We start from the raw sequence: 144,179 nt of genomic DNA on the forward strand, positions 1-144,179 counted from the left end.
CATGGTGCTGTAAATAAGTTAGCCAGAAACCTGGCCTGAATGTTTCCAATGATCTTAAACTATAACTTTATTCCGACTGCTGCATGTGGAAAATCGATCCAGGTCTGCTTTTCATCTGAAAGTGACAAAACTAAGACATTTTCATTATTATCATCACTGCTTAACGAACACACAGAACTCTCTCCCTGTCTTTCGTGAACTCACCTTTCTTAAAAGCAGAAAATAAGATTGTAGTTGTTCTTGGCTGATAAATACAAAACCTTTTTCCTATGATTATTTTTTTTTCATCTACAATGTAAATTTCATCTCTTTTTTACTTTTTTTCTTTACACTAGCTGGTGACCTGCAGAATCACCGCTCTCACAACTGGAGACAATTACTTTTACACAACACACACACACACTGCGACGTCAGGCACATTCACACTCATAATCATTTTTTTTTCATCTGCATAAATAATCATATGGCTGATGACATGTGCCATGGTGATCCATAAGTATGATCACAAGTTTATTTAATTATTTTTCAACCCAACAAAACAAATAAACAAGAACATGATGCTGATGCTATGAACACTCTACACACGAGTCAAGATGCAGGAAAACTGCTGCGCATCTGAAAGAAGAAGCTGAACTCACGGATATGCTACATACTCGGGTTATCATAGTTCTCTTCCCGTCTCTTTGATGACTTCTCAGCCAGCTCCCGATCTGATAATGTGTAGCTTGCTCATCAGCTCAGAAGAGACAGCAACGCAACCTCACACAGTGGTTGCGTGCTTTGCCCACAGTGGCAAAGACTTACACTTTCATATTCACTCAGCTTCTCCATCATGTAGTTTTCAACTGCTTCATACAGGGTTCAGCATATTAGTTGTTTTCATAGGTGTGCTCTATATCTCAACAATGGCTCATATTAGAATGACAGTCTTTCACACAGGTCAAGTGCCTCTATGCACGTCATTAATTTAAATATTTACCTGTTTTACTTCATCTCATATGTCATTGTACTGTATTTGAGCAACCTTAAACTTAATGCAGATTACTGTTAACAACTGGTTAAAATAATGGTCTGGAGCACAGGCTGTTGTTGATTAGGGCAATCTAAAGAATCATCTAAACATTTTGTGTCAGCAAGGGGTGGGGGAAGCCATTCACCAGAGCATAGCTTAAATGCTGCTCATGTGGGCTGGCCTTCTCCACACGCTCTTCGAGGCTGCTGTTTTCCTGAAACCTTCTAACATTTGAATCTCTTCCATTTATAAGCCTGCAATTAACCGCACGGCTCAGGCCCACGTGAACCCGCGCAGCTACGGAGCCGTTGCTCTCTTTTTAAATACTTTGCGCTGCCAGGAGCGAAGTCCAGCATAAAAGTCTGTCACGCTCGGACGCACTCTTGGTTGCTTAGGAACCCATGATAACAGCAACAACCGTGTCACAGACCGCGCCTGCTCCGCAGTCATTCACACAAACACAACAACACTTTTACACACATAGACATTTGCGCGCTAATTTGTCACGAAGTAATTACGGCTAACTCTCAAACCTAAGTCTAATTCGGTTCCTTTCGGCGAACCTTAACCAATTTTAATTTGTTACGAGGTAATTACGGCTACCTCTCAAACCTAAGCCTCATTCGGTTCCTTTCGGCGAACCCTAACCTATTTTACGCGTTTCATTAAACCTCTGCGGCCGTTTTATATATATCAAAATAGTGTTTCTCACCCTCAGACGACTCACTGGTGGTTCAGATTGTCAGACTGAATCCCACCGCCGTGGAACAGACCGGCCCGGACACAAACGTCCCGGGTCATCCTTGTCTAAGAGGGCTGTGCACAGTCTTCGGTGCTGGCTCCACGGCGTCAGGAAACAGTGTGCCAGATCATGGAACAGAGTCACAGACAACAGTTCTGATGTTTCTGCTCCGGCTCGGAGGACCAAAACAAATGTCAGGAGATTTATTCTAAAACACTTCTTCAGTTGAGAATCAGAGAGGAGAAACACAGTTTTACTTGCATACAAGGGCATCACAGAGCATCCACAGTGAGAGTGATGGCTCTGTGACACGCGCTCTGAAACTGCCCTGGCCTTTATTTATACATCAGTGGGTGTTTGTTCCTTACATTGGAATGTGGATGTTTAGGTGTGTGTATGTGTGTGTGTGTAAATCCATAAAATGACTTCCTAAACCTGCTGCCCTGGAAGTCCAGCAGTTCATCTAAACAAAATGCACTTAGAGTAAAACAGACATAGATACGTTTATCCTACCATAAAACAATAAAAGAAGGTACGACCTCTCCCATGCTCCCAGGGTGTGGGTGTGAAAACCAGAACACTCTGGAATCACACAAGCTTCCTAGGATGAGACATGCTTCCAGGATACTATCAACTACATACTTCTAAACACAAATGATTACATGCAGCATTCTACCATAAGTAAACCTATATAATTAAAAGATAATACTGACATTATATTTGACATTCTATTAACAGGATGAAGCACGTGAAGATTATACTATGAAAAAAGAATGTATCAAAAAGTTTTTAATGAAATTGCTAAGCAGATAAGCTACTTAGAAACACCACTGTGTTTGAGCAGGAACAGGAAGTGATACTCTACCACAAAGCGAGCGAACACCAAGTGACAGCGCCATCAGATTAAGAGAGCAGCTGCTAAAAGGCCATTACAAAGTAGCAAACATATATTTGAAGCTGCTGGTGCCTCTGGAGCCCTGCGAACATCAAGGTGTAGGATCCTTCAGAGACTTACAGTTGTGCATAAACCTTCTATTCGGCCACCCCTGACCAATCCTCACTGCAACTGCAGTGACCCCAGAACTACATGAAGACTAATTTTTAAACAGTCTTGTTCACTGATGAGTGCAATGCAACCCTGGATGGTCCAGATGGATGCAGTGGTGGATGGTTGGTGGACGGCCACCATGTCCCAACAAGGCTGCGTCGTCAGCAAGGAGGTGGTGGAGTCATGTTTTGAGCCGGAATCACGGGGAGAGAGCTCGTCGGTCCCTTTAGGGTCCCTGCAGGTGTGAAAATGACCTCTGCAAAGTATGTGGAGTTTCTGACTGACCACTTTCTTCCATGGTAGAAAGAGAAGAACTGTGCCTTCTGCAACACAACCATCTTCATGCAAGACAATGCACCATCTCATGCTACAAGGAATACCTTTGCATCATTGGCTGCTATCGGTGTAAAAGGAGAGGAACTCATGGTGTGGTCCCCATTCTTCCCTGACTTCAATCCTATTGAGAACCTTTGGAGCATCCTCAAGCAAAAGACTATGAGGGTGGTAGGCATTTCACATCCAAACAGCAGCTCTGGGAGGCTATTCTGACATCCTGCAAAGACATTCAAGTAGAAACCTTCCAAAAACTCACAAGTTCCATGGATGCAAGAATTGTAAAACTGCTATCAAATAAGGGGTCCTGTGTTAATATGTAACTTGACCTGTTAAGATGTTTTTGATTGAAATTGCTTCTGATTTCAGTGAAATTGATCTACTACTGCTGCTAATTCAACAAATGACCATTTTCAATTCTCTACAACCTATAAAATCTTTTGAAACTCTGTGTGCATACAGTGGCTTGCAAAAGCATTTTGTCACATTACAGCCACAAACATGAATCAATTTTATTGGAATTCCACATGAAAGACCAATACAAAGTGGTGTACACGTGAGAAATGGAACGAAAATCATACATGATTCCAAACATTTTTTACAAATAAATAACTGAAAAGTGGGGTGTGCGTAATTATTCAGCCCCCTGAGTCAATACTTTGTAGAACCACCTTTTGCTGCAATTACAGCTGCCAGTCTTTTAGGGTATGTCTCTACCAGCTTTGCACATCTAGAGACTGAAATCCTTGCCCATTCTTCTTTGCAAAACAGCTCCAGCTCAGTCAGATTAGATGGACAGCGTTTGTGAACAGCAGTTTTCAGATCTTGCCACAGATTCTCGATTGGATTTAGATCTGGACTTTGACTGGGCCATTCTAACACATGGATATGCTTTGTTTTAAACCATTCCATTGTTGCCCTGGCTTTATGTTTAGGGTCGTTGTCCTGCTGGAAGGTGAACCTCCGCCCCAGTCTCAAGTCTTTTGCAGACTCCAAGAGGTTTTCTTCCAACATTGCCCTGTATTTGGCTCCATCCATCTTCCACTCAACTCATTTTAAGTTTTTTGTTTTTGAAAAACATACTGTTTTCATTGGCAGTTTTGTTCAGTAACATTTGAATTACACTCGATTGGTCGATGACTCGAAAATTATGCTGACTGTCATTTGAATCGACTATTTAGGAAAAACAGAGAAAAATATCATTTTCATAATAATTTGGAAAGCGGTGTATGTGTATATAACAGCAAATACTAAATATTGAATATTATTGTGCAGCACGTAAGTTCGACAGCGCAGTGTGCTTTGAGGTGGCAGCCAAAAAGGGTGTAGTTTGTGTGTGTGAGCACCCATGTGTACACCTGTAAGCATGAGCGTGCTTGTATTCAAAAGGTTCCTTCATGTAACGCTCTGCTAGAGGGTGTGGGGAGCCATAGCCCCGTCCTCCAGGGCATGAAGCAGGTATGGAGGAGATCCGAGTCCAGACATCCAGAGACACCCAGAGCGCAAGGGTCCAAGGAAGACCAACGGAGGGGCAACCGTGCCACTCTCCCAGGAAGAGCTGAGGAAAGCCCCAGATGAGGGGTCACCCAGCAGCCACGGAGCAGAAGCCAGAGGGGGTTGCAGTGACGTGCCCGTGAGCTCCGCCAACAGCCAGCTGTGCCAGAGTGGACCGAGCCCCAGGTCCAGAGGCCAAGGGCACCCCACCCCCCGAAAGCGCCCGACTGAGCAACAGGCGGCAGGCCCTGACAAGCAGCCACCGGGAGTGAGCCGGTGCATACCTGAGCGCCCAGCAAGTACTCAGCACTCACCCAACGTGGAGACAGACATAAGTAGGCACTGTACACACAATCACACTTCCCAAACGTACTCTATACCCCTGGTCTAGGTACCCTTGCCCCTAGAGGGGGAAACTGCACCCACACCCAGGAGGTGTCACCCTTTTCCCTGGGGCTCCCGACTCTGCAGTAGCAGGGAGGCCCCACATTCCAGACCATAATATCCCGCGCCAGGGCTGAGCTCCCATGCACCCACCCGCGAACAACCTCGGTGACACACCAACCAGACCCCAAGGCCCGGCCAGGGCTCCAGCCCGAAGACGGAGCACCCCCAGAACCCCATGAACCCACCCAGTGGCAGCCAAACTATCAGGTCAGCAGCCCACGACCGTCAGCACAGACCCTCCCCCATCCCCGCTGCAAACAGCCGCAAGGAAACCATGATCAAAGAGCCACCAGAGCCCATAACAGGGTATGACCACAACCCCGGGTTGAGCCCTTCAAGGAAGACGCTCCTAGGTAATCCCCCGATGCCCCAAGCCTGTCCCTACCCGCACACCAATCACACCACCTAAGGTGGGACCAAACTACGACACCTCACCCCCACTAGGTGATGGAGCTGATCAAAGGAGCCCAGAGCGATTGATCTGATGTGGTGGCAGAGGCTGTATCGAGACTAATGTAATCTAATAGATAACTTCTATATTGTTTAGAATTAAGATTATTTTTATTTTTCCAGTTCATGAGGACTGTTTTCTTGGCAATGCATAGGGCAGTGAAAACCATATGGGCTATATTTTTTTCTGTAGTGACATAATCTAAGTTGTCCAACAAGCAAGTGGAAGTTGGAATGTTACATTTCAGACACTCACCGTTTTAAAACTGCTTTTGATTAATTTTTGCCTGTTTTATATTGTCTGTTTTACCTTTTTTTATTATTTGTTATCGTATGTGCAGCACTTTGTGACTCTGTCTAGAAAGGTGCTATGTAAATAAAATTTTATTTATTTATTACGAAACTTGTTGATGGTTCCAAGCTTTAAGCACAAAAATCAGTCCACTCCAGAAAATGCAGAGAATTTAGCAGAGCAGCTAATGTCCACATTTTAACTTTAACCCCCAAACCAACCTCTGTCTCCTTTTTCCATTATAAACTCAGATTTCCGTGAACAAAGGTCCCATAATGCATTGTGTTGGTCACGTCAAAATTCAGATCGGCACCCACACAGCAGTTTGTGTGTGCTGGTGTGGCTGCCACACACCAATAGGACATTAATATTTGTTGCTGGTATATTTATCACATGTCACATGTCAATAATAAATGGACGCCTCCATCTGCTGAGGAAGCTCATGTGTTGTCACTGAAAGCTCCTCAACAGGTACTGGCTGTATCTCATGGTGAGATTGTTTCAACTAAAAGTCTAAAGTGCAGGATGAACTCTGAATCTCAGAGTAAGGGTTGCATATATGTGACAAATATGTCACTGCATATGATTTGGATGTTATTTATATTTAGTTATGGCCACATATGATGTATCATGAAAGCACCTCATGACTTCGGTTTTTGAGCCTCAAATTTAAGTTTAGATTATTTCCAGTAAAATGTATATATTATGTTGAGCTGTATGATATTTAATGATTTTCTCTGTTAACATAAAGGTCTTATTTTAGTGTAATTGTTAAAATATTAACACATCATAGATAATATTACGGCGGGTCTAGTATGAAACTGAGGTCAAAGGTCATGATGAAGAGTTTTCTTTATAATGGTTCAACTTTGTAACCTCTTCAATTATTTTTAGTTAAGTTTAAAGAAAAGAGGGAAAGAAACAATTTTTAGATTGAAAGCGCGTGTGTGTGTGTGTGTGTGTGTGTGTGTCCTCAGTGAACTGTATCAGTCTCTGCAGTATCTTCCAGCTGCAGCAGTCAGTTCAGTTTCTGTTCAGTCTGACTGAGGGAGGTTTTTGTACGACTGTTTTTCACTGTGTGAACACAGTCTGACTGTTGATAACATGAGCACTCTGACAGTAATAAACTGCTGCATCTTCAGCCTGGACTCCACTGATGGTCAGAGTGAAGTCTTTGTGTGATCCACTGCCTGTAAAACGAGCTGGAATTCCTGATACTCGCTGGTCGGAAAACTTAATAAGCAGTTTAGGAGCTTCCCCATCTTTTTGTTGGAACCAAAACTGGTCATGGTATGCTCCTTGATGAACATTCTGACTGGTCCTACAGTTGATGCTCACAGATCCTCCCACAGCAGAGCTCACTGCTCCAGGCTGAGCCACTGTGATCTGTCCTCTGGACTCTGAGGATACAGAGACAAAAACATAAAGCAGCTTCATGGTTTTGTGGGCTTCATTTCAGAGGGACAGATGTTGATAGAGGAGAGGAGTTTGATTCTCTGGACTTTACCTGTGAAGCAGCAGCAGAGGAGAGTCCAGATGAGGACGCAGATCAAAGTCATGTTTTTGATGAGGAGGATTTCTGTGGCTTCTGTTGTGATGAAGGACAGCTGTCAGTCATCCAGTGTTCAACTCTCAGGACTATAAACTCTCCCAGAGCACTGGAGCATGGTGCTGCTGATGCAAAGTGGCTCTCTATGGAAATGATCTGACTTTAGCTCTTTTTCAATCGATGAAATTGTATTATTGGAATTTATGGTGTGTACATTGATTATATGCAACATTTGACTGCTCTTGTTTATGTCATGTTCTCATAGAAATCCCTTATTTGTATAATCTCTCTGTCTAAATAACATAAAATTCATATGTAGTAATTACATTTAAGAATCTATTTGAAATGTGTTCATTCCACCTTTTTTTCCTGGTGACAAATTTCTTAAACCAATAACAGTGGAATAATATTTAGAATCAGAAATCACTTACCTCAACAAACATGTTTTTATATCTACACTACAGACAGTCTATAGGTTGCATTGTGGTTGACTAGGTGAGTGGTTTGTTGAGTTGTCAATTATTTTTCTGTGTAGTTTGTTTTTCATTACTATTTTTTGTGGCTTGTGTGCATTTGTTTTTCTATCTTCTCAGGATATATATTTTTTTAAATTTGGTTATTTATTTATTCTTTATCTAGCGTCATTTGTTTCCAGGAAACATGCATTTCACTTATATATTGTTTGTCTGATATAGGATCTGATTTTTGATTGGATATTACTGGTCATGTGACTATTCACAGGTGATTTAAGAAGGCACTGCTTGGTGTTTCATTGTGTGATAAAGAGCATGTGTGCTTGAAAATTTCTTTCTTTCTATCTCTATAATATTCAAACAGCTTATGGTGTACATTGGATACTGTCACAGTCCGGGTTAGCCACTTGAAAATTTCACTGAGTCCATGTTATCAACCCTGGCAGGGCCTCCTTGGATGAGGGTGTCTAGTGATAATGGCCGAAACACCCGATGAATCCAAGGTCCACTACTGACGATGTGTCTCAAACTAATAAAGTGTCTGGGCTGCCTTTCCTCATAACAGCCATCCCTCAAGATTTTCTCCATTTAAAGCAAAGCATTATCAGGGACTGTAACATCTAGTCCATTTTACTGAATCTCCTGTTCTTCCCCTGAGGCGGAGCTGTCATGACCTCACCTGGATCTAATTATGCTGTATGGCATCATACAGTCTACCACTGGGACTTTAAATTTATTTGTAAAATTTAAAGCTATTGAAGCAACATTAAGAATAGAGATGATATATTTTTTTTAATTTTTGTTAAATTTCTTATTTGTTTTTCACTGGAAGGAGAAAGCACTCCCTGGAGAACAGAAACAACATCCAAGGCCTCCCTGAGTTTGAAGCTCAGATGTAACCAGAGGTGGCAAAAGTACGTAGAAGAACAGGCGCTACTGTTAAAAAAAATACTTCAGTAAAAGTTGAAGTAAAATACCTCTATTTTCTGTTCCATACATTGTGGAGGGTACTTTGTCTCTAACCAGGAAAATGTGTGCAGTCAGGGGTTAAAGTGGATTCAGCAGGCGAGGAAACACTAAAATTGATTGTAAAGAGTCAGTGTGGGGAAAAAAAAATTACAAGGTGCAATAATTTTTACTGAGAGCTCCAGTAGATTTTCTTAGAGTGCAGGCTGTGATCAGCTGACCTGCTGCTCTTTGAATTCAGGTGTGTACATCCACAACCAGATGCCAGCAGATGTTTCAGGAGTTGTCCAGGCTGATTTCCATCCTCTACACTGACAGGACACTGTTTATGATGTCTGTTTTCTAGATTGTGTGAATGTGGAATTCAGTGAATGGATCTCAGCATCATCACCTAAAATTCAGGCGAATCTCTGCTACACTTGATGTAACCTAACTGTCACAATAAAACCACAGCCACTGTGAACCAGTTTGTGAACCAAATTAGTGCTGTCAGCATTAACGTGTTAAAACGAGCTAAACCGTGTTAACACGTTAACACAGATTGCACTGTGGATTAACAGGTTAATGCGGCTTAAATGCGTTAATGGTGTCATCACGACTAATGCGATTAACAATTAACCCATCTGGAGCGGAGACTGACTCAAAATCCCTGAAATGTCTCTGTCAATGCATTTTGGGCAGTTTGTCCAAAGTTTGTCCATTCTGTGCTCCAGATGGGGTGAGTGCTTTAAAAATTTTAATGGCGTTAATCATTAACGTGAATAACGCTGACAGAACTACTTTAAATGCATCACAGTACCTCTAACTAACCTGTTTATCCTGTACTAACCTGCAGAGGATTTTCATGCAACCTTTAAATAACTGTTAGACAACCTCAGTTTGTTTTGCAGCATATAAAACAAGCATGAAGAACAAAATGTGACTATTAGCATGTGAAACATCCTGCATTCACACCTGTTCCTAGCAGGTGCAGGATTTTGGAGTGATATTTGCTCTGGTGAACACTGGAAAACTCATGTATATTAGATCTTACGATCAAAATACATATTGATATTTGATTATTTTTGCTTATATAAGTTCTTCTCCTATCCTGGAGTTTCGGCACTGCACAGTCTGACCTTTCTTTCAGAACGTTTCTGGGAGGTCTGCTCCTGAAAAGTCTTGAATGTTTTCCACTGAGAAACAGAAGTTTCTGATATTTTCCTTGTTAGATTATGTGAACACACATCTCAATGCTCCAGATCATCAGACAAACTTCTGTGTTTATTGAGGAGCTCACACTTGCTGTTGATCAGTTAATCAAATGCATTTGAATAAAAGCATTTGGCAGCTACTTACTTTCTCAATTCCTTTAAAAGCAGTAATTGTGTACATAGTGTTTAACAAACAGCTGCATTTTGTTTTAACATGTGTTATGAAAAAAGGACAAAATGTCATTGTTTAATTTAATGACTGGTGGAGCAGAAAAAACACCTGACAGAAACTTCTTAAAGGAGACAAACAACTTGTGGTTCCTGTCCTCTAAGCTGATTGGTGTTTCCTAGGTGGTACTCGCCCCACTCTGACAGTGCTGCCCCCCTCCATTAAGGAGCTGGAGAATGGGAAGGCCACAGTAACATGTCTGGCCAACAAGGGCTTCCCCTCAGACTGGACTCTGTCCTGGAAGGTAGATGGAAGAAGCAGCAGTGGAGAGGAGAGTAGGAGCCCTGGTGTGCTGCAGAATGATGGCCTGTATAGTTGGAGCAGCACCCTGAAGCTCTCTACATACCAGTGGATGAAGGTGGGCTCTGTGACCTGTGAGGCCACCCAGGGCTCCCAGACTCTGGTCTCAAAGATACTGAGCAGAGATCAGTGTTCACATTTGTGACCTGACTCACTGAGACTCTGCTGCTGCCCTCAGTCTGTTCTCTCTCTGTCTCTGTTTCACTCTGATTTCAAATGTCATGTTTTACTGCTTGTAGTATTGCTAATGATTTTAAAAAATAACAATAAAAAAAATCTTCAAATGGTGATTTTCATGTGTTTCAATTTAACTGTTGTTCTGTCTGAAAACCATCCTGAGGTTTCAGTAAGGATGTTTCCACAGATCAGCACATCTGTCTCTGACACATTTAAGACAGTATCACTGTCTGCATCACTTCACATCAAATTCTTGAATGTAGTTATTTATAAAAACTGACGAATAACAGAGAACAATGAATTGCATCCACCAGCTTCACCCAGGTATGAGTAGTTTCTTTGTTGTAGTTTCCATCATGTATGACTGTGACAGCTTCCTCTGTTGGGTTTAACAGAAAAAGTAAACGATCAGAATGAGTTTCTGTAACCTGTATTTGACTAATGATGACACACTTCCTCGCTTTCTTCAGTCAAATCAAGACTTTAGAAAAGATGAAACTAAACAGGAGACCTAAACGGTGTGCAGTCCTCATGAGGTGGGACATCTGGTCATCTTACTTATCTGCTCTTATTCATGTGTACTGGGGACAAAATGGAGCATTCTTTATTTTATTTTTTTTAAATATTCATTTATTTATTTTAACACAAAGACAAGAAAGTTAATTTAAAAAGAGGCTTTTGCACATCAAGTGTTATATTTTTGGAAAAGTTTTGTGGGGCAGTTCTGCCCGTTGATCCATCCAGTCATTGTCTTCTACAACTTTGTTTGTATAGCACATTTAAAACCAGAGGTACACCAAAGTCCTTCACAAAATCCAATAAAACAGTAGCAAAATACAAAAGCAGGTATGTTAGCAGGTGGGAGACATTGATTAACCAAGCATACAAGTAGCAAAGCAAGTAAGACTTAAAGATTGAATTGATAAAAAATATAAGCAAAACAGAGGAAAAGGGGAGTGCAAGAAAGAACACTTAAAAGGCAGGCTCTAGGAAGCCGGGAAGGCTAAACTAAAAAGGTGGGTTTTCAATCAAGACTTGAAGGTCTGGATCAAGTCAGACGCGTGAATAGCATGAGGGAGGTTGTTCCAGAGGTTCCAGAGGTGCAAAGGCACGGTCACCGGTTGCACCAAGAGCAATTGGTCAGATGATCTCAGTGTTCTACTGGGAATATAGATGCTGGGGAGATCAATAAGGTAGCTAGGTGCAATATTATTAACGATTTTATAGGTGAGCAGTAGGATTTTGAAATCAATGTGGTATTTAATTGGAAGCCAGTAGAGGCCAGAGAGAACTGAGGTGATAGACTCTACCAGTACCAGTTAGAGGGCGAGCCGCGGCGTTTTGGGTGAGTTGCAATCTATGAAGGAGGGCAGAATGAAGCCCAGTGTATAGGGAGTTGCAATAGTCTCACCTGGAAGTGACAAAGGCATGGATAAGCTTTTCTAGATCCTCACATGGTAAGTATGGCTTGGCCTTAGAGATTAAACGAAGTTGATAGAAACAAGATTTAATAACAGAGGACACATGCTTGTCAAGCTTAAAGGAGCCATCCAGGTAAACTCCCAAATTACAGGGTTAGGGTTCATTACAGGGCTGCAGTAGACTACAGATGCATCCTGGACTTCATTGATGGTCAATGTATTTGTTTGATCCACTGCCTGGAGTCTGGGATACTCAGGTTCTAGATAAATAAATGAGGAGTTTGAAATTTTCTCCGTCTCTGTCTTGGTCACAGTATAATCAGGGTTAGGAGTGATCAAGATAAATATTTTGACTGGTTGTACGCTTGATGGTGGCAGATCATAGCAGAGTACAGGTCACTGCTCCAGGTTGAGTCACAGTGACCTCAGGTTTGGACTGGAATAAGAGAGTCAGTGACATCATCATTGTGCTGCTGGTGTGTGAGTGGCTCTGAAAGGCCTGGACAGCCACTGATCAACACTGGCCTCTTAACAGCTGTGAGCAGAGAGGCAGGACACATATGCAAACACACAGAGTCAGTCAACTGCAGCTGTTTACAGCTCAGTGCTGAGAGCATCACAATATATATTTACATTATTTACAATTTAATATTTTGATTAGATTAACCAATGAGTTCAAGGATTAAAAAGAGAGATAAAGATAAAGTGGACTAATTCATCTAATTGTATTTTTATGTGATTGACCTTTGACCTTTGAGTTTGTGTATTTATTTTAAACAATGTCAAACCTGATGTCAGTGTTTGTGTTTTTGGTCGTGTCCAAATTCATGGGCTGCATCCTCCTGAGGCCGCATTTGTAGACCGATTACGTCACAGCGACGCGCCGAAGGCTGTCCAAATTCACAGACTGCTCCGAATGCAGCCGACAAATGCGTCCTCCTTTTCCCCGAATTTGAGGATGGGTCGGGTGTGTCCTTCTTGGCCCACCATATCCCAGAATTCATAGCGCGGCCCAGCCAAACTCTAGTTTCTGGCAATGGCGGCCGGTACTACGTTTTAAATTTAGTCTTATTAATTTTTCTGGGTCACAAAATAAACTTTTAACATATTTTCAGGCGAGAAAGTAGCTGTGTAAACATCAAATATCTGCTCGGTTTATCAAGATATCGCATATTTGGAAAAGTGCTTCGACGTTTTCGGAGACGTCTGTTACCCACCAGCTCGATAGCGAGCCGGGAGCTCGAGGGTCACTGAAGCCGCCGAGAACGGCACAACTCCCGGCACGTCGTTTTCAGATCACCGCGGACTTTCGCTACCTGAGACAACCTAAAAATGTTATTGTTGGGCTTTTTCAGTGTTTTGTTTGTTCGTGAGTAAATCGGTTTGGCTGAGATTAAAGTTATTAGATTAGATAAAATAAAACTTTATTAATACCCCGAGTGGGTTCCTCCTTGGATTTTATACAGCTGACTAAACGTCAAACAGAAAACTGATTAAACAGAAGTGTGAGACGGTCGAGAATTTACGCCAGTGTCCTGTTATATTTTACATAGCAAGGAGCAGACGGCCGAGTTTATTAAACTCCACCGAGACAGCGGTGACATTAATCAGAAGGCTAGACTGTCCAATTTCACTGCCGTTTACTTCCGGCCTACCCAACCGTCTGAGGACCCGGCCCACGTAGACCGCGAAGGCCGGGTCCTCAGGAGGATTCAGCCCATGAATTTGGACACGACCTTTATCTTTAGTACTGAAACCTTCTGTTGCCATGGTTCAGCAGTGATGCCTGTCTGTTACCATAGTTACTGAGCTCAGAGTGGAAATGAAAGATCAGCAGAGTTGAAACTTCTTCTACTGAAATCCACAGCTGGCAGTCCTTCTCTGAGCAGTGGTTGGAGCTGCAGCAGGTGAAGGTCATGCTCGTGTCTGACCAACAAGGTCTTCTCCTCAGACTGGAGTCTGTCCTGGAAGATAATTGTAGCATCAGTTCACTCTGACCATCTGCTGATGGTGAGTGTAATGTCAGTCTCACACTGATTCCCACTGAAATGATCAGAAACTCCAGACTGTTGGTTTGATACATGACGAGATTCATAGTCTCTCTGGGTTTCTGAAGGTGCATGTTTTGTAATTACTATGTGTGTTTCCATATTCAATATAGGCCTTGTGTAATAACTGTTGTTATAACATGTTGTGGAGTTAAAAAAAGACCAACTTACAGTTTAACCCTAAGTCATCACTGAAGACTAAAGCTAACTCTAACTCTTCATCTTAACCATAAAACTTTTTCAGAATCTGTGATTTTTGCAGACAGGGAACAAAAACAATGAAAATGACTGACAAACATCTAAATATAATCCTGATACCACCAAAAGTAACACCTTCAACTCACATCTATAAATCACTTCCATAAAAGTTATGAATGGAATTGGTGGAAATGTGCAGACTATAAGAATCAGTCTGATTTATTGCAATAATGTGGGAAAGACTCTGTGGACTGAACAGCCCATCAACAGCCCTGATAGCTCATACTTCCAGCTTCTTCCCCACAGGACACTCCAGGAAACACAGTCAAATATCTGCAAGTCCACTGAACTGAACTGCTGGGCAAACTCTCCATTCACCCTCGAGTGTCTTCAAAAGTGTAAAGAGCTGATCCTGTGATCCACAAACAGGACAAAGCACCTGTTCTTCCTCATGGATCCAAACTTTGACTAACAGGCAACCTCTCGTTGTGAGAACCCTGCTGTAGATGTTTCTAGAGAGACAGAAGAGTGTGACCACCTTAAAAGATTCTGTGTCTGTATTTATTTGTTTTTTGTTTATAATTTATTAAAGGGGAAACCAGACTGATTCTAAGAAATTCTATTAATGAAGTGTGTGTGTGTGTGTGTGTGTGTGTGTGTGTGTGTGTGTGTGTGTGTGTGTGTGTGTCCTCAGTGAACTGTATCAGTCTCTGCAGTATCTTCCAGCTGCAGCAGTCAGTTCAGTTTCTGTTCAGTCTGACTGAGGGAGGTTTTTGTATGACTGTTTTTCACTGTGTGAACACATACTGACTGTTGATAACATGAAAACTCTGACAGTAATAAACTGCTGCATCTTCAGCCTGGACTCCACTGATGGTCAGAGTGAAGTCAGCGTTTGATCCACTGCCTGTAAAACGAGCTGGAATCCCTGAATACTGAGAGCTAGCATCATAAATGAGCAGTTTAGGAATTCCTCCATCTTTCTGTTGGTACCAGGCTAAACAGCTTCCACCATATACCCTCTGACTGGTCCTACACTTGATGCTCACAGTTCCTCCCACAGCAGAGCTCACTGCTCCAGGCTGAGTCACTGTGATCTGTCCTCTGGACTCTGAGGATACAGAGACAAAAACATAAAGCAGCTTCATGGTTTTGTGGGCTTCATTTCAGAGGGACAGATGTTGATAGAGGAGAGGAGTTTGATTCTCTGGACTTTACCTGTGAAGCAGCAGCAGAGGAGAGTCCAGATGAGGACGCAGATCAAAGTCATGTTTTTGATGAGGAGGATTTCTGTGGCTTCTGTTGTGATGAAGGACAGCTGTCAGTCATCCAGTGTTCAACTCTCAGGACTATAAACTCTCCCAGAGCACTGGAGCATGGTGCTGCTGATGCAAAGTTTCTCTATGGAAATGATCTGACTGACTCACACATTTTAAGATGTTGTTTTTCTTTGTATAAAAACAAAGAAATAAATAAATAAATAATTGAGAAATACAAATATTCAGTTAAATCCAAATTCTTGATCAGTGTCTTCATCTGTATGTTAGTTTATATTATATTAGGTGGAGTTAATTATGGTGAACAAAGCTAACGTACAAACTTAATGTCCAACTATTTTCTTGTTTTCTGTAACAACTCTCGATGTCGTTATTTTTGGTCAGATAAAAATGTGAGGAACATGATAGCATATAGATCTGTCTCTCTTATTATTGTTTTCTTTTATGTTTTTTCAGACACAAACATTCATTGTATAAATAGATTCTGATTCCATCGGTCAGCTCTCTGACAGCACTTCCATTCTGCACATCTCCAGATCCTTCCTCAGGTTTGTTTGTACAGCAGGATGCTCTTCCTTAATGTAGCGATAATATGAAGGACAGCTGTCTTCAACATAACATACTGTTTCCCTCTCAGTGATTCCTGATTGATTAAATAATTCATGGCATCTTGTGGAAGAACATAAATTTGATTTCCACCAGTGAAAAATGTGAAAACACTATGAACAGAGAAAACATTTTAGACACATTTCTAACAAAGATGATTTTAATTGAAGAAGCTTCTCGGATGAGAGGTGAAACATCTTGAAGAAACTTAAAGAAGTCCAGCTGTTTTCTTTTCAAGCTCCTTACACTACCATGATCTGGATGACTGAGGACCTGCAGCTCAATGATCTGACTCACACAGAGACTTGGATCAATCTGATGATTTCTATCATTGGATCAATCACTTCATGATAATATTGACCAACATTGTCCAATTAATAATAATAGTAATAATAATAATAATAATAATAATAATAATAATAATAATAACAATAATAATACATTTTATTTAAAAGCACCTTTCAAAACACCCAAGGACACTTATAAGACAAGCATAAAAGCAGGAAATGAACACAATAATAAAACAAAGTAAGAGCATGGAGTAGTTATACAGAGTAGGCTATCTTCAACAGGTGGGTTTTGAGGGTGGACTTAAAAAGGGGGAAAGAACTGATGTCTGAGGTCAGGGGGTGAGGAATTCCAAAGTCGAGGGGCAGAGCAACTAAAAGCCCCGCCCCCCATGGCAATAAGACGAAATGAAGGAACAGAAAGAAGAAGAGAAGAGGAGGATCTGAGGCACCGGGATGGGATGGACATCTGTACCAAATCAGAGAGATATGGTGGGGAGAGAGAATGAATAGCCTTAAATGTGTAAAGGAGTATTTTAAAATTAGGGAGCCAGTGAAGCTGCTTCAGGATAGGGGTGATGTGGTGAGTAGAGGGAGTCCTAGCAATAATACGGGCAGCAGAGTTCTGGACACGTTGAAGCTTGTTGATGGATTTTTGTGTCCAGACAAATAAGAGTGAGTTACAGTAGTCAATCCGAGAGGTAACGAGACTATGGACGAGAATAGCAGTGGCATGTGGAGTGAGGAAGGGGCGGAGGCGGTTGATGTTACGGAGTTGGAAATATGCTAAACGAGTGATATTATTGATGTGAGAGTTAAAGGATAATGTACTGTCAAGACATTCGACTTATTTGTGTTGAAATTGTTCCTTTCTGAATGTCTGTTATTTAAACCCACTTAATTTTCCTACAACATTATTTTTTTCATACCATTTTAAAGCTCTTTAAAGAAGTCAAACATTTTCCACTTTTATTTTTATATTCACATCGCATGTGCCCTTTTTTACGAGTTGGCTCTCTGTGTTTTGAGGGTCAAAAGCTTCGTCCAGCACTATGTCTGGACTGAAATATTGAGAACTGACGTAGAAGAGCAGAGGGTCTCTTTTTGCTGCATGCTTACACATCACACTAGAAAACAGTTAGAAGGATATTTTCTGGGCCAAAGGGAGTCCGAACAGAATGTCCCGAACTAGATAAATAGAATCAGTATCAGGATAATATTAAATAATCAAGGCTGAGCAGGCAGGTGTTTTTGTCTCTGTCATTCCAGGAAAAGGAGCTGATAATGAGGGAGGTGAGAGGAGAAGGAGGCTCGAAGGGAGACAACAGGGTCTTTCTGAGGTTCCTGTTTGAAAGTGACATGTCCAAAATAAACAATATTTCTCTGCAATTATAAACAATCTTGGTATCAAATAAAGCCGACACTTGTGAGATTTCATCAAAGGTGTAAATATTACAGCAGATGTTACTGTATCAAAGTTACTGAGGCAGGAACACAGAAAAAGTACGTAGACTTTTTTCCTCGCCCAATTTATTTTTGGATTTGATTGCATATAACCATTTTCAAAATATGCTTCACAAGACAATAAACTCCAGAAAACAAGTGATTAACATTTGAACATCATCTGTGCAAAGACTGATGCTGCTGAAGTGAAACACAGAAATGTTACAGTGGGTTGTATAAACTCAGTCACTGAACAGCAGAAATGATTTAACTTTATTTAGATGCCTGATGACACTTGTTTCGAGAATATTTTGAAATGAGCTACAGAGAAATGGCATGCATAATTCTTGATTATCATATTTGACTTTTTTGACATATTTATGATTGTCACGGCGAGTAGAGTGAGCCGTGTGGAAATAGTAAAGGAGGATCCAAACGCAGGCAGTCGTGAAGGTGTGAAGGTGATTTATTGAACACGGAAAATAGATAGACAAACGGCAAACGGAGAACTAAACTATACTGGGACAACTAAACTACTGAGCATGAACAAGGACACGAACCTGAACATGAAGGAAGGTAGACGATGGTAAATGATAGGGGTGCAACGGATCACGGTTTATCCGAAATCCGAACCGATCCCACTCCACGGTTCAGTACGCACGTGATCTGAAGATTCGAAAAAGAAAAAAAAGTATGTGTATGGTGCGCGTGGTCAGTCTGTCAAGTGATAGCTATGGTCAGCGCTAGTGGTCCAAGTAGCGGAGCAGAGGAGTTTGCGGCATTTAAGCAGCCCTTTGCTGCCCAGTCCGACCGGGCTAAAGCTAAAAGCTAATGGGGTGTTTAGCTGCAGACGGGAGGCCGTTGTCTGTTGTGCAAAACAAGGTTTAAACTGTGATGAACGTGCTTGAGCCACGCTATGATATCTCGTTGCGCGTCCACTTCAGTGACAAGATCGTTCCAAGCATGTATGAGCAGGAGAAGTTTAAAGTTGTGGCTGAACTGTCCCAGGCATCTTCTGTTGCTCTAACTACAAATGGGCAACGGAAAGCCACGTGACCGTGACCGCTCGTTATATCACAGCGGAGTGGTAGATACAAAGCCCTGCACTGCCCTATAGATTAGATTAGATGAAAATTTATTTATTTCTCGGGTGGGTTCCTCCGGGAAATTCAGTTTCCATTAGCACAGCACCCACAGAAGTTGTAGAATGTGAGCAGAAATATACCATGTTTACACATATATAAATACAGAGTATACAAAAGGGATAAATAGAATAAATAGGAATAAGAATACAAGGGAACGGCACATTTCAAGTATTGTGAGTCTATTGCACCGTTGGCTATTAACAAAAACTATTGCACAGTGAAAAGGCACTACAGCTTACTTGTTTCCCCCTCCTCTCTCCCTGTTTCCCCTCCAGCGAGGAATTAAACAGTTTGTTGGCGTGTGGGACAAAGGACTTTTTAAGTCTGCTGGTCCTTGACTTTAGGAGAAGCAACCTGTCACTGAACAGACTCCTCTGGTTGTTTATGGCCGTGTGCAGAGGATGCAGAGGATGCCCAGCATGGTCCAAAATGTCCATATTGCACCTTAATTTGTTTTTATATAAGTGCGTGGAATGAGTCTTCAGTTGAATGTTTTTTTAATAGACAAAAAATACTTAAATAGGTAAACGGCGAGTAGAATTTTTGTCTTTTTTTTCTATTTTTGCTGATCCGAAAATTGATCCGATCCGTGACTTTAAAACCGTGATCCGATCCGAACCGTGAGATTTTTGATCCGTTGCACCACTAGTAAATGATGATGACAGCAGGGAGAACATAGAAGAAGCACGGTGGATACACAGACAGACCAGCGACTACTACAACAGAAGACACAAATTGAATACACTCAGAGAAACACAGGGAGATTACACACAGGTGGGGGACACAGCTGGGAGTAATTAACGAGACGAGGGAGGTAAAACTGAAAACACTACACAAAGACGCAGACAGAATATAACACACGCAACTCAAACAATACATAAGACAACAAATCCTTAAACACGGATAAACAGAAACATGAAACTAATAATAATCTATCATCATCATAATCATCACCACCACCACCAGTACTACAGGAATAATCCATCATTCAAAAATAAACCAAAACATAACAACTCAAAATGCTGGGTCGAACCGACCCAGAACCATGACAATGATCTTCTTTTGCAGCTGGTTCAGTGAATTTTGATCAGAGCGTGAAGAATCTGTGAGATCTCTGCTTTTGCAAATTGTTTCATTTTCCTGGTTAGATGTGGAGAAGTGAACATGGGGTTCAACTTGTGTTTACACAAGTTTTGCAAAATGACATAACTGCTCTTTTAATTGTTTGTTTTCACTGTGTTTGGTGGTTATAGAAATGGTTTATATGAGCTTTCAGCTGAGATTCAGAGGTTTCAGTGGATACCACACATGCTGGTATGTACATAGCCGACCTCGTGTTACAGCTAATGAAACAGAATCAGCCCCCTTTGCCCCCAGTACCAGTGGGGTTGGGGCTAAAGAGGTAGATTCAGCCTCATACGCTGATGGAGAGACTTGCCTCTCATGTTAAACTTCCAGACCAAAACTTAAACTTTCTTAGTGAAAGGGTCAACAGGTTCTCCTTAACGGACAAATGTAGGATTGTGTTGAGCTCTGCTTCACCTCAGGGCTGTGTTCTGTTATCACTTATTTCATTATTATGGTGGAGGTGAGGTCTTTGGCTCCACTGCAGGGTAGGGGTGGTGCAGCAAGCTCGAGGAGCAGTAATCACACTCTCACCTTTTTTCAGTGACGCTGGGACCTGAGGTGAACGGTGGAGACAACTGCAAAGCTGTCTGGCCAGAGTCAGAACAGAAAGAAAAACTGTGTGTGCTGTAAATAAAACTCTCCTCAAGCACGCTGCGCCTCACGAGTCATGACGGAGGTTTACAGTTATGTACACCGACAGCTGCAGGACTTATGAGAACAGATTTATAATCAGGCTTTCTGATGACACCGTCCTCTTTTGTGAAGTGATTTGTGAAATAATCTAATGATAAATATTTGAACCTAAATGGTTTCAGAAGCTGTAAAACTGAGAAGGAAGTCAATGTTATTCATGGACTTGAAATCCAAGATATTTGTAACTCAGCACAATCTTTGAACGTCAGCTCAAGTTCAATGTGAACAGAGTCCATCATAAAACAGGGATAAGAGAGAATAAATAATTTTTAAGAAGGCTGAACTCTTTTAATGTTAATCAAAAACGTTTAGTTTAACTTTATACAAAGGAACCTGGAGGCCAGCACATGGATGTGGACCCAAACAAAAATTCAATCACAGGAAGTCGGGATAAAGTTCCCTCACGAGCTTTATTACGCAACACAATAATAAACAATGGCACCGGAGAAGATTTCTTAGCGTGGGGATCACAAAAGTGAAGGTTTTGGCAGGTGGAGTGGAGGTCGCTCCACTGGAAGCAATGTTGGCTGGGTGAGCTGGATGGATGAGTGTTTTGAGCTCAACATAATGATACCAGTGATGCAGAACAGTTGAAGGGAGGAGAGCAGACAGGTGATGAAACATGAGTCCCTGAACATGAAGCAGCATGAGCATGACCAGCGTAAAGGTAGGTATGCAAACTGCTGATAATGTGACTGATGGATCTGAGAAGCTACTGAGAGCACAAGGAGAACAAGGAAAGTTAAACACAGCACGAGATGCAAAGGTGGCCTGTAACTGTCACTTCCTGCAGGGGGCAGATCGTGTGGCGTGTGTGTGGAGGACCCAGGTGTGGACACAGACGAGGAGACAGAAGAATTCCAACAAAAAACGAGCCTGTATTTGTCTGAGACTCAGGAACAGAAAACCAGGCAAGAACAAAACTTTAAGCAAAACTAAACTTAAACCCATACTGGTGAAAAACTGAAATGACTACAACTTAATATGAACATGATGCAGCTGAACATGAAAGAAGCTCTGAAATATCCATGAGAACCAGAAACATGAACATGTCCTGCACCACATCATGAAAGACCCAAGGAGACAAGAAGGGTGAGGAAACAGACGGGATGATGAGGAACGAATGGAAACACACAGACTAAATACACAAGAGGTGATCATGGGAAGTGGAAACACAAAGGAAACAGCTGACACAAATGCACATAATGACACACTGGGGAGGTGTAAAACTAAGCACACTGACCGAGGGAAACACAGGACCTTTACAAAATAAAACAGGAAACACAGACAAGACAATACCAGCTTAACAGACTTGGCACACATGATAAACTAGACAAGAACCCAAACACAGAAACCAAGGAGACAATGATAAATAATGGCTAACTTTAACCTCAACTAGAAGTTAAATAGGAATAACAAATGAACTATAATCACAAATCTAACACAAGACGAATACAAAATACACTCAGAGCGCTGGGTCAGAAACCCAGCCAGTGACAGTAACTAACATGCTTTGAGCAGACGAACCAGCAAAGAAGAGATGTTGATGCTGGTCTTAAATACTGCTGCTTGTCCTGGATCACCATCAGGTGAGCATGGCAGGTGTGCTGATGAGGGCTCCGCCCAGAGGTGGAAGCACAGAGACATCATGGAAAAATACAGCCAACTCCCCCTGACCATGACACTTTTAATGTCCATTTATAGAAAGTCATTTCTTTAACTGCTGGTTCAGTGTTTTATTTATAAATACCTGCTCCAAAACCACGGAGGTCAGGCAGAGAGATTTGTGTTCACTCTGAAAATGAAGAAGGAAAAAAACATTATTATCCATCCTGAACGTGTTTTGTCATCTGAGTTCAGGAAGTTGTTCTCAGGTCACCGTTACCTTGTACCTCAGTGTAGAACAAACAGAAACTTCAAATCCTTCATTCCCTCAGCTGTTAGATTCCTGAACGCTGACAGGAGTCATTTAGATGAATGTTTCTGTGATTGTTCATTTTGAGACATTTACCCTTCATATTCTATTTATTTATTTTGAACATTTTTGTTCATTTTGATGTATTTATTTACTTTTTCCTTGACCTCATTGCTTGTTTATCTCTGCCTTGACCTGCAACAGTGCTTGTGATTATTGTTTAAAGACTGTAGGCTGTGTGAGTTTGACCATGTGAGCAGGTAGTGTGGGAAAGCTGCAAACAAATTTTGGAATTAATAAATTATCTGAACTGTGAATCTAATTTTAAAAATGCAACTTTTAAAATCATGTTGCACTGTTTCTTCTTTCAATTTTTATGTTTATAAAATTATGCAAACAGTGAATTATTTTGTTGAGTTTGTTTGTTTCAGAGTCAGAGAGCCGTGTCTCTCTACAGTCAGAGGTTTTTGTACGGAGGCTCAATGAGTTTGTATCACTGTGGTGGACTTTTGGTGGAGGAACCAGACTGGATGTTAACTGTAAGTACATTTGACTCATTTATGAAGTTAGAACCTGTATCATTAAGGTTCATTTCATTTTCTTCTACATAAATACTTCATGTTTCTCATAAATATAAAATATATATCATATAAAATCTAATATCAGTGTAAATTTTGAATTCAGACTATAATTGTCTTGTGCTTTTATTTTTACTGGAAATTGAACTTTCAAAAGTTTTTTTTTCTTGAAGAAAAGTAGAAAAAGTTTGTGTATTTTACATTTCCATAAAAGTTTTGTCTTCAACCTTTTGCCGCAAATAATGTGAAATCCATTTAAAATTAATAGTTCTTAAAGATTTAACATTATTAATGACACATTAACAGTGAGCTGTCTGAGGTTTGATCATTTTATGAATTTTAGAGTGTGATTAAGTACAGTTATCTTTATTGTTCCCAAATAGAGCAAAAACAAGTCTATGCTGTTTTTTTTCTTTTTTAAATACTAAATTGTTTATGACAAAATTCTCACATTTTAATTTTTGTTTGTTTTCTAATTGTAAAACTAATAAATTATTCAAACATAACACACACGAGAACATCAGAAGTCAAAGAAACACTTTAATATTTTTATCTTTGGTACTGAAACTCGTCTGTTGCCATGGTTCAGCAGTGAAGCCTGTCTGTTACCATGGTTACCAAGCTCAGCGAGGGAAGTGAAACAACTGGAGAGCAGTTCCACCCAAACTCCCAGTTTCTCTAACATCTCTCTCTCTCTCTCTCTCTCTGCAGTGGGTCGAGTCCCCCCCTCCCTGACCGTGCTGGCGCCCTCTAGTGAGGAGCTGCAGCAGGGGAAGGCTACAGTCATGTGTGTGGCCAACAAGGGCTTCCCCTCAGACTGGAGGCTGTCCTGGAAGGTGGATGGAAGAAGCAGCAGTGGAGAGGAGAGCAGGAGCCCCGGGGCGCTGCAGAATGACGGCCACTACAGCTGGAGCAGCACCCTGAGGCTCCCTGCAGACCAGTGGGAGAAGGTGGGCTCTGTGACCTGTGAGGCCACCCAGGGCTCCCACACTCCACTCTCAGAGACTCTGATGACAGATCAGTGTTCCCAGTCCTGAGCTGACTCACTGGGACTCTGATACTGGCTTTAGTCTGCAGCTTCTCTCAGTCTGCTCCCTCTGTGTCTGTATTGCTTTGATAGTTTTCATGTTTTCATGCTTGTGGCACTGTTGATGGTTTTAATACTTCAAATAAAAACTGAGGTCTTCAAATAGTGGTTTTCATGTGTTTCCATTCAGCTGCTCTTCTGTCTGATAATCATCCTTCAGGTTCAGCAGTGATGCTTCCATACACTGAAAATCTCTCCTTCAGTAACTTTTACTGAGAGAATCACATGTGCTGTATCACGTCAGAGTGTAAATGTAAAAAAAGAAAAACAACTAAAAAAAAGAAAAGAAAAAGCAATAAATAAAAAATAGAATCACAGCCAACAGCTGCTTTGTGTTATAAAGTCTTTCATAGCTACATTATTTTTCATCATGTTGGACTTTGTGGTGATATTTCCTGTTGGGTGTAGCAGAGGCAGCAAAATATGGTGACAGATTATTGTCACCTGCATGTGACCCATGATGAGACCCGTCCTGGTTTTCTTCAAAGTCATTAGATCAAAGTCAGAATTAAGAAAATAACTCAAAGAAAAACTAAACTTTATTTATCAACATAGGAGACACTAAAAAAATGTCTCTTTCAGAACATCAGTGCAGTTTTAAAAGTGTAAATGTCAGAATAATTTATGTCACAAAGATGAAGTTAAAGACTTGATGAACTAAACTTTAAAGTAAATCTTCAGATCAAATCATGTGAAATATTTCTGTGACCAAGAATGTAGCTGTAGCTGAGCAATCTACATACATACATATATCAGTACTGCAGTTTACTAAAATATTCTCATTTAATAACTACTTCCCAGTTTGAATATTTACAGGAGAGTTTCTTCATCACAGATCTGACTCACAGTATCAATTGTTTTGTGTGTATCACATGTTCTTCTGTACTAGCTCGTCAGGATGGACACAAGTCTGATGTTTTGAGTCAAACCCACATTAACATTAGTGTTAGACAGTAGTTATGAAAGTTAGAGTTTTATCAAGGCCTAAGAAATGATTTTGCAATTATTTTAGAAAGACTTTGAGGTGTGTGTGTGTGTGTGTGTGTGTGTGTGTGTGTGTCCTCAGTGAACTGTATCAGTCTCTGCAGTATCTTCCAGCTGCAGCAGTCAGTTCAGTTTCTGTTCAGTCTGACTGAGGGAGGTTTTTGTACGACTGTTTTTCACTGTGTGAACACAGCTTGACTGCTGATCTCATGAAAACTCTGACAGTAATAAACTGCTGCATCTTCAGCCTGGACTCCACTGATGGTCAGAGTGAAGTCAGAGTTTGATCCACTGCCTGTAAAACGAGCTGGAATCCCTGATATTCGAGTGGTAGCAGTATAAATGAGCACTTTAGGAACTCCTCCATCTTTCTGCTGGTACCAGGCTAACAAGCTAGAGCCAAAAACATCCTCACTGACTTTACACTCGATCCTCACAGTTCCTCCCACAGCAGAGCTCACTGCTCCAGGCTGAGTCACTGTGATCTGTCCTCTGGACTCTGAGGATACAGAGACAAAAACATAAAGCAGCTTCATGGTTTTGTGGGCTTCATTTCAGAGGGACAGATGTTGATAGAGGAGAGGAGTTTGATTCTCTGGACTTTACCTGTGAAGCAGCAGCAGAGGAGAGTCCAGATGAGGACGCAGATCAAAGTCATGTTTTTGATGAGGAGGATTTCTGTGGCTTCTGTTGTGATGAAGGACAGCTGTCAGTCATCCAGTGTTCAACTCTCAGGACTATAAACTCTCCCAAAGCACTGGAGCATGGTGCTGCTGATGCAAAGTGCCTCTCTATGGAAATGATCTGACCAACTTCAAAGGCACAATGTGAAAAAGTAAAGGTCTGGACTTCTCCATTTTATTTTTACAACATTTTGTACTCCACGTAGATCCTGATGGGTTGTGAAGAACTACTAACTGATTATATTTAAAATAAGTTCATTTATCAGTTGCTCTTTGCCAAGATGTAGAGATGTTAGGAATTCACATTTTTTCTGAATTCCTTCGTTCATGTTTGGAGCATTAAATATTTCATGAAAAGCATTTAGTCAGTGACTTTATGGTGGTGTACAGTGTTGGGTCACACTTACATTTATACAGTTACATTGATTCAAGTAACATTTTGAGTAAATTCTACTTGCTGGTGAAGATCATGTGACCTAACTGAAAGCTTCACTTAACTGAAACCACTTGTGCCACTGTGCTGGTATTTGGAAAGAATGTGTTAGCATTATTATTATCATTTGTATAAATGCAGTTATACTCACTGTATGTATAGTACTATTAAGTGAGATATGTTATTTGACTTATTGGAAACACATTTTTGAATTAAATTGTTGTTGATCATTAAAGTTTCTGATGACAATGTCAATTTTAAAATGTTGCTATAGGACACCATTCAGATGGCTGTGATCCAAAATTAAATTGGGTTCAAACAGAGTTGGATGTTTGTTTTTGTTTGTTTGTTTTTTGATGATGGTAACTGCACCAGTTTTACATTTAATTTCAAGATTTCAGAAACATGAGCGATTAGCAGTCCAAACACCCAGGATTGCAGGCAGATCAATGAATATAAATGTTCCTCACTGAAGTTAGACATAAACTTAATTCTACTTTAACTGAACAGGTTAGACTGCAACAGACTGACAAACTGTCCAGGCTGTACCTGCCTCATGGCCCTGAATTGGATAAGCAGAAAAGAATGGATGGAATAGGATTGATGAACAGATGAAGCAACTGTTGTTGAATTGAGTTTGTATTTCATTCCAGGTTTAAAGGATATCACAGCACTGAAACTGCACATTTAAATGTATTAAATGTCCATCACTGTCTCAGGGGATTTTCCCATTTTAATGCTTTCAGACCTCAGTGCTGACTTTGATACAGTAGATGATGGCATCCTGGTATCCTTCTCTCTTACTTGGTGCATATTATTGGCATTAGGAACCATACAGGGAACCACACTGCAATATGTGGTTAACAGACTTCGGTGAAAACATGCTGAGAAACTAGAATAACAGATACAACATGATTTCCTCCAATACCATCCACCTCAAACATATATTACAGTTTTATCTCAGTCGCTTTGGTGCAGTTCTCAAATCAGTGATGCTTTTCCCCAATCAAATGAGCCTTTCTCATTGTTTTTATACACACATACACACTGCTGTTGTTTCTACACTAATAAAGGGATTTGTTACTTCTGAAACAGTTTTGTCAGACAGAACTCCAGATCTGTCACTTTGCTGAATACTGTCCAACACTGCATCAGTGTTTCCACTCAAATTACTTCAAAGAAGTGAAATTGCTCTTCAATTATAATCAAATATGGACACATGTTCTCAGAAGACGTTTAAGTTGAAACATTTAGAAATGCATAATCTCAGTCACACGTCCATGCCGTGGCACTGCTACTGTAATTACACAAAAACATATACTATATGCACTCACAGACCACTTTATTAGGTACACCTTGCTAGTACCGGGCTGGACCCCCTTTTGCCTTCTGAGCTGCCTGAATGCTTTGTAGCATAGATTCAACAAGTATAACATATAGTTGCTGCAGATTTGCCAGCTGGACGCCTCTTTCAACCACATCCCAAAAATGCTGTCTTGAACTGAGATCTGGTGACTATGGAGGCCATTGGAGCACCGCGTTTTTGTTTTTTGTTCTTATATTGTATAATTTTGGTCAATCCATGTGAATTATAACCTCAGTTTCCTGTTCTTAGGTGACAGGCCCTGCAGTGCAGTCTTCTACTGCTGCAGCCCATCTGCTTCAAGGTCACATGTTGTGCTTGCAGAGATGCTCTTCCTGTTTGTATCAAGTGGTTGATTGAGTTACTGTTGTTACTGAGTTACTGTTGCCTTCCTATAAACTCAAAACTTTCAGACCATTCTCCTCTGGCCTTTGACATCAACATTTTTCAGACCATTCCCCGTCAACCCTACAAATGGCTGTGTAAAGAAATCCCAGCAGATCAGCCTGTCTGGCATCAACAGCCATGACACTTTTAATTATCTTTCTTAATGATGTTTGGGTTAATCTTCAGCAGGCTGTGTTCAACATGTCTACGTGTGTAAATGCTACGGGTTGCTGACATGTGATTGGCTGATATTTGGATTAACAAGCAGTTTAACAGGTGTACTTAATAACCTAATAAACACATGCAGTATGACTTTACTGGACTATACAGTAGTTGGTGCTATGGTCTCAGATTGTATACATTTTCTGTTCCTGACACATATAGTTTAATGAGTATTATTTTGCTTTTCTCCATTTCACCAGTTTTGTAAGGTTAAAAAAAACAAAAAAACATCAGATTTGATTTTTGTTTCTGAAAACAGTTTTAAACTTTTCATTAGCTGTCACAGTCCGGGTGAGCTGCTGGTAAATTTCCACTAAGTCCATGTTCTCCTGTGTCTGCCCCTGGGCAGAGCCGTCATCTCCTCACATGGAGCCAATCTGGAGCAATCTACTCAGGATATTTAAGACCAGCGTTGCCGTCTCTTCACTGCTAGTTTGCCAACTTACCCACGGTGGTAACAGGCTACCATGCTTCATGCTCCTTGCCCAAATCTATGTACTTACCTCATTTTTCATGTGCTACAGCTCTCTGGTCACGCCACTGCTCCACTCTTCAGCTAAGATCACCACTCGGACACTCGGCCATTCTCACTGCAGTTTCATGCTCCGTCTCCTGGGAAGGATTTCAATATCACACCTGTCTGCCCTCTTGCCACTGCTTCACACAGGATCACTTGGAGCTCAGGTCAGCCCATCTTAACTCTATTCAGCTCACCCGGACCTTCACCTACTCCCCTCAAAGTACCACCAACTCCACCTGCAACATAAGCCATACTCCTCTTTATTTTATTTTATTTTTTTTTTATTAATATTTTTCCCTTTATACAAAACAAAACAGACATCAAAACAGAAACAATAAAAGGAAGAGAAAAAACCCCCCCCAAAACAAACAGACAAAAAAACAAAACAAAACAAAAAAAACAAACAAACAAACAAAAAAAAAACCCTCAAAACAGATCAAAGAAAAACCCCACAATGAGCAATCTGAGACATGTAAACGGGAAACTGATACAGTATATATAATTCGGTCTACCAGTCATTTACATATATCTCCTGACAAACTCAACCCGCCTGTGAAGTGGGGTTGTGCCTATCAGTATGGTTTTCTTCAGATCATCAGGTAAGTAATCCAATAGCGGGCGCCATATATCCCAAAAAATATCATCATTGCCACTTAATTTTGCAGTCAGTCTTTCCATTGATAATACTCTAAAAATTTCTTTATACCACTGAGTTATTGTTGGTGGTTTTTCATTAATCCAATTAAAAAGAATACATTTTCTTGCCAAAAACAGTAATTTGCATAGAAGTATATGCTTGTTTTTATCTGGAAATTTGTTCAGAGTTGGCAGCCCCAATAGATACTGAGCTGGATCTCTTTGTATTCTGCTTTTAAATATCCCTTTTAGTTCTTTAGTTACACAGAGCCAGAATTTTGAGATTTTTGAGCAAGTTCAAAGACAGTGCACGTAGGACCCCGCCGCAGATTTACATTTAATACATTGTGCAGACCTGCTCGGATCAATTTTATTCAGAAAAATAGGTGTTCTATGCTGTCTATGTAAAATTTTATATTGTATTTCTTTAAATCTGTTACTAAGAAATAAAGAATGCACAGATTGTATGGACTCACTCCAGGCATGATCATCACACTGACACTGGAGGTCACCCTCCCAGCTCCTAATCAGTTTTGCAATATTGTGTTTATTATAACCTTGTAGTGCATTGTAAAACTGTCTTATAGTGCTATTATCTGCACTTAAGTGTAAGAAGAAATTTTCCATGGGTCCTAGTTGCATTGTATTGTGCAAAGCATCATGACATGAAGTAATTAGGTGACGAGCCTGTAGAAATGCAAAAAAATCCGTTTGATGTATAGTATATTTCTTTTGGACCTGCTCAAAAGACATACAAACATTCCCATCAAACAGATCACCCACCACACGTATTCCTGCACCAAACCATCTCTGAAATACTGCACTTTCCATTCCGGTGTGAAGTGCTGATTATTTAAAAAGGTGTTAGATAACTAAGTATAGGATTACTTTCAGTGTATTTACTCATATCACGCCATGTTTTTAAATAAGTATCAATCATTACTTTGTTATGTTTTTTATTATATTTACTCACTAGTTCGCTTAGAAGATTAAATGGCTGACATGTCCAGGCTTCAAGGGGATCATCTGTGTCTTTTAGATATGCGTGGATCCATTCATGTATAACTCTACTATGACATGACCAGTTATACAGCAAGATGTTGGGAAAGGCAAGACCCCCTTTATCTTTGGGCAGCTGTAACGTTTTCATACTTAATCTGGGTTTCTTACCCTCCAAATAAACCTTGACATATCTTTTTTCAATTTCTTTTACAGTTTTTTTGGTAAGAGTTATTGGGAGCATTTGTAGAGGATATAAAAGCCGGGGCAACACATTCATTTTAATTAAATTTATTCTTCCCATCCAAGAGACCGGGAGATCCATCCATCTGGAAAGGTCTTTTTTAATACTGTTACGAACTATGTCTATGTTCTGTTTCAATATACCTCTTATATTAGGTGAAATGTGTATCCCCAAGTACTTAAATCCCGAACCCGACCAGGTAAATGGGATATTACATGTCCTGGGCAAATTTCCTAGTGGCAAAGCAATAGTTTTATTCATATTAACCTTATACCCAGAGAGATATCCAAAAGTTTCTATAATAGATAATACAGAGGGTATAGCATCCTGGGGATTAGTGACAAACAGCAGAACATCGTCTGTGTATAGTAGAATTTTAAATTCAACTCCTTGTATTTGGTATCCAGATATACTTTGATTATTTCTAATGGCCTCTGCCAGTGGTTCAATAACTAAAGCAAAAATTAATGGGGAAATCGGGTCCCCCTGTCTTGTTGATCTCTGTAAACCGAATTCTGAGGATTTAATACCATTTACTATAACAGATGCTCTTGGGGTGACATATAACAGTCTGATCATGTCTATAAACCCCTGCCCAGGCCAAATTTCTCCATCACAGCAAACATATAAGTCCACTCAACGCGGTCAAAAGCTTTTTCCGCATCTAGTGATACAACAAGTCCTTGTGTTTTGGTTACCTCAGAGTGTTCTATAATATTCAATAATTTTTTATGTTTGTAATTGATTCTCTATTCTTGATAAAGCCCGTCTGATCTGCCTTAATAAGTTTAGGTATATAATTTTCTAGTCTATTAGACAATATTTTAGACAAAATTTTGCTGTCAACATTTATTAAACTAATTGGGCGATAGGAAGCACATTGATCAACTGGTTTATCCTTCTTATGGAATAGCGATATATTCGCAGAGTACAATGTATTGGGAAGACTTCCCTTTTAATAGAATGCAGATACATATTTAAAAGAGGTATAGCTACTTGATCCTGGAAAACTTTATAGAAGTCTGGACCAAAACCATCTGGGCCCGGGGCTTTCCCTCGTTGCAGAGATTTAATTGCTGTCAGCACCTCTTCTTGTGTTATTTGTTCCCCAAGACGAGCTCGATCACCTTCAGACAAAGTTGGTAGATTGAGTTTATGTAAAAATTTTGGGTGTCACTTAATGTGGCTGTATTTTCAGATATATATAATTGTTTATAAAAATTTTCCATTAATTTAACCAATTTATTATTTTCGTATTGATTCTGTCCTCTTTCATCTTTCAGAGATGATATAACATGAGATTCTAGTTTCCCAGCAGCCAAACGCGCCAATAACCGCCCTGGTTTATCTGCCAACTCAAACAGCCTGTGCTTAGCATAGAATACGCTGGCCTCTGCTTTTCAGTCAGTAACTGATTCAGAGCTGATCTAGTGACTTCTATTTTTTTCAGTACTTCAGGTGAAAATGTATTTTGAGGAGTGTTCTAGATCTGCTAATTTTTTTTCCAGGTCCATTTGATGTGTTAAAGATTCTTTCTTTTCGCTATGCTGTATGAGATTATAGCGCCACGTAGGTAAGCCTTCATTGTCTCCCAAAGATTAGAAGGATTTGTGTTTTCATTATCATTTGTCTGTAAAAAAAGATCAACATGTTCTTTTATATAACTCCGAAACACAGAATTATCTAAAAGTGATGGATTTAATCGCCAACTACTTAGAGTTGGGTGAGCTTCAGGGGGTAAGATATTTAAATGAACATCTGAATGATCGGAGAGTATACGCGTGCCAATATCACAGATAGTAACTCTGTTAAGGACCTCCCTCGAGACAAGGAAATAATCAATACGGGAATAACTCTTATGTGGATTAGAATAAAAGGTATAATCTTTTTCCCCTGGATGAAGGGTTCTCCAAGCGTCTATCAGCTGCAAGTCAGAACACAGTCCCTTAATAGCTTCTCGCTTTTTGGATACTGAATTTTTGGATGGTGGATTTTGATCCAATTCTGGGTCCATACTACAATTAAAATCTCCTACCAGAACAGTAAATGTTGTCAGGTTGACAAATATTTCTTTTATAAGTTCTGAGTAAAAATTTTCATGATATACATTCGGCGCATAAATACAGCCTATCAAAACAGATTCACCATATAAACGTCCTATTATAATAACAAATCTACCCTGATCATCTTTAATACACTTTGTAAGAACAAATGGAGTATTTTTATGAATTAAGATTGCAACCCCTCTCTTACTTGATGAAAAAGAGGAAAAGTACACCTGCCCCACCCATTCTCTCTTTAATTTTAGGTGTTCCACATCTGACAGGTGAGTTTCTTGTAGGAGTGCAATGTTAGTTTTCTCCTTCTTAAACCAGGTCAGAATTTTCTTACGTTTAATAACATTATTTATCCCTTTAACATTTAGGGAAACAAACTTTAGATCACTCATTGAAAGATCAGTTTACTTGGTTTATGTATTGTGGTAGCGAAAACATAAGTATCAGCCTTGTAGTTTAACATATAGAACAAATTATGCTCAGATCTGCTCAGACACCAACAAAATATAAACAAAAACAAAAGTCTGGGTACTGAAAAATAAAATTCCTGCAATGAACAGTTATATCGTCCCAAAAACAGGGTTAAACCAGTCCCAGAAAATATTTCATGCTCCTGAAGATTGGGAGGACACCTCACCCGCTGCGGGCGCACCTTGTACAGAGATGATACACCCCGCATCAACGTATGCGCCTAGCAAACCCCCAACAAGACTTCCCATGCACCAATAGGTGTTGCCGCATTTCTTCTACTTCTTTTCTTGCCATAGTATCATAATACAACATAGTCACTTAGTGTAATAGTCAGCTGTTCGTCAAACCACTTGAGTCAGAGAACAGTTTTTTTGTTGTTGTTGTTGTTGTTGTTTTTTTTACTCACGTAATGCTCCGATTGCTGATACCACTTTCAATGCCTCTTCTGCCGAGTCAAAGGAAAATCTTCTGTTTTCATATGTGAAACGCAGGGTTGCAGGAAACAGCATCCTAAATCATATTCCTTTGGTAATCAAGACCTGGCAGGCCTCGTTAAAGCTTCTCCTCTGCTGTCGCACATTTTTTGGTACATCCTGACGAATGGTTATCAGTGCTCCATCAAAGAAAATCTGTTTGTTCTTGCCACTTAAGGCTAACACTTCCCTTTTATCGGTCGGGTAATGGAGTTTCATTATAACTGCTCTTGGTGAACCTGATATTGGTTCCCCTAAGCTTCTGTGGCAGCGGTCCAGTCGGATCCTCCCGTTCTTCGTCTTCATATTAAGAAGAGAGGGAAGCCACTTTTCAAAATATGCAATAGCATTCGCCCCTTCCACGCCTTCCTTGACACCAAATATGCGGAGATTATCTCTTCTACTCCGAGCTTCTTGGTCATCTAGCCGGTTCGTGAACGTGCACATCTTACTTTCTACACGTGTTAGCCTGGTTTCCATGTCGGCGATTATATCCTCTACCTTCGATATGCGTGTCTCGGCTTCGTCAAGGCGTCTTGTATTGCCATCAAGGGTTGCCTGGATAACGTCGAGTTTGTTGTTAATGACATCCATCTTCCCTTCTACAATCGCACCAACCACATCTGTTATTTTTGCAGTTAAAATATCATAGTCGATGGGAAAGCTTGGATTAGCTTCAGCCATATTTCCGTCATTGGCTTCAGGGTTAGCCTCGGGGCTGACCTGACTTCGTAGTTGCAAATTAGACTTCAGAGGTCTCTTATCGATGTTCTCTGTTTTATCTTTTTTATTTGGCATACTTTCCGTTAGTCAGTCACCTGTTTTGTGCAGAGTGGCAGCACAAGTTATAGGCAAAATATTGAAGTTTTGAAAAGTCCTATCGGGTGCTCACGAGCCTCTGATCCTCTCAGTGTGCCGTCATCCCGGAAGTCGTCCATACTCCTCTTTATAATTCATCCACACCTGGAGAACTCTGTGAACTGACTAACCCCCTTTTCCTCTCTTCCTCTTGATCACCACGCCACCTTAGGCCACCACGCTACGTTTTCTTGTCAGGAATCCCACGTCAAGTATAACTCTGTGTTTTTGTGCCAAATAAAGATTTGTGTAAAGCAAACTCAACCGTCTACACAGGTGGTCCAGGACTTGAGTCCAGTTTCGTACAGGCCTTTGGCTCCTTGTGACATTAGGCCTACATTTTTTGCAGTACTCTTTCCAAAGTCAGTAAGGTTTTGAGAAAAAACAAAAACCATTTTGATCTCTTAAAACGATGGTGAAAGTGTTTTATGAAGTGTCTTTTGCATAGATGAGAATGACGTTCATGATGTAAGACTTTCACCAAAGCAACTGAGAAAAGCTGTGATGGGAAAATATTTACTGAAGTTCATTTAACTGTTCACGAATAAATGTAAGTGAAGTCTTTTGAAAAAGTGTGTGTGTGTGTGTGTGTGTGTGTGTGTGTGTGTGAAACGATGTCAAAAGCAAACCAAAGCAACACATGGTGATAAAACCCGAATTGAATCGTAATATTTGCCAGTTAGAAACCTTCAACCAACAGCACAGAATACAGACTTCTCTACCTGGAAGGAATTTTCAAAAATTCCTAAAATACCATTATTTGCAGACAGAGTTCCAAAATAGAAATAAAAACTCATTTTTTATAAAATGTGTAGTCAGGGTCTTAACAATGAACATACTCCTTCGGAAATTAAAATAAAAACATTCTGAAAAAAATACTGGTACACTTTCCAGAACTTAATATTTTTGTGAAATTCAAAACATAACTACATGAATCAGAAGTTTTTTTGAATTTTGCCATGGATCGCTGTGTGCAGGCAGGAGACGAGGACCCAAACGCAGGACTCATAGAGGCAAACGTGAAGTCAAAACAGCTTTAATGCTGAACTCTAAACTAACAAAACTGAAGATACAAAAATAAACTTAGGCAGGCAGAACACAGCGTAAGATGAGGGTGAATCAATGTTAACAATGCGACAAAAGCGGAAAGGCAAACACAGGGCTTCAATACACAGTGGAGTAATCAGGGAATAGGAGACAGGAGGGAAGCACGGCTGGAAGACATTAGAGCTAACGAGACAAGGGAAGCAAAACTAGACACACTGACCAAAGACACAGACCTTCAAAGTAAAACAGGAAATATACACTGACAGAACTCAGGGACACGATACTGACCGAGAACAGAAACCAAAACCAAAGAACTAGAACATCTTAACCCGAAAACATAATCAGAATAAACAAGAACATACGATCATAATAATAATAAACACAAAACACTGGGTCAAAAGACCCAGGACCATGACAAATTTAGGCTGAGAAATAATTTCAGTGTTTAGAGTTGTGAAAAAAAAGTATCAGGTTTAAAGAGAACATGTGGAAAACTGTAAAATGTACATTCTGAAGTCATATTCTTTGAATATTGTTGTAATGGGTTTTATTTGTTTTAATTACACTATTATCATATTAATATAAGCCTTGAGGCGACATTTGTTGTGATTTGGGGCTATATAAATAAAATTGAATTGAATTGAATTGAATGACACAAACAGTAATTCATTTTGTTGAGTTTGTTTGTTTCAGAGTCAGAGAGCCGTGTCTCTCTACAGTCAGAGGTTTTTGTACGGTGGCTCAATGAGTTTGTATCACTGTGGTGGACTTTTGGTGGAGGAACCAGACTGGATGTTGGAAGTAAGTTAATTAAACTGTGTTATTAAATATTTTTATCATTTTATTTTATAACTACTTGTTAGGCTGCTTAGATGAGACAAAAGTATTTTTTTTATTTAAAATAATTTAGTTTTTGATGTTTGTCCTTTTTACTGGACTAATTCAGATGAGCTCTGCAAGTTTCTCTTGTTTAATCTACGTTTCTGTCATAGTAAAATATATGTAGACAAGAGTAAGCTTCATCATCTTATGATTAGTTTGTAAATTTCCACCCCATCAGCTGCTGTTTGGATGAGTTAAAGTTTGCTTTCTGATGTTTTTATCGTGTCAGATGTTTCAGATTTAGTTTGAAATCATGTGAGCTGTTCAATAACATTTCAAATCTATATGAATGAGTAGCTGCTCTGTGCTTGTGTCCACTCATTTCTTCAGTCATCCATGATTTAGACTTCTAATCATTGTAAAGCCAAACTTCTGCTGTAAATGTTTCCACATCTACTTCTTTTATTTCCAGTGTAGTTTGAACATATTTCAGGTCAAACTGTGTGATGATTCTCTCTGTGCTGATATGCATGAGAGGTTTCTTAAAGGGAAGTGAAACAATGTGTGAGTGAATGACTGGTGGAGCAGAAAAAACACCTGACAGAAACTTCTTAACAGAGAAATTCAAATTGTGGTTCCTGTCCTCTAAGCTGATTGGTGTTTCCTAGGTGATACCCGCCCTGCCCTGAAGGTGCTGGGTCCCTCCAACAAGGAGCTGGAGAATGGGAAGGCCACGCTCATGTGTGTGGCCAACAAGGGCTTCCCCTCAGACTGGAGTCTGTCCTGGAAGACGAGCGACAGCAGTGGCAGCAGCAGCATCAGAGGGGAGGAGAGCAGGACTCCTGGAGTGCTGCAGAATGACGGCCTCTACAGCTGGAGCAGCACCCTGACGCTCACTGCAGACCAGTGGGGGAAGGTGGGCTCTGTAACCTGTGAGGCCACCCAGGGCTCCCAGACTCTGGTCTCAGAGATACTGAGGAGAGACCAGTGTTCCCAGTCCTGATGTCAATCACTGAGTCTTTGATGATGTTTTTCTTCTGTCTCTTTTTGTTTGCAGATTAATAAAAATAAACCCATAAAATATTTTCCATCTCATAATGACAAAAATCATAGCAACAAACTCCTCTAGTTTCATCCTTTTGTTTCTGTTGTAAAGCTGATATTTCAAACTTTTAAAAGAATAAAAATGTAACGAGGAAACATGTTCTTTGACTCTGTGAGTTTAATAAATGCACATTAAAAAATTAAGATTTTGTAATATTTGTTAAACCAGACCAAAATAAAAATGTAAACAGACAAATCGAGTGTAATGTGCAGTGAAAATGTTAAATATATTTTAAATTCGTATACTAAATATTTTCTATAAGATGTTGAGGTCATGTCAACCATAGATTATCTGTGTGCTCATTATAATTTCTACTCTCAAAGCTGTCTTATGATCTACATTTTAATCTGATGATGCAGAAAAAAATCCTAGTCATTGAAATTAAAGAGCAGAGTGTCATCTGTATGTTTAAACAGAGTTTATTTAAATGAAGTTTAAATGAAGATTTATTGACGTTTGATTAATGAACTATTTGACAGTGAAACTCTGATGAAGCAACAAAGCAGAGAAGAGTCTAGAAGCTGGTGGTGGCAGAGATGAAGCAGGTGGAGACTTAGTTGAGGATCTCTAATTGTGCAGGATGAGGTGGAGATAAGGAGTCTGAGATTTAAAGCACACAAAACAGAGGCTGAGTAACTCACAGAAGGCAGTGAGACAATAACTGGACTCAAATAATGACGACGGAATTGAGCTCAACAGTGGACATGATGTTAAGAAGAGACTAACAGAACAAACACACAGGAATGCAGGCAGGTGAGAGACTACAGGTCTGCTTTAATCAACTTACATATAAGTTAATCTCTTCTAGTTTTTACAGCAAAATGAGAGAAACTCACTTCACTAAACTTCTTAAAACAAGAGAAAGTCCACAGTCTGTCAGGAGGATGATCACATCTTATTTTCAGTGGTTACAGATCTTGGTAGTATTTTATGATGATGTCACACTGTTAAACATTAGTAAGGTATTATTAAGTCTATGATATAAAACATTCAAAATAAATTAAAGATGAGATTTTCAAATATTTGAAGAATGGATCATTTTTTTTGTGTCATTGTTAAATGTGAACATTCATTGTGTTGATCTGTGTATTTATCTGTGTATTACTTACTTTGTATAATCTATGATGGTCGTCTTCCAAATGTCTGATGTGTGATGAATCAAAGGTGCATATTTTATTGTATTTTTCAACTTTTGCTGCTAAATCAGATGAAGCTAAATTATTAAGTTTTAGTGTGAAAAGTCTGAGTTTAAAGGTCGTTTAAGAATAAAGTGTGTGTGTGTGTGTGTGTGTGTGTGTCCTCAGTGAACTGTATCAGTCTCTGCAGTATCTTCCAGCTGCAGCATTCACTTCAGTTTCTGTTCAGTGTGACTGAGGGAGGTTTTTGTACGACTGTTTTTCACTGTGTGAACACACGCTGACTGCCAGGCCAGTGAAAACTCTGACAGTAATAAACTGCTGCATCTTCAGCCTGGACTCCACTGATGGTCAGAGTGAAGTCAGAGTTTGATCCACTGCCTGTAAAACGAGCTGGAATCGCTGATGCTCGACTGCTAGCAGCATAAATGAGCAGTTTAGGAACTCCTCCATCTTTCTGTTGGTACCAGGCTAAATAGTGGGTTCCGAAAAAAGCATTAACATCCTGACTGGTCCTACACTTGATGCTCACAGATCCTCCCACAGCAGAGCTCACTGCTCCAGTCTGAGTCACTGTGATCTGTCCTCTGGACTCTGAGGATACAGAGACAAAAACATAAAGCAGCTTCATGGTTTTGTGGGCTTCATTTCAGAGGGACAGATGTTGATAGAGGAGAGGAGTTTGATTCTCTGGACTTTACCTGTGAAGCAGCAGCAGAGGAGAGTCCAGATGAGGACGCAGATCAAAGTCATGTTTTTGATGAGGAGGATTTCTGTGGCTTCTGTTGTGATGAAGGACAGCTGTCAGTCATCCAGTGTTCAACTCTCAGGACTATAAACTCTCCCAGAGCACTGGAGCATGGTGCTGCTGATGCAAAGTGCCTCTCTATGGAAATCATCTGACTGACTCACACAGTCAATGGGTTTGTTTGTTAGTTTGTTTGCTTTTATGATGTTTTTTTTTCTTTGTATTTCATGTATATGATTATGTGCATGAGAAATACAAATATGCAGTTCATACCAAATTGTTGATCACTAAGCTTTCTGAAGGTGATTAGTGTTTTCATTTGTATGTTAGTTTATATTATATTATGTGGAGGTAATTATGGTGAACAAAGCTGAGGTACAAACTTCATGGCCAAGCATTTAATAAAAATGTGAGGAACATAATAGCATATAGATGTGTCTCTCTTATTATTGTTTTCTTTTATTCTTTTCACACATTTATTCTATAAATAGATTCAGCACTTCCATTCTGCACATCTCCAGATCCTTCCTCAGGTTTGTTTGTACAGCAGGATGCTCTTCCTTACTGCAGCGAAATCATGAAGGACAGCTGTCTTCAACATAACATACTGTTTCCCTCTCAGTGATTCCTGATTGATTAAATAATTCATGGCATCTTGATAAAGAACACAAGTTTTATTTCCACCAGTGAAACAGGTGAAAGTCTATAAGCAGAAGAAAACATTTTAGACACATTTCTAACAAAAATGATTTTAATTGTGTGTCTTTTGGAACTGAAGAAGCTTTTTGGATGAGAGGTGAAACATCTTCAGGAAACTCAAAGAAGCCCAGTTTCTTTCTTTCTGCTGTCATTTACTGTTTTACCTGTTTGGTGATTGTTGAAATTGTTTTTAACATGAGATTCTGGCGTTTCTAACAAAATAAATTTATATTTAAAAATCCATTCAGGATTTTAATGATACTGCTTTATTCAAGCTTAAATCCATTTTAATCAGAAAATCAATTATTGAAAGCCACCCCTAGTAGTCACACACTCTGAAAATGTGTTGTAACAAAATGCTATTAACACTGCAAGCTGAACAAATGTCCACATTTCTTTTTCTTTTTTTTTCCCACCTGTCCCGTTTGGTTCTTTTGCCATCAGAATTATTGTCTAAAGGCGAAGAAAGATGCCCAACGGATTTACTGTACCAAGTGGACCATCCCGGTCTTGCCGTATTGGTCCATTTGATCGAGCTTTGTTTTTATTGTTTATTTTATTTTATTTTCACTTGCTACACACGGGACAGACATGACTGGGGGAAAGAAAAGGGAGAAAGAAAGAAAGAGGGAAAGAAAAACAGTGGGGAAGAGGAACAGTGATGAAGGGCAAAAAAACAAAAACAAACAAAACAAACAGACAAAAAATACATACATCAATCACCTGGATCACCTGTTGAGAAAGAAAGAAGAGAAAACAAGCAAAAAAAAAGACAGCAATATAATAAATAACATCATTGTGATGATCTATGTGAATATAACAGTAAATACTAAATATTGAATATTATTGTGCAGCACGTAAGATTGACAGCGCACAGTGTGCTCTGAGGTAGCAGCCAAAAAGGGTGTAGTCAGAATCAGAATCAGAAGACTTTATTTATCCCCGAGGGGCAATTAACAAACAAACGAGCAGCATAACGTTGAAGATAAGGACAATAAGAACAGGCAATAGGAGTGAAATAATAATTACACAGAATATACAGTATATACAGTTTTAAAATTACACAGTTTTAAAATTAAAGTGACTGAAGGTGAATAAATAACTGTAAGTGACTGAAAGTAAATAAAGTGTCCGTAGTGTAAGAAGAGTATAGTTTATCAAATTATCAAATCGGCTCATCTTAATTTCATAGCAGAATTAACACCGTCACTCTCCGTCGACGGTATGATTGGAATGTTTCCGGGTTTGTTTGTTTGGTTTTTTTTGTTTTTTTTGCTATTGTTTTCTCTCCTTCTCGTTTTTTTTCTCTCTTTTTCCCCTCCTGTTTTTTATGCTGCTCACCCTTGTACTTGGTTTCTTTCTTTATTTCTTTCACTGCTTCGATCACCTGCTTCCAGACTCATCCACAAACTTTATTTCGACACATATGCACAGCACGATCACACACAATCATGCGCTCAACGGCAGCACATTTACATCAGACAGACAGCGCACACAGTATAGGTTACACACACTTAAGTCAAGCGTACTACTCATATTAGTAAATATGCACACACATAATCAGACTCAGGAGCATCTCGCCACGCATTTTTTCTCTCTCCCTCTCTTTATTTATGAACTGGTGATGTACTCTCTCCACCTGTCTAAGCCACACACACAGCATACACCCCTAGTTATACAAACATATCTATGGGTGAACTAAGATTCGTTACATGGAATGTAAATGGAGCTGGCTCCAGAAAAGAGGTTAAAAATATTTAACCAACTCAAAAAACTACAGGCAGATGTTGTCCTTTTACAAGAGACCCACAGACCTCTTAAAGGTTCGAATGAACTTAAAACACCTGAGTTTCCTAATGTGTTCTCAGCTTGTTATAATTCTAGACAAAGGGAGTAGCAATTTTAATACATAAAATATTAATTTCACAGTACTCGATACAGTTATAGATCCAGAGGGCAGATTCTTAATCATTAAACTACCTATATGTGATAAAAAGCTATGTGTTGTAAGTGTATATGGTCCAAATGTTGATGACCCCTCATTCTTTCACGGTTTTTTTAGTGCACTCTCTGAACACTTAGATGGCACACTTGTTCTTGGAGGCGACCTCAACCTTGGACTAAATGAAGAAATGGATAGGCTCAATACAGCAGGAACTCAGCGTAATTGGCAGTCCACAAATATAATCAAACAGTATATGAGCGACTTTGGTCTTTATGCGATGCATGGCGCTCCCTTCACCCCAACAGTAAGGAATATTCTTTCTTCTCACATGTTCATCACTCCTACTCTCGTCTGGATTATTTTTGGTCAGCAGCTCACTGCTGAGTGACATTTCAGACACTGAGATTCATCCTATAGCTGTCAGCGATCATGCTCCTGTATCTTTAACACTAATGCACAAGAATAATACTACGCCAAGTAAAAACTGGAGATTTAATACTTCACTGCTTAAAGATGAAGACTTTATTAAATATTTTAAAAAGAGTGGACTTCATATTTAGACTTTAATGACACTCCGGAACATCAGCTTCTGTTCTATGGGAAGCAGGAAAGCTGTGATGAGAGGTAAAATAATTTCTTTCTCATCACATAAAAAGAAAGAAGAAAACAAAAATATTCAGGAATTAGAAAAAACCATCAAATCCCTAGAAGAAGCCTACGCGTACCACCAAGATCAGGAAACATTGAACAAAATACGCAAAACAAAACTAGAATTAAATGAGATAATTGATAAAAAAACAAAATTCTTAGTACAAAGACTACGCTTACAAAATTATGAACATAGTAATAAATCCGGTCAATTTCTAGCAAACCAGCTAAAAATAAATAAAGAAAAAACAACTATATGTGCTGTTCAAGATTCATCTGGGAACACAGTATATGACCTGAAACAAATAAACAACATTTTCAGGGATTTCTATAAAACGTATTCACCACAAATAAACCCATCTAAAAAGGAAACTGATCAGTTTTTAGACAACATAACTCTCCCAAAATTATTAGACTCTCAAGCAATGGCACTGGATTCGCCGCTGACATCAGGTGAACTCCAGGAAGCCCTGATAAGTATGCCCAATAATAAGGCTCCAGGCCCAGATGCACTGTAAAAACTCATCTATAGAATTTACCCAATAAATCTGAGGTAACAATTTGCATAGCCTTTTTTGTGGTTGATTTAGTTCAATATATTGTGTATAAAATACCTTCAATAAAAAGCTATGAAATACTTAATTAAATTGGGTAAAATTTACCCCATATTTATGTATACATTCAACAGCTACTTACTCATTGAAATTAGGTAAAATTATCTCTTGTTTGCTAGTTGGTAATACCTGATAATTACTAATAAAATTTAATTATTATCAGTTGATAAACATTACCTATTCATATAAGGTAAAATGTACCCCCAAAAAGATATTCAAATGGTTCATTATCTCAATGTTTTATTCCATAAAAACACAGAATAAAGTGCAACACAACAGCTAATGCAGACAACACTTTCAAAGGCGACTTAGTCCATTTTAAAGCCAAGAGCACAGAAACTCTACAAGGTTGTTTCTGTGCATGAACGTTATCAAACATCTGGGAACAAGAGGGAAATGTGTGTGCATTGCATAAGCTCATTTTGAGGCCGTGGACCTTGTTCAGTAGTTTCGCCCTCCAAGTTCCAAAAACAGTTTTTGAAAAGTGTCAAATCTGTTCTTCAGCTCCTTTGGATATTCGAGGTTGAGGGCATATATCAGTCCCATCAGCAGTACACATGCCTTTGTTCGGCTTCCACATCCCTCCACCACTTGGTTTCCCTCAATCACAATGGACACATCTGATGGATCCTCCTCAGCCATGATGTTGTGGATCACGATCACCTTCATCATATTGTCTGTGTAATCCTCACATTCCTACGTGTTAAAAAGAAAGAAACAAAAAGCATACACACGTTTTATTTTATTTAAGATGCTTTTTCAATATATTTCAGTTGATCTAAAGAGGGGAGTGGAAAGAAGATGAATGGAGAAGGGGAGAACAGGGGATAGGAGAGGACAGGAGAGAAGAACATTAGGATCCCTTAAGTTAATAAGTAATCTGTTATCAATATGACATACCTGGCAGTCATGAAAAGATCTTCTTGTCTTTCCCCGAGGTAGCTAATGAGGCAGCAGATAACAACATCCCTTTTCTTCTCAATGCTCTGTGTCTGTAGGGAGATACAATTTAGTGAAAAGACTAAGTGGAGTGATTTACATACATTAAGACTGAATTACTTAAAAACAAAAACATGGCTGATGCCTCTCTCCAGCTTTCAACAGGTGAGAGGGTGGGTACACCCTGGACAGTCAATCACAAGGCAACATAGAGACAGACAGGATAAACAACCATGCACGCACACACTCAAACCTAAGGACAATTTAGAGAGACCAATTAACCTAACAGTCATGTTTTCTGACTGTGGGAGGAAGCCGGAGTACCCGGGGAACCCACACATGCACAGGGGAACATGCAAACTCCATGCATAAAGACCCTGGGCCAGGATTTGAACCCAGGACCTTCTTGCTACCCACTGCAGCCTTCCATAATTACATATTTGTGAAAAAGTCAAATAACATACGTCATTCAAAGTGTCCAGCAGAGGTCTCATCTTGGAACCAGCAGCTCCTCCTTTGGCACGCATAAGCTGCAAAAGATAATCACAATCCTCAAAAACACATGGCACAGTTTCAAACTTTTAGAGATGGCCACCAAGATGTTCAAAAACTGCCTCTCATTGTCAAAAGAGCATGAATTACAGACAATGCATGTGAACGAAAGGATGTTGCCTGGCTGGGATGACTGTGAATGATGCCTTGACAAATGTGTCCTTAATGCACCCCATGGCTTGACAGTGCAAGGGCAATCTGCATGAAGGCAGGGTATGGAGTGGACTCGACCAAAATGCCCATGTATTAGCCTGACGTGTTTCAGCAGGTCTAATCTTTTGTGGTTGTGAAGTTGCACAACTTGCATTTCCAATTCATTTTCACATAACTGAGGACTTTGGTTAAGATTAACCACATTTTGAAGGTCAATGTGATTTATTTCTTTAGAAACTTGCATACCTGTAAAGGATACACGGGGGTGGGGACGTGGGTGGGTGTGTCAGCCCTAGAACTGGTAACAGAGTCGTCTATCAGTGAGCCTCTGCTTGTAAAGGACACACGTGAGGACCTGAAAAGAGAGCAAATAGTGAGTGTCCACATACACAGATTTTTCATGCAACAAAAATAAGAAAATACATTACACAAAAGAAATTTTCAGACATGTACCTGGTTACAAGTTATTTATCAACCTGAGTCTCTTTAATGAAGGTAGAAATTAAACGTAAGGTGAATATTCTTCTTCAGTTTTTCTTTGCTCCTCTTATCTGAGAAGTCTGTCTGTCTGTTATACTTAACAAGGGTCTGTTATGCAGAAATTACAGATTGTGTACTTACCTCACTAAAATAAAGGCATTGCAATTGCATAGATTAATATCCATGCTTCATGGAATTAGCTTCATAGATCATATTCATAGATGTAATATGCTTCACAGAACATGCTGTATTTCTCCAAATTATAGCCCAGTTATATAATATTCAAAATTAATTTGGACCCCAGGTGTTTAAAAGAACCAGGTTTCTATATGTGGCCCGCTGAATAATTGGGGACGTATGATTATGAAAACAATTATTAAGCACTGACGTTCTAACACTACCCAATATAATATAAAATCAATTCAAAAATATTTTATTTGATCCCACAATTCAAAAAAAAAAAAACAACTTAGGTGCAGCAACAGTGGGTATGTTCACACGCCCTCCCTCTCTTAGACATACTTGACATTACTTGAGCCAGTATCTTAATCATCAGTAAGTAGGAGAGACTTTCTATCCAATCAGAGGTGAGGAAGGCGGGACCTGCCCCTACGTAAGATACTCTTTAACCACACATCAATAAATACAGTTAATAATTCAAACTCTCAGAGCAGTCTTTGTTTTTTACTGATCGTTTCACGTTGGCTTTATTTGTTTTGCTGCTGAAAAATCTCCCTATAGCTGGAGTTCATGATGCTGCTGTGTCCCAGTGTTTCCCCCCAGTGCGAACAGCTGAGCGAAGCGGTATCTGCATGCCAGAACAAGCGACTACTGCCGCGCACATTTTTAAATACAAGCAAGCATGCTTCAGAGCTTTTTCAGAAAGTTCTGGTGCTGCTAAAACAAAGCCGCCAGTTACAGCTGGGAGAAAGCTTTCAGTGAGCTCTCCGGGATGATGAGCTACAGTGAAGATGAATGGGGAGACGCAGACGGATGCAACAGCTGTTTTTAAGAGTTTTAAAACACGGCTGTTGGGAATGATCTGCCCAGTGTTCATAGAATTTCAAAGACATACAGGATTTAAGTTTGTTTACCTGCTTTATGTGTTGACCCAGAAGCAGAGCCACCACAACTTAAGGATTGCCGCTCTCATTTCTCAAAATAACAATAATAATAATAATAATATTACTAATAAAAATCGTCTGACGTCCATTTTCTTTTCCATCAAGGAAGGAAAGTAGTTTGCAAAGACCGCGATTGTAATTATTGGGTGTGTCCAAATTCATGGGCTGCATCCTCCCGGGACGATGTTGTAGACCGATTACGTCACAGCGACGCTCGAAGGCTGACCAATGCGTCCTCCTTTTCCCCGAATTTGAAGGATGGGTCGGGTGTGTCCTTCGTGGCCCATCATATCCCAGAATTCATAGCGCTGCCCAGCCAAACTCCAGTTTCCGGCAATGGCGGCCGCTACTAAGTTTTAAAATTACTCTTATTATTCTTTCTGGGTCACATAATAAACTTTTAACATATTTTCAGGCGAGAATGTGGGTGTGTAAACTTCAAATATCTGCTCGGTTTATCAAAATATCGCATATTTGCACAAGTGCTTCGACGTTTTCGGAGATGTCTGTTACCCACCAGCTCGATAGCTATAGCCGAGAGCTCGAGGGTCACTAGAGCCGCCGAGAACGGAACAACTCCTGGCACATCATTTTCAGATCACCGCTGTCTTTCGCTACTCAGGTTAAATGTAGGTTTACATCCGGCCTACCCGACCTTCTGAGGACCCGGCCCACATAGCCCGCGAAGGCCGGGCCCTCAGGAGGATTCAGCCCATGAATTTGGACACGGCTTCAGTGTTCCGATTACCAGTCCGGGACTGGTCATGCATGCTGACTGATAAAAGCGCACCACGAACACATTTCATTGCAACTTACCTACAGTTGTCTAGACGGTTAACAGACAGCAACAGATTCAAAGTTTCATTTCAAGTAATGGTGCATTACACAGACCTAAGCAATACAAGTAAAGTGTAATAGCTCATTACTTCAAAATTACCATTTGCACGCGCTATTATATATTATTCACCCTATGTAAATAGCTTACCTTCACTTCTGTGGTTCGATCGGGTTCGATGGAAGCTGAAGAAAGGACGCAGAATTTGCTTGCTGTCCCGCACAGTCAAAAAGCGCGGTCTGGCGCATGCGCAATTAGGAACATAAGACTCACGGTTTGGGGTATATTTTACTGCATTTTTAATGTAATGTTGTTACTCTTAAGAAAAGGGTATAATTAACCCATTACTTTATAATTCCTTGGCTGAGTGCAATAATAGAGTAAATTTTATATGATTTGCATAGATTATATATACCTCTCTCCAAAATAGCTTTTATCAGTGTGGCTTTCCTGCAGAATTCTACAAAGAATTCTGGACGATTCTAGCACCAGTTTTTTACAGAACGTTGTTGGAAATCAAAGAAAATGGCAGACTTCCATCAAATATGAATTCTGCAAACATTAATCTCTTACTAAAACCAGGCAAAGACCCTGTATATCCCTCAAGCTATCGTCCAATATCCCTTATAAATGTAGACCTCAAAATAATCTGCAAAGCTCTCTCAAAGAGATTAGAGAAAATAACCCCCTCTTAATTCATCCTGACCAAACTGGTTTCATAAAAGGTAGGCACTCATCAACTAACACACGTAGATTACTTAATTTGATAGACTACTCATACAGTAAAACCTTGAAACTACAATATTTTCTTTAGATGCAGAAAAAGCGTTTGACAGAGTTAACTGGAAATTTCTATTTGCAACTTTACACAAATTTGGTTTTGGATCTTCTTTCATCAACTGGTTAAAAATATTATATAATTCCCCAACAGCTTTTGTCAGAACAAATGACCAGACATCCTCCAGCTTCTGTCTCCTGAGGGGCACCAGGCAGGGATGCCCACTCTCCCTTCACTGTTTGCAATTTTATCGAACCACTAGCAGCAGCAATTAGACAGAATTCAGTAATTAAGGGCATAAAATGCAAGAACGTGGAACATAAAATTAGCCTTTATGCGGATGATGTGTTACTCTTTCTCCAAAATTCACAAACCAATATCTCTGGGGTGATTGAACTGATGAACTCTTTTGCAAGAATATCAGATTACTCAATTAACTGGTCAAAATCTACAGTCCTTCCGATTAATTGCTCCTTCCATAATTCCTCTTCTACTCCACTGCAATCGGGAAATATAAAATATTTAGGTATTAATGTATCTCCCAAGCTTGCAGATCTAACTAAATTAAACCATATCCCACTTTTAAAGAAGGTAGAAGGTGATCTGGCTAGGTGGAAATGTCACCCATATCACTCATGGGAAGGGTTGCCGCTATAAAATGATGGTATTACCAAAAATAAATTATTTATTCTCAATGATCCCAACTAAACCGCCGCAAGATTGGTTCAGATCTCTAGATTCCTATATGTCCAAATTTCTTTGGAAAAATAAGCCCCCACGTATAAGCTTAAAAACACTACAAAAGACCAAGGATAAAGGAGGATTAGAACTACCTAACTTTCAGCACTACTTCTTAGCCAACAGGCTTCAGTTTATCTCAGGATGGCTAAAACATACCCTCTTAGATGAACCTTGGCTAGATGTAGAACAAGCACTTTGCAATAATCTAGAGATTTCAGATCTACCATTTATCAGCTCAAACATCCAACGACATGAATGCTTCAAAAGCATCAACATCAGCTCTTCTCTGACAGCGTGGTGGGAGTTTCTGAAGTTGACAGAGTCTTCATTAATCCCATGCAAACGTACACCTATCTGGAACAATCCTGACATATTACAAAACAATAATATGATAAACTTTTCAGATTGGAGTAGTAAAGGAATCAAATACTTAGAACATATACTAGAAGGAACAGAATTTATTTCATTTGACAGACTAGTTACACAATATGGGATCAACAAGAAAAGATTTTTAGAATATCAACAAATTAAATCCATAATAAAAAAGAGACCTAAACCGGGTCAAGTTGAACTACAAACGCCACCAAGTGTGGTTCAATTTCTTACTCTTAAAACCCCCAAATTACTATCCAAAATATACAGAATGCTTTCTAAAACAGATGAATCAATATCACTTCCTATTGCAAAATGGGAAGCGGATTTATCAGTTAACTTAGACCAAAACTTCTGGTCTCAGATTTGCTTAAAACCTTTCATCTAATTAGAAATCCCAGTCTTCAATTAATTCAATACAAAATACTACATAGAGTGCACTATACAGGCCATCGGATGTTCAAGATGGGCTTTACGTCTACCGACAACTGCTCACACTGCCAAACCAATTCACCGGACAATTATATCCACGCTCTTTGGTTCTGTCCACCAGTTCAGAAGTTTTGGCGCGAGATATGTGAAGACTTATCGAAGTGTCTGAAATGTAACATTCCAACTTCCCCTTTAGTGTGTTTGTTGGGCAGCTTAGATAATGTCACTCCGAAAAGAATATAGCCCATATGGTTTTCACTGCCCTATGCATAGCCAAGAAAACAGTCCTCATGAACTGGAAAAATAAAAATAATCTTAATTCTAACCAATATAGAAATTATCTATTAGATTACATTAGTCTTGATACAGCCTCTGCCACCACATCAGATCAATTACTCTGGGCTCCTTTGATCAGCTCCATCACCTAGTGGGGTGGGGGTCTTAGTTTGGTCCCACCTTCACTGTTGTGATTGGGTGGGGGTAGGGACAGGCTTAGGGCATCAGGGGTTCCCGGGAGCATCTTCCTTGGGGGCTCAACCGGGGGTAACGGTCATGGCCAATTAGGGGCTCTGTTGGCTCTTAGGTGACGGTTTCCTCGTGGCTGCATGCAGCAGGGCTAGGGAGGGTCTGTGCTGACGGACGTGGGTTACTGACCTGGTAGCCTGGCTGCCCCTGGGTGGGTCCGGGATGGGCGTGAGGTTCTGGGGCACTCCGCCTCTGGGCTGGGGCCCTGGCCAAGCCTCAGGGGCTTGGGTCCTGGTTGGTGTGTTGCCGGGGTTGTGGGCGGGTGGGTGTATGGGGGCCCAGTCCTGGGCGCAGGGTGCCGCCTGTGCATCGAACCACCTGGGGGCTCTTCAACTGGTGGGGAGGTTGTCAAATCCTGCAGGAGATTTCCTCTCTTCAGGAACTCTCTGCAGGAGGGGAGATACAGGAGAGGTGGAGGAAGATCTCAGCCTGGGCGTCTATTGTCTTGTGTAGTCTGGAAGATGAGTGGATGATGGGGTGGGTGCATTTTTCTCTGTGGTGGGGTCAGGTGGACTGTCCCGGGCTCTGTGGGGCTGGGCGGCGTTGCTGCACTGGGCCCCGGTCCGGATGGGCCTGGGCCCCTTTCCCTGGCGGGTTGCAGAGTATGGGGTGCCTACTGGGGTCAGCGGGGAGCTGGCCCCAGGAGGGGTCACTTGCCCTCCCTTCCTTCCCTCCCCATCTCCAGCTGCCTCCCTCTTCCCGCTCCACCACAATCACCCACACATGCAGGGCCTTGGGGTAGGGGTGTGTCACCAGGGTGCAGAGGAGACATCCCCCTCTGTCCCCTTCTGGCTGCCTCCGCCTCAATTTTATCCCACAACTTAGACATTCACATTACTCACACTCTCATTACATATACATATAGGATCTTGGGGTGGGCACGCTACACGGATTCCAAATTACCATCAGGGTGTACACCTCACCCCTGGCGCCGTTGCCCACCTCTCAATTTTAAATACACGTAGACATTGAGGGCTAGCAGGAGGGGCTACACGCTACCTGCTGCTCTGGCAGGTAGCTCTATGCCCTCCTGGGTTTTAAATGCACCTTAGAACACACATACATCAACACTACATATGAGCGGGTGGAGGGAGGTTTGAGTCTTCCCACACCCCGTTCTCTGCAGCCTGCTGGAGCGGGGGCTAGGAGGAGGAGTTGGCCATCCGACTGGGGTCTGGAATGTGGGGCCTCCCTGCTGCTGTGGAGTCGGGGCAGTCTGCTTCTCCCCACCGCAGGGAAAAGGGTAACACCACCTGGGTCTGGGCGCAGTTTCCCCTCCAGGGCAAGGGTACCTAGACCCGGGGCTTAGAGTACGCTTGGGGAGTGTGATTGTGTGTACAGTGTCTCTCTATGTCTGTCTCCACGTTGGGTGAGTGTTGAGTAATTGTATATGAGAGCATGAGGGTGGGAATAGATGTTTGTATCTGTGTGTGCCTGTTTGTCTGTGTCTATATGTCAGGTTGGGTATCAGACGCCACCTCTCTGGGGACATCTCAGGCCCTCCAAGGTTTGAGGCCCATCTCCCCACCACTTCCCTGCCGGTGGCAGACACCCTCAGACATCGGTGCGTTGGTGGTTCTTTGTGTCCGGGGTGGGCGCCCAGGTACCCACCGGCTCACTCCTTGGCGGCTGCTTATCGGGGCCTGGAGCCTGGGGCTCGCTCGGGCCACTGGGATGGGGTGCCTCGGCCTCGGCCCGGGCTCGGTCACTCAGGCACAGCTGGCTGCCGGGCGGAGCTCGCGGGCACGCCACTGCAACCCCCGGCTTCTGCTCGCGGCTGCTGAGTGACCCCTCATCTGGGACTCTCCTCAGCTCTTTCTGGGATAGTAGTGCGGCTGCCCCTCTGTTGGTCTTCCTTGGTCTCTTGTGTTCTGGGGCCTCTGGATGTCTGGAGTTTTGATCTCCTCCATACCTGCTTCATGCCCTGGAGGTCGGGGCAGTGGCCCCCACACCCTCTAGCAGATCATTACATGAAGGAACCTTTTAAAACAAGCGTCCATGCTCACAGGTGTACACACGGGTGATCACACACACAAACTACACCCTTTTGGCTCCTACCTCAAAGCACACTGTGCGCTGTCGATCTCACGTGCTGCACAATAATGTTTAATATTTAGTATTTACTGTCATATTCCCATATATCATTGTGATGTTGTTTATTACTCTCGTTTTCTTCTGCTTGCTTTTTTTTTTCTTTCTCAACAGGTGATCCAGGTGATCGATATATGTATTTTTTGTCTGCTTATTCTGTTGGTTTTGGTTTTGCCCTTTTCCCCGTCCCTCTTCTCAGCTGTTTTTCTTTTCCTCTTTCTTTCTCCCTTTCTTTCCACCAGTCAAGTCTGTCCCGTATTCAGCAAGTGAAAATAAAATAAACAATAAAAGGTGAATCAAATGGACCATTACGGCAAGGCTGGGATGGTCCATTTGGTAAAGTAAATCCGTTGGGCATCTTTCTTCGCCTTTAGACAATAATTCTGGTGGCAAAAGAACCAAACGGGACAGGTTAAAAAAAAAAAAAAAAAAAAAAAAAAAGAAGAGTATAGTTTATGTTTATGAGTGTGGGAAATGTTCTTATCGGCTGGAGTTAAAAAGCAGAGTGGCTTTGGGAACAAAGGTGGCTCTCTTCCTCTCAGTCCTGCAGGAAATGCAGCGGAGGCGTTGCCCAGAGGGGAGCCATTGAAATGCGAAGAATGTGAGAGGGGTCGTAGATGATTTTGGCTGCCTGTCTAAGGGCCTGTTGGCTGAAAACCTGTGCCAGAGTTCTGACAGGCAGGCCAATGATTTTAGAGCACACTGATGCAGTGTGCTGCAGTCTGTTCCTGTTCTGAAGGCTGAGGGAGTGGAACCAGCAGGTGATGGAGAAGGTCATGATGCTTTCCAGGAAGGCATAGTAGAAAGTCATCATGATGGGTGTGCTGACTCCAAAGGAGTTGAGTTTCCTAAGGAGGTATAGCCGTTGGTGGCACCTCCTGAGAATCTCCTCTGTGTTGGCAGAGAATTTCAGGAGGTTGTCAAAGATGGTTCCCAGGTAGTTGTACTCCTCAACTACCTCCACTGGCTTCCCGTGAATGGTGGTGGTGACTGAAGCAGCCAGCTCCCTCTGCCTACTGGAGAAGGTCACCACCATCTCATTGGTTTTGCTCACGTTCAATTCAAGTTTGAAGCTGTCACACCACTCTACAAACTCCTGCAGAGCGGGCCTATGGTGTTGTGAGGGGCCTGACAGCAGTGACAGGAGAACTGTGTCGTCAGCATATTTCACCAGGTGACAGTTGGGCTGTGTGAATCTGCAGTCATTGGTGTAGAGGATGAAGAGCAGGGGGGAGAGCACACAGCCCTGGGGGGAGCCAGTGCAGGTGGAATCGAGAGAAGAAAGAGAGTTGTTGACCTGAACTTGTCCTGTTGGTCAAAAAGTGCAATATCCACAGGATCAGCTCATCATCCAGGTGAAATCGGGAGGAAAGTTTAGTGGCCAGGATATGAGGCTGCAGAGCGTTGAACGCTGATGAGAAACCAGCAAACAGAAGTCTGGCGGAGGAGTCAGGTAGCTCCAGATGTTTGTGGATGGAGTCCAAGATGAAGATTTTTGCATCATCAACACCTCTGCGTGCACAGAAAGCAAACTGGAGTGGGTCCATCACAGGGTCAGTTGATCTTACGATGTGCTGTTTTATGATCTTCTCCATGGCCTTCATCACCAGGGAGGTGAGTGCCACAGGACGAAGATCCTTCAGGGACTTTGGGTTTTTTCTTTTGGGGATGGGGATGACTGTGGAGTGTTTCCACAGCTGGGGGACGGTGTGACTGTCGATTGAGTGTTGAAATAGAGTCCGGAACACACTTCCTAGTTGCCCTGCACAGTGCCTCAGAACTCGACTGCTGATGTTGTCAGGGCCGGGTGAGCTCCTCTCCCTGGTCCTCCTGAGGGCTCTCACTATGTCCTCAGTCCTGAAGGTGAGTGCAGAGCTGCCAGGTTTGAGTGAGGATCTGGACTCCTCAAGCTGGGCCATGTTGTCCGTCTCAAACCTGGTGTAGAAAGCGTTGAGGTTGTCAGGGAGGGAGGAGGGGTTTCTGCCCTCCACCTGGATGGTTCTGGGGGTGGTGACCGCAGTATTCATAGATGCCATGGCTTTGAGGCCCTGCCAGGCTGAGTGGAGGTCCCCTGTGGTGAATTTTTTTCAACTGTGTTTTTATACTCCAGTTTAGCAGTTTTTATGGCCCTCTTGACCTCCCTGTTGACCTCCTTTTTGTCCAGTGCAGAGCCGGTGAAGAAAATCCTCTTCTTTAATCCTCTCCTGGTTACCTTGTTATTGTGAGTTTTTCGATTTCCGTGCCCACGGAGTATTTCCTCGGGAAAGTAGTCCGTGGAAACGGAGCGGAAAAGCCGGAGGCCGGGCTGCAGCTGCAGCTGGATGAGGGAGTCCCTGGTGTAGGTGAGCCTTGGGGTCATGTCGAGTGTTGAAAACAAGTCATAGGGACTGAGTGGTGGACTTTTGGTGGAAGAACAGGCTGGAAGTTAACTGTTAGTAGATTTGAGTCACTCAAAGAACTAAATTCTGTACTTGTACTGAGTCATTTTAAAAGCCTGAAGGTACTGCTACATTTTATTGAACTTTACTAATTATATATTCTGACTCTTGGATGTTACATTATGTCTTCAGATAGAGTAATATCTTCTTCACTTCTTTTGTCTCCCTGAAAATGTTGCAGTACAACCTTTTTCTCTAAAGCAAATATTGTTTGAAGTTTATAAATTTCTGAGATAATACATTTTGCATTTTGTTCACTTTTTCAAAGGTTTACTTTTGCATAGCAGAAATAAAAGCATTTAATCAGCATGTTGTCTGAGTTTAACTAATTTAATGAGTTTTCTTTTTTTTAATTTAATGTCTGTCACTAACGAGAGGCCCTCCAAGAACTTAAATCTCTACCAAGGCAGCTCATTCTACTGGCAATATTTACTTTGAAGGAACTAGTTTTGTATTTTTTCTTTCTATATTTTGTTCTTTTTGTTTTTTAAAAATATATATATTTTAAGAAGTTTGGAGTGCTGTAAAAATCAGATAAGGGTAGAATGATGGTTTGTATTACTCCTTTATATAGGAGTAGATTGTCAGGGGCCTGGGAGAGTCTTGCCATGTTTGGTCATGACACTGCCCCCGGGCGGGGTCATCTGCAGTTTTCCTTACAGCCGCACCTTTTCACAATCAGGGGCATTTCATAGAGTGACAAGTTATCTCGTCATTTTTACATCAGGGACATGAGCTCCATGTCAGGAACCAGTCACACGCAGATGACAGGGACAGAGAAGAATTTGATGTTTCAGACATCATCACCTGCACAAAGCCTGCACCACCTGATGAAGTTTATAGTGCTAATGCAGATAATGCAGAAAATGAACTGAATGTGTGTTGTCGTTTCAACAATAATGGTTCACAACTTTTCCTTGGTTGCATTACAGTGTCACTTTACAAGGGGTGCTGTGTTTTCACTGTGCCAAAGTTTATTCAACTCCGTCAACAAGTGTGACCCTGCCTTTGTCAGTGTAGGCTTTAGAAATTTAGGAAAAAGGTGATCTTCAGGTTCTCAGGACATGCAAAAAGTCAGTTACATATCCATGCCATTAACATCTTTGCTCAAAAAGAGAATACTGTAGCTTCACAGCTTTCTTAAGCCTTTGCCAGATAACAGGAGGAAGCATGGTATGGATTACTGAGGATTGTAGGCTAGGCTCCATCAAATACGTAGCTCGGCAAGGTTTAGCTCTACGACTCAAGACTCAAGACGTTTATTGTCATTTCGTGTGGTGTTACCCGGGCTGAAACAAAATACTGTTTCTTACCAGCCTCTACAGTGCAATAAACAATACAGTTTAAAAAGAATGAGTTTAAAAAAAAGCAGCAAAAAATAATAAAAAAGGCAGTAATAAATTGCAACAATAGAATAGAAAAAGAAGAAGAAGGTTGAACTCTTTTGATGTTAATAAAAAAGTTTAGTTTAACTTTTTATCAAAGGGACCCGGAGGCCAGCACATGGATGTGGACTGAAATGCAGATTCAATCACAGGAAGTCAGGATAAAGTTCACTCAGAAGCTTTATTATGCAACACAATAATAAACAATGGCACCGGAGAAGATTTCTCAGTGTGGGGATCACAAAAGTGAAGGCTTCGGCAGGTGGAGTGGAGGTCGCTCCAGTGGGAGCGATGTTGGCTGGATGAGCTGGATGGATGAGTGTTTTGAGTCCAACATGATTAATCCAGTGATGCAGAACAGTTGAAGGCAGGAGAGCAGACAGATGATGAAACTGAGAACATGAAGCAGCATGAGCATGAGCAGCGTACAGGTAGGTATGCAAACTGTTGATAATGTGACTGATGGATCTGAGAAGCTACTGAGAGCACAAGGAGAACAAGGAAAGTCAAACACAGCACGAGCTGTAAAGGCGGCCTGTTACTAACATGTTTTGAGCAGACAGACCAGCAAAGAAGAGATGTCGATGCTGGTCTTAAATACTGCCGCTTGTCCTGGATCACAATCAGGTAAACATGGCAGGTGTGCTGACGAGGGCTCCGCCCAGAGGTGGAAGCACAGAGACATCATGGAAAAATACAGCCAACTCACCCTGACCATGACACTTTTAATGTCCATTTATAGAAAGTCATTTCTTGAACTGCTGGTTCAGTGTTTTATTTATAAATACCTGCTCCAAAACCACGGAGGTCAGGCAGAGAGATTTGTGTTCACTCTGAAAATGAAGAAGGAAAAAAACATTATTATCCATCCTGAACATGTTTTGTCATCTGAGTTCAGGAAGTTGTTCTCAGGTCACCGTTACCTTGTACCTCAGTGTAGAACAAACAGAAACTTCAAATCCTTCATTCCCTCAGCTGTTAGATTCCTGAACACTGACAGGAGTCATTTAGATGAATGTTTCTGTGATTGTTCATTTTGAGACATTTACCCTTCATATTCTATTTATTTATTTTGAACATTTTTGTTCATTTTGATGTATTTATTTACTTTTTCCTTGACCTCATTGCTTGTTTATCTCTGCCTTGACATGCAACAGTGTTTGTGATTATTGTTTAAAGACCGTAGGCTGTGTGAATTTGACCATGTGAGCAGGTAGTGTGGGAAAGCTGCAAACAAATTTTGGAATTAATAAAATGATCTGAACTGTGAATCTAATTTTAAAAATGCAATGTTTAAAATCATGTTGCACTGTTTCTCGTTTCAGTTTTTATTTTTATAAAATTCTGCAAACAGTGAATTATTTTGTTGAGTTTGTTTGTTTCAGAGTCAGAGAGCCGTGTCTCTCTACAGTCAGAGGTTTTTGTACGGCGGCTCAATGAGTTTGTATCACTGTGGTGGACTTTTGGTGGAGGAACCAGACTGGATGTTAACTGTAAGTACATTTGACTCATTTATGAAGTTAAAACCTGAATCATTAAGGTTCATTTCATTTCCTTCTACATAAATACTTCATGTTTCTCATAAATATAAAATCTAATATCAGTGTAAATGTTGAATTCAGACTAAAATCATCTTGTGCATTTATTTTTACTGGAAATTAAACTTTTAAAAAGTTTTTTTTCTTGAAGAAAAGTAGAAAAAGTTTTTATATTTTACATTTCATAAACGTTTTGTCTTCAACTTTTTGCTGCAAATAATGTGACATCCATTTAAAATTAATAGTTCTGAAAGATTTAACATTATTAATGACACATTAACAGTGAGCTGTCTGAGATTTGATCATTTTATGAATTTTAATGTGTGAGTAAGTACAGTTATCTTTATTGTTCCCAAATACAACAAAAACAAGTCAATGCTGTTTTCTTTTTTATTTATTAAATTGTTTATGACAAAATTCTGAAATTTTAGTTTTTGTTTGTTTTCTAATTATAAAACTAATAAATAATTCAAAGATAACACACAAGTACATCAGAAGAGAAAGAAATGCTTTAATATTTTTATCTTTGGTACTGAAACACGTCTGTTGCCATGGTTCAGCAGTGAAGCCTGTCTGTTACCATGGTTACCAAGCTCAGATAGAGAAGTGAAACAACTGGAGAGCAGTTTCACCCAAACTCCCAGTTTCTCTAACATCTCTCTCTCTCTCTCTCTCTCTGCAGTGGGTCGAGTCCCCCCCTCCCTGACTGTGCTGGCGCCCTCTAGTGAGGAGCTGCAGCATGGGAAGGCTACAGTCGTGTGTGGCCAACAAGGGCTTCCCCTCAGACTGGAGGCTGTCCTGGAAGGTGGATGGAAGAAGCAGCAGTGGAGAGGAGAGCAGGAGCCCCGGGGCGCTGCAGAATGACGGCCACTACAGCTGGAGCAGCACCCTGAGGCTCCCTGCAGACCAGTGGGAGAAGGTGGGCTCTGTGACCTGTGAGGCCACCCAGGGCTCCCACACTCCACTCTCAGAGACTCTGATGACAGACCAGTGTTCCCAGTCCTGAGCTGACTCACTGGGACTCTGATACTGGCTTTAGTCTGCAGCTTCTCTCAGTCTGCTCCCTCTGTGTCTGTATTGCTTTGATAGTTTTCATGTTTTCATGCTTGTGGCACTGTTGATGGTTTAAATACTTCAAATAAAAACTGAGGTCTTCAAATAGTGGTTTTCATGTGTTTCCATTCAGCTGCTCTTCTGTCTGATAATCATCCTCCAGGTTCAGTAGTGATGCTTCCATACACTGAAAATCTCATTTTCACTGTGTCTCTACACATCAAACCCTAAATGAAAAAATTACAAGAACTAAAGAAAAAGAAAAGAAGAAACCAATTAAAAAAAATAGACTCACAGCCAGCAGCTGCTCCCTGTTATGAGTAGTTTCAAAGTATTTTGTACCTACATTGTTTTTCATCATGTGGGATTTTTTTTGTGGTTTCCTATTGGGTGTAGCAGAGGCAGCAAAATACAGTAACAGATTAGTGTAACCTGCATGTTCACTGCAGGTTTTTAAGCTTACAATCATGTTAACATCAGGGTTAGACATTAGTTATGAAAGTTAGACTTGTATCAGGGCCTAAGAAATAATTGTGAAATTTTTCTGAAGACTGTGTGTGTGTGTGTGTGTGTGTTTCCTCAGTGAACTGTATCAGTCTCTGCAGTATCTTCCAGCTGCAGCAGTCACTTCAGTTCCTGTTCAGTCTGACTGAGGGAGGTTTTTGTACGACTGTTTATCACTGTGTGAACACATACTGACTGTTACTGACAGGCTAAACCATGGTAGCGGTTGCTATTCCAAGCATAAACATTCTGACTGGTCCTACACTTGATGTTCACAGATCCTCCCACAGCAGAGCTCACTGCTCCAGGCTGAGTCACTGTGATCTGTCCTCTGGACTCTGAGGATACAGAGACAAAAACATAAAGCAGCTTCATGGTTTTGTGGGCTTCATTTCAGAGGGACAGATGTTGATAGAGGAGAGGAGTTTGATTCTCTGGACTTTACCTGTGAAGCAGCAGCAGAGGAGAGTCCAGATGAGGACGCAGATCAAAGTCATGTTTTTGATGAGGAGGATTTCTGTGGCTTCTGTTGTGATGAAGGACAGCTGTCAGTCATCCAGTGTTCAACTCTCAGGACTATAAACTCTCCCAGAGCACTGGAGCATGGTGCTGCTGATGCAAAGTGCCTCTCTATGGAAATGATCTGACTGACTCCAGCAGGGACTTGGATCAATCTGATGTGTCTAAAAAGAGTTTTCACTGCATATTTGGCATGTGACTCACATGAACCCTTCATGATTTATAGACAGATGAGAAATTAAGTCAAAATTTGCTCGTGCAGTGAGGAGATGTGAAGGCTGTTCTCCTGCAGGGGCATTTTGCTGAAATGATTCAAGACCACTTGTCATTGTCCTGGGTCATTCGACCTAGCGGTTTGAGTTTCCTGTGTTTTTGTTATTTTTTGTATTATGTTAAGTCTACTTGTTTATGTTAAGGATCATTCTTTAATGCCTGGATTGTTCTGTTTAGATTTGGTTATTAGATTTCCCCTTGTGTCATTGCCCTCTGTGTCTTCCTGTGTGTGTCTGTGTTTATATTGTGGTGTGAGTTCTTGTGCCTTGTTTCTCCTCCTTGTGTTTTATTCCGTCATGTTTATCTATGTTTCCCAGCCCGTCGTGTCCTCTCACTCCCTTTCGTCTGCCTCTTCTCCACTCCCGCATCATGTTTCCTGTTTTATTGTGAAGGTCTTGTGTTTCCATGTTCATTCTGTCTCGTTATGGTTATTCGTGTTAGCTGGGTTCCTCGTGTGTTCTCGCTTCCTTGTTATCCCTCTGTGTATTTAGGTCAGCGTCTCCCTCAGTCCTTTGTCGCGTCCTCGCTCATGGCTGTGTTTCCCTGTGTGCCTCTTTGTGTTTGTAGTTTATACTTTCCCCAGTCTAGTTTTGTTTTGTATTTCCATTCAGCAAATAAAGCTGGTTTTAGATTTTTTGTCCTGTTTCTGGGAGTCTGCATTTGAGTCTTTTCCTGCCTGCCTGCACAGCCGTTTTATGACACCACTTATTCTTTGACATAAATCATATATGGTGTCCTTCAAGTCCTTCAGACTTTAAGACAGTTGAACATCTGTGGGTGAATTTGGATCGATGTGTTAGAGTTAAAAGAGTCCAAATTTGGTAAATATTTCTTGAGAGAAACAACGACACATGGCATATTAGACTATGTCATTATTTATTCACCAAAGAATAATGAACTCACGACTCTTCAGTTTAATTTGAAACAAAGCATGAAATAATTTACTTGATAGAAATGTGAAATATTTGACCCATAACAGAGACACCATTTTTTTTGTCCACGGGCGCTCCACTGTGTGCGACTCGGGCAGCTTACCAGTTGTTGTTGTTGTTTGTGAGTTTTACTGAGTTTTTCTTGTGGATGAGTGTTGTGTTATGTCAGGCGCTTTACTGATAATGAGGTTATTTGTGGTCTTTTATCTCCTTTTGCTTTGAACACACTGTCTTGGATTTTTTAGAAATTCAAGTCACGACTGACATGTAACATGTTCAAGTGGCTTTATTGTCATTTCAGCCATATACAGCGGTGCAGTACACAGTGAAATGAGACAGCGTTCCTCCAAGACCATTGTGCTACATATAACAGTAAATCAACATAGGACTATAATAAAGTGCAAGTATACAAGAACTAGAAAAAACAGAACAGAGTGATACAGACACAAGTCAGTGCAACAGAAAAGTGAAACACTACTTTTCAACAAATTATGCAATTATGAGATAAATGCATAATTATGCATTTATGATGTAATTATGATTTCACACTAAAATCTTTTTGAGCATTTTGTTTCAATGAAACTTGAATTTTTAAAACTTTTTTAGAATTTTATCTTCAAAAACAGTTCATAGATGGCACATTTTTGCTTCCATGTTTTAACCTTTTGCCAAAGTATCTGCAAATAATTTGTCATCCATTTTATTTTGTCTTTGATGAAGATTTAAAATGACTATACTGTCATATGGTTACAATTTAACTATACTCTAAAAGCATGCTGACCAAGTTGGGCTCAGTTTATGAGATTTAATTTGTCATTAAGTTATTTTCATTGTTCCCAAATACCGCAAAAATAAGTTTTTGTTTTTTAAATTTTTATACACAAAATTGTTTAACTTTTGAGTTTTGATAAAATTCTGAAAATTTATTTTTCTGATTATTTTAATTCTAATTATAAAACTAAGAAATAATTCAAAAATAACACACGAGAACATCAGAAGTCAAAGAAACGCTTTAATATTTTTATCGTTGGTACTGAAACTCGTCTGTTGCCATGGTTCAGCAATGAAGCCTGTCTGTTGCCATGGTTACCAGGCTCAAAGAGGGAAGTGAAACAACTGGAGAGCAGTTTCACCCAAACTCCCAGTTTCTCTAACATCTATTCTCTCTCTCTCTCTCTGCAGTGGGTCGAGTCCCCCCCTCCCTGACCGTGCTGGCGCCCTCTAGTGAGGAGCTGCAGCAGGGGAAGGCTACAGTCATGTGTGTGGCCAACAAGGGCTTCCCCTCAGACTGGAGGCTGTCCTGGAAGGTGGATGGAAGAAGCAGCAGTGGAGAGGAGAGCAGGAGCCCCGGGGCGCTGCAGAATGACGGCCACTACAGCTGGAGCAGCACCCTGAGGCTCCCTGCAGACCAGTGGGAGAAGGTGGGCTCTGTGACCTGTGAGGCCACCCAGGGCTCCCACACTCCACTCTCACAGACTCTGATGAGAGACCAGTGTTCCCAGTCCTGAGCTGACTCACTGGGACTCTGATACTGGCTTTAGTCTGCAGCTTCTCTCAGTCTGCTCCCTCTGTGTCTGTATTGCTTTGATAGTTTTCATGTTTTCATGCTTGTGGCACTGTTGATGGTTTTAATACTTCAAATAAAAACTGAGGTCTTCAAATAGTGGTTTTCATGTGTTTCCATTCAGCTGCTCTTCTGTCTGATAATCATCCTTCAGGTTCAGCAGTGATGCTTCCATACACTGAAAATCTCTCCTTCAGTAACTTTTACTGAGAGAATCACATGTGCTGTATCACATCAGATTGTAAATGTAAAAAAAAATAATAATAATACAAAAAAAAAGAAAAGAAAAAGCAATAAATAAAAAATAGGATCACAGCCAACAGCTGCTTCGTGTTATAAATAGTTTCATAGTCTTTTGTAGCTACATTATTTTCCATCATGTAGGATTTTGTGATGAAATTTTATGTTGGGTGTAGCAGAGGCAGCAAAATATGGTGACAGATTATTGTCACCTGCATGTGACCCATGATGAGACCCGTCCTGGTTTTCTTCAAAGTCATTAGATCAAAGTCAGAACTGATAAAATAACCCAAAGAAAAACTAAACTTTCTTTATCAACATAGGAGACACTAAAAAAATGTCTCTTTCAGAACATCAGTGCAGGTTAAAAAGTGTAAATGTCAGAATAATTTATGTCACAAAGACGAAGTTAAAGACTTGATGAACTAAACTTCAAAGTAAGTTTTCAAATCAAACCATGTGAAATATTTCTGTGACCAAGAATGTAGCTGTAGCTGAGCAATCTACATACATACATATATCAGTACTGCAGTTAACTAAAATATTCTCATTTAATGATGTTTTGAGTTAAACCCATATTAACATTAGTGTTAGACATTAGTTATGATAGTTAGAGTTTTATCAAGGCCTAAGAAATGATTTTGCAATTATTTTAGAAAGACTATGAGGTGTGTGTGTGTGTGTGTGTGTGTGTGTGTGTGTGTGTCCTCAGTGAACTGTATCAGTCTCTGCAGTATCTTCCAGCTGCAGCAGTCAGTTCAGTTTCTGTTCAGTCTGACTGAGGGAGGTTTTTGTACGACTGTTTTTCACTGTGTGAACACAGCTTGACTGCTGATCTCATGAAAACTCTGACAGTAATAAACTGCTGCATCTTCAGCCTGGACTCCACTGATGGTCAGAGTGAAGTCAGAGTTTGATCCACTGCCTGTAAAACGAGCTGGAATCCCCGATGCTCGACTGCTAGCATAGGTAATGAGCAGTTTAGGAACTCCTCCATCTTTCTGTTGGTACCAGGCTAAACGATCTGAGTCATAAACATTCTGACTGGTCCTACACTCGATTCTCACAGATCCTCCCACAGCAGAGCTCACTGCTCCAGGCTGAGTCACTGTGATCTGTCCTCTGGACTCTGAGGATACAGAGACAAAAACATAAAGCAGCTTCATGGTTTTGTGGGCTTCATTTCAGAGGGACAGATGTTGATAGAGGAGAGGAGTTTGATTCTCTGGACTTTACCTGTGAAGCAGCAGCAGAGGAGAGTCCAGATGAGGACGCAGATCAAAGTCATGTTTTTGATGAGGAGGATTTCTGTGGCTTCTGTTGTGATGAAGGACAGCTGTCAGTCATCCAGTGTTCAACTCTCAGGACTATAAACTCTCCCAGAGCACTGGAGCATGGTGCTGCTGATGCAAAGTGGCTCTCTATGGAAATGATCTGTCTCCAGCAGGACTTGTTTAAGAAAAGTTTTTCACAGCATATTTGGCATGTGACACACATGAACCCTGTAGAATTTATAGACAGTTAACAAATGCTCTTCATGTGCAAAATTGATAACATCTTGGAGAAGCTCACAGCTCTCCAACGGGAAACTGAGAGACCCGTGACGGACATTTAGATCGACTGTAAAACTGACATGCAGTTTTTCACACTTAAGGAAACCACCATCACTTCATGTGGCTACCAAATTGGCGCCAGCTGTGGTCTCAAGGCTCGAGCTGGCCAACAAAAAACTCTGTTTCTGATAACAAACTCTGTTTATACTCTTCGTTCCCATCCTGGATTCCAAACACCTTTGAACGCTTATCTCCAAGGTCGAGGTCAGACGGCGGGTCCAGTCCCAGCGCATGCTGCAGGACCGGATGCGCTGTCTACACCGACTTACTCTCACCCCTTACCCACACCTGTTGCTTGTCATGTGCTTCTATGGTGTATTAAGATTCATGTGCTTTTGTGCTGAGGTGTTTTTTTCTGTCCTCAACCTGTTGTCCCATCAGGAGCTCAGTCTGGGTGGAGCTTTTTTTTCCTCCTCTCGCCTCATGTTGTGAATTTTTGTTGTTTTTCTTATCAGCCTACCTCTCTGACCTGTCTCCCCAATGTGATGTTTGTTTGAAGTATGTTTGGTCGGAGGTGTCCTTTGTGTGTGCGCATGCTGCCTGCTGTAACCCATAATTTCCTTCGGGAAAGAGCCGGAAAGTAAATAAGCGGCAGACAGAAATGAGGCAGGTCGAATCTTCTTGCGTTTCACGCATGCGCAGTACTGGAACGTAAGCGTTTTCGGCCGTTTCAATGTGGATGCACAACTCTGTGAAAACGACTGAAAACCCTAGTGTGGACGCGTAGCGTTTTCAGATGAAAACGCCGTTTTCAAATCTATCTGGGCTAGTGTGGACGTAGCCTAAAGATGAATAGCAGCCCTTTTTAAATACAGTCAAGAAGAAGGCATTTCCACAGTTGTTGTTCACACCCTTGAACCCTCAGAGAGAGAGTTTACAACCTTATCTCCTCTTCCAGTGTCACATAGAGACTGCTCCTTGCCTCTTCTCCCCATCCTCAAAGACCTGATTAACAAAAGACTTCACCACCTGTTGGATCCTCCCCCTCTGGGTGTCACCAGCTTTCTCACGATGCCTAACTTTAACAATAAAGTTAAAGCTGAATGCTTCCCCACATGTGAACCTTGAAGTGTCCGAAAAGTGATATTACTAAAAAATGTGACAAATTCATAAAATAAAAGAAAGTTCCAGCACATTTCCACTCTTTGGATTGCTCTGTTAATCACATCAATAACAGACATTTCCTTTCTGACATTCTGTATATCACATCAACAACATTGTACACTCACAGAGGTTTCACTATGTGCATCCTCACTTCACTATTCTCCTCTCCACCCTTTTGTTCATCTCCAATCATCCTCATAGCCTAAACTTCCATATGCAAAAGATAACAATAATGAAAAAAGGTAAAAAAAAACTTCCCAAAAATATTAAATTACAGATGGAAACATGATGTTCATTCAATAGAAACTGTGGTTAAGATAACTGGCGTACTAGAGAAACAGTCTAGCTGTCATACAAAATGTGCACAAGTAATTTCTCGGTCACTTTTAATCAGGATCAGGACTCCCTGTATTTGTGATGTGTGGAGAATCATGTAAATGCATATCATTTGTAAAATGACTAGAAAAGTCACACCAGTGACCACCAGAACTTAAAAACACACTGAACCTTTCAGGCAAGACCAGCCTGACTGTTTAATCAGGTGTTATCCACTTTCCATCGCTGATCCCTCTCTGCATGTTACTCAGTTGGAGCTTGGCACGCTCTCGTTGGAGGAGGGCGCTCTTTCACCCCTCACTCTCCGTTCCAACGCAGCTTTAGGTTGAAAGGGCAGAGTACATCGTAGACCCTTGTTGTCTTCCTCAACATCAACGCAGAAATCCTTTCCACCTTTGGATTATTATTGTGGTTCTGAAAACTTCTTGTGACAACTGCTAGGAACCCAAGTGGCACGACCTTCGACCTTAACCCCTGTCTGGGTTGTCAGCTGTGCCTGGAATGGTCCCTGCTTCTCATTGGTTCTTTCATGACTTCTCATCCAGTCTCAGTCTGGAGTTTCCACCTTGGGATGACTTCCTGCTATGACACTCTCTGGTGTTAAAGGTCCTTGCCATGCGTCAGTTTAACTTAATTAGCAGAACAAGAAAACGGACAAAGCTAAGTGCATCGTCTCTTAAATAATTTCAGGATTTCTCCTCTGGAGCAGCCTCGCTCCGGGCCTGTAAACCTGTGTTAATCCGAGTAGGTCTGAGTAGGTCAGCACAATGTACTAAATGGAAATCTGCGGCGGGGATCTACTTGCATTGTCTTTGGACTTGCTCAAAAATTTCAAAATTCTGGCTCTGTGTAACAAAAGAATTAAAGGGTATATTTAAAAGCAGAATACAAAAAGATCCAGCTCAGTATTTATTGGGGCTGCCAACTCTGAACAGATTTCCAGATAAAAACAAATATAAACTACTATGTAAATTATTGTTCTTGGAAAGAAAATGTATTGTTTTTAATTGGATCAATGAAAAACCACCAACAATAACTGAGTGGTATAAAGAAATCTTTAGAGTCTTACCAATAAAAAGACTGAGTGCAAAACTAAGCGGTAATGACGATATCTTTTTGGATATATGGCGCCCTCTAATGGATTACTTACCTGATGATCTGAGAGAAATTATACTGAGAGGGGCAGCCCCACTCCGATGGCAGGTTGGGTTTGTCAGGACAAATGTGTAAATTATTTATTATCTACCATACTGTATTAGTTTCCCTTTTAGTTTCCATTTTCCCTTATATGTCTCAGACTGCTTATTGTGTTGTTTTTTGTTTTGTTTGTTGTTGTTTTTTGTTTGTTGTTGTTGTTTGTTTTTATCAAAAAATCCAAATAAAGAGATAATTAAAAAAAGAAAAAAAAAAGAAAATGAAGTTAGTGTGTTTTTCATGTCAAGTCTGTGTAACTCCTGATTCCTCCACTGCATCCACACTATAGTATAATCAAAGGCCACTGATCAATGGCCATGAAAATTTGCATATCAATGATCAAGGAACTGACCTCATGCCCATTGTTCATTCAGTGGTGGTAGTTTCAGTCGTTGTGCAAAGGTACTGTTTATAAGGTTGGGGAAACCTGCAGTCAGCTGAGAGTGAAGAAGTCACTTGGATGAGTGACGAAAGATTTCTCCCACTGAAAACGGGACATCGAGATGAACAGATTCAAATTTTTGGAAAAAGTCAACACAGCTTCGTCTTTTTATTGTTCTGGATAATTGTGATGAAAACATCACATAATTGGAGTGATCCTTTTTGTTTGGGTATTCAATTGTGTCTGTATTACACGTATGTTATTTTATCTCTCATTATAGTGTGTGTGTGTGTGTGTGTGTGTGTGTGTGTGTGTCCTCAGTGAACTGTATCAGTCTCTGCAGTATCTTCTAGCTACAGCAATCAGTTCAGTTTCTGTTCAGTCTGACTGAGGGAGGTTTTTGTACGACTGTTTTTCACTGTGTGAACACATACTGACTGTTGATGTAGTGATAACTCTGACAGTAATAAACTGCTGCATCTTCAGCCTGGACTCCACTGATGGTCAGAGTGAAGTCAGAGTTTGATCCACTGCCTGTAAAACGAGCTGGAATCCCTGATTGTCGATTGCTAGCAGAGTGAATGAGCAGTTTAGGAACTCCTCCATCTTCCTTTTGGTACCAGGCTAAACGGTGATTGTTGTCCCAATTAATAACATCCTGACTGGTCCTACACTTGATGTTCACAGATCCTCCCACAGCAGAGCTCACTGCTCCAGGCTGAGTCACTGTGATCTGTCCTCTGGACTCTGAGGATACAGAGACAAAAACATAAAGCAGCTTCATGGTTTTGTGGGCTTCATTTCAGAGGGACAGATGTTGATAGAGGAGAGGAGTTTGATTCTCTGGACTTTACCTGTGAAGCAGCAGCAGAGGAGAGTCCAGATGAGGACGCAGATCAAAGTCATGTTTTTGATGAGGAGGATTTCTGTGGCTTCTGTTGTGATGAAGGACAGCTGTCAGTCATCCAGTGTTCAACTGTCAGGACTATAAACTCTCCCAGAGCACTGGAGCATGGTGCTGCTGATGCAAAGTGCCTCTCTATGGAAATGAACTGACTCCAACAGTGATGCCGTTTGTCGATGAATCAACCACTTCATGATATTGACAGAAACAAAGGTGCTCATTTCAGTATCCACGTAGACTTATTTAAGTGGAAATTCTTTTTCTGAATGTCTCCTTTATTTAACCCTTGTGCCCTCATCAAATTTTCCACCATGTCGACACTTTCATATACAAAAATGTACATGCAGAAAATCTGCCATAAAGTCCTCATATGGCAATATCTTTCTCCTTGTTTTTCAAAAATAACTTAATCAACTTGAGCCCTTTTCCAAATTAAATTATTTTCACAGTTTTATCCCTTTAAATGCCACTTTAAACAGTTGAATTATTAATCTTTATTGAAAAAGCTCACAAAAACTAAATATTTTCCACATAATAAATAGGATGGGGATGGGACAATGGTGATTAATAGTGTCTTGAAAATGTCAAAGTTGAGCAACAAAACTGATTTGATTGCATGATTATTTTTTTGTGTAGTGCCAGATACTCCCTCTCAACAGCCCATTCACTTCCACTGAAACCACAATAAATGCTTATATTTCAAGGGTTAAAACCCTGAAAATAATTTGGTGTATCATCAATTTGAAAAGGGCTCAAGCTGGTTAAGCGATTTATGAAAAACAAAAAAAGCTGAAAAAATATTGCTGTATGAGGATTTAATGCCAGATTCTGTGCCTGTACATTTTTGTCCACGAAGGTGTCGACAGGGTGCAAAATGCATCAACAGAGTACGGTTGACATGTAAAAGTAAAAGACACTATATTTTAAAAAATTCTACCAAAAAGAAGATTTCCTGCAAAAATCCATGTCACAAGCTATAACACAGCCAAAATGATCACCAAAAAAAATTACAAAAATGCTGGAGGGGGCACCCATCAATGTATTTTCACTTAAACAAGCAGCTGTTTTATATGTGCATTAAAGTTATATAAAAATTTAACAGTGCAAATGCAAATTCCTTGCTGACAGTTTAACCAAAAGGCATTTCCAGTGGAAATTGGCCGACATATCCTCAGCATAACCATGTATAATATCCACAAAACTTAAAAAGAGGTTACACACACACAATACGGTAATATTATGTTGAAGCACAGTACATATCACTCCGCGAGCCTCCTCTACGATAGCCGTAATGCTCCGACAATCCATCAAGCGGTGCGGCTTCGTAGTTTAGCAAAGTCGTACTAAAACACTTGACAGATTTTCGAGCGCCGTGTACATAAAATCGTTTCGAGGTCAGTAAACACAACCAGAATTCATACATAAGGCACACGGGATTATAATGGGCACTGTCGATTTTCAGAAAAATCAAAGGATTGATTTTGAGTGTGCCGTATTTTCCAAACAACACGGTAATAACGACGGCCCGCTTGCATGCTCTACCAAAAATAGTGCTTTGTTGTGTATCTGACGGACGAAAGCTAAACCAGTTCCACACCACTGAAGTTGCAGCAATTTTACAAACCAATTCTGGTTCATCCGTTTCATTCAATGATCCACTTTTGCCCTTCTCATTCTCCGTCGCCACCGTGCTTTTTCCGCCATGTGCGTATGAAAACAAAGGGACTGCGCATGCATGTTTTACCCATATTCTATCGCGATATTTCATTTTCTTATCGTTGCCCAACATTATACCGGTATTACCGTGAACGGTATAATACGGCCCAGCCCTAAGCTGAATGTTCAACATTTTAAATGAATAAAAATATATCAAATATGATCTTTGAATTAAGATCGGTGAACACTTTAAAATGTGAACATCTGCTGATCCTGTTACAGTCCCTAAATTTATGGCTCAAAGAATGAGAGGATGAGATGAGATGCCACAAGGCTGCTGCTATTCTTTTAATAAAGCTTTTAATAAACAGGATGTAGTTCCTCCCAAAAGGACAGACGGAAGCAAAAGGAGGAAGAAAACCATGAAAAGTTCCAACAGGGCAGATTGTTAAACATCAGGTGTAGTAAAAAGGTTGAATGTGTTCTTATGTCCACATCTAATGTGAGTCGAGCTGTTTGGGTCACATCAGCAGTCGATGAACCAGCTGCTCTTCATAATTTCTCATCCTGAAGCAGTTCTTTGCCCTGCATTTGATTCTGATCATCACATTAAAAAAAAAAAAATTAATAAAGAGATTCAGGGACATAATTAAAGTACATGGTATCATTTGCATGGAGAACTTTACCAAAAACAGGAGCAGAGAGAAAACAGTCTGTATCTCTTGTTGTCTAACAGTGAATTACTATGATCCCATTTTAATAGCTGACAGTAACACTAACAATAATTTAAAATAGAACATAAATACTCTCACATCAGCTGTGTTAATGGAAATATTTATAACTGTCAGTATGTACTGATAAATTCAAATGTAGTAATATATAATACAGAGCGTGTATGCACCTAAACACTTCAGAGACACGTTGCCTGTTTTTGCTTTAAAAATGATTACATGATAATCATTAATATTTGTGTTTCTGTAGAACTTAAAGCAGGATGAATTAGTCATTAGTCTTTTGACTTTGACAAAATAGTTTCTAGCTTTAATAATTCAAAGATCAAATATTTAAATGATTGCTTTCAATCGTTGCTCGTATCGATATTCTCTGTTAGCAGATAATTAACTGCAGCAATAACATTTTATTTCGAGCATGAGGAACTGATGAGATTAACATTTATAAAATGTTATTATAACAAAATCTAAAAAATATTTTTAAAATTATCAAAATATTTTATCAATGTAAAATAATGTGTGTTTCTGAGCAGCTGTCAGTTCAGATTATCTTTTTTCTCAGTTCCTCTCCAGCTGTGTGAGGTTTTTGTACAGTGTTGTATCTGTCATGGTCCTGGGCCACGTTGGCCCAGTATTCTGAGTTTTCATGTGTTTTTGTACTTTTGTTCTTTCATTATGCCGTGGTTCCTAGGTTCTGCCAAAATGTTCCTTATTTGATTACCCCCTGTGTGCCCTTCTGTGTATCTCTGAGCCCTCGTTTCCCCTCCTTGTGTTTCATTCAATGTTTTTCCCCAGCCCGTTATGTCTGTCCTCTCTCTCTCCGCCTGTCTGAACCTCTGTGCACTTCCTGTTTTACTTTGGCAGTCCCTCGTCAGTATGCGTCACGTTGTGTTCACTCCTGCCCTGTCTCGTTATGATTATCAGTGTCACCTGTGTTCCCCGTGTATTCCCACTTCCCTCATTAACCCTCTGTGTATTTATGTCTGCGTCTCCCTCAGTTCTGTGTCGCGTTCTCCCTCATTCATGGCCGTGTGTTTCTCTGTGCATTAGTGTATTATTTCCCAGTGTAGTTCCTTATCAGTTTGCTTCGCCGTTTTTCTGTCCAGCAATAAAGCTGTGTTTTGAGTTTATTCCTGCTTCCGTGAGCTTGCGTTTGGGTCCACTTCCTGCCTGCCAAACAGCCGGTTCATGACAGTATCACTGTGTGAACGGGTAGCTGTTACTCTGCTGACAGTAATAAACTCCTGCATCTTCAGCCTGAACTCTGCTGATAGTCAGAGTGAAGTCAGTCCCAGATCCACTTCCACTGAAACGATCAGAAACTCCAGACTGACGGCTGCTAGCAGAATAAATTAAGAGTTTGGGAGATTCTCCGTCCTTTTGAAGGTACCAGTTGAGGTTTGAGTAAACACTTGAACTGGCTTTACATCTGACAGAGACAGTCTGTCCAAGAACAACAGACTGAGATCCAGGAGACTGAGTCAGGACTTTTTCTCCTTATGAACCTGAAAACATGAAAAAGAGGAGAAGAGTTATTGAGATGATCAACATGCAAACATTAGAGGATCATTTCTTTAACATGGAAAGGAGACCCAGGGTGGCCAGCAGTTTATAAAACATTACTTAGTATGTAATTTATAAATATATATATAAAAACAAGAAAAAACAGACTGTGGAAGACAGACAGAGATTAATAATAACTAATGATTAAATACAGAGAGGTGTATAAACACATAGTGAGTGAAAGGGTAATAAAGATGGGAATCCCCCAGCAGCCTGGTCCAGCCCTAACTATATTCTTTAGCAAAAAGGAAAGTTTGAAGCCTAAAAGTAGAGATAGTGTCTGTCTCCTGAATCCAAACTGGAAGCTGGTTCCACAGAAGAGGGGCCTGAAAACTGAAGGCTCTGCCTCCCATTCTACTTTTAAATACTCTAGGAACAACAAGTAAGCCTGCAGTGTGAGAGCGAAGTGCTCTAATGGGGTGATATGATGCTATGGGTTCATTCACATAACATGGGGCCTGATTATTTGAGATGAATGTGAGGGGAAGGATTTACAGAGGTAATTAAAAAATTCATTTCACAACCCCAATCCTTTCTGGTTTCTAATCTGCCTCTAATCTAATTTTCTACCTTTCAACCAGCTCAGACGCACACTTATTGTTTCCCCAATAAGTAATATGAATACATGATGTGTTTTTAACATCCCATCAATGACACGGACTGCGATGGCAGACGTGGAGTTGTGGAAAAGGAGGACCCAAATGCAGGACTCGGGTGCAGGTGAACAGTGAGCTTTATTTACAGTGAGTGAAAAAACCACAATAATGTCCAGAATTCAGCACTGTGGCTCTCGTGGCGATTCTCGCTGAATCCCCACACAGTGCAAGTGTCCATAAACAGTGAAAGGTGACAACTCCAAAAAAACCCAATTCCGATTCGTGACTCCGCTCCCGATTCCTGGTGGCACACAGACAACACAGCTCAGCAGGGAATTCACAGTAGCGAGGTCATTCACAGCTGGTCTACAGTTGTACTCAACAGTTTTTGGGGTTTTTTTGCCTGTCCCGTTTGGATCTTTAGCCATCAGAATTGTTGTCTGAAGGCCAAGAAAGATGCCAAGTGGATTTACTTTACCAATTGGATCATCATGGCCTTGCCATATATTCGGTTGTTACAGACGGGACAGACATGACTGGGGGATAGGACAGGGAGAAAAAAATGAAAGAAAGAGAGGGAGAGAAAGAAAAATAGAGGGGAGAAGAGATGGTGAGAAAGGGGGGAAGAGAGAAAAAAAGAAAGAAAAACAAATAAAAAACCTGGATCACCTGTATGGGGATAAGAAAAAACAGATGAGAAAACACAAAAAAGAGCAACATAATAAATACAACACCATCACAATAAACTAGCTAACAGTAGATAACAGTACATACTAAATATTACATGTTATTGTGCAGTAAGGAAGCTCGACAGCGCATAATGTGCTTTGAGGGAGCAGCCAAGAAAGGGCATGAAGCAGGTATGGAGGAGATCCAGGCCCCAGACATCCAGAGGCCCCAGAATACGAGGACCCAAGGAGGACAACTGGGGGTTAACCATGCCACCCTCCTGGGAAGAGCTGAGGAGAGCCCCAAACGAGAGGTCACCCAGCAGCCACGGAGCAGAGGCCAGAGGGGGTTGCAGTGACGTGCCCTCGGGCTCTGCCGGCAGCCAGCAGTGCCAGAGAGGACTGGGCCTCAGGCCTAGAGGCCAGAGGGCACCCCACCCCCTGGAAGGGGCCCAGCCGGGCCAGAAGCGCCAGGCCCTGCCAATCGGCCACCAGGAGTGAGTTGTTACATACATGAGCGCCCAGCCCCAGACACCAAGAACCACCAACACACCAACGTCTGAGGCCATCAGCCACCGATAGGGAGTGTGGTGAGATGAGATAGGCCTCCATACTTTGGAGAGCCTGAGATGTTCCCAGAGAGGTGAAATCTAAGACCCAAGCTGACATATAGACACAGACGAACAGGCACACGGAGACACAAATGTGCATTCCCACCCCCATAAACACAAATACTCGGCACTCACCCGACGTGGAGACACACACAAATAGACACTGTACACACATTCACACTCCCCAAACATACTCTATATCTCAGGTCCGGGTACCCCTGCCCCCAGAGGGGCAAACCGTACCCGGACCCAGGAGATGTAACCCTTCTCTCTGGGGTGGAGGAAAGCAGACTGCCTCCTTATCTGCAGTAGCAGGGAGGCCCCGCATCCCAGACCCCAATCCGACGGCCAGCACCTTCTCCCAACCCCCCAGCCCCGACGGTTAACAGAACGGGGGTGAGTGAAGACCCCAAACCTCCCTCCGCCCGCCCATATGTAGTGTTGGTGCGTGCTGTTCTAAAGTGCATTTAAAACACAGGAGGGCATGGTGCATCTTGCAAGAGAGCAGCACGGCTCCTCCTGAAAACCCTCAGTGTCTATATGCATTTAAAATTGAGGATAGGGCATCAGTGCCAGAGGTGGGTTTGAATACACAGACCATCCTCTGGACACTGTATAACATGCCCACCCCCAAGGCCCTATATGTATGTGTTATGAGAGTATGAGTAATGTGGATTTCTAGGTTGCGGTATAAAATTGAGGCACAGGCAGCCAGAAGGGGACAGAGGGGGAGTGCCTCCCCTGCACCCAGGTGACACACCTGCACCCCAAGCCCTGCGTGTGTGTGGGAGATTGTGGTGGAGTGGGAAGAGGGAGACCCCAGTTGGCACCCCCACACTCTGGAACCCACCAGGGCAAGGGGACCCAGGCCCATATGGGCCGGGGCCCGCAGCAGCAGCACCACCCCGCCCTACAGTCCAGGGCAGCCCACCCGACCCCACCGCAGAGAAAACTGCACCTACCCCATCATCCACTCTTCTCCCAGACTACACAAGACAATAGACACCCAGGTTGAGTCATTCTCCACCTCTCCAATATCTCTCCCCCACCTGCAGAGTAAGCTACTGTAGAGAGGAGACCTCCTGCAAAGATGTAACAGCCTCCCCACCAGTTAGCCCTGCAGTTGGGCCGATGCACCAGAGGTCCCCTGCACCGGGGCTGAGCCCTCATGAACCCGCCCGCCCCCACCCCGGCGACACAACAACCAGGACTCAAGGCCCCAAGGCCCAGCCAGAGCCCCAGCCCGGGGACGGAGCACCCCTAGAACCCAAGCCTCCACGCCCGTCCTGGACCCACCCTGGGGCAGTCAGGCTACCAGGCCAGTAACCAACGTCCGCCAGCACAGACCCTCCCCCATCTCCACTGTACGCAGCCACAAGGAAAAGACCATCTAAGAGCCACCAGAGCCCCTAACCAGGTCATGACCACAACCCCCACGTTAGATCCTCCAGGGAAAACGTCCCTAGGGAATCCCCAGTTTTTGTTGATAAGAACCCCACACCGACTGGAACTCAGCCACACTCTTAAATACCGCACTCCCGACGAACGTAATCTGCTGCAGCTGGCTGCGGGTAACAAACGGCAGGTGTGGCTGCCTCCAGCGTGGGAACACTTCCGGGATCGCGACCCCTCCGGTTACCCAAAACATCCGGGAGTGCGAACAAACATAAACACACAGGGAGACGGAGAAAGAAAGGAGAAAGAGCACAACCAACACTACCAACAGAACATATTACTTTATCAAGACTCCTGGGCCGGGCAACCCACGAGGATCGCCAGCCTGAGGAAAACAAAATACAAAATCAAAATACAGACGAGCCCTTGGTCCCCAGACCCAGGCTGTGACAATTAAGAAGACTGGATAACATAATGCATTAAAATCTATGATCATATCAAATAACCTTGAAGAATAACTGAACTGATCACCCCAAATTGTTTTAATCTTATAAGAGATGGTTCCTTTTTCTTAAACTAACCTTTTGTGGATCCTCAGACTTCAGTCACACAGGCCTAGTGTCCCCCCGTCAACCTCCAGTCACCAGGGGAAAATGTGTTTCCCTTGACCAGTTGGTGTTGCTGGAGTTTGTGGCTCCTACTGGTTGTAGTCAGAGACATCAAACTCTTACTGCTGGCTCAAATCGGTTGCAATGAGGGCGGTTTGGTCACTAGCAGATCAGTGCAGTCGCTGACTTGTCTGCAAACACTCGTTAATTCACCACGCAGGGGTAGTGAAACTTGTTAAAGTGCAACGCAAACAGGAAATAGAGAATGGATGACTGCAGCTCAGTAATCTACAAACACGTGCAGGTACTACAGTTTAGTAAAATTTACTAAACAAATTTCCACTTCCCAGTTTTAACATTTTCAGGTGGTTTTTCTGTTAATTTCTTTATCACAGGCCTGACTCACAGTGTGCAGCCTGACAGTGTGAAAGAAGGACAGACTGACACTATGAACATGTGAAACATCCTGCATGGACATGGAAAAGAAATGAACCACCAGTTTCCATCCACTGGAGGATTTGGGGAATGGTATTTGTTCTGCTGAAGGACAGAAATGAGGACAAAGTGATCCCATATTACTGGATGTTCAGTGAGACATTATGAAACCAAACAAGCCAAACTGTATCTGTAATTTCAAATGTTTGTTGTCTGAACATGAAGATGAGAAAAAACTGAAAAACACTGGTCTCATAAGAGCTGAATTTAAAACTGTATATATTTGACTTTAAATGGATTCGATTTTTGGAATTAAAAAAATTATTTTTCCCTTTAAAATTGGATCTATGTATAAAAAGGACACTTGGAGAACCACGCTGACACTGAACTGACTGAGATCAGTGTTTGTTTTCTTAAAACGAATCATTTTAATAATCTTTAGAAATCGTTGAGCTTCAGGGTGACTGAGTGTTGAGATTTGTTTCTTTTATTTAAAGACAGTGTGTCTGTGATCCATTATGAAGCTGAGGTCAAAGTTCATGATCAAACATCTTCTAACTACTCAAAGATTCACAGCAACAACTGTGTCTGTTTGAGAGTTCCTGAGTTTTGAGTGGGTAGAAAGAAGTTTCCACCATAATAATCATTTAATAGTGAACTTTTGATTTTAAAGTTTTTTGATGACAAATTCAGTCCCTTCATGAAATTGTGTTTGTGCTCATTGAACTGTGTCAGTCTCTGCTGCAGCTGGAAGTTACTGCAGTTTCTGTTCAGTCTGACTGAGGGAGGTTTTCGTACGACAGTTTTTCACTGTGTGAAGATCTCCCAAGGGCTAGAAGGGAATTCACCTTTACAGTAATAAACTGCTGCATCTTCAGCCTGAACCCGACTGATGGTCAGAGTGAAGTCTTTGTTCGATCCACTGCCTGTAAAACGAGCTGAAATCCCTGATGCTCGAGTGCTAGACTTATAAATGAGCAGTTTAGGAACTCCTCCATCTTTCCGTTGGTACCACATGACAGAGGGAGAGTTGTCCCGCAGATAAACATTTTGTCCAGTTGAACATCTCATGTTCACATTTCCTCCCACAGCAGAGCTCACTGCTCCAGGCTGAGTCACTGGGACCTGAGGTTTAGACTCTGAGGATACAGAGACAAAAACATAAAGCAGCTTCATGGTTTTGTGGGCTTCATTTCAGAGGGACAGATGTTGATAGAGGAGAGGAGTTTGATTCTCTGGACTTTACCTGTGAAGCAGCAGCAGAGGAGAGTCCAGATGAGGATGCAGATCAAAGTCATGTTTTTGATGAGGAGGATTTCTGTGGCTTCTGTTGTGATGAAGGACAGCTGTCAGTCATCCAGTGTTCAACTCTCAGGACTATAAACTCTCCCAGAGCACTGGAGCATGGTGCTGCTGATGCAAAGTGCCTCTCTATGGAAATGATCTGACTGATGCCAGCAGAGACTTGGATCAATCTGATGTGTCTAAAAAGAGTTTTCACTGCATATTTGGCATGTGACTCACATGAACCCTTCATGATTTATAGACAGATGAGAAATTAAGTCAAAATTTGCTCATGCAGTGAGGAGATGTGAAGGCTGTTCTCCTGCAGGGGCATTTTGCTGAAATGATTCAAGACCACTTGTCATTGTCCTGGGTCATTCGACCCAGAGGTTTGAGTTTCCTGTGTTTTTGTCATTTTTTGTATTATGTTAAGTCTACTTGTTTATGTTAAGGATCATTCTTTAACGCCTGGATTGTTCTGTTTAGATTTGGTTATTAGATTTCCCCTTGTGTCGTTGCCCTCTGTGTCTCCCTCTGTGTGTCTGTGTTTATATTGTGGTGTGAGTTCTTGTGCCTTGTTTCTCCTCCTTGTGTTTTATTCCGTCATGTTTATCTATGTTTCCCAGCCCGTCGTGTCTGCTCTCTCCCTCGATTTCCCTCACTCTCTTTCGTCTGCCTCTTCTCCACTTCCGCATCATGTTTCCTGTTTTATTGTGAAGGTCTTGTGTTTCCATGTTCATTCTGTCTCGTTATTGTTAATCGTGTTAGCTGGGTTCCTCGTGTGTTCTCGCTTCCTTGTTATCCCTCTGTGTATTTAGGTCAGCGTCTCCCTCAGTCCTGTGTTGCGTCCTCCCTCATGGCTGTGTTTCCCTGTGTGCCTCTTTGTGTTTGTAGTTTATACTTTCCCCAGTCTAGTTTTGTTTTGTATTTCCATTCAGCAAATAAAGCTGGTTTTTGATTTTTTGTCCTGTTTCTGGGAGTCTGCATTTGAGTCTTTTCCTGCCTGCACAGCCGTTTTATGACACCACTTATTCTTTGACATAAATCATATAAAGTGTCTTTCAGGTCCTTCAGACTTTAAGACAGTTGAACATCTGTGGGTGAATTTGGATCGATGTGTTAGAGTTAAAAGAGTCCAAATTTGGTAAATATTTCTTGAGAGAAACAACGACACATGGCATATTAGACTATGTCATTATTTATTCACCAAAGACTAATGAACTCACGACTCTTCAGTTTAATTTGAAACACAGCATGGAATAATTTACTTGACAGAAATGTGAAATATTTGACCCATAACAGAGACACCATTTTGTTTTTCCGCGGGCGCTCGCCTGTGTGCGACTCGGGCAGCTTATCAGTTGTTGTTGTTTGTGAGTTTTACTGAGTTTTTCTTGTGGATGAGTGTTGTGTTATGTCAGGCGCTTTACTGATAATGAGGTTATTTGTGTTCTTTTATCTCCTTTTGCTTTTGAACACACTGTCTTGGATTTTTTAGAAATTCAAGTCACGACTGACATGTAACATGTTCAAGTGGCTTTATTGTCATTTCAGCCATATACAGCGGTGCAGTACACAGTGAAATGAGACAGCGTTCCTCCGAGACCATTGTGCTACATATAACAGTAAATCAACATAGGACTATAATAAAGTGCAAGTATACAAGAACTAGAAAAAACAGAACAGAGTGATACAGACACAAGACAGTGAAACAGAAAAGTGCAACAATACTTTTCAACAAATTATGCAATTATGAGATGAATGCATAATTATGCATTTATGATGTAATTATGATTTCACACTAAAATCTTTTTGAGCATTTTGTTTCAATGAAACTTGAATTTTTAAAACTTTTTTAGAATTTTATCTTCAAAAACAGTTCATAGATGGCACATTTTTGTTTCCATGTTTTAACCTTTTGCCAAAGTATCTGCAAATAATTTGTCATCCATTTTATTTCATCTTTGGTGAAGATTTAAAATGACTATACTGCCATATGGTTACCATTTAACCATACTCTAAAAGCATGCTGACTGAGGTGGGCTCAGTTTATGAGATTTAATTTGTCATTAAGTTATTTTTATTGTTCCCAAATACAGCAAAACTAAGTTGTTTTTTTCCCCATTTTTATGAACTAAATTGTTTAATTTTTGAGTTTTGATAAAATTCTGAAAATTTATTTTTCTGATTATTTTAATTCTAATTATAAAACTAAGAAATTGTTCACAGATTACACACGAGAACATCAGAAGTCAAAGAAACACTTTAATATTTTCATCTCTGGTACTGAAAGTCGTCTGTTGCCATGGTTCAGCAGTGAAGCCTTTCTGTTACCATGGTTACCAAGCTCAGAGAGGGAAGTGAAACAACTGGAGAGCAGTTTCACCCAAACTCCCAGTTTCTCTAACATCTATTCTCTCTCTCTCTCTCTGCAGTGGGTCAAGTCCCCCCCTCCCTGACCGTGCTGGCGCCCTCTAGTGAGGAGCTGCAGCAGGGGAAGGCTACAGTCGTGTGTGGCCAACAAGGTCCTGAGCTGACTCACTGGGACTCTGATACTGGCTTTAGTCTGCAGCTTCTCTCAGTCTGCTCCCTCTGTGTCTGTATTGCTTTGATAGTTTTCATGTTTTCATGCTTGTGGCACTGTTGATGGTTTTAATACTTCAAATAAAAACTGAGGTCTTCAAATATTGGTTTTCATGTGTTTCCATTCAGCTGCTCTTCTGTCTGATAATCATCCTTCAGGTTCAGTAGTGATGCTTCCATACACTGTTTCTCTTCACATCAGACTCTAAACCTGGAAAAAACAAAACAAAACATGAATGAATGAATTATTTAATTGCAGCAAAAGATGGTGACAGATTACTATAACCTGCATGTGACCCGTGATGGGACCCTTAAGTATTTTATTCAATTTCATTCAGTGAATCTGGAACTTTTCATCTTTTTTTATAAAATTGAGACACACTGAAAAAAGTTTAATGAAAAAAAATCACTTTAGAACAAAACGTGTAAATTTCACGGTAAATTTACGCTTTAATTTTGGAAATAATAAATGCGAGGCAGTTTTTTTTCCATTTTTTTCTTTTCATTGAAAGTTAACTGATGGTACAAGCAGGAAGTTGAAACAGAAATTAAATTGCAATAAAGATATCATATGTTTGATTTTTTGTTTGTATATTCAATTGTGTCTTTATGTCATGAGTGCTATTTTAACTTTTATTGAAATGTGTGTGTGTGTGTGTGTGTGTGTGTGTGTGTGTGTGTGTGTGTGTGTGTCCTCAGTGAACTGTATCAGTCTCTGCAGTATCTTCCAGCTGCAGCAGTCAGTTCAGTTTCTGTTCAGTCTGACTGAGGGAGGTTTTTGTACGACTGTTTTTCACTGTGTGAACACATTCTGACTGTTGATGTAGTGATAACTCTGACAGTAATAAACTGCTGCATCTTCAGCCTGGACTCCACTGATGGTCAGAGTGAAGTCAGAGTTTGATCCACTGCCTGTAAAACGAGCTGGAATCCCTGATGCTCGAGTGCTAGCATAGTAAACGAGCAGTTTAGGAACTCCTCCATCTTTCTGTTGGTACCAGGCTAGATAGTGATAGCTGCTATAGTAAACATTCTGACTGGTCCTACACTTGATGTTCACAGATCCTCCCACAGCAGAGCTCTCTGCTCCAGGCTGAGTCACTGTGATCTGTCCTCTGGACTCTGAGGATACAGAGACAAAAACATAAAGCAGCTTCATGGTTTTGTGGGCTTCATTTCAGAGGGACAGATGTTGATAGAGGAGAGGAGTTTGATTCTCTGGACTTTACCTGTGAAGCAGCAGCAGAGGAGAGTCCAGATGAGGATGCAGATCAAAGTCATGTTTTTGATGAGGAGGATTTCTGTGGCTTCTGTTGTGATGAAGGACAGCTGTCAGTCATCCAGTGTTCAACTCTCAGGACTATAAACTCTCCCAGAGCACTGGAGCATGGTGCTGCTGATGCAAAGTGGCTCTCTATGGAAATGTTCTGACCAAGTTTAAAGGCACAATGTGAAAAAGTAAAGGTCTGGACTTCTTCATTTGTTTTTACAACATTTTGTACCCCACGTTGATCCTGATGGGTTGTGAAGATCTAATAATTGATCATATTTAAAATAAGTTCATTTAACAGTTGCTCTTTGCCAATATGTAGAGATGTTAGGAATTCACGTTTTTTTTTGAATTCCTTCATTCATGTTTGTAGCATTAAATATTTCATGGAAAGCATTTAGTCAGTGATTTTATGGTGGTGTACAGTGGTGGGTCACACTTACATTTATACAGTTACATTGATTGAAGTAACTTTTCTGAGTAAATTCTACTTGCTGGTGAAGATCATGTGACCTAACTGAAAGCTTCACAATGGGAATACAATTGACTTTGTGAAGAAACTGTTTTCTAAACCACTTGTGCCACTGTGTTGGTATTTGGAAAGAATGTAATACCACCTTGTATTTGTATGAATGCAGTTATACTCACTGTATGTGCAGTACTATTAAATGAGACATTCTGTTTGACTTACTGGAAACACAGTTTTAAATTAAGCATAACATTTCATTGGTTTTGTTTGCCATGTTGTTGATCATTAAGGTTTCTGATGACAATATCAGTCTTAATTCTATTTTAACTGAACAGGTTACACTGCAACAGACTGACAACCTGTCCAGGCTGTACCTGCCTCATGGCCCTGAATTGGATAAGCAGAAAAGAATGGATGGAATAGGATTGATGAACAGATGAAGCAACTGTTGTTGAATTGAGTTTGTATTTCATTCCAGGTTTAAAGGATATCACAGCACTGAAACTGCACATTTAAATGTATTAAATGTCCATCACTGTCTCAGGGGATTTTCCCATTTTAATGCCTTCAGACCTCAGTGCTGACTTTGATACAGCAGATGATGGTATCTGATAGGTTTGTAGCTTGAACCTATTCGCTGGAACGTTGAAGGTAATGTAATTACACAACAAGCAAGACACGAGTAGGCAACATTCTTTATGTTTCACGTGCACGGGAGAGAACTGGACAGGCGCCTGTTCCTTCGCTTGACCCCAGTTGCTCTCGTCCCGCCTCCCGTAACACTGCTCTTTTATTGTGGTTACATGAATATGCATAGGTTCATTAACATATGACCTCTTATATAGGTATGCATGTGAACAAAGAATACCGTGTGTGTGTGTGTGTGTGTGTGTGTGTAGAATGTGACTCCCCAAAGCTGGTGCCAGGAGTCTAGCGGTCCATCTAAACAAAAGGCTCTTACACTCAAACAGATATACGTATGTTTGCTATACCATATATCAGCAGGAGAAGATACGACCTCTCCTAGGAGGTGTGTGATCTATGCCAGAACACTCTGAAGAGGAGTGAACACACTCCCCTCTTCATGCTACACAGAGTTGTTACAGACTATTAAGGATCAAACCTCCTATCACTACACAATCAATTATATACTTCTAAGCATATATGAGTAAATATTTCTAAGCATAAATGGCAATAAACAATACAAATCTAACATTTCCCCCCTTTTGACAATTATGCTAGAAAAGTCCCCAGTTATGATCACCTCATGCCTGACAGTGTCAATGCAACCATTTTTATACTCAGCATATGTAAACGTACACAGTTTGACAAATGTATTAGCAGTTATCCAAGTTCTCATTAATCTCATTCAATGGTAACCTGCATCCTACAAGCAAACAAATAAATTGTCAATGGTCAAAAGAGAAATTAACATTTTCAAAAACACTCCAGCTTGGTGGTGCTCCTCCGCAAGACATGTAAATCACACGTCTCTCTACAGGGTGGTTTCAAGTTCTGTAGGACGTCATAAATGTGTCTTCCAGTTGTTTCCATCACTGTCCATAGAACCAGAGTCCAAATGTATGTAGAATAGACATTCAAACATACCAGTTGAGTTTGCCGTTTGTCAACATGGGTCTCAGCTATCGTGAAAGCTGCAGACCTCTTCAGCACTCTAGTTTTATGGCCTCTGCCAACCCCCATCACCTCACTTCAGGCCTCCGTCCTGTGGGGGATATTTATGACTCCTCCATTGTCCATCCTCTGCAGGAAAACCCTCTGTGGAAAGGGTGTTGGATCCAGTTATCTTACTGCTGTTATGGTCCCAGCAGTCTTCAGAGTGTCATCGTATGCACAGTATAGTGACACAGCATTAGGTGATGTTCAAAGGAAACTGCTGTCATCACCACCATCGCTTCTGGCTCCTGTGCTTTTCACAGAATCATGATGCCATCCTTGGACTCTGCCTGCGTTGTCACTTTTGGAGCTTGGCACGCTCCCCTCATCCTTCAGGTGCCCGTCTGTCGTCCACAATCTCCTCCGTTGGCCTCTGGAAAGCCCCCTTGGCACAGCTCTCATTCCAACGCAGCTTCATGGTCCTTGCTGTGGCTCCGAAATCTGATCCCATGGTGGGCCCCAAAAAGCTCGACCTTTGACCTCAACCACTGCCTGGACTGTCAGCTATGCCTGGAATGGGTTGCTTCTCACTGGGCCTCAGAAGATTTCTCAGGAGATTCCTTTCAGCAACACTCTGACCTGTATTTCCTTGCTAGGAGGAAAAACTTCTATTTGGAAAGCATGTCAATCATCATCAACCCACATTCTTTAGTTCAGTGAGCTTCATTTATGGACCATCAAAGCCTCATCTGAACACAGATGCACCACTTGCATAGGTTTAATACCTGCTGACTAACTGTTAATCACACAAAAATCATAAAAACATAGTTTAGAAAACATAGAAAACATAGTTTCATGTAACTCTGTAATTCTGGACCCCTCCTCTTGACGCATGGACACTCCCATGAGTCAACTCATCAAACCTAGATTCCTGTCTTAAAGAAAAAGGTTAGCTAGATCATGACCCAGGCAACATCAGGGCATCTCCTCCTCTGGAGCAGCTCCGCCCCGGACCTATAACCCTGCAGTAAAAGATGTTAGTGTGGTTTGCATAATAAGTTTGCTTCACATCTGGCTCCGCCTGGAGCCATCATACACACCATCATGGCCTGGAAAACAAGATCTGGAAGTGAAATCAAACTTCACACTTATAAACAATTGTATTATAAGAGTAATAAAGCACTCAGCATCAGCAGGACAAGTATCATGTGCAGGTTTTCTCAAATCAGTAAACTACAATTATCGGCATAATTTGCTTCAGACATGGATCATCCCATGTACTCAGTTAACATTAATGTAATCGGTGACGTCCCTTAAGCAAAGTCACTCCATGTATTTAACACTAGGAGCTCAGTAGTGGCCAGCTAATGAGCCCCATATCAAACTATTCCACAAACACTGCATCTCTTATTTGCTTTCTCATGTTACTTGTCCGTCTCTGCTGAATCCTCTACATGCACTCTTAGAAAAACAAACACTAGCAACACACATGGACAATCCTGGAGGTCAGGCACAAATTGACAGGGTCCAGAGGTGCTATAAAAATACCATAAAGTTAGCCATCCATAGCTGTGGAAAGAAGTGACACTAGTTTCAACACAGGGAATGTCTCACATGTTATTCACGTCGTCAAAGTAACCTTCACATTTTCCCAACAACACAGTGTAACAGCATCACCAACTCATAACCTGTAAACACAGTTTTCTTCACACATAAACCCAGAAATCCTGTAGTAGAAAAACATCTACCAGCTGTCCTGGTATAAATCACATGATCAAATCACATGAAGAACTGTAATGCTGTAGAAATGTTAGCGCTGCGCAGGTGTATACACACTTTCTCACAGTCACCTCTGTGAGCAACACAAGGTAGTGAATAACACCCCTGGTAGATGCACAGACACAGAAAGTGGCATTTAAAAGGTTAAATCATCACGCAACCTCGAATGTTGCTGTCATCTTTCTGCTCCTGTAAAAAGAAACACACATAGATTCATCTGCACCTTTGTCAGGTGGGGGTTAACTTCACACAGTGATGTCAGTCAGTCTGTCAGCTTCTGTCCGCTTTTACCAGTCAGTCAATTTTATTTTCTCTCACTCATTCATTCATTCGTTCTTTGCTGATAGTGGAACCTATTGTCGCCTTTAGTTTCCACTCTTAGCAAAATGACGTCATTTCAAAAGAAAAGAATTTAGACTGGATTTTCTCGTTGAATCCTTTTGGACTGGAACTTATTTTCTAATTGTCCCAGATAAGTGACTTTCTCCTGAGCCCATTTTAATGTGGAGAAACTCACTTGCAACAATTTTCTCGACGACGTGTCGTATAGCGCTTCAGTTCTAATCGTGCAGATCTGCTCCAAACGAGATCATCAAACAAAACTTTCAGTGCACTGTGAAAGTATTAAAATAAAAAGGCCTTGTTCAGTCATGACACATGCTCCTCATCTCAGGAGGGTAAATCATACCATTAGCATGGTTTATCAAACCATCATACTAATTGGCAGGCTCAACTTCACAACAAAAGAAAAATCATCAGCTAGATAAACTCCAAACCAACCATCAGCCGCACAACACACAACATAAGCCTCATGTCTCATTAGCTATGAATTTTAATCCCCAGGACTGTACTTTTTACTCATTTAGGCCACAGATTTTATTTAGTTTTCCTTTTTTCCCCTTCATCATAAAACATGTGACATGTTGTCATGCATTTCGCAAAAGAAGTTTGTTCTCATGTATTCAGAGTTGTGTATCTGGATGCAGGATTCACTCGCACATCACAACAGGAAACTCAGTGTTTTAGAGTCTCCACTCCAACAAACTCCAACACGTCTCATTCACTCGTACTAGAATTCAATCACCTTTCATTAATCTAAGAACCATCAACCAATTTGCATATCAGCTATTAACCCACTAAGATGACAGGACAACAGAAATGCATGTTCAAAATATTATCACAAAAATAGAATTTCCCTCATACAGTAAATTACTTGTGCTGCATCAATCAGGCAGAAAGCATCTCCCAATTTACTATATTAACAACTAAATTTATTGTCTGATCACTGGTTGGTCAAACCAGAATCCTTTTTTCCCCACAAAAGTTAAACTGTTGTCCTGCAACCTAGAGAGTTAACTGTCAGCATTGGATAAATTCAGCATTTGATAACAAGCGTCTGTTAAATTTACACTATTTTAACACTGATGAGAGATAACAAGCTGATTTTCATTGCATGTGTGTTTGTGTTATTAGGCAGGTTTAATCAATGTCTGTGGAGCTGCATCTCCAGCAGGGCATGTTCTTAAAGCTGCCTTTCCTACACACTTCTCTGCCATTAATTGATCATCATTTTCAACTAATGTGCTATGAGTCCACTGATCTTTGCATCACTTCTCATCACACTAAGTGACTTGGACAAGATGATAAACAGACTCACATGCTTAAGATGTTGTCTACTCTTCATGAGCTCTCTTGTGTTTGTGTTAGTAGGGTTAATGCATGTTCTGCTTGTGTGTGTGATTTTGTATATGTTTCTTTTTGCAGTGGTTCAGAGTCCTTCACAATTTTCCACTTAAGCGGTCAGTTTTCTTTTCCCCAGGTTTGCTAACCCAAATTTGGATTTCCCACATTAAACAACAGCACTCTCTGTGTTGTCACCTACTCACTCTGTTGTCCTCTCCCACTTCAACAGTCCAATAGCCGGCAGTTCTTCTTCAGCTTTGTCCTGTGTCCCACTGTCTCTTCTTGCCATTTTCTCCAAAGGTGGCAAGTGTCAAACTCCAACAGTCTCCTCAGTTCTCCCCAGACGTTCTTTTCACAAGCACAGTGAATTTGCAGCTTGCTGGAAACACAGTGTCATTCATCCAATCAGTCAGGATGATGGTTTTTCTCTTCTTCTGTGATGCTGTTTGTCCACATTGCTGCTGCTTGCTGGGTCTCTTTGCTCAGGACTTTGCTGCTGTCTCTTTATCTGCCATGTTATTGCTCTTTGGAACTGCATTCCTTGTCTTCAGGGAGGAGTGAGAGCTCGCTTGCGAGGTCGAGGGACACATGGTGCTGTACATAAGTTAGCCAGAAATTGCAGAAATTGGCCTGAATGTTTCCAATGATGTCAAACTATAACTTTATTCTGACTGCTGCATGTGGAAAACTGATCTAGGTCTGCTTTTCATCTGAAAGTGACAAAACTAAGACATTTTCATTATTATCATCACTGTGTAACCAACACACAGAACTCTCTGTTTTTTGAAATCTCCTTTCTTAAAAGCAGAAAATGAGATTGTAGTTGTTCTTGGCTAATAGACACAAAACCTTTTTCCTATGATTTTTCATCTACAATGTAGATTCTGTCTCTTTTTTACTCTTTCTTTCTTTACACTAGATGGTGACCTGCAGAATCACCGCTCTCACAATTTGTGACAATTACGTTTACACAACGCACACACACTGCGACGACACACACTGCGACGTCAGGCACATTCACACTCACTTTTTTCATCTGCATAAATAAATCATATGGCTGATGATATGTGCCATGGTGATCCATAAGTATGATCACAAGTTTATTTAATTATTTTTCAACCCAACAAAACAAATAAACAAAAACATGATGCTGATGCTATGAACACTCTACACACATGAATCAAGATCCAGGAAAACTGCTGCGCATCTGAAAGAAGAAGCTGAACTCACGGATACGCTACATACTCGAGTTATCATAGTTCTCTTCCCCTTTCTTTGATGAGTTCTCAGCCAGCTCCTGATCTGATAATGTGTAGCTTGCTCATCAGCCCAGAAGAGACAGCAACGCAACCTCACACAGTGGTTGCGTGCTTTGCCCACAGTGGCAAAGACTTACATTTTCATATTCAACTCAGCTTCTCCATCATGTAGTTTTCAGCTGTTTCACACAGGGTTCAGCATATTAGTTGTTTTCATAGCTGTGCTCTATATCTCAACAATGGCTCATAATGGGATGGCAGTCTTTCAAACAGGTCAAGTGCCTCTATGCATGTAATTAGGTAAAATATTTGCCTATTTTACTTAATCTCATATGTCATTGTACTGAATTTGAGCAACCTTAAGCTTAATGCAGATTACTTTTAACAACTGGTTAAAGTAATGGTCTGGAGCACAGGCTGTTGTTGATTAGGGCAATCTAAAGAATCATCTAAAACATTTTGTGTCAGCACGGGGTGGGGGAAAGCCATTCACCAGAGCATATCTTAACTGCTGCTGATGTGGGCTGGCCTTCTCCACACGCTCTTCAAGGCTGCTGTTTTCCTGAAAACTTCTAACATTTGAGATTCTCCCGTGACTAGTTTACGCTCATGACAGTTATGAGAATATAAATACCTCGCACTGTTGGGAGTAAATTCTTGCAAAAATGTGTTGTCTCCCTGTGAGGCAGTCTTACTTGCTCGGGAACCCATGATAACAACAACCGTGTCACAGACCATGCCTGCTCCGCAGCATTCACACAACAACAACACAAAATAGGCCTATTGTCCAGCACAGTCTGGACTCCGCGGAACTTCTCAACGCCTCACAAAGTGGCGGAGAACTCAACGCCTCACAAAGTGGCGGAGGACTCACTACAGTACCTCACAAAGTGATCTGTACCTATCACTAGCAAACTTCTCAATGCCTCACAAAGTGGCGGAGAACAACACAACCACACGGTTATAGAGTCGGGCTCTTTGAACTTACTCGGTGTTGCTTAGCGTGTAATATCAGCCTCGGATCCCGCCGATCGTCATTCGTCGAGGAGAGAAAACGGACAGCTCATCCACCGGCCCGATGACAAATTCTCACGTCTCTCCTCGGTGAATGCCGACTCCAGGGATCCGGCGTCGAAGGACCAATTAATGATAGGTTTGTAGCTTGAACCTATTCGCTGGAACGTTGAAGGTAATGTAATTACACAACAAGCAAGACACGAGTAGGCAACATTCTTTATGTTTCACGTGCACGGGAGAGAACTGGACAGGCGCCGTTCCTTCGCTTGACCCCAGTTGCTCTCGTCCGCTCTCCCGTAACACTGCTCTTTTATTGTGGTTACATGAATATGCATAGGTTCATTAACATATGACCTCTTATATAGGTATGCATGTGAACAAAGAATACCGTGTGTGTGTGTGTGTGTGTGTGTGTGTGTGTAGAATGTGACTCCCCAAAGCTGGTGCCAGGAGTCTAGCGGTCCATCTAAACAAAAGGCTCTTACACTCAAACAGATATACGTATGTTTGCTATACCATATATCAGCAGGAGAAGATACGACCTCTCCTAGGAGGTGTGTGATCTATGCCAGAACACTCTGAAGAGGAGTGAACACACTCCCCTCTTCATGCTACACAGAGTTGTTACAGACTATTAAGGATCAAACCTCCTATCACTACACAATCAATTATATACTTCTAAGCATATATGAGTAAATATTTCTAAGCATAAATGGCAATAAACAATACAAATCTAACAGTATCCTGGTATCCTTCTCTCTTATTTGGTGCATATTATTGGCAGTAGGAACCATACAGGGAACCACACTGTAATATGTGGTTAACAGACTTAGGTGAAAACATGCTGAGAAACTAGTACAACAGATACAACATGATTTCCTCCAATACCATCCACCTCAAACATATATTACAGTTTTATCTCAGTCGCTTTGGTGCAGTTCTCAAATCAGTGATGCTTTTCTCCAATCAAATGAGCCTTTCTCATTGTTTTTATACACACATACACACTGCTGTTGTTTCTACACTAATAAAGGGATTTGTTACTTTGTTGATCCACTTGAATCTCACAACTCTGAAACAGTTTTGTCACACAGAACTCCAGATCTGTCACTTTGCTGAATACTGTCCAACACTGCATTAGTGTTTCCACTCAAATTACTTCAAAGCAGTGAAATTGCTCTTCAATTATAATCAAATATGGACACATGTTCTCAGAAGACGTTTAAGTTGAAACATTTAGAAATGCATAATCTCAGTCTTGTGTCACACGTCCATGCCATGGCACTGCTACTGTAATTACACAACAACATATACTATATGCACTCACAGACCACTTTATTAGGTACACCTTGGTAGTACCGGGCTGGACCCCCTTTTGCCTTCTGAGCTGCCTGAATGCTTTGTAGCATAGATTCAACAAGTCAGAGATTTTGCCCCTTATTGACATAATAGCATCATATCGTTGCTGCAGATTTGCCAGCTGGACACCTCTTTCAACCACATCCCAAAAATGCTGTCTTGAACAGAGATCTGGTGACTGTGGAGATCATTGGAGTGCCGTGTTTTTGTTTTTTTTGTTCTTATATTGTATAATTTTGGTCACTCCATGTGAATTATAACTTCAGTTTCCTGTTCTTAGGTGACAGGCCCTGCAGTGCAGTCTTCTACTGCTGCAGCCCATCTGCTTCAAGGTCACATGTTGTGCTTGCAGAGATGCTCTTCCTGTTTGTATCAAGTGGTTGATTGAGTTACTGTTGTTACTGAGTTACTGTTGCCTTCCTATAAACTCAAAACTTTCAGACCATTCTCCTCTGGCCTTTGACATCAACGAGGTATTTTCACCTAGAAAACTACAGCTCACTGGATATTTTCTCTTTTTCAGACCATTCCCCATCAACCCTACAAATGGCTGTGTAAAGAAATCCCAGCAGATCAGCCTGTCTGGCATCAACAACCATGACACTTTTAATTATCTTTCTTAATGATGCTTGAGTTAATCTTCAGCAGGCTGTGTTCAACATGTCTACATGTGTAAATGCTATGAGTTGCTGACATGTGATTGGCTGATATTTGGATTAACAAGCAGTTTAACAGGGGAACTTAATAACCTAATAAACACATGCAGTATGACTTTACTGGACTAAACAGTAGTTGGTGCTATGGTCTCAGATTGTATACATTTTCTTTTCCTGACACATATAGTTTAATGAGTATTATTTTGCTTTTCTCCATTTCACCAGTTTTGTAAAGTAAAAAAAAAAACAAAAAAAAAATATCAGATTAGATTTTTGTTTCTGAAAACAGTTTTTAACTTTTCATTAGCTGTCACAGTCCGGGTGAGCTGCTGGTAAATTTCCACTAAGTCCATGTTCTGCTGTGTCTGCCCCTGGGCAGAGCTGTCATCTCCTCACATGGAGCCAATCTGGAGCAATCTGCTCAGGATATTTATGACCAGCGTTGCCGTCTCTTCACTGCTAGTTTGTCAACGTACCCACGGTGGTAACAGGCTACCATGCTTCATGCTCCTTGCCCAAGTCTATGAACTTTCCTCATTTTTCATGTGCTACAGCTCTCTGGTCACGCCACTGCTCAACTCTTCAGCTAAAATCGCCACTCGGACACTCGGCCATACTCACTGCAGTTTCATGCTCCGTCTCCTGGGAAGGATTTCAATATCACACCTGCTGCCCTCTTGCCACTGCTTCACACAGGATCCCTTGGAGCTCAGGTCAGCCCATCTTAACTCTATTCAGCTCACCTGGACCTTCACCTACTCCCCTCAAAGTACCACCAACTCCACCTGCAACACAAGCCATACTCCTCTTTAAAATTCATCCACACCTGGAGAAGTCTGTGAACCCACTAACCCCCTATCCTCTCCCTCTTGATCACCACGCCACCTTAGGCCACCACGCTACGTTTTCTTGTCAGGAATCCCACGCCAAGTATAACTCTGTGTTTTTGTGCCAAATAAAGATTTGTGTAAAGCAAACTCAACCGTCTCCACATGTGGTCCAGCACTTGAGTCCAGTTTTGTACAGGCCTTTGGCCCCTTGTGACTCTTTCCAAAGTCAGGAAGATTTTGAGAAAGTAAAAAAACAAACAAAAAAAAAAACAACAAACAAAAACCAATTTGTCTTAAAACGATGGTGAAAGTGTTTTATGAAGTGTCTTTTGCATAGATGAGTGTGTGTCATGAAAAATGCCTTACATATTTTGAGAACTGCATTAAGAGTGGTGAGAATGACGTTCCTGATGTAAGACGTTCACCAAAGCAACTGAGAAAAGCAGTGATGGGGAAACATTTACTGAAGTTCATTTAACTGTTCATGAATAAATGTAAGTGAAGTCTTTTGAAAAAGTGTGTGTGTGTGAAACATGTCAAAAGCAACACATTGAATCTTAATGTTTGCCAGGTAGAAGCCTTCAACCAACAGCACAGAGCACAGTCTTCTCTACCTGGAAGGAATTTTCAAAAATTCCTAGAAAAACTCATTTTTTAAAAATATGCCCGTATGTGAAGGCATTCTTAAAAAAATGCTGATACACTTTCCAGAACTTAATATTTTTGTGAAATTCAAAACATAACTAGAGAGAATCAGAATCAGAAGTATTTTTGAATTTTGTCATGGATCGCTGTGTGCAGGACTCATAGAGGCAAACGTGAAGTCAAAAGAGCTTTAATGCTGAACTCTAAAGCAGTGGTTCTTAACCTTGTTGGAGGTACCGAACCCCACCAGTTTCATATGCGCATTCACTGAACCCCTCTTTAGTGAAAAATAAAATACGAATTTTTTAAATTCAATTCAATTCAATTCAATTCAATTTTATTTATATAGCGCCAAATCACAACAAAAGTCGCCTCAAGGCGCTTCATAGGTACAGAGAAAAACCCAACAATCATATGACCCCCTATGAGCAAGCACTTTGGCGACAGTGGGAAGGAAAAACTCCCTTTTAACAGGAAGAAACCTCTGTCAGAACCAGGCTCACGGAGGGGCGGGGCCATCTGCTGCGACCGGTTGGGGTGAGAGAAGGAAGACAGGATAAAGACATGCTGTGGAAGAGAGACAGAGGTTAATAACAGATATGATTCAATGCAGAGAGGTCTATTAACACATACTGAGTGAGAAAGGTGATTGGAAAGGAAAAACTCAATGCATCATGGGAATCCCCGGCAGCCTACGTCCATAGCAGCACAACTAAGGTAGGATTCAGGGTCACCTGGTCCAGCCCTAACTATATGCTTTAGCAAAAAGGAAAGTTTTAAGCCTAATCTTGAAAGTAGAGATAGTGTCTGTCTCCCGAATCCAAACTGGAACCTGGTTCCACAGAATAGGGGCCTGAAAACTTAAGGCTCTCCTCCCATTCTACTTTTGAATTCAATTCTGGATTTAACAGAAAGCCAATGAAGGGAAGCCAATACAGGAGAAATATGCTCTCTCTTTCTAGTCCCTGTCAGGACTCTTGCTGCAGCATTTTGGATTAGCTCAAGGCTGTTCAGCGAGTTTTTAGGACATCCTGATAATAATGAATTACAGTAGTCCAGCCTGGAAGTAATAAATGCATGAACTAGTTTTTCAGCATCACTCTGAGACAGGATATTTCTAACTTTAGAGATGTTGCGCAAATGGAAGAAAGCAGTCTCACATATTTGTTTAGTATGTGCGTTGAAGGACATGTCCTGGTCAAAAATGACTCCAAGGTTCCTCACAGCATTACTGGAGGCCAAGGTAATGCCATCCAGAGTAAGAATCTGCTTAGATACCATATTTCTAAGATTTTCAGGGCCGAGTACAATAACCTCAGTTTTATCTGAATTAAGAAGCAGAAAGTTAGCGGCCATCCAGGTCTTTATGTCTTTAAGACATTCCTGCAGTTTAACTAATTGGTGTGTGTTACCTGGCTTCATGGATAGATAGAGCTGCGTGTCATCTGCATAGCAGTGAAAATTTATGCTATGTCTTCTAATGATGCTGCCTAGGGAAGCATGTATAATGTAAATAGAATTGGTCCTTGCACTGAACCCTGTGGAACACCATAATTGACCTTAGTGTGTGAAGAGGACTCTCCATTTACATGTACAAATTGGAGTCTATTAGATAGATATGATACAAACCACTGCAGTGCAGTACCTGTAATACCTACAGCATGTTCTAATCGCTCTAATAGGATATTATGGTCAACAGTATCGAACGCTGCACTAAGGTCTAGCAGGACAAGCACAGAGATGAGTCCACTGTCAGAGGCCATAAGAAGATCATTTGTAACCTTCACTAAAGCTGTTTCTGTGCTGTGATGAGCTCTGAAACCTGACTGAAACTCTTCAAATAAGCCATTCCTCTGCAGATGATCTGTTAGCTGTTTGACAACTACTCTTTCAAGGATTTTTGATATAAAAGGAAGGTTGGAGACATAGATGCACAAAATGAGCCATGCATGTCATGGCGGAGGCTCTGCCAAACCCCTGAGACCGACTAACCGAACCCCTAGGGTTCGATTGAACCCAGGTTAAGAACCACTGCTCTAAAGTAAAAAAAATGAAGATACAAAAATAAACTTTTGCACGCAGGCAGACAGAACACACAGCGTAAGATGAAGGTGAACCAACGTTAACTATGCGACAAAAGGGGAAAGGCAAACACAGGGCTTAAATACACAGTGGAGTAATCAGGGAATAGGAGACAGGAGGGAAGCACAGCTGGAAGACATTAGTGCTAACGAGGCAAGGGAAGCAAAACTAGACACACTGACCAAAGACACAGACCTTCAAAGTAAAACAGGAAATACACACTGACAGAACTCAGGGACACGATACTGACCGAGAACAGAAACCAAAACCAAAGAACTAGAACATCTTAACCCGAAAACATAATCAGAATAAACTAGAACATACGATCATAATAATAACAAGCACAAAACGCTGGGTCAAAATACCCAGGACCATGACAAATTTAGGCTGAGAATTAATTTCACTGTTTAGAGTTGTGAAAAAAGAAAGTGTCAGGTTTAAAGAGAACATGTGGAAAACTGTAAAATGTACATTCTGAAGTCATATTCTTTGAATATTGTTGTAATGGTTTTTATTTGTTTTAATTACACTTTTATAATATTATTACATTATGCAAACAGTGAATTATGTTGTTGAGTTTGTTTGTTTCAGAGTCAGAGAGCCGTGTCTCTCTACAGTCAGAGGTTTTTGTACGGCGGCTCAATGAGTTTGTATCACTGTGGTACACGTTCGGTGGAGGAACCAGACTGGATGTTGGAAGTAAGTCAGTCTTAGAACTTTTTTCTCTTTTCTTTAATTTCATTTAATAGGAAGGGCGAGGAAACTTTTAGTGTGAATCGATTCATTATTCTATAAATAAAGTTTGTCCTAAGAAACAAAGTCAGCTTTGGAAATTTTTATTCAGACATTCAGGACAATTTTTAATGAAAATCTGGGATGTTTCATAGTATTAATAATTATTTCTCCTTCTGATGATAAAGTTGTATTTTGAGGGCTTGTAGGTTTAGTTCAGTCTAACAGAGTCAGAGAGCCGTGTCTCTCTACAGTCAGAGGTTTTTGTACGGCGACTCAATGAGTTTGTATCACTGTGGTGGACTTTTGGTGGAGGAACCAGACTGGATGTTGGAAGTAAGTTAATTAAACTGTGTTTATTATTAAATATTTTATCATTTTATTTAATAATTATCTGTTAGACTGCTTAGATGAGAGAAAAGTATTTATTTAATTAAAATAATTTAGTTATTGATGTTTGTCTTGTTTACTGGACTAATTCAGATGAGCTCTGCAAGTTTCTCTTGTTTAATCTACATTTCTGTCATAGTAAAATATATGTAGACAAGAGTAAACTTCATCTTATGATTAGTTTGTAAATTTCCACCACATCAGCTGCTGTTTGGATGAGTTAAAGTTTGCTTTCTGATGTTTTTATCGTGTCAGATGTTTCAGATTTAGTTTGAAACCATGTGAGCTGTTCAATAACATTTCAAATCTATATGAATGAGTAGCTGCTCTGTGCTTGTGTCCACTCATTTCTTCAGTCATCCATGATTTAGACTTCTAATCATTTTAAAGCTAAACTTCTGCTGTAAATGTTTCCACATCTGCTTCTTTTATTTCCAGTGTAGTTTGAACATATTTCAGGTCAAACTGTGTGATGATTCTCTCTGTGCTGATATGCATGAGAGGTTTCTTAAAGGGAAGTGAAACAATGTGTGAGTGAATGACTGGTGGAGCAGAAAAAACACCTGACAGAAACTTCTTAACAGAGAAATTCAAATTGTGGTTCCTGTCCTCTAAGCTGATTGGTGTTTCCTAGGTGATACCCGCCCTGCCCTGAAGGTGCTGGGTCCCTCCAACAAGGAGCTGGAGAATGGGAAGGCCACGCTCATGTGTGTGGCCAACAAGGGCTTCCCCTCAGACTGGAGTCTGTCCTGGAAGACAAGCGACAGCAGTGGCAGCAGCAGCATCAGAGGGGAGGAGAGCAGGACTCCTGGAGTGCTGCAGAATGACGGCCTCTACAGCTGGAGCAGCACCCTGACGCTCACTGCAGACCAGTGGGGGAAGGTGGGCTCTGTGACCTGTGAGGCCACCCAGGGCTCCCAGACTCTGGTCTCAGAGATACTGAGGAGAGACCAGTGTTCCCAGTCCTGATGTCAATCACTGAGTCTTTCATGCTGTTTTTCTTCTGCGTCTTTGAGTCTTCTTCTTGGCAGTTTAAAAAAAATAACTCATCAAATAGTCTTGTATTTTTCCCATCTCATAATGACAAAAATCATAGCAACAATCTCCTCTAGTTTCATCCTTTTGTGTCTGTTGTAAAGCTGATATTTCAAACTTTTAAAAGAATAAAAATGTAACGAGAAAACATGTTCTTTGACTCTGTGAATTTAATGAATGCACATTCAAGAAAGAAAACATTTGTAAAATTTATTTAGCCAGAACACACCAAGTGCGATATATTAATATATTACACATTACACTGTAATATATCCTTTCACCTACATTTAATATTTTCTATAAGATGTTAAGCCAGTGTCATCCATAGATTATCTCTGTGCTCTTCATAATTTCAATTCTCAAAGCTGTTTTTTTCACCTGCATTTCATTCTGACAATGTACAAGAAAAAAAATCTGAATATTTCAAATTAAAGAGCAGCGTGTCATCTGTATGTTTCAGGAGAAATCATTTAAATGAAGTTTAAAGTTTAAGAAAGCTTCCGATCCAGTTCCACTAAAGCGACACCCTACAGACTGATGGCTGAAGCTAAATAAATTCAAGGTTCAAGGTTCTTTATTCGTCACATGCACAGTTATACAGGTATAAGTGAAATGTAGCCTGACACGCTCCTCGACTTGTGCAAAGGCGGGGGGTCGGGGGGCATTATATATAATATATACATTAGGTGAATGTGCAGTAGTAGGATGTATGCAGCAAGCAGGTGAATTCTGTACATTAAATAAATTAACATTCTCTGTTGTTTTGAAGGTAACTGTGAATGTGTGTGCTAATACTTCTTTTTACTGAATGTAAAAAAAAAAAACATGTAAAAGAATACAGCCATTACTGAATGCTCTAATTCATTGAGAGATTTAAATGCTAATCAAAAAAAAAAGTTGCAGGAGAAAGATGATCAACATCCAAACATTAGAGGATCATTTCTTTAACATGGAGAACAGATGGAAGAAGGTCAGTGCTGCTTGTTTCAGAGTTTCTCCATCATAGCAGAACATCATTGTGGTGAACCTGGCTGCATGCTGAAGCAAAGTTTTCACAGAGAGTCTCACCCTGAACAAGGAGCCCCAGGGTGGCCAGCAGTAGAGTCAGTGACATCATCACTGTGCTGCTGGTGTGTGAGTGGCTCTGAAAGGCCTGGACAGCCACTGATTAAATATCAGGAGAGTCCAGATATTTACTTTTGGGGAAGCTTTGCTGTGTGATGGTCGTCTTCCAGATGTGTGATGTGTGATATACCAGAGGTGTATATTTTATTGCATTTTTCAACTTTTGCTGATAATTTTTTTGAAGAAAAGTTATTGAATTTCTGTATGAAGAGTTTAAAGAGAGTTTAACAATAGAGTGTGTGTGTGTGTGTGTGTGTGTGTGTGTGTGTGTGTGTGTGTGTGTGTGTGTGTGTGTGTTGTGTGTATGAAAATAAAGAATTCTGGACTCTTGAGGATAAAAAACAAGTTCATGCTTGATGATAAAAACAACACATTCTAGGGTCTCATTAATAAATGTGAGGAAAACCAAAAACACTGCCTGAAATAAACCTGCATCATTTTCTATTCAAAAGGTTTAATGAATGTCTGAACTTTGCTTGAAATCATGTATGTGAAAGGTCATAGAGAGAGCAGCAGGGCGTGGCCTAAAATAGGGTGATGTAATGTCCTATGATGTGGACATGAAGGAGAGGAGGAGAGAGAAGAAGAACATATATAAAAACCCCATGCAGACAGAATAAGTAGTTCTGCCTCTAGTTTCCTGTGATGGGTAGAGAACATCTCTCTGTATGTTCACGCCTTCAGTGGAAGCAGGGTGGACATTCAGAGGACCAGCATTTAGAGCTGGGCGAGTCTCCTCAAGCCAGACTTCCTGTACTGGGGCCGACTGGTCGAATCTACATTGTAATGCAGCACGAGCGATGAGCCGTCATTGCAAGGGGACAATGCAACTGAAAATAAACTGGATCATAACCTTCATATTGATCAACATTCATGAGGTTCTTTGCACTGACTGTTTAAAGGTTCAATATTAGTGTTTAAAGGGTGTAATATTGAGGCTAATCATGTGTGGATACTTTCAGCTGGACTGTGATCTATAAAGAAATCTTTTTATTTTCTTTTTTAGGACAAAATATAAAACCTTACAGTCAATATGGACAAGAAATCAAAAAAAAATGTGTGACACTGTGTCCTGACTGAAAACTGAAAGGTTCGACTGTTTGTATTTTTGTTATCTGTATTTTTTGTATCTCTGTGTGTCTCTATAAGGTTTAGAGGTTTAGACAGTAAACAATATGTTCAATAATTATTAAACATACAGGAGGAAACTTTAGCTTCTTTATGATTCTGGTTGACACTGAGATTTTCTTTTCCATAAATATAAATATTATAAAAGGACATTTTGAGCGTCGTCTTATGTTTTTGTGTTGCTGACTGTGAAGGATCCTGATGCTGATCTTTGTCTTCATGTGTGTCATTTTTAAGTGTAGCTGAGACGTGTGTGAAGTTCAGGTGAAGACATGATGGCTGAACATTTTCTCATTAGGTGTCACAGCTCAGTTCATGTTGATATTTTTGGAAATGAGATAAAATGTGGGATCATGATGGGATAGAGATGGATGCTGAGAAACTGATGCAGAGAAACTTCAATCAATCATTCATTTTAAACATGTTTTAGTTTCACCTCAGTGTGTGTGTGTGTGTGTGTGTGTCCTCAGTGAACTGTATCAGTCTCTGCAGTATCTTCCAGCTGCAGCAGTCAGTTCAGTTTCTGTTCAGTCTGACTGAGGGAGGTTTTTGTACGACTGTTTTTCACTGTGTGAACACCCACTGACTGTTGATATAGTGTTCACTCTGACAGTAATAAACTGCTGCATCTTCAGCCTGGACTCCACTGATGGTCAGAGTGAAGTCAGAGTTTGATCCACTGCCTGTAAAACGATCTGGAATCCCTGATTCTCGACTGCTAGCACGGTAAATGAGCAGTTTAGGTACTCCTCCATCTTTCTGTTGGTACCAGGCTAAACGGTTAGAGTTATAAACATTCTGACTGGTCCTACACTTGATGCTCACAGTTCCTCCCACAGCAGAGCTCTCTGCTCCAGGCTGAGTCACTGTGATCTGTCCTCTGGACTCTGAGGATACAGAGACAAAAACATAAAGCAGCTTCATGGTTTTGTGGGCTTCATTTCAGACGGACAGATGTTGATAGAGGAGAGGAGTTTGATTCTCTGGACTTTACCTGTGAAGCAGCAGCAGAGGAGAGTCCAGATGAGGACGCAGATCAAAGTCATGTTTTTGATGAGGAGGATTTCTGTGGCTTCTGTTGTGATGAAGGACAGCTGTCAGTCATCCAGTGTTCAACTCTCAGGACTATAAACTCTCCCAGAGCACTGGAGCATGGTGCTGCTGATGCAAAGTGCCTCTCTATGGAAATGATCTGACTCCAACAGTCATTGACTTTTCTTGTTTGTTTGTTTTATGATGTTGTCTTTATTTGTATTTCATGTTTATGATTATGTGCGTGAGAAATACAAATAAGCAGTTCATGCCAAATTGTTGATCAGTATCTTCATCTGTATATTAGTTTGTATTATATTAGGTGAAGGTAATTATGATGTACAAAGCTGAGGTACAAACTTCATGGCCAAGCATTTTCTCATTTCCTCTAACAACTCTTGATCTTGATATTGTTGGTCAGATAAAAATGTGGGGAACATAATAGCATGTAGATCTGTCTCTCTTATTAAGGTTTTCAGACAGTAAACATTCGTTCTATAAAAAGATTCTGATTCCATCGGTCAGCTCTCTGACAGCACTTCCGTTCTGCACATCTCTAGATCCTTCCTCAGGTTTGTTTGTACAGCAGGATGTTCTTCCTTAATGTAGCAGTAATATAAAGGACAGCTGTCTTCAACATAACATACTGTTTCCCTCTCACTTATTCCTGATTAAATAAATATTTCATGGCATCTTGATAAAGAACATAAGATTGATTTCTACCAGTGAAAAAGGTGAAACTCTAAAAGCAGAGAAAACATTTTAGACACATTTCTAACAAAGATGATTTTAATTGTGTCTTTTAGAACTGAAGAAGCTTCTCGGATGAGAGGTGAAAGATCTTCAAGAAACTATTTTAAAACACACCAGAAGATTTATTTTGAATTCATGTTTTTGAAACTCCATCTGCTGAAGAAAATCATAAGTTTTGACTGAAGTCTTCACACCTCTACAATGTTTTGTCAGCTTCTGTTTTCAAGGTCAAACTGAAACAATTGTTGCATTTTTTCAGTGATTTTCTTTACTGTTCAGCAGTGTTGGGCAAGTTACTTTGAAAAAGTAATTAATTATAGTTACCAGTTACTATTTCAAAAAAGTAACTGAGTTACTAGATTCTAAAAGTAATTAATTACTTGAAAAGTAACTATTGCGTTACTTTAAAAAAAGGTTTAACCCTCTGGGGTCCAGGGTATAATTGGCCATTTTTGACTACTTTTGATTTTCCCTCCACATTTTACCTTTAAAAGAGATCCTTTGGCTCTCGGCGAAGGCGGTCGCACTTTTCTCCTCTCCTCTCCCTTATCTTCCCTGCTTAGCTTCTAATGTCCTTGTCTTGTCTCGTGTTTTTACTTTTCCCTGGAACACTCTCTCACAGTCTGTTTTCTAAAACCTAAAAGAGAATTATGGATTTGATCAACTGGTCTCTGAATGCTATTGACACCCTCTTCTTAACGAGAAGTCTGGGCTTGGGAGAGCCCGAGTGCCCTAGAGGTACTTTCCCTGCCGGATACACGATGGATGGGTGGCAGAAATGGAGGATCGTGTGCCTAGCAGGACTGTCGATCGAGGACGCTGAAGATATCTACCTATTCGGAACCATGATAACAGGGTTCTTGCTGATCGGAGCTGGCTTGGCCCTGGCTTATCGAAGAATAAAGAAAGCGGAACCGGCTGTTCAAACCCCCACAAGGCTGCCCGCTGGGATTGAAACGATGGGACGAGGCGTGACTTCTCAGAATGGGCTCACTGAGTGCAGCATGGATAAGATCTTGGAGAAGCTTGCGGGTGGATTACATCATGGAGAAGTTCACTCAGAATAACACCAGCCAGACACTACAAACACGCTAAACGTCACATCTCAAAACTCTCTTTCTTCGGTCTGTCTGTCTGTCTCTCTCTCTCTCTCTCTGTCACTCCTAAAACTTCCTCCTCTTCCTAAACAACCAAATGTCATGTTGCCATATCATTTTCTGATTGGTCGACATGTTTTTTTTGTTTTGTTTTGGTTTTGGGGGGGTTTTTTGCTCATCAGCAGAGAGTGCTTGCTAGCGCTGTCTTTAGACAGTAAACGTGACGAAAGTATTGAGGAAAAACGCCGCGTATATATTGTTTATCATGATTCTGTTTTTACGTGGCCTATCAACACAATTTATAAACTGGTATATATCACCTTGTTGCTTTGTCCTCTTTAAGTGGTCATGTGATTGGCTTACCACGACTACTTTATTCTTCCTCAGTCAAACAGCAGCACTCATGCGATTGTTTTGCCCCCTTAGCTCCAGGTGTTGTGCCAAAAAGTCATCGTCTGCTAGAAAGTGATTGCCGTCCGCGGGAGCGTGGGCAGCTGCTTAAAGCTGTAGTGTCCAGATTACTTACAGCTACTTCCGTGCAGCTGATATAAGGTGCGGTAAGCTGAGACAGTTTCAACCGTCTGTTTGCTGAAAAATAGTAACGGACCGCACTGCATTTTCTTGTCAGTAACAGTAACGGCGTTGTAACGATAGAAATAGTAATTAGTTAGATTACTTGTTACTGAAAAAAGTAACGCCGTTACTTGTAATGCTGTTATTCCCATCACTGCTGTTCAGAGAGTGTGTGACTGTCACAGTCCTGGGTCGGTTCGACCCAGCATTTTGAGTTTCTCATGTTTTGGTTGGATTTTGTATTTTTGGTTATTTTCTTGATTTCTTGTCTGGCTGTGACGATGATGAATATTAATAAGTATGTTCCAGCTTATTCTGGTTTAGGTTTAGTTCTGCCTGTGTAAAGTCCGTGTTTTCTTAGTCTGCGTCTTTGTGTATTGCTTCCTGTTTTATTTTGAAGGGTTATGTTTTATGTCAGTGTGTCTAACTTCGCTCCTCCTGTCTTGTTAGCCCTATCTCTCCCAGCTGTGTCTCCCTCCTGTTTTCCATTGCATGATTACTCCCCTGTGTATATAAGCCCTGTGTTTCCTTTGTTCTCTGTCGCATCATTAACGTCTGCTCACTCTCTGATTTCGCTGTGTGTTCTGTTGCCTGTTTTGCCTGCCTGTTAGTTTACTTTCCCCTCAGATTAGTTAGCCTTCTGTTCAGTCTGCAACCCGTAATAAAACTGTTTATTTTGAGTTCAACTTTGCATGAGCTAGTCCTGCACTTTGGTTCCTTCCTCCCTGCCTGCCTGCACACAGCCATGACAGTGATTTCTTATGCTTTGGTAGTTTAAAAGTATAATAATTACATAAATATGTACAAGAGGTTTAATATAGAGCCCAATTCATGTCTCCTTTTATTACTATAGTATTGTTTTTTCTTCAATCATGACAGTTTTTACATTTGCAGTAATATTTTAGATTAGTTTGGGGTAAATGTTTATCATGAAGATATGTTGATTATTATTATTTAGTCCAGCTGAGAGACTGTATAACAAATACAAAGATGTCTGTTATTGTCTGTTTCAGTGCAAAGATGAAGTCAGACACAGAAACTGTGACACACTGGGTTGTTTGACTTGTTGGCCAATCAGACAGGATGGTCAGTGTCAGGGTCGTTACTAAAAAGAGTACAACATAAGCCTGAGGCTACAGTCCCACACACTGACGTAAATCCCTGTCCTAATAAAGATGTACATATGATCTTTCTTTTAATATTAAGATAACACGATTTGTTCCCAGTGATCACTAATGTCATGAAACAGTTCAGTCTTGAGCTGAGTGATCTCTTCCAGGATGACAGGAAGCACTAGAGACCAATGAATGTTTGAATGAGAATAAAAATGATGTGATTCTCGTGTTTTCTACAGTCACCTGAGCTCGACACAGTTGAACATCTCTGGGAGATTTTGGAGCGATGTGTTAGACAGAGGTCTCTACATGTTTTTGGAGAATGGCCTTCATCCCTCCAGCAGAGTTCACAGTCTTAGTCTTGCTGTTCAACGGTGGCTCAATACCATTGTATGTTTGTGTCCTTTGTCAATATATATGCATCTTTGTATGGAGTGGATCTGCCAGTTTATCAGAGGATCAAACACAAATATATCTGATTTTTCTATATTTATGAATATAGTCTCTATTAATGTAGGGAATCAACGAAGTCTTAATTTACACTTAAATTTAATTAAGATTTAAATTTCCTTAAATTGGATCCACTGTGTTATTCTCAGATTTTGATATCAGAAAAAGTCCCAAGACATCAAAGTCAAAAGTTTTATTATTCCAAATAAATTATTTATTATTTAAATGTGATGCACTGTAATATTTTCAGTTTTCACATCAGCTGAAAAAATGATACAAACAGTGAATTATTTTGTTGAGTTTGTTTGTTTCAGAGTCAGAGAGCCGTGTCTCTCTACAGTCAGAGGTTTTTGTACGGTGGCTCAATGAGTTTGTATCACTGTGGTACACGTTCGGTGGAGGAACCAGACTGGATGTTGGAAGTAAGTTAGTCTTAGAGCCATTTTTAAAATGTATTTTTCTTTTCTTCCATTTCATTTAATATGAAAGGCTAGGAAACTTTTTGTGTAAATTTTCAAATATTTGAAGAATGGATAATTTTTGTGTCATTGTTAAATGTGAACGTTCATTGTGTTTATCTGTGTATTTACATGTGTATTATTTACTTTGTATGATCGATGATGGTCGTCCTCCAGATGTCTGATGTGTGATGAATCAAAGGTGCATATTTTATTGTATTTTTCAACTTTTGCTGCTAAATAAGATGAAGCTAAATTATTGAGTTTTAGTGTGAAAAGTCTGAGTTTAAAGGTTGTTTAAGAATAGTGTGTGTGTGTGTGTGTGTGTGTGTCCTCAGTGAACCATGTCAGTCTCTGCAGTATCTTCCAGCCCTTTGTGTCATTTAATCACAATTAAATCCTCTGCCTGGACTCCTGGGGTAACTCTTAACTGTGCACACATTTAGGATTTTCATGTCAAATCTCTAGTTCTCTCTCTTGTTATTCAATTTTATTCATTTATTTCATCATTGTAATTCATTGTACACTTCTGTACGCATCCTTACATCATTGAACTTTTTCAGCCATACAGCCACAGCAGGTCCCTGAGGTCTTGTGATCAGGGCCTGCTTACTGTACATCATACCAGGCTGAAAACTAAATGAGACAGAGCTTTTACGACAGTGACCCCAGACTCTGAGATCCGTGGAACCAGTGGTCTCTTTCACTCACCACCGGAGTTTGCTCAGTAACTTTAGGGTGGCGACGGCGTGAGCGTCGTTTTCGCCGAGAAGGGGGAGGAGACGAGCCAGGCCGCGAATCCTCCAGCGGACCGGGCTGAACGTCCTCCGGCTCTTCATACCGGAGCGGCAGCTCCGGGCGGATGCGTACGGTGGAGACGAGGAAGTCCTGGATGTGGGGGTGTAGCGCACCGAATAGCCATGGGAGTCCGGACACCATCCTCTGTAAACGGATGGCTATGGTCTCCCGATATTCTTCACCTGGCAGCGCTGCCCACTCCTGATAGTGATACTCCACCGTGTAAATTAAATCCTCGCGGAGTTCAGCGGAGGGATTGTGAGCTGCTGGGTCCATCGTCTGGTCGCTTCGTACTGTCATGGACTCGCTGTGTGGAGGCAGATGAGGACCCAAACGCAAAAACTCACGGAGACAGGAACTGAACTCAAAATCACTGCTTTATTGCAGGCTTTACAACGAAACAGAACTAAACTGGGAATGCTAACAGAAGACCGAGGGAACACGGGAAGGTACACAGGTTCGGGAAAGAGACATTGACGAAGCGACACTGAACTGAGAGAGACATGCACATAAATACACAGAGGGTTAACGAGGGAAGTGGGGACACACGGGGAACACAGCTGACACAGATAATCGTAACAAGACATGGCAGGAGAAACGCGACACTGACGGGAGACTGTCAAAGTAAAACAGGAAGTACAGAGGTGCAGACAGGAGGAGAGAGAGACAGGAGAGCACGGGGAAAGCACAGGCGTAGCGGGCTGGGGAGACATGGAATGAAACACAAGGAGGGGAAACGAGGGCTCACAGATACACAGAGGAGCACACAGGGGGTAACCAAAATAAGGGACATCTTAACAGAACCTAGGAACCACGGCATAATGAAAGAACACAGTACAAAACACATGAAAACTAAGAATACTGGGCCAACGTGGCCCAGGACCATGACACTTTGTGATGCTTGTTTTGAAAGGTGCTATCAGCCAAATGGATCAGCCAATTCAGAATCAGAATCAGAATCAGCTTTATTTGTCACAAGCAGGTTGCCCTGCAGTGAGATGGGACCTCCCCCCCCTTACACATATTACACAGACATCACATGGGGTTACAAGTCGGAGATCGGTAGCATTACAGAAAAGAACACTGAAATGTACACAACAACGGGACGGTACAAGAGGAAAAAAAGAGACCTCCTCTCATGCTGTGCTTCCATGGCAGGACAGCACGAGAGCAGGAAACAAAAAAACTCCTCTGCACAAAAAAAGCACATGAATGGCCACAGCACAACATTATGAAAGACATGACAAGCCACAGGGTTGGGTAGGGGGATATCATAACACAATAAACACAATGTGCACATCTGATCTGGGACTGCTGCAACCTTTCGACTGCGCCGCCAGTTGACCCGATGTCCACATCATGGGGGAGGTAAGCATCGAAGACGTTGGGAGGGGAGGGGAGGGGGGATCAGTGAGTGCTTATCAGTGTAAGTGTATGTGTCTGCGTGTCCATAGTTCAGCAGAGACACTGTCCTTCGCCCTATCAGGCTAAGTAAACAGTCCTCCAGCCAATCCAGGTGGCCTTGGGATGGGAAGAATAGTCAATTAGTCACAATATTGCGAGTGTTAACATTTTATATAGAAAAGATTGAAATGAGTAAACAATATGGAAAAATTAAAATAAAGGTTGTGCAATTTTACTAGAGAATGCTTCATATCAGCTGTTACAATTACACAGGGAGTAAATCAAAAAAAAAAAAAAAAAAGTTAGCCTGGTAGGTAGAGTGCTGACCCCATGATCGTGAGGTCAAATCCACCGAACAGCTACCCTGAGGTACCCCTGAGCAAGGTACCGTCTCTACTCACTACTATCCCTGTGCTGGATTGGCAGCTGCCCACTGCTTTACAAAGTCAATGGGTTGAATGCACAGAGCTAATTTTCTACAGGATTAATAAAGTGTGCAAAAACGAAAAAAAAAAATAATCATTTTTTCAGAGTCAGAGAGCCGTGTCTCTCTACAGTCAGAGGTTTTTGTACGGCGGCTCAATGAGTTTGAATCACTGTGATACACGTTCGGTGGAGGAACCAGACTGGATGTTGGAAGTAAGTTTTTCTGATGTAAAAATAATATCTTATATTTGCTTCAATTGTTGACTGTTGGGAGAAAAACATCTAAACTTTATTTGGTTGTTGTTAGGTTGAAATTGTTAAATGTTGTCATTGTTGTACTGAAATTTGTAAAGCTTGCCTCAAACTGCATGGTTAGATATTCTTCTGTTCCTCCCCTACACATCTATTTTGCTGGAGGAGGTAATTAGCTGTAGCTGTTTAACTGCAGGCACATTCCATGTGAGATTCTGGTTTCCTTATGTTGTGAGGAATGTCCACTCCCAGCCATTTAGGGGCTCGCCTATGCTTGCATATGGTGAACCATTAAAGTTAAGCCGTATACGGGTGTGGGGAGATGACCTTTGGATAACTCGGAAATGTGGTTAAACAGTTGTAAGCATATATTGTGTGGCAGGCAGTCATGTACACACACACACACACACACACACACACAGTGTTATAACCTTTTCTGACCATATGAGTGTTACAATGGGTGGTGCTTGTATTCACTGAATAAACGGCTGCAGGGAAGGCTGTTTCTTTGAAGTTGGCTGGGAAACAGGTGAGGAGCATTCAGCTCCGAGAGCTTGGGTTCCGACCAGCCTTCCCTTGCTAGCAAGTAGAAACCGGTTAGGTTGTTGTCTTGCTTTCTTCATGGGTGATGAGTCTCTGAACTAGCGGGCCTGCTGAAGCGCAGACCCAACAGCTGTTTTTCCTGATATATCGAGGAGGCTGACAGAAATTTCTGTCTAAATTAGTGTTTGAAATTTTTACCTACTTGCTGTTGATAAAACAGTTCTTTCAGTGATTTTTTTTTCTCTATGTTCTTTAGTGTAAGTTGTTGATAAACAAAATTTTACCTGAATAAAAATTCTTCTGCATCATGTTCCTCCATTTCAGATTAAGGTAAACTGTATGAGTTTACCTTAATCTGCAAACGTATACTGGATAAATCAACAGGCTAACACAGAGTAAATCGTGTTTGCTTGAAAATAATCTGTAATCATATGTATCATGTTGATAACAACAATGATGATATTTGTAAATAAAAATATTATATTTATTAATCATGTAATTTTCCTGCACCTGTCATAGGCGTGCACATGACGTCCAAAAATGACCCAGTCCAATGTTTAAATGTTGAATGTCACACAGACGTCCAGGTTGGGTCAGGGTTGGACCGACGGACACAATATATACACGATCATCACGTCTATCTGACGTCCAGTCCTCCCTTTGTGAGTCACCACAGTGGTCATCTTCTTCTGTCCCACCAACCCTCTGCATGTCCTACATCCATGAACAAACTCTGAGATCTTCCTCTTTTCCTCCTGCCTGGAAGCTTCATATCACCTGAGCTCTCTTAGGTGTAATCATTCTAATCTTTGATGTTCTCATTTATAATCTTATCCATCACGACCACTCCTAATGGAAATCTCTGCCACCTCCACCACGGCGTCCTGTCTTTGAAATTTGGATCCAAATTTTTATTCATTTAGATATTTTTGGTTGAAATGAAAAAAAAAATGTCTACTTAAAACTGTGCCGTGGTTTGGCAATGATGCCTATCTGTTGCCATGGTTACTGAGCTTAGCGAGGGAAGTGAAACACTGAACAGTTTCTCTCTCTCTTTCTCTGCAATGGGTGCTGGGGTGTATCCTTACCCTACAGTAAGGATACAAGGCTACAGTCCTGTGTCATGTGCCATCCAAAATAACAGACAGTGCACACAGCAGTTGAAGAAGAGAGTGCAGGCAGGGTGGAGACGAGTGTCAGGGGTGATTTGTGACAGAAGGAAGACCTGCTATGATCTCTGGTTAGGAGACGAGGGGACTGACAAAAAGACAAGAGGCCGAGTTCAAGGTGGCACAGGTGAGGATGTTCAGCTTTTCACTGGGAGTGACCAGGACGGACAAGATTAGAAATGAGTACATCAGGGGGACGGCACAGCTTCAGAGTTTTGGAGACAAAGTTAGAGAAACAAGGCTCATGTGGTTTGGACATGTGCAGAGGAGGAAGAGCAGATTTATTGGACAAACGATGATGTTCATGGTCCCACACATTACAATGTGGAACCACTGGCCTATCTTTAAAATCCCCCTGTGTGTCTAATTTACTGTCTGATCACAAAAGCCTTCGATGTTTCTTCTTAACTTTTCTCTTCCTCCATGTTGGGGAACCTTCTTGCCAAACACCTGTAAAAATCAATAAGGCCTCTTTTATACTCTTGAAACATTTTTGTATTGTTCTTCAAACGGTGTGTGTGTGTGTGTGTGTGTGTGTGTGTGTGTGTGTGTGTGTGTCCTCAGTGAACTGTATCAGTCTCTGCAGTATCTTCCAGCTGCAGCAGTCAGTTCAGTTTCTGTTCAGTCTGACTGAGGGAGGTTTTTGTACGACTGTTTTTCACTGTGTGAACGGGCGGCTGTAATCCTGCTGACAGTAATAAACTCCTGCATCTTCAGCCTGAACTCCACTGATGGTCAGAGTGAAGTCAGTTCCAGACTGACTCCCACTGAAACGCCCAGAAACTCCAGAGTACCGACTGTTAGCATTGTAAATGAGGAGTTTGGGAGCTTCTCCAGATTTCTGAAGATACCACTGCAAATCATTGGTAACACTTGAACTGGCTTTACATCTGATAGAGACAGTCTGTCCTGGAACAACAGACTGAGATCCAGGAGTCTGAGTCAGGGTGATTTCTCCTGATGAACCTGAAAACAAGTAAAAGAGGAGAAGACTGAGACAATTTCAGTTTGGAGAAAAATTATCAACATCCAAACATTAGAGGATCATTTGTTTAACATGGAGAACAGATGGAAGAAGGTCAGTGCTGCTTGTTTCAGAGTTTCTCCATCATAGCAGAACATCATTGTGGTGAACCTGGCTGCATGCTGAAGCAAAGTTTTCACAGAGAGTCTCACCCTGAACAAGGAGCCCCAGGGTGGCCAGCAGTAGAGTCAGTGACATCATCATTGTGCTGCTGGTGTGTGAGTGGCTCTGAAAGGCCTGGACAGCCACTGATCAACACTGGCCTCTTAACAGCTGTGAGCAGAGAGGCAGGACACATATGCAAACACACAGAGTCAGTCAGCTGTTTCACACTCAGTACTGAAGGCATTTCCACTTTACATTATTACATATTGAGGATATTGAATGTTCTGACAGTGAATTGTAGTTTATCAAAAAAAAATATTCTGGTTTGCCGTTTTATACTGTGGTCTTTTTACAAGTGATTAGTAACAATATGTTTTTACCAGTTTGACATATTTAGGTGTTTACAGTGTAGAGATTTGGGTAGAGAAACATACCACATGAAGGAATGATGAGATGAGAAGAGATAATAAACTCCAACCATCAGTCTTGGACATGTGCAAAAGCTGCAAGAATGGAACTCATGTCAGTTTCCCAAAACAAAAAGCTTTGTGAGTTCAGATTTCCTCTGGTTTTTATTCTTATGACTGTAACTCAGCACATAAAGGTTGTAGTATTTCTCACTGATAGATGTGTCTCCACCTGTGAGTAAGATCAGGTGTTATGACTGAAAACTCCACCTCAGCTCTTAGTGGTGAGATTGTTCCATCTGTCGTTTCAGTTCAATAAAATGACCTTCAAGTATTTAACTGACTTTTGAGCAGAAGCTGTAGAAGCTGTAGAAGTTTCATGAAAGTTTTTAGTTTTTATTCAAATCTTCAAATTTACAAGATACAGTTGAGAATGATATTTTCCAATGTGAACCTGAGGTCAAAGTTGACTAAGCATTTTCTCATTCTCTGTCTGGTGGCTCCTTTCAGGTTTTGTCAAAACAGGTGAAAGGTGAGAAATTACCAAACGTAAATGAATCATGATCTCTGACAGGGAAAGTAATCTGGTTTCAAACATTTTTTGAATACATATTAATTTAAACATCACTGACCGTTTATAAAATGTGTGTGTGCGTGCGTGTGTGTGTGTGATCCACTGCTTGTAAAACGAGCTGGAATCCCTGATTCTCGAGTGTCAGCATAGTAAATGAGAAGTTTAGGAACTCCATCTTTTTGTTGGTGTCAGAACTGGTCATGGTACGCTCTTTGATCACTCTAATGGTTTTTAGAGGCACAGGACATTTAGTTTTTTAATGATTTGATTTAAACCAAGAAATAGAAGAAAACTAAATCCAATCCCACCTGGATCGTGACACTTTTACTGGTGTTAGGGTGAATTAAATGATATTATTCACAATTAAACCTGGGCACAGTGGGAAAAAGTAATTCAAAACAGAATGATTGGAATCTAAGTACTGATGGAGGCTTCTTCTCTGTACCTGTTTCCAAGTAATACAGAGTTGATGATTTGATGCATGAGAGGTTTCTCAAAGGGAAGTGAAACAATGTGTGAGCGAGTGACTGTCGGAGCAGATAAAAAAACAAAAAAAAAACAAAAACACGACAGAAACTTCTGGAGTCCCATGTGTGCTGCAGAAAGACAGTTCACTGAAGCTCAGAGGAAACCAATGGATGAAGGTGGGCTCTGTGAGGATCTCTGTGAGGTCACCCAGTGCTCCCACATGCTAGAGTCACTAAGGAGAGACCAGTGTTCCCATTTTCCAGTTGAAGTACTGTTTTACACTCCTGCTTTCAGTCTGCAGTCTCTAACAATGTCACACTCCAGATTCATCCATAATGTTTTTGTTACCTTCGTAAAGACGGCTGTTTTAAGACTTTGAAATAATAAATATCTTTCATATATGCAAAACCTTTGACTTTATGTACAGTAGTTACAGTGGTTTAAATTATTACTTCTAAAGGAAAATTTCAGTCACTAATCACAGGTCATTTTTTATGTTTTAAGGACTGTTTACAAAGTTCTCTCTGACTATGTGAATTTTAAAAGTCAAAACAATAAAGATATTTTAGTCTTGGTATCAAAGAACAGGGCATCACCCTTATAAAGGGATGTAATGTGAATCTGCAATAGGCAGAAAAAAACAATGCTTAACAAATGAACTGTGGTCATGCATATTTCATTTGAACTCATAACTTTTGTCATATGTTTTGCCACAAAAATGTAAACCAGAGATATTTAAGCAAAGGCTAGTGATGATTAATTTATGTCATTTAAAAAATGCTTTATATTTGACTCTGTACTGAATTATTAAATATCAAATAAATTGATGAAAACATTACATAAATAAAAAATTTATCATTTTTTTGTCAAAACAGAGCAGGTAAGAATATTGGAATTTTTTTAAAAGTATTTGATAAAAATGTTTGAAAGAGATCAAATGAAATTCCGTTGGTTTAATATAACAAATGTAAAATATATGAAGAAACAAATATTTAAAAATTTAAATGAAATTATTTTAATGTTGTTTTTGTTAACCCTATCTGTTCAGATTGTTATATTTCCTTATTTAAAAATGTATATTTTATGGTATATTGTGTAACTACAGCTGTTGATCAGTTCCTCTGTTTGAGGTTTTTGTACGGCGTTGTATCACTGTGTGAACGGGTAGCTGTTGTGCTGCTGACAGTAATAAACTCCAGCATCTTCAGTTTGAACTCCACTGATGATCAGAGTGAAGTCAGTCTGAACTGCTGTTGCCCGAAAATGATCTGGAACTCCAGACTGACGAGATGTAGTATCATAGATGAGGAGTTTGGGAGCTTCTCCAGATTTTTGAAGGTACCAGTTAATGTCATCATCTATAGTTGTACTGGATTTACATCTGATAGAGACAGTCTGTCCTGGAACAACAGACTGAGCTTTAGGAGTCTGAGTCAGGACGATTTCTCCAGATGAACCTGAAAACATGAAAAAGAGAAGAAGAGTTATTGAGATAAATCGAGCTCAGAGAAAGACGATCAATCAGAAGAGAATCATTTCTTTAAAAAACTATTATACACTGTTCATATTTCATACCTTACCTGGACAGCCACTGATCAACACTGGCCTCTTAACAGCTGTGAGCAGAGAGGCAGGACACATATGCAAATACACAGAGTCAGTCATCTTTCCTCATTGTGTCTGCTCTGTCATTACCTCTGTTTATTGTTTAAAATCGGGCTCTGGTTACTGGGCTCAGCTCAGCTTGCACAGTCTCTGGGTTCTTTGGTAAGTTATTGTCAGCTGCTCTCTGTGCACATGCTTGCAAAGAGCTCAAGTTATGTTAGCAATATAATTCAGCCTTTTTTGTCTTAGAAGCATTTTGCACTTCACCATCACAGCCTTGTCCTGTTGTGTAGTAAAAATAGTAAATGGACTGGTTCATATATAGTGCTTTTCTACTCTATTTGAGCACTCAGATTGAGTACATATGCTCTTTCTAACATTAACATGCAGTCATCCTGGAATAGATGCATCAGGGAGCAAGTCGGGGTTAGAATTTTGCCCAAAGGTATTTGGCTTGCAGACTGGAGCAGATGGGGATTGAACCACCAACCTTCAGATTAGTATCTGAGCTCCTCGACCAAGCCTAAATAAATGAAAAATAAAAGTAATGTCTGTGTATCCACTCCTAGAAACTCGCAGACAGTAACAACATATTTTTAACTGTAATAGTACAGTAACTCATTACATTACTGCATTAGTGAAAAATGTAATGCAATTGGAATAAAGCATTACTTTGGAGGCCTTTTTCGTAGATTTATTTGTACTCTTTCTAAAATAGTTATCTTATGGATAAATAAAACTTTAGAAAACTGAATGATTTTTAAAGCTGTTGAATATTAAAACATCACGTTCAGTGGAGGAACCAGACTGGAATTTGGAAGTAAGTCAGCCTTAGAGCTTTTTTAAATGTATTTTTTTTTTTTTTTTTTAGTTTGTATCACTGTGGTGGACTTTTGGTGGAATAACCAGACATTAAATGTTGAAGTAAGTTAATTAAATTCTGTTCATTATTAAATATTAGATTTTTTCTTTGCTTGTTAGAATGCTTGAATGACAGAAATGTATTTTTTATTTTAAATAGTTTCGAGATAGATGTTTGCCCTCTTTGACAGGGCAATTCAGATTAGCTCTGCAAAATTAATATTTTTTTAAGAAAAGGTTCATCATCCTGTTATCAGTCTTGGAATTTCCACCACATCAACTGTTATTCGGACAAATGAAAGTTTTCTTTGTTTTCCAAAAACAGGACATTAAAAAATACTTAAACTCATTGATATTTTTATTGTATCAAAGACTTTCAGAATTATTTTTCAATTCTGCATCACTAAATGTAAATGTAAATGAGGAACAATTTACGGTAACGAGTGGTTCTCTCTACTTGTTTCCACTATTTTCTTCAGTTATTTAGAATTTAGACTTCTAATCACTTTGAATCAAAACTTCTACTGTAAATGTGTTAACATCGTTTCCAGAGTTTGAACATATTTCAGGTCAAACTGTGTGATGATTCTCTCTGTGCTGATATGCATGAGAGGTTTCTTTAAGGGAAGTGAAACCATGTCTGAGTGAATGACTTGTGGAGCAGAAAAAACACCTGACAGAAACAGAAAACTTGTGGTTCCTGTCCTCTAAGCTGATTTGTGTTTCCTAGGTGATACCCGCCCCGCCCTGAAGGTGCTGGGTCCCTCCAGTGCAGAGCTGGACCAGGGGAAGGCCACGCTCATGTGTGTGGCCAACAAGGGCTTCCCCTCAGACTGGAGTCTGTCCTGGAAGACGAGCGACAGCAGTGGCAGCAGCAGCATCAGAGGGGAGGAGAGCAGGACTCCTGGAGTGCTGCAGAATGACGGCCTCTACAGCTGGAGCAGCACCCTGACGCTCACTGCAGACCAGTGGGGCTCCCAGACTCTGACATCAGGACTGGGAACACTGGTCTCTCCTCAGTATCTCTGAGACCAATCACTGAGTCTTTGTTGCCGTTTTTCTTGTGGTACTGCTCTCTGTTTGCGTGCCGTAACAATCTTTGTCTCTTTGTTGCTTTTACCGTTGTTTTCGTTAAAACGAAAACAATAAAAAATGTTCCATCTCATGAATAGAAAACTCATAACAAATGCCTCTACATTGATCCTTTTGGGTCTGCTGTCTGTTCTAAAAATAATAAAAATCTAATGAGTAAACATGTTCTTTGAGTACTCGAGTTTAACAAATACACCTTAAAATAGGAAAACGTAATAAGCCCAACCGAAATTAAAAAATCTGTGTTATATAATTTGAAATGGCTGACTACATTGTTATTTCCACATTTAATATATTTTTTAAAGAATAAAAGCCAAGTTAATGTTATATTAGCTATTTGCTTTTCATAATTTCTCATCTTGATGCAGTTATTTGACCTGTATTTTATTACACACACACACACACACACACGCGGCATGACAGCGTCATCTTATATGTCTTCTCCACTTAGGTAACCAATCTGTATTTCTACAATAAAATCATAGTGGCCTTTTGTATTCTCCACCAATCATAGAAAGGCACCTACACAAGAGATTTATATAATCGCATGAATCAGCATTTGAAAGTTAGAATGACAGAAGATGAGATCTGAAGCACCAAGAACACACCCTGCTTGGATGTAATGGGAATCATAAATTTATTAATGCGGTCATATGCTGCTGCACTAGACTGAAACAGTACTGTAGTTTTTAAAAATGAGTCTGACACATTATACATTATTATTTAAAATCCTTTCAGGATAACGTATAAAGCTAAAGCCATATTAATCCATACTTCCGTATCTTGTAAAACAGTCTGAATTGGGCTCATTTTATCAGAAGCTTAATATTTGGAGTTATTCTCGAGAAACCAGAGATATAGTAGTCATAAATTTTATTTGTTGATGGTTTATACCAGAATTCATGTTTTTGCAGGTAATTCATTGAACATTTTTGTAGGGTCTTTACCTACAATAAAAAGCATCTTAAAGTAACTGTTGTTCTGATCTGGTGTAATAAAATTGAACATAAATATAAAAATATTTAAAATCTAATAACTGCAAATGTTAGAATTGAAGCTATTATCAAATGATGAAATAGTTTACGTCTCTGAGCAGCTGCTGATTTAGATTTTCCTCTTTTCATTTCCTCTCCAGCTGAAGGAGGTTTTTGTACAGTGTTGTTTCACTGTGTGAGTGGGTAGTTGTGATGCTGCTGACAGTAATAAACTCCTGCCCCTTCAGCCTAATTCCACTGATGGTCAAAGGGAAGTCAGTTCCAGACTGACTCCCACTGAAACGACCAGAAATGATTCATGATGGTAGCATCATGAATCAGCAGTTTAGGAGCTTCCCCAGATTTCTGAAGATACCACGCAACGTCATCACGAACACCTGAACTGGCTTTACTGAGCTTTAGGAGTCTGAGTCAGGATGATTTCTGTTGATTTCTTGCAGACAAGAAAGGTGTAGTTTGAACACCTGTGTGCACACCTGTGTGGATGACCGTGCTTGTATTCAAAGGGTTTCTCAATGTAAGGTTTCTCCATGCTAGAGGATGTGGGGAGCCGTAGCCCCGTCCCCCAGGGGCTATGAAGCAGGCATGGAGGAGATCCAGGCCCCAGAGATCCAGAGACCCCAGAGTGCGAGAGCCCAAGGAGGACCATCAGAGGGGCAACGGTGCCACCCACCTGGGAAGAGCTGAGGAGAGAGCCAGAGGGGGCTGCACAGTTGGCGGTCAGCTGCGCCAGAGTGGACCGAGCCCCAGACCCAGAGGCTCGAGGCCTGAGGGCCCCCCACCCCCGGAAGGGGCCCGACCGATTGAACTAGCAACAGGAGAAGGAGGGGTGGAGAATGAGAGAAGAGGCAGCTGTGCAGCGTAAAGACACAGAATAACTCCAGCTTTGTGTCTTTTGTCATTCTAGCTGAAGTACGGGACAAATCATGTTCCTTGTCCCTTCAGCACCATTTTCTTCTGTTTGTCTGTGATACGATTGCTTTAAGAGCCGTTGCCCAAGCAAGGGGGTGGGTGCATCCAACCTCCTCGGCTGTAACTGGTGCAGCCCAGAGTCGATAATGACACATTGGCCAATCCACCACCTTTCTTTGTTTATGCCATTACAAAAAAACCCAACAAAAAAAAAACCCAAACAAACAAAAAACATCGGCCCACCCGGTATGCCCAATGGCCAGTCCAGCCATGCCCACAGACAAATTCTTTATATTTAAGTGGTTGCCAGGCTTAAGCAAAGTTCATTGCAGCCATTATTGAACTTATTGCTTCATAGTCTACGTAAAACTATGAGTATGGTTTTCTGGAAACAGAAACAGGCAATTATATAATTAGTAGATGACGTTATAATCACAATAACGTCATCTTCTCGACACAAGTGATATCTCACAATGTCCACAAGGGGTCACTGTAGACCATAAATTTCCTTCATAGCGCACGTCTTATAAGTTGCTAATAGTTGCTGCATGAATATGGTAAAGCTAGCATCAATTAAGCTAAACAGTAGAACAGTCCTTTAACTTAACTATCATGGAAGATTATGGCCGCTGCGATTGACTTAGTGCTAAATAATCATACCAACATAGCATCAAAGTACTGAGACCAATAATCTTAACATCCAAGTGTCACGTTTTGCGAGGTAAGCCGTGTGGGAATTATTAAAGGACTCAAGATGCAGGCACTGCTGATGTGAGTGAGCTTTATTGAGGAGGATGACATACAACAAAAGGCGAGGGTGGCGAGAACAGAACTGACAAAACCTAAACTGGGAAAGCTAAGAGTAAAACAAACCTGAAACCTTGAGACACAAACAGAGATGCCGGGGAACCACACAGACAAACCAGCAACGCACACCAGAAAACACAGGACTTAAATAATACACAGGGCAATCAGGGAACGGGAGACAGGAGGGAGACACTGCTGGGATTAATTGGACATAACCAGACAAGGGGAAGCGAAACTAGAAACACTGACAAGAGACACGGACCTTCAAAATAAAACAGGAAACACACCGACTGAACTCTACACAGGCAAACTTGACACAGACTGCGGAGACAGAACATAGGAACGTGAAACATGGAACAGGAGTACAAAGGACACAAAACACTAGGGATAATCATAAAAAAACAACCCAAAATAAACAAAACCACAGAAGATTAATAAACTTAAACATAAACACGGAGTCCACAGACTCTGGACCATGACACCAAGAACAGTTATAACCAGCTTCATGCCAGTTAACCTGCCAATGGAATAAAACTTACAGGTTCATTAAATCACAGCGTAAAGTTTGACCATTACATACAAATATTTTGGAGACAAAAGAAAGTGGAGATACAGATGAAGGTGGTACACTGAACCCAAATGTAAAAAAAAATAAATCCATAGACTCACTCTGAGTTTTACCTCGACTGACACATATCATTTCAGATGTTACTTTAGATCCAATTCATGATAGACATTTAAATCAGCAATGTTATTTGTTCCCATGATAATATGTTCTTTAGAATCTTATTAACAAGACTGGATAATAGGATCCATTAAAATCCGTGATGATATCAAACAGCCTTGAAGAACAAATCACTTTAAATAGTTTCAATCTTGTAATAGTTTGCCTAAATGACCAAGTATGATGTTAGTATCCATCTAGACCAGCGGTCCCCAACCCTTTTTGCGCCACGGACCGGTTTAATGTCCGACAATATTTTCACGGGCCGGCCTGCAGATAAATACAACAAAAAAAAAAATGATACAACCAAGACAAAAAATGTGGTATTTTGTAAATAATAAACACGAATTCACAGTGTAATTGTGTAACTATATTAACAGAGTCCTTCTGAAACGCACAAACAACATTGAGAGTAACATCCTCCTCTCTGCCCCTTAATACTCTCTGGTCGCTATGGTAACGCGTGAATATGTCTTTCAAAATAAGACACACAACTGCAACACGGGAAAAGACTCAGGGAAACCGAGTTAACGATAAAAACCCCGACCCTCAATTCTCGTGACCCTGTACCAAACGGCTCACGGACCAGTACCGGTCTGTCGCCCGGGGGTTGGGGACCGCTGATCTAGACTCTGTGTGTAAACCACTGTGTGTTGAACAAGACTGCACTTCATCACCATGAAAAGTCATAAATAAACACACATCGAGATTCATAAAGGTTTTATTTTTGAAATTATCTCCCAGTGTGGGAGATGCCATTGTTTTCATGAACTTTTGGGAAGGTTGTAGAAAATATAAATCCTCTGAGAATATTTGTATGTAATGCAGCACAAAGGACGATTGGACAAGCATCATAGATCATAAGCTTCATGTGTATGAACATCCATGAGGTGACTGTTTCATGGTTACATGTGAGGATTCAGAGGGTGTGATATGAGGTTAATTATGTGCTCATGTTTCATGTGGACTGCGATTTAGAAAGAGAACATACAAAAATAAACGGCAGGTCTTTGCAGCAGTTTCTGTGGAGCTTTACGACAAAATATATGATTGTGTTTTATTAATGTATAACTTTTCACTTACTATGGGCAATCAAACTGTAGGTTTCACAGCAGCTACTGAATTGACAATTCAGATTTTTATCTTCTTGTTATGTTTGTTAGTTTCTTCATTTGCAGCCATGACGTGTGAGTGTACAGCTTTAGAAGTTTAGACTGTAAACAAAATGTTCAATAAATATTAAGCATCTTCTTCTTCTTCTTGTCCTTAGCGGGCGACCAGCGGCGGTGGTCTGCCGCGCAACCAGTACGCTGCTGTAGGTGCCGCAGGTTCTCTTGCTTGACCAACGATTATCTTCCACGCTTTTCGATCTAAGGCGATGGTTCTTGCCTGCTCGAGGTCAAGTCGAAGGGCCTTCAAATCATCCTGGATTTGTTTCATCCATGTCTTCTTTGGTGCATTTCGATGCACCCTCCAATCGGTGGGGCGGGTCAACCAGAGTACGCCATGGGGGTAGCGGCTCGGGTCCATTCGACAAATGTGGCCAAACCAACGGAGTCGGCGGCGCTGGATTAGGTCGCCGATCGTTGGTTGGCTGCCGCAGCTGGTGAGGATGGTGTCATTCGAATGACGGTCGCGAAGGGAAACGCCGAGAATGCATCTAAGGCAACGCATTTGGAAAACTTCGAGCTTGCTCAGGTCGTGTTTGAGCATTGTCCACGTCTCCGCGCCGTAAAGTAGAATGGGCAGGATCAGGGTTCGGTAAAGGCGGATCTTTGTCGCCAATGAGATGTTGTTCTTCTTCCAGACGCACCAGCGCAGGGAAGCGAATGCTGCCGCCGCCTGCCCAATTCTGGAGCGTATCTCCACTGATGATGCCACTTTCTTCTCCTCGACGAGGGACCCCAGATATTTAAATTGTTGGACTTGTACGGTGTGCAGATCAAAAAACAAACAAACAAACAAAAAAAACAGAAGAAGGAAACGCTGGATCAAGGTATAACCTTCAGGGATCTCATCACTGTCCAGTTCCTGAGTGAAGCTGCAAGGAGCAGATGTAGTGAAGTTGGATGTGTTCAAATACCTGGTTAACGAAACGGAAACTGCACAGGAGAGGTGAAGAAGAGAGTGCAGGCAAGATAATTTGAAGACTGAAGTCCTTTGAAGACCAAGGACGGTCCCAAGCCCGGCTGTGAAAGGAGGAGGGTGGTCGCCCTGCCAAGGCGACCAGAACCGATTAATCGGGGAAACTTGGCTCGAAACCAATGGAATCTCAAATATTAAACATAAACGAGGTAACTTTTGCTTTTTCATGATCAGGTTGACACCAAGGTTTATATATTAGCGAATATATATAGGTGAAAAAACATTTGCCGACAGTCTTACGTTTTCGTGTTGCTGACTGTGAAGGATTCTGATGCTGATCTTTGTCTTTATGTGTGTTTTAATTTCAGTCTGAGTGGCTAAACATACAGCCATCATGTCTAAACATTATCTTAATAACTCTCACAGATCAGATCTTGTTTTGATTAAACTGCCTTTAGTTACCCATTCCCAAATTGGGCCCTGGAGTGTTCTCCTGGATGGAGGCAATTGGGACGGGAGGCCTGGTAGAAGGCCTCTGTCCTAACACCTCATCCATGAGGACAAACAAGGGCCATGTAGCAGCAGTGGGCTTCCTACTAGGGGTGGGTTTTGATTATCGATTTATCGATTAAAATTGATTCTAGCTTGGATAACGTGATGTCGATTCATTAAAATCCTGAATCGATTTTGATTCGATTCGATTTATTTTGCCCGAAACACCAGAATCTCAGGTTAAACCTCACAAAATTTCAACAACCACCGAACAGCTAAAACAGTAAATGAGCGCAGGTACACGGATTCTGCACAAAGATGTAAACATAAAGCGCGGACCCGGTCAGAGATGAAAGCTGACAGCTCACTAATTCTGATCCGTCAGCGGGTTCGTGCTTTGTGTTTATGTCCTTTTTGCGCTAGATTCAGAAGTTGCAGGTTTTTATCTCTCTCCAAACAATATTGACTGAACCAGCAGCAAAAGAAGATCCAAACTATGCTTCACATAAACATCGTCATGAATTCCCTCTGACTTTTGCTGTTTTGCTTCCACCATGATAAAATCACACTTCATGCAGAGCTCGTTGTCTCTCTCTCTCTCTCTCTCTGTACTTCAAGAACAGTTTCCCATCTAAAAATCTCTGTTTTCTGCATTATTTGTTTGCTTATTACGAACAAGTCTACGGTTGTTTACAGCGCTGTCCACCGCTGGTTTTTTTTCCCTTTTACTTACTTCCAAAAAGAAAACCTCATTTCTGCTGTTTAGGCTACTAAACAAATTTAAACTTTTTAAAATTATGCAAAATTGCAAAACGCTTAGCTGTGTCTCTAATAAAACCTCTGTAACTTTGCTCTGCTTCACTTCAGCAGCATCAGGTAATGTTATATGTTGATTAATGGTTTTCTTTCGTTTTTGATCTACTGCAGAATATTTTTAAGGTTATCTGCTATAAAATCCCAGGCCAGGAAAGTCACCTTCATGTTTTCTGTGTTTTATCCTCAGTTACTTTGACACAAGGGCATCTGCTGTGATGCTTACACCTTTGATAAAGTCTTGCAAGTGTCAGCTTTCTTTTTATAGATTTAAAAATATGGAAATGATGGAAATGTACTGATACGTGATCAGAATTATAATATTTCTGACTGAGGCAAAATTTCCCCAATTAAAATCGAATCAAATCAAATTGAATCGAATCGTGGATCGAATCGATTCGGGACCTTGTGAATCGGAATTGAATCGAATCTAGAAATCAGTGACGATACCCAGCCCTACTTCCTACTCACTCCCTCGCCTGAAATTGCCTTGGAAGGCAGAGAAAATCAAAAGTTTGAATTTGAATACTACTCAACAAACGTTGTATTTTTTTTAATTGTCCCTTGTTTTGCCTGCAAAGGGAAGGGGTGACAATCCCCTGCAGACCCATCTTGAGAATTGCCCTAAGAGACAGAAAATAATAGAACATGTCAACATAACAGCACAGCATAATGTACTTCTGTGACTTAGGACTACTAGAAAGAAACGTGCTCCACCTTCTGCATACTGTTGCTGTACCTCAAAGCTACAGTGGCCGAGTTTTTGGCTCTAGTGAAAAGTCTCGGTGTCTCGGTGGAGTTTAATAAATTCTGCCATCTGCTCCTTGGTTCCTAAAATATAACAGGACATTGGAGTACATTTATTTTACTACCATCTAACACACCTTGGTTAATCAGCAAGAATCCAGTGAGTTTACTGGTTGACCTTTGTACAGTACATGCATCTACAGTAATGTTCACCTTACAATTTAAAAATAAAAGTATATTATCATTTTAACATCTTGAAATTTTTATTGCTATCTTGAAAATAACTTGTATGTAAAACTTGTATGTATCCTCCAACACCATCTCTACTGCATCTGTAGCTGACATAATTGTTGGAAAGACAATCGACTAGGATGCGCTATGAATCCTGGGATAGGGGATGGGCCACAAAGGATACACCCGACCTGTCCTTCAAATCCAGGTAAAAGGAGGACGCATTTGTGGGCCGCATTTGGCTATGAGGCACATTTACATGGTGACACAATGGTAGAGTGATATACTTATCGTGCACTACTTTACTGTACATACAAATATGCAGTTCTGCATTATGACAAACTATTCCACCAGATGAACCTGAAATCTATGTATAACAACTGACCTGTGTGATGTCCAGAAACACACAAAGCATTATTTACCAACATATAAAAAAAACATGGTAAGGACACGTTGGGGTGAAGTAAGATGACCATTTTGTAGTCCATTCTGGTTAATGTAGTTTTAACATTGCAAATATCTGTTGCTAAGGAGTCTAGTCTAAGTGTGGTTGCATTTTCTAATCACAGTGTTGCTCTTTTCACTATCACCTTTCATAACCACACACCTTTCCTTGACTTTATAACGTTTTCCACTGAGGCTAAGGAAAATTTGTTAAGAAAAGGTGACAGGAGGTTTTTTTTAAGTGATTCGAAGCACCTCAGTTGTTACGCTAAAGTGATATTAAAAGTGAAGGCTGTGAGATTATCATACTATCTTATGCCACGTTATACCTTTATTTAAAGATTGTGAAATCATTATGTAGTTTTAGGTTTCATTATTCTCCTGACTTAGAAGAAGGTGATAACTATTACATTTATTAGACTGATTTGTATTACATTAGACTGCTGATTTATTGTGAATGAATTACATTGTTTTATGATGCATTATACTGCTGATTTATAAGAAATACTGTTTTCAGAGAATCATGGCCTCATTTGTCTGATTAGGAAGAACAGAACATACTGCACAGGAAGCCAAGGTCATAACTTAGGCTCACTGAGAGAGAGAAAGAATGTGGATGTTTAGGTTTTATGACTGTGGAAGGGGGGCCAAAGCTATAAGAATGTGAGAAACGGTCAGACACTTTGAGATCTGGTGGACACCCTCTGGTCCACATCTCCCGTCTGGACGTTTTTAAAGCTCAAAGTGTTGTATGTAATATGGAATAAAGAGATTGTTGATTGAGCATTTATACACCGAGTGTTGTTCTTCCTTCAGCCCAAAGATGAAAGAATTGGGATATTTAACAAGGCCAAGCCTTTTCTCATGAGTTCCCTTTTTATTTAAAAATCGGATATCATGATGGATTTATGATGAAAACTAAACAAAAGAAACAGTTATGTAAATCTTACCAGTTTTTAAGACACTGCTGTAGAGTGATAACGTGTTTAAAGAATACCATCGCTCTCGTGTGTCTAAGTGTGTGGCTCACACACAAAAACACAGCTGTCAGCTGCAGCCGTCAGTTGAGTGTCCATTAAGTCTTAGTAAGGGAGGTTTTTGTACAGCAGTTTTTCACTGTGTGAACACCCGTTGACTGTTGATCATATGAGTACCCTGACAGTAATAAACTGCTGCATCTTGAGCCTGGACTCCACTGATGGTCAGAGTGAAGTCACTGCCTGTAAAACGAGCTGGAATCCCTGATGCTCGGTTGTTAGCAAGGTAAATGAGCAGTTTAAAGGTTTCTCCATCTTTCTGTTGGTACCAGGCTAACTCATGCACACTAACATAATAAACATTCTGACTGGTCCTACACTTGATGTTCACAGTTCCTCCCACAGCAGAGCTCACTGCTCCAGGCTGAGTCACTGTGATCTGTCCTCTGGACTCTGAGGATACAGAGACAAAAACATAAAGCAGCTTCATGGTTTTGTGGGCTTCATTTCAGAGGGACAGATGTTGATAGAGGAGAGGAGTTTGATTCTCTGGACTTTACCTGTGAAGCAGCAGCAGAGGAGAGTCCAGATGAGGACGCAGATCAAAGTCATGTTTTTGATGAGGAGGATTTCTGTGGCTTCTGTTGTGATGAAGGACAGCTGTCAGTCATCCAGTGTTCAACTCTCAGGACTATAAACTCTCCCAGAGCACTGGAGCATGGTGCTGCTGATGCAAAGTGCCTCTCTATGGAAATGATTTGACTCCAACAGGGAGCTGGGTGGATCTGATGATTTCTGTCAGTGGATCAATCACTTCATGATAATATTGACCAACAGTGTCCAATTAGACATATTTGTGTTTAAATTGTTCCTTTCTGAATGTCTGTTATTTAAACCCACTTAATTTTTCTACAACATTATGGTTTTCATAACATTTTAAAGCTCTTTAAAGAAGTTAAACATTTTCCACTTTATAGTTTTACAAAATGACAGAGAAAACTGATGAAAACTATTTTCAACAAATTGGATACAATCAGTATTGTCACTATTATTAAATGAGACCATTCAATTAATGATCATATGATCATTGAGGCTCAGGCAAACATTTTTAAATTCATGATTCACTGTGTTCCTTAGTTTTGAGTGAACATAAGTTTGACGTTTTTGCTTGTTTTCAATTTCAGAGTCAGAGAGACGATCAATGAGTTTGTATCACTGTGGTGGACTTTTGGTGGAGGAACCAGACTGGAAGTTAACTGTTTGTAGATTTGAGTCACTTGAAGAACTAAATTCTGTACTTGTACTGAGTCATTTTAAAACCCTGATGCTATTGCTACATTTTATTGAACTTTAGTTATATAATCTGATGCTTGGATGTGTTAAATTATGTCTTCAGACAGAGTAATATCTTCTTCACATCTTTTTTATGATAATATAGTTTACATTTTGTTCACCCTTTGTCAAAGGTTTATTTTTGCATTGCAGAAATAAAAGCATTTAATCAGCATGTTGTCTGAATTTAACTAATTTAACTAGTTTTCATATATTTTTGAATATCTGTCATTAACTAGAGGCCCTCCAAGAACCTAAATCTTGACCAAGGCATCTCAACTCGTGGCAATATTTACTTTTAAGGAAATAGTTTTGTATTTTTTCTTTCTATATTTTATATCTATCTATAGTCTCGCCATGCTTGGTCATGACACTGCCCCCGGGCGGGGTCCTCTGCAGTTTTCCTGACAGCTGCACCTTTCCACAATCAGAGACAATCTGCCAGTGGGTATTTAACCTCCTAGGACCTGGCGTCCACATATGTGGACATCACATTTTGGGTTATTTAGACCAAAATACTGAATTTTGCTTTACAAGGGCCTGATACCCACTTACGGGGACATTATACTGCTACTGTTCTATCAACATTTTAAATGAATATCCTCATATGTGGCTCTTATTTTTCTTAAAAACAAAAATAAGGTAAAAAAAAAAAAAATCTGGTAATTCTTTGTTTTTACATTCATCAGGCCCCAATGTGACCAAATATCAAAGAGAAATTAAAATTGCATGCTGTGGAAGAGTTCGGGTCTTAGGAGGTTAAGGCCAGTGTTGTCAGCTGTCCTTCGCCAGTTCGTCTGCTAATCTCCGGTAGTACGGGCCTCTCCAGTTAGTTACTTATTGTCATTCTAGTGCAGGGGTGTCAAACTCCAGGCCCCAAGCGCAGGAGTCCTGTAGGTTTTAGATGTGTCCTTGATCCAACACAGCTGATTCAAATGGCTAAATTACCTCCTCGACATGTGTTGAGTTTCTCCAGAGGCCTGGTAATGAACTAATCATTTGATTCAGGTGTGTTGACCCAGGGTGAGATCTAAAACCTGCAGGGACACCGGCCCCTGAGGCCTGGAGTTGGACACCCCTGTTCTTTGTCTGTATGTGTCTGGTTCTGTGTTTGAGTCCATGACTCGCACCACCCCATTGTTTTAATTTAACAATTTCAATAATGTTGCTAATATGTACAATACAATCATTTAATATATAGTTACTTCAGAAAGTGACAAGTTTTCTTGTCATGTTAGGAGTAACTAAACATCTGACACAATGAGCAGGAAAGTGCAGGAGGGACAGGTGAAGTAGCCATGGTGCTAACGAGTCGGCTACGAGCTAAGCTAAGAGTAAAGAGACAGTGAGTGAATACTTTGGCTATAAATTAGGTAGTGAGTACACAGAAAGGGTGATTCAGATGAAGCACGTTAAGATTATACTATGAAAAAGGATGTATCAAAAGATTTAAATTAAATTGCTAAGCAGAAAAGCTACTCAGAAACACCACTGTGTTTGAGCAGGAACAGGAAGTGATACTCTACCACAAAGCGAGCGAACACCAAGTGACAGCGCCACCAAGAGTCAGGAGTCAAACAGTTCACCTCCAGAGGCCGGCCACGTTGGCGACACAAATCCAAAAGCCGACCGCGCGGAAGGCAGCGGTGGCGAAGTGGAAACAGTTCAGGGGGCCGACCGCGCGGAAGGCAACGGCGGCGACGGGCAAACAGTTCAGGGGGCCGACCGTGCACACGGTAACGGCGGCGACGGGCATACAGTTCAGGGGGCCGACCGTGCACACGGCAACGGCGGCGACGGGCAAACAGTTCAGGGGGCCGACCGTGCACACGGCAACGGCGGCGACGGGCAAACAGTTCAGGGGGCCGCCCTCGACGGCCATGATGCCGACTCAGAGGCCTGGAAAGCGGCCGGCGACGCTGAGGCGGCAGTTGGGGACCTGAGAACGGCGAGGCCCCCGCAGCTCCAGGCAAGGTAGAACCAGAAGCTGAAGCAGAGGCTGCGCCAGGCGAAGCTGAAGCCGATGCAGGTGAGGCTGATGCGGAGGCTGCGCCAGGCGAAGCTGAAGCCGATGCAGGTGAGGCTGATGCGGAGGCTGCGCCAGGCGACACTGAAGGCGAAGGCACAGAGGCTGCAGGTGGCGGCGAGGATGAAGGCTCGGAGGCTGCAGGCGGCGGCGAGGATGAAGGCTCGGAGGCTGCAGGCGGCGGCGCGGATGCTGCAGGCGCGGATGCTGCAGGCGCGGATGCTGCGTCAGGCGGCGATGTGGAGGTTGCAGGTGGTGGCTGAACGGTCTCCTCGGAACCGTCAGTAGACATGAGGATGTGCTGGCTGGGTCCTCTAAGACCCCCAGCTGACAAGGCATAGTGCTGGATGGGCTCCTCGGGCCCCCCAGCTGACAAGGCATAGTGCTGGATGGGCTCCTCGGGCCCCCCAGCTGACAAGGCATAGTGCTGGATGGGCTCCTCGGGCCCTCCAGCGGAGACAGGAGGCTGGACGGGCTCCTCGGGCCCTCCAGCGGAGACAGGAGGCTGGAGAGGTCCCTCGGACCCTCCAGCTGACGAGGCAGGTTGCTGGACGGCTCCTCTCGCCCTCCAGCGGAGACAGGAGGCCGGAGCGGTCCCTCGGACCCTCCAGCTGACGAGGCAGGTTGCTGGACGGGCTCCTCGGGCCTCCAGCGGAGACAGGAGGCGGAGCGGTCCCTCGGACCCTCCAGCTGACGAGGCAGGTTGCTGGACGGGCTCCTCGGGCCCTCCAGCGGAGACAGGAGGCCGGAGCGGTCCCTCGGACCCTCCAGCGGAGACGAGAATGGGCTGGCCGGGCTCTCCAGAACCCCCAGCGGACATGAGGACGGGCTGGCCGGGCTCTCCAGAACCCCCAGCAGACACGGTCACAGAACCAGCGGGCACAGGGGCCCCTGGCACACATAGGGCTGAACCAGCAGGCTCGTGGGCCTCTGGAACACACATGGCTGACTGCAGCTGCGCGGAGCACTGACCCTGCTCAGGCAGCGACAGCCCTGTGCAGTCCTCAGCTGGATTCTTAGCCTTCAGGGGTCCAGAGTGGGCTGAGGGCTGAAACTCAGCCTCTGGGGAGGCCCTGAAGTGCATCACAGTCTCTGAAATGGCCAGCTTTTGAGGACTGACTACAATATTGTGTCGTTTGTCTTTCTGCTTAGACTGAACAGATGAAAAACAGTTCTTCTCGGGTTGGATAGACATAGCTAGCTGTACCGGAGGAGCAGCTAACGGAGCTACTGGCTGGGCAGCTAACGGAGCTACTGGCTGGGCAGCTGACTCAAAAAACACAGCCCCGGTATTAACAGTCATAAGGTCCGGCGAAACAGAAAAAGTGTCTTTTCCACTCACCACAGCCGGCAGTTCTGAAGTCCCAACATCCGGCTGTGGGGTGACGCGCCGGCGGCGCGATCGTCGCTTCCTCCCTGCAGACGGCTCCAACGGGCCGGGCAAAACCACATCCGGCGGGCCGGTCAAAACCTCCGGCAGGAGAAGTTGACGCGACGGTTCTGGGGTGGCCGTAGTCCGCTGCTGCTGGACAAAGTCTGAGGATTCCCGAGCTTGCACCACCTCCCGGGCTTTATGCAAGTTGGAAATTAAGTCTGAAACTCCCCTTAGCTGGCGGAGGTAGGGATTCCCCTCCAGGATCGCCACCACTTTCGCCCTTGCGTTGGTGGTGTGGGTTACCCAGTCCATCAGGCGTAGGATGCATGTGAGATCGCTCTCCCCCGACAAAACTGCTGGATCCATCTTGTGGTGACGTCGTACTGTCACGGCTGGGGCAGCAGTCGTGTTGTGGAATGAATGAGGACCCAAGATGCAGATGGCGGTGGAGATGTGAATGAGGATTTATTTACAGTGAGAAATAACCAAAGCCAGGGCAGAACTAAGCATAAACCTAGACTGGGGAAACTAATCACAAAAGGAGGACACGGGGCGAGGAACAGAGAGACACGGAGTAACACTGAGGATTCACAGAGGATGAACACAGACGACGCCACGAGGAGCACAGGCAGACACGCAGTATAAATACACACACCAGGTAATCAGGAAATGGCACACAGGAGGGGACACGGCTGGAACTAATGGGCATAACGAGACACAAACCTACAAAGTAAAACAGGAAACACACAGACTGTTTTACAACACAAACACGGGGACACGAACAGAGCACCGAGGACAGACACAGGTAGGGCTGATAAAACACTAAACTCCAGATTCAACCCTAAACTAATACAAAATCAGAATAAACACAAGGCACAAAGTGAACTCCAAGGAAACACAAAACGCTGGGTCAAAATGACCCAGGATCATGACAGCAACATAAAAAAGGAGACAAATACCAGAGTGTAAATAAGAAGAGGTTTTAATCTACAATGGCATCACATGTTGGCTAAAATGGCTGGTGCCACCCAGGCACAGCTAGTGAGGCGTCTGAAAGCCTGCCTCAGGTATGCTTTTTATCAACACCTGACTAGGTGTGGCCAATTAGCACCAGCTGAACACACTGAGCAGATTAGAGGCTGCAGAGGGACGTAACATCCACCCAGTGCTACCTGCAGAAGTTCTCTGATGATTCTGCAGTAGTCGTCTTCATCAATGATGGGGGTGACAGGGAGTACCAAGAACTGATCTAGACTTTGTGGACTGGTGCCAGCAGAACCATCGCTAGATCAACACTAGTAGAGCACCTTAAGCGCCTTGAGGCGACTGCTGTTGTGATCTGCCGCTATATAAATAAAATTGAATTGAAAAAATTGAATTAGTAAAATCAAGTAGCTAGTGATAGACTTCCGCAGGCACAAACATCCTCCACAGCAACCACTAGACATCCAAGGTATGGACATTGAGGCTGTGGACAGCTACAGGTACCTTGGTGTTTATCTAAACAATAGACTGGACTAGACTAACAATTCAAGATAAGATAATGTCACGGGGTGCCGTGGCAGACCGTGTGGAGAGTGTGTGGAGGACCCAGGTGCGAACACAGATGAGGAGATGGAATTAACTCTAACAAAAGGCAAGCCTTTATTATGGCTGATACAGGGGCAACATAAAGCAGCAAGGGCAGTGGCGAAACTAAACTAGAACCTACACTGGAAAAACTGAAAACTAAGAAAACTGTGATTTAACCATGACAAAACTAGGAGGACTGGCTATGACTGTGAACAGGACCTTGTGCAGAGTGCATGACGAAACTATGAAATACATGAATCACTACAGGAACATGAACTGCACAACAATCCTGAAACCACTTAACCTGACATCACATGAAGGATGTAACACAGATGACGCGACACAGACTGAATGAAACACAAAGACTAAATACCCACAGGGATGATTAGGGGAAGTCGCTACACATGGGAGCACAGCTTACACACATGAACCTAATGACAGGACAGGGGACGTGAAACCAAATACAATGAACAAAGAGCACTGGACTCTTTCAAAATAAAGCAGGAAACATGGAGGCGTAGACATGACACAAGGGGAGCCTGATAAACCATGAACTAAACTGCAAACTAGGCATGACTAAATAACTAGATGACTGAAAAGAAACTGGAATACACATGAAATAACATGAAACTCAGAAACACTGGGTTGCATGACCCAGGACCATGACAGATAAGATAATATAACATTTATTAGTCCCACACGTGGGAAATTTGTTTTGTTACAGCAGAAAGTGGACAGTGCAAAGTTACATAGCAAAAATTAGAAAAACACTGGAATAGGATAAGAATAAGATACTGTACACAACTGTACACAATAAAATAGAATAAAGGAAAATACTATATACAATAGAATAAAATAGACGCCCTCTACAGGAAAGGGCAGAGCAGGCTGTACCTGCTATGGAGACTCAGGTCTTTTGGAGTGAAGGGCCCACTCCCGAAGACCTTCTATGACTCTGTGGTGGCCTCAGCCATCTTTTACGGTGTGGTCTGCTGGGGCGGCAGCATCTCTGCTGGCAGGGGCGGTCCTGGTCTTTTTGATGCCCTGAGTGAACACTCCCTCTGTCCCCCCAACACACACACACACACACACACACACACACACACACACACACACACACAACATATTAAGGATTGTACATTAATATATCTTATTTGGAAAACTGCTGTTGGAATCATACTGAAATTATAAACTCAGAGCACTGGAGCATGGTGCTGCTGATGCAAAGTGGCTCTCTATGGAAATGATCTGACTGACTCCAACAGTCAATGTTTTTTGTTTTTTGTTTTAATGCCGTTGTTTTTATTTGTATTTCATGTACATGATTATGTGCATGACAAATGCAAATATGCAGTTAATGTCAAATTGTTGATCACTAAGCTTTCTGATGCTGATCAGTGTCTTCATTGGTATATTAGTTTATATCATATTAGCCGAAGGAAGTTGGTGTAAATGGTGTACAGAGCTGAGGTAAAAAAAAACTTCATGGCCAAGCATTTTTTCATTTCCTCTAACAACTCTTGATCTTGATATTGTTGCTCAGATACAAGTGTGGGGAACATAACAGATCTGTCTCTCTTATTATTGTTTTCTTTTATTGTTTTCAGACAGTAAACATTCATTCTATGAATAGATTCTGATTCCATCGGTCAGCTCTCTGACAGCACTTCCATTCTGCACATTTCTAGATTCTTCCTCCAGTTCATTTGTACAGCAGGATGCTCTTCCTTAATGTAGCGATATTATGAAGGACAGCTGTCTTCAACATAACATACTGTTTTCCCCTCAGTGATTCCTGATTCATTAAATAATAAATGGTGTTTTGATAAAGAACATAAGTTTGATTTCCACCAATGAAAAAAGGTGAAACTCTATAAACAGAGAAAACATTTTAGACACATTTCTAAGAAAAATGATTTTAACCGTGTGTCTTTTAGAACTGAAAAAGCTTCTCAGATGAGAGGTGAAATGTCTTCAAGAAACTTAAAGGAGTCCTGTTGTTTTCTTTTCAAACTCCTCACACTACCATGATCTGGATGACTGAGGACCTGACTGCTTGTTGTTTAATCTCATGTTTGAGGACTCCAAATACCAGATTGATAACAACGACACAAAAGGGAGAACATCCGCCACCATCCTATCAGATGCCATTGCTGGTTGGGTTCAGTGATGAATCAGGTGAGGAGGATTCAAGACTGAGTCAAGAGATAAGTTGGAGCCCCAGGTGTTGAGAGGTAGGAAGGGCTAAATATACATTGCTCATTTGCGTGCTTAGGCTTTTATTACTAAAAGAAACACTGACTCATGTTTAGAAGATAAAATGCTTGTGTTCGTTTCCATCCTCCTGAAGGGATAGGCTGACGATCTGTACAGAACCAGTAACTACTTGAAGGAGGTCAACAGCTTATTTAGCACTGACTTGAGCACAGGATTCCACTCCAGTTAAAGGAGAAAGGCTGAAAGGCTGAGTATTACACTGGATTGGAAGCTGTGGGATAGCAGACTGAACGAAACACGTTTTGTGGTCACAAATTTTGAAGCCAATATGATAATTGGCTTCAAAATTTGATAACCTTATTACACCAATGATGCGAAGGTCCAGCTTTTCAGATCCAATTAAAATCAAATCACTCATAAAGATCCTCTGGAAACGAGTAGAATTCTTAAAACAGAGTTTAATACACAGAATCATATGAACAGCAAGAAAATACATACAGAGTATAGCAAAACAATAGCAGAAAACAAAGCAATGCGAACCCCGGGGTGAAGACCCTTAAGCACAAACAGCAGAGACACACAAATGAAAGACAAAAAGCAGCCCCGGGGCATAACGGCCCTCCTCTTTGTTAAGGATCAGTACCTCTACCTCTGAAAAGAGTCTGTATCGGAGTGGTGTAACTTGTTGTAAAAAAGCTTGATCGATTCGATCTCTCTCTCTCTCTCTCTCTCTCTCTCTTTTAAAAAATAATAAATTCTCTGTTTTTTTTTTTTTTCCTTATACGCTTATGGTACCCGACAGAGGGAGTGGAAGCATCCTGAGCTCTTGGAGGTAATTGACCAGGATGAAGCAATCCTATTGACAGTCGTCTGACTCCTTCTTGATCCGCGGTGTGCGTAAAACAAGGCTGTTTCCCTTAATCTCACGGTAATTTTCTTTTAGGGTTTGTGCTTTTCTGTCTATTGAGCGTTTCTGCTAATGAGAAAACCCGCTTCCCTGTTGTAAAAGTACCTTTAAAAAATGAAGAAAAACTCTTTCCCTCACTTAATCTAAGGGGGGCTGCACAAAACCAAAATACCTCATCAGGGGTGAAGTTGCTTTAATCAAATTATTTGAGATGTGGGGCAGTGTTCTGAATATGTGTGCAGTGCTTTTTTTAACTCAGTATTATTTTACACATACAAGGAGATGAGTCGGCGGCCTGTGCATGTATGAAATTCTTTGCATGGTCATCGATACTTTGGTAGGTTACCAAGCATTAGGATAGTCAGATCATCTTAAAGGTTTACATCTCATGCAATGACAAATTTCATTTTATTGTGTCCATAATAAGAGTATTTTAAGAAAGTAAAATACATTATTGTAAAAAGAAAGAAAAAAGCCCTCAGTTTTTACCAAAAATGGTTACATTTGTAGATGGAAATGGTTATCTCTAGCTGACTACTCACAGTCTTTGTCATAATATTGATGATAATTATTATTAGTTCTGAAAAAACTAAAACTTTTAAACTGTGTACTAAAAGGTATGGTAAAGGTGTGTGTTCAACTCTTGTCTGTACAAAAACAAACGGGTGAAAACTAACTGCTGTGATCATTCTGTCTCTCTATAGAGCCGTATGCGCTCTGATCTCCATCCACTCATCAGAAATCTGCCGTGTTGCCCCTGACCCTCCCCTCTCTGGACAAACTTTTTTTTCCCCCACCGGATACAATTCGTCTCACGTCTGCATCTCATTAGTCTTCTCACTTCCTGAGTACTTCCTGTAAGATCAAGTTGAAACGCATCTGGATCCCATTAGTGACTTCTGGAGTACTTCCGGTAAGGTCAAAAGGTCAAGGCAAAGGTCATCAATCAAACTCGTATTCCTGAGTGACACAAGCTGTATATGAACTCTGTCTCACTGGGACTCTGATACTGGCTTTAGTCTGCAGCTTCTCTCAGTCTGCTCCCTCTGTGTCTGTATTGCTTTGATAGTTTTCATGTTTTCATGCTTGTGGCACTGTTGATGGTTTTAATACTTCAAATAAAAACTGAGGTCTTCAAATAGTGGTTTTCATGTGTTTCCATTCAGCTGCTCTTCTGTCTGATAATCATCCTTCAGGTTCAGTAGTGATGCTTCCACACACTGAAAATCTCTCCTTCACTCACATTTCTACTGTATCTCTTCACATCAGACTGTAAACTTGCAAAAAAAATTAATAACAAAATAAAGCAGCAATAAATCAATAAACAAAGTCACAGCCACCAGCTGCTCCCTGCTATAAACAGTTTCAAAGTGGGATTTTGTGGTGATGTTTCCTGTTGGGTGTAGCAGAGACAGCAAAAGATGGTGACAGATCACTGCTTCAAAGTCATTAGATAAGTGTCAGACTTGAACAAATATTCTTTCATTCTAAAAATGAGAGACACTAAAAGACTAACTCAAAACATCAGGCTAAAAAAACTAAAGACTAAAGAAATCACGTTTAGAGTAACTGTTTGTTTTTGCGTTCAATTGTATCTGTTTTTTATGTGTTATTTTTACTTTGATTAAAATAAATGTGTAGGTTTGTGTGTATTTGTGTGTGTGTGTATAGCCAGGGTCCTTACAAATGTTACTGGTACAGAGAGGACTAGAAATGTTTGGTTTACTAAACCTGTGCTGGCAAATGGTATGGGGACTGTAATTAATTTTAAATCCCTTTAATAGTTAATCACACTACTGAGCACTCAGAATAATGTAAGTAGAAAAATTATAGAATCATCGAGGGTTGTTTGTGCAGAAAAAGAACACGCTAATGTCCTTAAATAGTCAGTTTGTTTCATAGGCGCAAAATCAGGAGGTAGCACCTCTAGTTGGGTTGCGTGTACACAAACTCTGAAGTGATGTCTGTGCTCTGTGGCTCTAGGCTTTTTGAGATATTCAGCATCTCTGTGGGGCAACTGGAAAGCTGGGTCCCTGTAATACAAGAACAGATTGGTTTGTGAGAAAGAGTCTTTGTAGTACACAGAAACGTGTGTGTGTGTGTGTGTGTGTGTGTGTGTGTGTGTGTGTGTCCTTAGTGAACTGTATCAGTCTCTGCAGTATCTTCCAGCTGCAGCAGTCAGTTCAGTTTCTGTTCAGTCTGACTGAGGGAGGTTTTTGTACGACTGTTTTTCACTGTGTGAAAAAATTCTGACTGTTAATGTAGTGTCGACCCTTACAGTAATAAACTGCTGCATCTTCAGCCTGGACTCCACTGATGGTCAGAGTGAAATCAGAGTTTGAGCCACTGCCCGTAAAACGATCTGGAATCCCTGATTGTCGGTTGTTAGCATGGTAAATGAGAAGTCTGGGAACTCCTCCATCTTTCTGCTGATACCAGAATAAAGATTGTGTAGTGCCAGAAGCATGAACATTCTGACTGGTCCTACACTTGATGTTCACATTTCCTCCCACAGCAGAGCTCACTGCTCCAGGCTGAGTCACTGTGATCTGTCCTCTGGACTCTGAGGATACAGAGACAAAAACATAAAGCAGCTTCATGGTTTTGTGGGCTTCATTTCAGAGGGACAGATGTTGATAGAGGAGAGGAGTTTGATTCTCTGGACTTTACCTGTGAAGCAGCAGCAGAGGAGAGTCCAGATGAGGACGCAGATCAAAGTCATGTTTTTGATGAGGAGGATTTCTGTGGCTTCTGTTGTGATGAAGGACAGCTGTCAGTCATCCAGTGTTCAACTCTCAGGACTATAAACTCTCCCAGAGCACTGGAGCATGGTGCTGCTGATGCAAAGTGCCTCTCTATGGAAATGATCTGACTGACTCACACAGTCAATGACTTTGTTTGTTTTTATGCTGTTTTGCACAGTATTTCATGTTTATGATTATGCGCATGCAAAATACAAATATGCAGTTAATGTGAAATTGTTGATCACTAAGCTTTCTGATGCTGATCAGTGTCTTCATCTGTATATTAGTTTGTATTATATTAGGTGGAGGTAATTAAGGTGTACAAAGCTGAGGTACAAACTTCATGGCCAAGCATTTTCTCATTTCCTTTAAAAACTCTTGATCTTGATATTGTTGGTCAGATAAAAATGTGGGGAACATAATAGCATATAGATCTGTCTCTCTTATTAATATTTTCTTTTATTGTTTTCACACATTCGTTCAATATTAACTATTAAATATTAACTGGACTCAAACAATGACGACAGAATTGAGCTTGACAGTGGACATGATGTTAAGAACAGACTAACAGAACAAACACACAGGAATGCAGGCAGATGAGAGACTACAGGTCTGCTTTAATCAACTTATATAGAAGTTAATCTCTTCTAGTGTTTACTCAAAATGAGAGAAACTCACTTCACTAAACCTCTTAAAACAAGAAAAAGACCACAGTCTGTCAGGAGGACACTTGCTGGTTTTACAGTCTGTCCTGGAACATAAGACTTAGTCGGGACTTTTTTTTTCTCCCAGTTAATAATAAAGAATATCAGAGTTATTGAAGTTACAGGTTTCATGTTTCATGCTTTGTGTTCTCAGCGTTGGTTTTTGCCCAGTTTAGTTTGTTGTGTCCTGTTTTTCTTTTGCTTTGTATTTTTCATGCAGTCTCAATAAACGGCTCATTGTGTGGATGCCCTAAAGGGCTTCCACACTATTGAGATCCTGTTTCTCTTTAAACTTTATTCTTCAAGTTGCTCCCCCGTTTTTTGCCGTGGATCTACTCCCACAGTTTTCAGCCGATTTTCTCCGTTCAAACTCTAAACTGTTCTGCTATTTCTGCTAATTCCGGCTATATCTTTTGGTGTTTATTACTATTATACTTTTTAAAATATTACACTTTTTGTGTCCCATTGAAATGAATGGGAAACTTCCACAATTCTGCTAAAACTTGCTTGTTTTTGAAACTTAACTACATCCTCATGCTTTCACCTAGAAACTCCATTCAAACTTTAAAATGTTCTCAGATTATTGGGCTATTCCTGTCTGATTCAGCTTTTTCAGATCTTCTACCGTTTTAATCTTATCTCTCTTTAAGTTTTCAGTTGCAAAATTGTGATTTTTCAGAAAATACATGCGTTGCTATGGTTGCTATGCAATTAAGTCAGAGTGAGTGCTGGTCCGTTCTGAATTTTCTCTTCATGTCTAAACAACTTCTTGCTACTCGCTCAATTTCCACTCAACCCCAACAAATTATACATCAAAACGTAGGTATTTTTGCTGGCTTTCAGAAAATGTCACCATCACTGTTGTGGAAGTTACAGATTTTTATCAAATCTCCTCAGACCAACACAAGGTCTTAAAACTCTCCATACAAAGTCAATGGAGAGTCTGTTCAAAATCAGCACTGGGACTCTCTAATGAGAGGCATTTTCAAATCGCCATATCTCTTTAACAAAGCAAAGTTAGGACATGAGGCTTGTGCCAATATATCTTCAGACACTGCTGACACTCACAGTGGAAGCAGTTTTTACAATTATCTTACCGTTGAGCAATGAATTACGTTTGTTTGAGGGGTGGAAATCTGTCCTTCTCTCAGTCTTCAAACTCCTTAAATGAAGCCGTTTCTTCTCTCGTCATATCTCGGCGACAGAGGTACATAGAGCAATGAAAATCGCAGTCAAAATACACCAAAGTCCGCTGATTCACCCAGTACAAGAATTATGCCGCTAGCCCTCCTAGGTTTTGAGTTACACGACGTTTTGTAACACCAAAAAACGGCGTTTTTTGCCTCTCACCGCGATCTAATTCTGACTGATCAAGTCTCTGTCTTTCAGACCGCCGCCCCCTTTCCAGGTGGCGCAATCAGTAATGACACGGCTCTGCAGCTCAAAGGTCGTGGGTTCAATCCCACCTTGTTCAGCAGTTTTTTTTTCACTACAAATTGATACACTATCACAGACGTGTAATTTATATTGCTAATTTATTACAATTCTGCAAAGTTTTATGATTTTAGCAGCTTTTCTAATATGGACCTCAGATTCTTGTCAACACCACATGGCAGAAATACATACAAGTAAACAGCCTGATGAAGCAGACAGAAGCAGTACCTCTGATTGGTGAATTTGAGCAGAACCAGGTTGTTCTTTCATTTCATTTCTTTATTTATTTCACACATGGTTCAACAGTGTTTCTTTTTCTACATACAGAACCTTCTGCCTATTTGAAATTCTGCTCATTCACCTCTTTTCTGCAAAATTTTCAGCCTTATCACTTCTTAACAGCACAATCCTCAGCAGCGTCTGCTCATTCCACCATAATTGTCAGTCTCTCCAGCTCTTTCCTTGTGAGAGTGAGTTTGGCACAGTGAGATGAGTTGTTTCCTTGAGTCCAGGAGGGCTGGATTTGAATCCTGCTCAGGGCAAAACCTGTTTTCAGTTTTCTCTTTTGTTCTGCCTCTTTTCTGCAGAAATTCTGCTGATTTACCTCTTTTCTGCAAAATTTCCAGCTTTTTCACCTCTTCTCAGCACAATTCTCAGCAGCTTCCGCTCATTTTAGCTGAATTGTCGGTCTCTCCTCTACTTTTTTGAGAGAATGAGTTTAGCTCAGTGAGATGAGTAGCTGCCTTAAGACCAGGAGGGCCAGGTTCGAATCCTGCTCAGGGTGAAATGTTTTTTTCACCACCATGCAACTTTTCAGCTTTTTCAGCTTTTCAGCAGACAGCTTCAGCGTTAAGGCATCCACACAGCATTTTCGCAGGAAATGCAAATTTTTCTTGTTTTCATTTAAATTCCATCCTGTTTCCACGTGTCTGATTTTGGGTCCTCTCACTCTCCGTTCCACACAATCTGCTGCTGCAGATCGCGACATTAAATGAGTTATTCATTCTTTTTGTTAAAGCCTTTATTAGTTTCATTATTATCACTATTTGTCATGTGGTGTGCTGTGTAGCAGGCAGGATGCAGGACTCACGAGACAGAAAAATTGAACTCAAAGCACAGCTTTATCGCTGGAAAACACTATTACAGTTCAAAATAAAACTCAAACACTAGAAAATAAACCTGGAACCAAGAACCAGAGCTACTTGGAAGACAAAGGGCAGAAACACAGTATAATAATGATACAACACAACACTGACAGAGAGATACACAGGGCTTAAATACACTGAGGGATAACGAGGGAATGAGACACAGGAGGAGAGCACAGCTGGGAGTAATCAAACATGACAGACCAGGTGAAGCAAAACTGAAAACTTTAACATAGGACGAGGACTAGCAAAATAAAACAGGAAACATGAGACAGTTCACTTAGGCTACGTCCACACGTACACGGGTATTTTTGAAAACGGAGATTTTCCGTTTTCGTTTTAAAAAATAATCCCGTCCACACGTAAACGCAGAAATGAAGGAAAACGCTGCTAGGAACATGCCAAAGCAACAGGTGGCGATATATTCCTAACCGTGTAGAAATGTTGGCCAATCAGAAGTCTAGAAGCCTCGGTAGGAAATAGTAAACAAAGATGGGGCATAGAAACAGAACCGAGTTGTATGTGTGGAGGGACAGTAACTATGTGTGTATATGTAAGCATTTAAACACTGCAGAGAGTACAATTAACAGTAACAGTATTGTAGAAATTCATTTCACCGAAACAATAACGTGGCGCACAGTGTGACGTCAAAAAGGCGCACACCTTTGACGCTGCGTTTTCTCCGTTTTTTCTCGTCCACACGTAAATGCAAAACGGAGTTTTCGAAAAATATCCACCCTGGCAGGCGTTTTAGAAATCTCCGCCAGTGACTGAAAACGCCGTTTACGTGTGGACGAAAGGTCCAAACGCATAGAAAAATCTGCGTTTTCAAAAATACCCGGGTACGTGTGGACATAGCAAAAGACGCAGACTAGACACTAAGACGTGGAAACATGACAGACCTCAAAAGAACTAAAACCATGAATAACAATAATCAAGAAATATAAATTAAACACAAAACACTGGGTCTCACCCAGGACCATGACATTATTGTCAAATTATTAACATGTGATAATGTGGATATCGTACCAAAATAGTAAATTAGCTTCTTATTTTGTATTTATTTATTACTATTATTGAATCTTTGATTTCAGACACCCAAATTGTACGATCATGTAAGGAGTAAATATTTAAACAAGACATTCTTCAGGCGAAATAAAGACACTCAAGACAGTTTAGATGGTAACAACGTGCGCACGCTGGGTGAGCGCTGCTGTCTCAGGCTCACACCCAGCGTATGTGGCAGTTCTTTATTTATAGCGTTTCAGAGTATGTGTGTGTGTGTGAAGTTTATGATCTCAGAGTGTGTGTGTGTGATTCTGAAGAATGGGCCCCTCTTTGTATTTGGGAGTGTATAGATAAGAACGTCCTGCTCTCCCCTTCCTGGGAGTGAAACGGCTCGTAGAGAACCAGGTGCAGAGGAAATATACTGGGTGAATCATATCTGAGAACACTATGCTTTTGTCTTTCATTTAAGCTTCACTTCAGCGAAACAGTAAAATCATAAAATACGATTAAATGGAAAGAATAAATGGGTAAACAACTATTAACACTAAAATTAAAGATAAACTTTCAATAACGCATAAATGGCAGTGGGAATAATACTTGAAACATTTGAAAATCTCTTAACATATCCCTCCTGTTGTTAATTTGTTTTTACACATTTTAACTTTTATCAGCATACAGTCTCTTGACAGTGCATTTTTAACTGTTGCTTCATTATTAACAGGAGTGTCTTTTTTCTTTTAGTTACAGGTTGTTTCTTCATCTTCGTCGTCGGTGTTTGAGTCAGTGTCGGCGTGCTCCAGCAGTGTCATAATTTCTTTTTGGCCGACAGGGTCCGGTGTAATAGCTGTGGCTATCAGTCTGTTGATCATGGATCTTATGCAGGAATACAACAACAGCCACATAGGGTCAATATGGCTGCAAAAACAGCTATTGACACTAGGATTGATGACACTAGGCTGCGGTACTTTCCAAACATGTCCATCCAGCTGTCCCACATGGAAGTGTCCACTCCAGAATGTTCTTTCATTCTCTCATTCAGGGTCTTCAGTCTTTCTAGGGCTCTGGTCAGACTGCCGTCAGCTGCAGTGTTGTTAGGTATGAAGGTGCAGCATTGTTCTCCACTTCTTTGTTTCTCGCCAGCCGCTGCGCGTTCTTCTGGGCATAGGCTGCAGCTTAAAAATGGTTCCCCTTTCAGGACACGTCACATTTGGAGCCTGCCGGTAAATCCTCGGGCAGTGTGGGTCACATGGGTTGCTGGTGCAGGCCGTGTTCATGCCTACCAGGGCCAGTGATAAGAATACTGTGAACACGAGCATGGAACACATCGTTGTGACAGTGGTCAGTTGGCATCCTCTTGTCCAGCATCGACGTCGTCTGTGCGGTTTCTCACCCTCAGGGGCATCCTGGTTTGCATTTAGTATTTCCATCTCCATCAGGTCTCCCTCTGTGAGCGTTTCTCCTCTTCTCGACCGTGGACACACCCTTGGCCTCCAATGAGTAGACACCCAGCAAGAGGAGCGAGTGTCTCAGTGTTGCCACTGATAGCCCTTCTCCCCACCGAGTGAACACCAGAGGTTAGAGCGGTCTGCAGTCTAGACTTTATTGCTCACTTTTCTGCTTGGGAGTTTGTGGTTCTCGGATTGGTTCATTAACATATGACATCTTATATAGGTATGCATGTGAACAAAGAATACCCTGAGTGTGTGTATCTATGTGTGTATGGGGTCAAGATGTAACCCCAGGAAGACTCCCCATAGCTGGTGCCAGGAGTCTAGCGGTACATCTGAACAAAAGGCTCTTAGACTCAAACAGATATACGTGTGTTTGCTATACCATATATCAGCAGGAGAAGATACGACCTCTCCTAGGAGGTGTGTGATCTATGCCAGAACACTCTGAAGAGGAGTGAACGCACTCCCCTCTTCATGCTACACAGAGTTGTTACAGACTATTAAGGATCAAACCTCCTATCACTACACAATCAATTATATACTTCTAAGCATATATGAGTAAATATTTCTAAGCATAAATGGCAATAAACAATACAAATCTAACATTTCCCCCCTTTTGGCAATTATGCTAGAAAAGTACCCAGTTATGATCCCGTCATGTCTGACAGTGTCAATGCAAACATTTTTATACTCAGCATATGTAAACGTACACAGTTTGACAAATATATTAGCAGTTATCCAAGTTCTCATTGATCTCATTCAATGGTAAACTGCATCCTACAAGCAAACAAATGAATTGTTAATGGTCATAAGAGAAATTAACATTTTCAAGAACACTCCAGCTTGGTGGTGCTCCTCTGCAAGACATGTAAATCACACGTCTCTCTGCAGAGTGGTTTAAGTTCTGCAGGGTGTCATAAATGTCTCTTCCAGTTGTTTCCATCACTGTTCATAGAACCAGAGTCCAAATGTATGTAGAATAGACATTCAGACATACCA

The 144,179-nt window shown here is 41.1% G+C and overlaps 1 long non-coding RNA gene and 13 gene segments (V, D, J or C); 4 read left to right on the forward strand and 10 right to left on the reverse strand.

The window, feature by feature from the left end:
- Nucleotides 1-6,889: 6,889 nt before the first annotated feature.
- Nucleotides 6,890-7,378, reverse strand: LOC116315754. The segment is given in 2 exon segments: nucleotides 6,890-7,218; nucleotides 7,326-7,378. Coding segments are annotated over 2 exon segments (381 nt in total).
- Nucleotides 7,379-15,057: 7,679 nt separating this feature from the next.
- On the reverse strand, nucleotides 15,058-15,642 carry LOC120435639. The segment is given in 2 exon segments: nucleotides 15,058-15,483; nucleotides 15,591-15,642. Coding segments are annotated over 2 exon segments (375 nt in total).
- Nucleotides 15,643-23,335: 7,693 nt separating this feature from the next.
- LOC120435642 lies at nucleotides 23,336-24,636 on the forward strand (the record flags this gene model as incomplete). The annotated part of the segment is given in 2 exon segments: nucleotides 23,336-23,405; nucleotides 24,156-24,636. Coding segments are annotated over 2 exon segments (396 nt in total), but the record flags the coding sequence as incomplete, so codon positions are not given.
- A 472-nt stretch (nucleotides 24,637-25,108) lies between these two features.
- On the reverse strand, nucleotides 25,109-26,176 carry LOC116315755. The segment is given in 2 exon segments: nucleotides 25,109-26,014; nucleotides 26,122-26,176. Coding segments are annotated over 2 exon segments (375 nt in total).
- Nucleotides 26,177-36,618: 10,442 nt separating this feature from the next.
- LOC116333938 lies at nucleotides 36,619-37,988 on the forward strand. The segment is given in 2 exon segments: nucleotides 36,619-36,709; nucleotides 37,399-37,988. A coding segment is annotated over 1 exon segment (264 nt).
- A 250-nt stretch (nucleotides 37,989-38,238) lies between these two features.
- LOC116333939 lies at nucleotides 38,239-39,716 on the reverse strand. Its single transcript, XR_005609800.1, has 2 exons — nucleotides 39,673-39,716; nucleotides 38,239-39,565 (listed from the first exon to the last, which is right to left on the reverse strand). It is a non-coding gene; the product is annotated as an uncharacterized LOC116333939 (long non-coding RNA).
- A 17,154-nt stretch (nucleotides 39,717-56,870) lies between these two features.
- On the forward strand, nucleotides 56,871-62,952 carry LOC120435558. The segment is given in 3 exon segments: nucleotides 56,871-56,901; nucleotides 57,862-57,963; nucleotides 62,472-62,952. Coding segments are annotated over 3 exon segments (459 nt in total).
- An 840-nt stretch (nucleotides 62,953-63,792) lies between these two features.
- On the reverse strand, nucleotides 63,793-64,381 carry LOC120435638. The segment is given in 2 exon segments: nucleotides 63,793-64,222; nucleotides 64,330-64,381. Coding segments are annotated over 2 exon segments (375 nt in total).
- Nucleotides 64,382-68,137: 3,756 nt separating this feature from the next.
- LOC116334336 lies at nucleotides 68,138-68,628 on the reverse strand. The segment is given in 2 exon segments: nucleotides 68,138-68,469; nucleotides 68,577-68,628. Coding segments are annotated over 2 exon segments (384 nt in total).
- Nucleotides 68,629-81,471: 12,843 nt separating this feature from the next.
- LOC120435636 lies at nucleotides 81,472-82,037 on the reverse strand. The segment is given in 2 exon segments: nucleotides 81,472-81,878; nucleotides 81,986-82,037. Coding segments are annotated over 2 exon segments (381 nt in total).
- A 13,936-nt stretch (nucleotides 82,038-95,973) lies between these two features.
- LOC120435633 lies at nucleotides 95,974-97,730 on the forward strand. The segment is given in 2 exon segments: nucleotides 95,974-96,121; nucleotides 97,179-97,730. Coding segments are annotated over 2 exon segments (468 nt in total).
- Nucleotides 97,731-100,396: 2,666 nt separating this feature from the next.
- LOC120435559 lies at nucleotides 100,397-100,878 on the reverse strand. The segment is given in 2 exon segments: nucleotides 100,397-100,719; nucleotides 100,827-100,878. Coding segments are annotated over 2 exon segments (375 nt in total).
- A 9,682-nt stretch (nucleotides 100,879-110,560) lies between these two features.
- LOC116334337 lies at nucleotides 110,561-111,244 on the reverse strand. The segment is given in 2 exon segments: nucleotides 110,561-110,868; nucleotides 111,079-111,244. Coding segments are annotated over 2 exon segments (360 nt in total).
- A 2,385-nt stretch (nucleotides 111,245-113,629) lies between these two features.
- On the reverse strand, nucleotides 113,630-119,229 carry LOC120435640. The segment is given in 2 exon segments: nucleotides 113,630-113,937; nucleotides 119,220-119,229. Coding segments are annotated over 2 exon segments (318 nt in total).
- Nucleotides 119,230-144,179: the final 24,950 nt, after the last annotated feature.

This window comes from Oreochromis aureus, linkage group 22 (assembly GCF_013358895.1).
Source record: "Oreochromis aureus strain Israel breed Guangdong linkage group 22, ZZ_aureus, whole genome shotgun sequence".
In the NCBI taxonomy this organism is placed as follows: domain Eukaryota; kingdom Metazoa; phylum Chordata; class Actinopteri; order Cichliformes; family Cichlidae; genus Oreochromis; species Oreochromis aureus.